This window comes from Pseudoliparis swirei, chromosome 18 (genome assembly GCF_029220125.1).
Source record: "Pseudoliparis swirei isolate HS2019 ecotype Mariana Trench chromosome 18, NWPU_hadal_v1, whole genome shotgun sequence".
Lineage (NCBI taxonomy): Eukaryota > Metazoa > Chordata > Actinopteri > Perciformes > Liparidae > Pseudoliparis > Pseudoliparis swirei.
The window spans coordinates 21,802,460-21,946,638 of NC_079405.1; the positions used below are offsets into that span (position 1 = coordinate 21,802,460).

General features: G+C 42.3%; 2 protein-coding genes across 3 annotated transcripts; one reads left to right on the forward strand and one right to left on the reverse strand.

Moving 5' to 3' along the window:
• Positions 1–18,436: 18,436 nt before the first annotated feature.
• fbln2 (fibulin 2) lies at positions 18,437–79,405 on the reverse strand. Its single transcript, XM_056437893.1, has 18 exons — positions 79,371–79,405; positions 78,203–78,242; positions 75,140–77,074; positions 47,188–47,311; positions 46,616–46,742; positions 45,510–45,714; positions 39,826–40,038; positions 38,681–38,794; positions 37,457–37,558; positions 32,224–32,358; positions 29,914–30,051; positions 28,263–28,403; positions 27,410–27,538; positions 24,895–25,020; positions 23,512–23,628; positions 22,606–22,734; positions 21,728–21,851; positions 18,437–20,198 (listed from the first exon to the last, which is right to left on the reverse strand). Exons 3-18 carry the CDS (start codon positions 76,965–76,967, stop codon positions 19,838–19,840), a joined length of 4,113 nt encoding a protein of 1,370 aa, XP_056293868.1. The 5' UTR covers positions 76,968–77,074; positions 78,203–78,242; positions 79,371–79,405; the 3' UTR covers positions 18,437–19,837.
• Positions 79,406–103,892: 24,487 nt separating this feature from the next.
• Positions 103,893–130,248, forward strand: hdac11 (histone deacetylase 11). Of its 2 annotated transcripts, none has more exons than XM_056437920.1 (11): positions 103,893–104,251; positions 104,872–104,935; positions 105,068–105,216; positions 106,999–107,099; positions 108,509–108,625; positions 112,816–112,858; positions 113,793–113,869; positions 114,744–114,806; positions 121,587–121,710; positions 123,203–123,381; positions 125,926–130,248. In XM_056437920.1, the coding sequence occupies exons 2-11, from the start codon at positions 104,901–104,903 to the stop codon at positions 126,172–126,174; spliced, it is 1,137 nt and encodes a 378-aa protein (XP_056293895.1). In that variant the 5' UTR covers positions 103,893–104,251; positions 104,872–104,900; the 3' UTR covers positions 126,175–130,248. The 2 variants fall into 2 exon arrangements, with proteins under 2 accessions (XP_056293895.1, XP_056293896.1); XM_056437921.1 differs by having other exon boundaries at positions 103,898–104,251; positions 121,614–121,710.
• Positions 130,249–144,179: the final 13,931 nt, after the last annotated feature.

The following is a 144,179-nucleotide window of genomic DNA, read 5'->3' on the forward strand; positions in this document are numbered from 1 at the left end:
GGTTGCACAGCTCTGGCTACGCAACTGAGATTAAAAGCCTTAAAGCAATGGATCAGATGACTTTGTGTAATTGTCACTCACAGGGACAAACCCCGGATTGAACAGGCAGCATTTCAGCTTTTGATAGCTCATTGTTTTGGTTGTACTTGAAATGAGTTGTTTCCCTACCGAAGGCATGAGTCAGCTCTTATTGCGAGAACAAAAGCCCCAAACATCTTTATTTGGCAATAATATGTCCACGGTGTGTTTTTCAGCTTGTTATGGAATCCTTCTGCCCCCTTGTGGCCAGTAAACAGAGATCCATAGAGTCAATGTATCAGTTATGTTCATTAAACATGCTTTTTATACACAATTTTGTCATACATTTCAGATTATGAATGAGTAATATATGTTTACAACCGTGAGTGAATTAAGGTATCCTCACATAAGAAAGCAGGGTGTATTGCTTCTCTGTGAGGCTATGTGTATTGCCTGTATATGTTACCCCTGAAATTTGGAGTGATCCTTATTCCCTAGAACCCAAAAAATATGAAATCTTGCAGGCTGTTCTCATTCAGCATTCGTAGATACGAAAAATTTATGTGGCGTACCTCACAGATTTACCACAAAATCAATTTGAAGTACAATGGCCGCAAAAACCCATACAGGGTGGATGGGTTGAATAAAAATGACTCCTCCCCCCACCCCTTAATGTTGATTTACTTGACAAGTAACGTCCTTACTTAACAAACCAAAAATCTAAGTAACTAAGAAGTTTTGTTCCCTAATCTAAAGTTGTTTCCTGTGAAGACAGAAGTTTATTCTGAAATGACTTTCCACATGCAACGAGCATAACTTGACACAAGTTGCTCAAGTAGAAACCTTTTTCGGACGATTTCATATAAACTTTTATATATGAGGGTGAATAAAAGAAACTCCTTAGCAGACGCGTCTCCTCTGTGGTTCTACTGGGTCTTCGAGCTTCATAATCACAGCTCCGGATGTGACCCGTGGAGTGATTCAGCTGACCCGAGGATCAAAGCGGCGCTGCCTACCTGTGTGAGCATCCCTTGTGAAAGTACAAAGGCCCGTGCTGTCAGGCTGACCCTCAGTGTGGCTGACCTGCAGCACCCGAGCCGACTGAGACGTGAACCCACCCGGCCTCGACAAGACACACTGCTGGACGACTTCAAACGCCGGCACTCGGCTCTGAACTTCATTACCTCACATGAAAGAAAGAGGTCCGTCTTCTCTTCTGAGCCAGACTTTTTCCGTTTGATGCAATGCATTGACCTGTATGGGCACGGTGCGGGTTTGATTCTTGGCGGTCCGGCTTCGGTCTGTCACATTACATCACGACAGCGTGTGTACAGTGTGAAACAATTCCAATGAGATCTGTATAAAAAGGCATTTCTCTTTCCAAGGGGATCTCTTTGGCTTTAGACAAAGAAAATATCCTCATCAATTCAATTCAGTTTATTTTATAGAGCACAATATCACAAATTACAAATTTGACTCAAAGGGCTTTACAATCAGTACACATACGACATCCATGTCCCAGGACCGCACATCGGATCAGAAAGACTCCCAAGAAATAGAAAAAAAACGTTCACAGGGAAAAAAGGGAAGACACTTTCAGGAGAGCAACAGAGGAGGATCCCTCTCCAGGATGGACAGAAGCAACACATGTCATGTGTACAGAAGGAAGCATTACTGAACCACTGTCGACAGAAATCGGGGAGCTCACTTCCTGATGCTTCTTCTACAGCTGCTCGTACGAGGCGGTTACTCTTCATCGAGCCTGGGAAGCAAAACATTTCAGAGTTGGAGGAAGGTGATTTTTCTCACTTAACCAAGGGGAGCAGCACAGGGCTGTGGAGGCTGCACGGGGGGTTGCATATCCCCTGTCCAGCCACTAAAATATACCAGTGGAATGCACCTTTCCCAGTCCTCTATAGCAGGAGTATTTTGACATGCAAAATACAATATAAGTTCAGATTGGTCCACTTGTATTAATTTTATTTCTGATGCGAGAGGTCTAAAGTTTTAGTCCAAATTTGGTTAGTTTGGTCCAAAAATGTTAGAGTTTGAAGAAATTAGTATAATGTTACCAGAAGCCTGTCATAAAAAGTCTTCAGAAAGAAGTCATGAACCAGTACAAAGAGAGAGAGCATCTCGAATCCCCTCCCTCTGTTATTTCCTGCAGGCTCCCTGTGGAGCCGGGTGGAGGAGCAGAGTCTGTGGAGCTACGTCGCATTTTTTGTTTTGTACTATTCGTTGTTTATTTCGATGGTATTTTTATGACATTTTTTATGTGGTTAAAAGTCTTCCTTTTCTACTTTTTTGTGTTTTATTTGAATTTGTGAATGTTCAAAAAAAAATGGAATTAAGTGTAAAATCAATTAAAGGAATATTTTGAGTTTTCTTTTCTTTCCCCAAATATTCCTTTGTCAATTATGTTTTCATTCAAATAGGAAAAATATTCTTGATGTAAAAATGTACCAGGCATCACCTTACAATGACGTCAGAGAAAACTATTTTATCTAAAGATCAGTTGTTTCTGTTATTTTGTCCACTCGTCTGGAAGTGCAATATAGTATTTCATGAAGATTCAGAGGGAGAATTTGATCTAGATTTCAGACACTGGATCAGCCCCAAAACCTTTTGAAAACAGCCCTGGAGACCCTGTTTTAACCTGGTAGATGCATTTTTTGTCTTTAATTCTTTAAATGATTTCCCCCTGCTGGACTCGAGAGGCAGTGGATCTACAGTAGACGCTGTAACGTGAGCCTGATGCTTTGTGTGTGGGCTGACCTGCTGATACGGTCATGTTCAATAAATGATTTCATTTTCTAACCAGACTCTTCAATGATGCTGTTTTCTTTCATTCTCTGTTGTCAAAATGCTGACGCGTTCATTAAAGTGTCATTTCAGTGTTCAAGTGTTTAACGGCCTCTAGTTGTGTTGAGCCATGACATTTGACTTCCATGTACGAAAATGGAGAGAACATCTTAAAGTTTTACTGCTAATTGTTCCTGTGGAGAGGACCAGGCAACAAGCTTGAGCCTGCTGCCGGCTCCTCTTCACTCCTCATGAGCTAGACTGTGTTCTAGCGAGAGCAGAATCAAAGTCAACCCAGGAACCGAGAGCGACCCGCCGCTCGTGACCTTGCACGAAGTCAGAACCACTTTGGACACCGCAGCAGACGGCTGTATTGGCACCGGCAGGTCAGGCTTGACAATAAGAGATGGATCCTTCACCAGCGGAGGAACGCCTAACCCCATCTGGAATCAAGTTGGTAGCCTGGTGGACTCAAAAACAAATATGTTTAAAAAATGTAATTGGGGTTTACTTCTGTGACTCTGTGATGTCACTAGTCAAACTCTGATGCTGCGTTCACACCAAAAGCGTAGATTAGATCCCATGCTAAGTCAGAATTTCCAGACCATGTGTACAAGGTGTTGCATTAAATTCATCCGTTTTAGTTTCGACAAGAAATATCGGTCTCTTAGCTGTCAATCCAAAACAATGAGCTGAGAGATGCTACAATACTCTGTAGAGCTGCGAGTTGGATGGTCATTTATATAAAAATGAACTCCCTGTAACCCACTAACTGTTACGAACTCAGACACTTAGGAAGTAGGACCCAATTGCACGACCCGGGAGACAGAGATAAAGTATTTGTAAGTACTTTATTTTTCGGTTCTGCAGTGAACAAAATGAAAGCGCTCACGTAGTGAGGGATCAAAAACTTTTCAAGAGCACAACATAAACCGACCTGATCATGGCAAAAGACCAGACGAACTGACAAGGAACACTGGGAGACAGGGGAATTTAAGCACATGGTAACAAGACCCAGGTGGGACCAATCAGGGGCGGGGCTGACACTGATGAGCATAGGAGACAGGTGTGATGACAGGTGAAAACAATCAGGAAGCCTGGAATGAGAGAAAGCGAACATAAATGACATGAACCTCTCTAGCATATCTGTCGGTGCACAACAGTACCCCCCCCCCTCTAGGGCCAACTCCTGATGGCCCAGGCTGATTGTAAAAGTCGTGGATAAGAGTCTTGTCTACGATAAATGAAGCAGCTATCCAGCTTCTAGCCTCAGGACCGTAACACTTCCAGTCTACCAGGAATTGCTTGCCCCCCCTATTACGGACCTCCAGTAGCTTACGGACCTTGTAAACGTCACCCCCTTCAAAGAACTGGGGCGGTGGAGGGGGCTTGGAGGCAGGAACAAGTGTGCTCTCACACACCGGCTTGATTTTACTAACGTGAAACGTTGGGTGCACTCTCAAGGTCCTGGGGAGTTGCAAGCGTGCACGCCGGGTTGATGACTCTGGACACTGGAAACGGACCCACAAATCTCGGAGCCAGTTTCTTTGAGGCGACATGGAGTGGTAAGTCTTTGGTAGAGAGCCAAACCTTTTGGCCTGGACTGTAGGAGGAGCGACCCTGCGATGAACGTCCGCAACAGCCTTCATCCGAGCTGAACTGGAGAAGAGACTGGCGAGCACCAGCCCAAACTCTGCGACAACGTCTGATCATGGCATGTGCCGATGGAACCATCACCTCTTCCTCGTTGTTAGGGAAAAGTGGAGGCTGGAAACCATTGACACAATGGAATGGAGAGAGACCTGTGGCCGCCGTGGGAAGGGTATTGTGGGCAACCTCGACCCATGTGAGGTGGTCACTCCAGGTGGTCTGGTTCCGGGAGGCGAGACAACGTGGCGTAGTCTCTAGTTCTTGGTTCAGACGCTCCGACTGTCCATTTGACTGAGGGTGATATCCTGATGACAGGCTGACGGTGGCACCTATGAGTCGACAAAACTCTTTCCAGAAGGCGGAAATGAATTGTGGACCCCTGTCGGAAACAATGTCATTAGGAATCCATGGATCCTGAATACGTGATTCATCATGACCTCTGCGGTGACTTTGGCAGAGGAAGCTTGGTCAATGGGATGAAGTGAGCCATCTTTGAAAATCGATCAACCACTGTTAGAACCGTAGTCTTGCCTCTGGATGAGGAAATCCTGTCACAAAATCCATCGAAATGTGTGACCAAGGACGATGGGGAATCGGCAGCGGCTGGAGCAAGCCCATCTTAACTTGAGATGAGGTCTTATTACAGCACACCGGACAAGCCGCTACATACTCGGCCACATTTTTCTTCATGGATGGCCACCAGAAACGTTGTTGAATCCTGAACATTGTTCTTGCTACTCCCGGATGGCACGAAAGCACAGATGAGTGAGCCCAGTGGATGACCTTGGAGTGAAGAGCCTCAGGAACAAACAGCAGATTGTTGGGACACTCGCTAGGCGCTGGATTCATGACATTTGCCTCTTTAACGTCTGACTCCACTTGCCAGGAAAAGGCTCCGATCACCCGGTTAAGTGGAAGGATGGTCTTGGGCTCTACCGCAAGTGGTTCGGGATCGTGAAGATGAGACAAAGCATCGGGTTTTTGATTCTGAGACCCGGGACGAAAAGAGAGTGTGAAGTTGAATCTACTAAAGAAAAGTGTCCACCTGGCCTGACGGGAGTTGAGACGCTTAGCCTTTCTTATATATTCTAGATTCTTGTGATCTGTCCAGACTAAATACGGTTGCTCTGCACCCTCTAGCCAGTGTCTCCATTCCTCGAGGGCAGCTTTTACAGCTAACAATTCCTTGTTTCCCACGTCATAATTCCGCTCTGCCGTTGTCAACTTCCGCGACAGGTAAGCACATGGATGCATCTTGTTGTCTTCTGCAGAACGTTGAGACAGTACTCCTCCAATTCCCTCATTGGAAGCATCCACCTCTACCATAAACTGGCGCTGGGGATCTGGAATGGTGAGTATGGGAGCTGATGTGAATCTATCTCTGAGAAGTTTGAAAGCAAGATCCGCCTGGGGGTCCACTTGAAGGAACCTTAGGAGAAGTCAGAACATGCAGAGGAGCAGCAACAGAACTGAAATTCCTAATAAACTTCCTATAGAAGTTAGCAAATCCTAGGAACTGCTGAACCTTTTTCCTGGAGTCTGGTGTGGGCCACTGGGATACTGCACTGACTTTCGCAGGATCCATTTGGATATGATTAGGTGAGACTATGTATCCTAAGAAAGACACCTCTTCTGTGTGGAACTCGCACTTCTCTGCCTTGACATATAGCTGATTATCCAGTAGTTTCTGCAAAACTTGGCGGACATGGTTAACATGAGATTTAGCGTCTGGGGAGAAAATCAGTATGTCATCCAGATACACAAACACTGAAATATTCAAGAATTCCCGCAAAACCTCATTCACAAAAGCTTGAAAACAGCCGGTGCATTGCACAGTCCAAAAGGCATTACCAAGTACTCATAGTGACCATTCTGAGTGTTGAATCCAGTCTTCCACTCATCCCCTTGTTTTATTCTAACCAAGTGATATGCATTTCTTAAATCCAACTTGGTGAATATCTTGGCCATTTGAAGCAGTTCAAAAGCAGATGACATGAGTGGCAGAGGATAGCGGTTCTTCACCGTAATGTCATTTAGTGGACTGTAGTCTATGCAAGGTCTCAGAGACCCGTCTTTCTTTCCCACAAAAAAGAATCCCGCTCCGGCTGGAGACGATGAAGGACGGATAATCCCTGATTTGAGTGAAGAGGAGATGTATTCATCCATTGCTGTTCTCTCAGGTCTCGAAATCGAGTAAAGTCTCCCTTGGGAATGGGGGCTCCGGTAAGAGATCAATGGGACAGTCAAAATCTCGGTGAGGAGGTAGCGACAAGGCTTTAGACTTGTTAAACGCTTCTTTTAAATCATGGTAACAGGAAGGTACCTTGTGTAGATCAGGATAGTCAGGGTGATCTATAATGATCCTACTAGAGTCTGTTGGTGCATTAACAGGTTGCGAAAGTTTACACCTGCCCTTACAATCCTCTCCCCATTCCTTAACTTTCCTGAAGGCCAGTCTATGTGAGGATTGTGGATCTTCAGCCAAGGAAACCCCAAAATAATCGGGTGCTGAGTCGACTCAAAAATATGAAATTGCATGCTCTCGGTATGGTCCTTATTTATAGTAATCCGTATGGGCTCAGTGCAATGGGTAACTGTGAACAACAAGCGGCCGTCTAAGGCACTGGCACTAACAGGATGAGATAGCGGGACAGTTTTATTTTTAGCTGTTTGACTAGGCCCCAGTCTATAAGGCTTTCGTCAGCCCCTGAGTCTATTAACACACCCTGGTCAATGGTCTGATTGTTAATACAAATGTCTACCTGAGTAACAGGTCGAGGAGGGAAGTCTGCGGAAAACTTGCTCACCAGCGCCTCCTTTTGACTGGTGAGCACGATCTTTTCCCGGCATGAAGCGAGTTGATGACCCGGCTGGCCGCAGTAGAAACAGCAACCCTCCGTGACGGCGCTGCCTCTCCTCCAGAGAAAGCCTGGTTCTTCCAAGCTGCATGGGTTCACCGGAGTCATTCGGAAGTGTAGTCCTCTGATGGTCCGGTAACATGAGCTGGAAATCCTCCGCTGGCGGCGCGACCCTCCGAGGCGAATTCTGGAAGCTGGGAATAACATCTCGGTTGCGTCGACGCTCCTCTCTCTTTCGAAGACGGTTATCGATCCGGATGGCCACAGCGATGAGGATTCCAGATCCCGGGTGTCTCCAGTGGAGCCAGCTGGTCCTTTATCGGTTCGAAAGTCCTGTCATGAAGGCGTCACGAAGAGCGGAACATTCCATCCGCTGTCCGCTGCTGCTGTACGAAACTCGATGGCATAATCAACCACCTGACGGTTGAGCTGACGTATTTGAAACAGTCTTCTGCTGGCCTCCGTAGCAGGCGATGAGTGGTCAAAATGCGCCTCATAGTCTCTATGAAATCGGCCAATGAGTAACATAGTTCGGTGTCTCTAGACCATTCTGCAGTAGCCCAGGCTGCAGCTCTTCCCGTTAAATGAGACACAATAAACGCCACTTTACCATGCTCAGATATAAAAGCTGCTGGGTTGTGTTGAAAATGCAGATCACACTGTACCAGAAAGGCTCTGCAATTCGAAGAGTCTCCGGAAAATCTCTCCGGAAGAGCCAGCCGTAACGGGGAGGAAACAGCCTGACCTGGGTCGTCAGCTGGAGTATTGACAGGCAAATTCTCAGCTGTGGATGACGTCACCGGAGGAGCAGTCTGTTGACGAGTGAAAAAATTATTCATTTGGGCAACCAGTTGTTGCATCTGTGTAGATAATTCTTCCTGAACCCCGGCCTGGCGTCCTCTCAGCTCTTGTATTTCCCGGCTGACTTTGTCCAGTCTTTCCTCGTGATGAAAAATCATCACGCCCTGTACCGACAGAGCGGCGTGAAGCGTTCTTGGGTCGGCTGGGTCCATAATGTGGTCAGTTCGTTCTGTTACGAACTCAGACACTTAGGAAGTAGGACCCAATTGCACGACCCGGGAGACAGAGATAAAGTATTTGTAAGTACTTTATTTTTCGGTTCTGCAGTGAACAAAATGAAAGCGCTCACGTAGTGAGGGATCAAAAACTTTTCAAGAGCACAACATAACCCGACCTGATCATGGCAAAAGACCAGACGAACTGACAAGGAACACTGGGAGACAGGGGAATTTAAGCACATGGTAACAAGACCCAGGTGGGACCAATCAGGGGCGGGGCTGACACTGATGAGCATAGGAGACAGGTGTGATGACAGGTGAAAACAATCAGGAAGCCTGGAATGAGAGAAAGCGAACATAAATGACATGAACCTCTCTAGCATATCTGTCGGTGCACAACACTAACCTATGGAGGACTTAAAATGACTTAAGTATAAATAAATAAATGCATGAATAAATACAAGAATAAATAAATGCTTAAATAAATGTATAAATAAATAAATAAATTCAGGAATAAATGAATAAATGCTTAAATAAATGTATAAATAAATAAATACAAGAATACATGTATAAATAAATAAATACAGAAATTAAAAATATAAGTTATAACTCAACAGGGCATCATTAAATACATGTGTTTCTCATTTGAATAAACGGACACGTAAATGTCACACATAAATAAATGAAGAAATACGTGTGGACACATAAATAGAGACATAAATAAATGAAGAAATACAGAAATGTAGAAATACATTTATTTAATGATGTCCTGTTGAGTTATAACTTATATTTATTAATTTCTGTATTTATTTATACATTTATTCTTGTATTTTTTAAAACATTTATTTTAGCATTTATTTATTTATTCTTGTATTTATTCATGCATTTATTTATTTAAACTTAAGTAATTTTAAGTCCTCCATACTACACGTAGTCATTTACATAATTATTGAATTTCTCATGTATAAAGTTATAGATTGGAAGCATCTTTTCAAGGGAAATTAAACCACAAGCTTTCCAGTTGAGCCTCTGTTAATAAGCCTTAAGAATCAAATGAAGCCCTGAACGAAACATATACATCATTATTAGGATTAAGATGTGTATTCTACCTATTTATGAGTTGTATTTGTCTCTCTTTTACAACACTGTATGAATATATAGTTTTATGATAGACAGTCCCTTTCAACACTCTTGCTCATGGACAGAAAAAAATAAGAAGAACCAAACAGTGAGAAGCTTCATGTGTCAGTTATGTTCCCCGAAGGCCAGAAACAAGTATGTTAAGGAATGATGAAGTGATCTTTCAAGTCTTTTGCCCTGTTTTTACTGTCAGTGCCGTAGGGAGAGTCGGGGGCTTGGTATGTCAGAGAAAGTCTCCCTCTTCCTCTAGTCATATATCCATATATCTACTGGCACTCTTTGAGATCCACATGATAGCAAACGAGTTCACAGAGTTTCACATGTTCGTCTTGTTTCAGCATGGAAAGTTCATGGAGCACAAAGCCTTGAAAAAAATATGAATTTGGAAGCATTCTGTTACATTTAGTTGGCAACAAGACTCTCATTTGTATAGACTGCAAGACTTTTCAAGTGTTGCTGTTCTTATCACTCTTTTCTCAATTCCTGCCGTGATTCCAATCTGTGTGAACAGAATCCGTCCCTCCTTGGTGTCTGGAGTCCAGTTGTCATGCTAATGCGACAAATGATGATGCTAATGTTAGCGTGAAAGAAAACTGCCTAAACAATGAGAGAATTGACAAAAAATTGTTTAAAAAAAGAAGTTTACCCAACAAGGACTACTGGCATCTGTGTGGGTTAAGACAGATGTAAAGTGAGAGGGGAGCTGCATATTCAGCTGCTAATTCTCTGTCACCCAAGAGGCCACAACGCTTATCCCATGTGAGGCCTCACAAAAAAACATATACATGTTCTTATCTTTCCTTTCTTACTTTTTTGAGATTTTCAGTGAACGCTCCAAACTCCAGATAACTGTATAAATGACCAGGGTAAACATGCTAAACGCTACATGGGTTAACATGTTCATGACAATTGTAAATTAGCATAATTACACTAGAGGGATTGTAATCATCTGTAAACTCATATCTCATATATTTAAACCATTGTATTGTCTTTGTACAAGCCCTAAAGAAACACGTCAAGTACCGGTAGTTAATTTACTGTATAGAAACAAAGGGTGAATAATCTGTAAACTATTGGATTTGGTTGCAAAATATTTACTCAAATGTACATTTTTACGACCTCCTGTTTCTAGAACATCGACAAAAATAATTGGTGTATGATCTGTAGACATGTAAATAGTGTTTTTATCAGGGAAATATTTGTGACAGTTACTTGATCGTGCATGCCAAGTTAAAATAAATCAGGGTTTCAACCTAAATCTAACCAAGTAGATTAACCTCAGTGATAGGGGGGGTATTCTTCATTTGTTGAAGAATACAGGGTAACTTCAGTTTTCCATTGCGACACATGAATCACCTGAGAACGTTTGCACTGTTGCACTGAAGCTTCTGGTCGCTGAGTGCATATTCCTCTAAATTAAACCACATCGGGCTTTTCCCCAAAAAAATCCACGCCCTGTCCTATATTCAACCTGATGAATCTGACTCATCCGTTTTTTTAACAAGTGAATATTCCACATGCAGCAGTTTGGTGTTTGCTTTTCCAACAGAAATGAAACTCTTATCTTCCGTGTTATTCTTTTTGTACTACTGCATTTTTCCGATCTGTGTACCTTTCCACTTATACTGTACAATAAAGACAAGCAGTCAGAGCAATGATGAGAAATGTTCCATAATGGCGTCCATCCAAGAAAAATATTCTATCGCCTGAAATAGCATTTCATCATGATTGCAGTTATGACAAAGACAAATGAATCAAAACGAGACACTCTGCATGTCACGCCAAGAAAAAACACATTAAACCCGGGAAGATTCAGGTAAGTATGACTAATGGTGAGTGTACCGACATTAGCAACGTCCTCAGGGGGGTGAAGAAGACGAGGATCTCACGCAAACGGATCGCTCGTTTAGTTTCTGTTCGGTACTCGCAGGCCTCACAGGCTGGTACAGCAAAGTAAAACAGGACTTTTGGAAGAAACCCATCACTCCTATCCATAGAAAAGCTGACTAGTGATTTCACGCAGATCCTTCACGATAACCACCCACCAATAGCTCCGACGGACCCATCATTGCGTTGGGAATGCGATCGAACGCACAGCAGTGACATGGAACCAGTGGCCTGTTGGTGAGGAAGCCGCCCCGCGAGAGAGGGATGGGAATGTGTCTGTGCTCACATGTGCAGGAATGGAAAACGTAGGCATGCATTTGATGTGTCGACGCTCAGACAGGTTACGCAAGCGTGTTGTGCAAGTGAACATTCTTTCAACAACGTAGTGCGTGGCTGTTGGATGGGAACAGTCTGCTGCCCTCTGTTGTCAACCTGCGGCTCACTGAGGTTACCACAAGTGTATCAGGGCACCGATATTATCTGATCCCAGCTGAATATTTCAGAATGTCTTCATGCATGCATAGTCTTTCCACTTGCAGACAGTTTTCCATTAAATTGGAGGGGAAGAAACACACCTTCTCATCGGTATTGGATGGAACAGTGCATCATTAAACTTAAAAAAGATTTTTTTGTTGTAAATATTGAGTGCATCAATGCAATGGTCATATAATAATGATAACATCAGGGTTCAGACTGGTTCCCGATAAGCATGGCGGTCACTATTGATCCCACATTGTCAACAGTAATGGATGCATTATTTTTGTTCTTACGTAAACGTTGCATCACCGCTTACCAGAGAGCCTTTCGCTAAGAGGTTTAGTAGCTCACACTAGCGACGCGCAGAGCAATGTTAACGTTAACTGGGGTGACTCTACCCGGCATCAGTTCTTTCTTCGAAGCTCGATCTTCATGTGTACCTCATAGCCCTGAGATCAGGGTTTCTAGTTCTATTGCTTTGGAATGTAGCCGTGCTGCTAGCGGTATTCATGCTGCTAACCAAGTCGATTGTTCTTCTTGTTTAGGAGGAAATCAACGGGCACGGATATTCAATATCAGTGTGTGGCAGCTGTCTCCAATCTGGCCTCGCCAGCAGCCGATGCTGCTCATATAAAAGGGCAGCAGAGCTGGAGGTTGGGAGAGAAGAGTGAGCAGAGGCGCAGTGTTGCGGTCTGCTCGGTGTGCGTGTTGCCGAAATAAAGAATGTTTCTAAACGGAACCTTGGTCTCTTTGGTCATGGCTGATCCTTGGAGCTTTTGGGGGAAACCCACAGGTAGCGGCGTGAGACCTGCTACACAGTGTTGCGCAGTTTATTTGGAAATGAGGGTCCTGTTTTGTTGGGAATGAGGGTAACGGAGAGCGATGCAGTTGAAAACGTGAAGAGTCTGTTGCCACGTTGCCTCCGTTATTTGCTCCATTCACACCTGTCCTGCTATGTACTTTAGAAGTATTTGCTCCTATTAATAAAAATGTGTGAAGATTAATTGGTAAAACATTTGCAAACAGTTTTAAAGAGGGGTAAAACATCCAGAATGAAGCGTCAAATATTGTAAATAGGAAATATAAATACAAATATATAGATTATTTTCCATTTGTGTTTAAATACCAATGAGGCAACCCTTTTCCTATGTAAAACCTTTGAACTTGCCAGTAGACCAGTCATTACAGACATATGCAGTGCATCCAAACACCACAGAACGTTGTAGGCATATTTCAATCCGAGAGGAGATGGCAAAGTTTCCAAATATCTCAGGCTAATTGATGAAATGGATACAAAGTCATGCCCACTATCTCTCTCAATAAGGAGAGTCTGAATATATCACTCAGTGCACTGGACGACATATCGTATGACGTCAATGAACGAGCTTCTGTAATCCCCTCGATTACATATGAGCCAACAAGCGTGTCCTGAGCTGTAGTCTTGTGAGAGGATTCCCTCTTACACAGTTAGCACGTTGTCAGCAGCTCTCACCGAGCCATGGAGGCACCAGACTGTGAACGAGCGTGATAACAACATGCTTCATTTAACACACAACCTGTTGTAGCCAACATACTATTGAGGGCCATCCCATCATGTAGCACCAACTGCAGCAGGTATTGGTTAGCTAGAGCCTGAAGAAGTCAAGCGTCTAGTTTATGTGCATCTGGTTCTCGCATCCTGGAGCTTTTTGGAATAAAACCCGCCGAATATCTCCACAACACAGCGCTCGAGCCACAAGCCTCTTCACCGACTGGTACTACTAGTAGGTGCCGGGCTCCACTTTCTTCATATCTCTATTTAAGATTAAAGCCGGTCAGCCTGAGTGCTCAACGTCCGGGTCACTGATCACTTTCATTTCATTGTCTTGGCTCTGATGTGCTCAGATTGGAGTTTTACTGATTTATGCTTTTTTTTTTTTTAAGGCTGTCTTGATAAGTTTGCAATAAATAAACCAAATTAAATGCTGACCCTTGCACTAATCTCTGTAAGCAGGATCTGTAAGCAACGGGACAATTTCAGCAATTCAAGAGTGTAAAAAACTTCAATTGTAAGTAAGAATTCCACATTCCATTGTGGTAAATGTGGAATAGACTTCTTTCGCAGGTCTATTTCCACTTGCAGGAGAAGCATAGGTAAAACAGATGTTGTTATCAAAGACTCCATTAATTTAATTGTCCCAGTAACAGTGACTGCGATCCAGCACGAATAGTTCCAGTACCAAGGAAGTGTATGTGGTCCATTAGTAATTTATCCATTTGAAATGTTGGCACACATGGAACCCCACATTTGACCAATGGTCTAAAATGCTAGGACAAAAACAATAGTTTACATAATGTTGAAAGTATTGTCTGTGGAAGGTATGTGTCGATCTTATAAAATGATAAGCGATCGGCGCCTGGTGTTCATTACCCGTCGGTACCTGGTACCTTTTTACTTGCTCCTGATGACAGTTACACCAAAAGCTTCAAACTGGAGGTGTGCCTCTTTCATTTTGGAGAAACTCTTATACATTTGTTATATATCACTGTTTAAAGATATCCTAAGGTGGCAAGTGTTTGTACAACTCTAGTAATATAAGATGAGGTAAAAACCTGTTCACATTTAGGCGTGAGCACAACGATGTGACGAGAGCTCTGGCTGTTATGTTTTAGTAACATGGTGGAACCTCATCTCATGTATTTAGGTGTCTTGATAACCCTTTGAAGTTGAGACAGATAAGCAGAGATCACGCCCTAACATGTGTGGGATGCCATCTCAATAGCCGGATGTGTTTGGACTTCAGCAGAGAGGAAAGAGGCCACCCAGTGCAGACCAGTGTCACGTCTATACTGGCTTAGTGGTTTCCTGAACAAACTATGCAATCACATAAAACACAGTGGACCATTTTATTACATCTTGGGAGACCACAATAAGCTAAAAGGAGAGTGGATGTTGGACCTGCGTCTCCGACAAAATGTTCTCATCATACAAAACTGCATTCTCAATGACTTATTAAGGGACATTTACTTTTTTATGTGGTTAACTTTGTAAATTTGAACAAAAACTAAATCCTGATACTTGATTAGATTTTGTGAAACATTGTTTTGGATGTAAATAAACATTGACATGAAGAGCAGTCTCCATCTTGAAAAATGTTTCTTGACTTTCTATTACAAGCATTTTTCCTGAGGTATTTGTTTTGACAGTATTTAAAAATGTTTTCAGTTTGATGCTCCTGTAATTTGTTCTTAGCTGATGCTCCACCATGTTGGGTCTCCTGAAGCTGATGGTTCTTACAGAAGGTGGCAAGGCGCTACACAGGTCACTTCCATCCCTTTTGTATCCATCCGATCTTTATATAAATTACTGATGTACTGCACAATATACATCCTCCTCCTTGACTGCACTTTATTTATTTTTAATTATTCTGTTTGAACTATTTTTAATAGTTTGTTTCACGTCATGTTTTGCATGTTTGTATGTATTGCATATTGTTCTTTCTGTGGACCCCAGGAAGATTAGCGGCCGCTAAGGTGTCAGCTAACGGGGATTAATAAATAAACTCAATCAACAAAAAAACTGCACAAGCCTGGGTTGGTGTGCGGAGCTCAACTCTCTTAAGAATTTCTCTTTAACCTCACACGGGTAAATGTGAACCTGTACATACATCAAATGAGGAAAATTACAACTTTACACTTATTAACTCATTTTATTTTCCTAGTAGAGTTTTTAGGTTTTAATTTGTAATTTAATAGCAAAGATCAAACTCCAGTGTCAGGGTCCCATCAGTTGGTTTTCCTGGGTTCACTGGTGGTGTGCTATCGTTTCCCCTGTGTGTGAACAGCGAGCCAACATCCCCATCTATTGGTGAAAGTGTTATTTCCTTAGCACCTTTCAACAAAAAGCCAATTACATGTGCTTTACATTAGACTAAACACTATTGAGAACATGTAATATATAAAATATGAATATCTATGAGTACCCATTTATATTACTCTAGCATCATTTTGTTTAAACATTGTTTTTCCTTCACGGTAAGAATGAGCGGCCCTTATCTGAGCAGTTTTTATCACCTATTCTATTGCTACATTTAGTGTGCGTTACACCCTCCCAACATTCCCACCCGGAAAGTGTGTGTGTGCGTCTCTGCTTTCCAACAGATAGCCTTTCAAATGGAAAGTAGGGTGGATCTCTTACAGGTCATCAAATGAATAAACAATCCAGTCTGACCGATACAAAGGGTCACAGATAAGAATAATCATAGGTATATTTAGGTTGGAAGTATCGGGTGGTGCTCCGTAAATTATTAGACAAAGCAACATAAAGTGTTGTTTCATCACCGTGAGCTTCCTGAGCAGCTTCAATACTTCTCAGATTCCTCATTTAGTGTTTTCATGATGATGGTGGGGAGTGCTGATCGTGATCCTGATATTTTTTCTGAACTCAAGCAACTTTGTTGCTCAAACCAACTGTTTCAAAACAGGGCATTTGTGCAATGATTTTAATTCACTCCGTATGACTTATTACTAAGAAGCTTATGAGCACATTTGACCAACATCTTCTACACAATATTTAAGTTAGTGTTGAGGTGGGATTTTTTTGGGAAGAAACTTTACTGATCTGTAACATTAATTAATTAATTGTGTTGATTAGTCGATAAAATAGCAACGAGTGTTAGTCGACTTAGACTTTCTTTGGTTCGAGGATGGATAATAGGCTATGTAGCAAAAATAAAAAAAATTCAATACAAATTGAAGTGGGCAAAGAACAGCACAGTGGCCCTTTCAGAGCTTTCCCCATTATGTATTTGGCGCTCCCTAACTGCTGATCCATCACACATCAGAATTTACAGCCTGGACTCAGAGGTTGATGTAGTGTGCTGCTAAATTAGCACAGCTCAAGCCAAAACAAGGATGTGATGAAAACCTGCTCCAATAAATCACAGGGTGGCGGTAAAGAGAAGACCGAGGAGACATTTTAATCTTCAGCCGGGCCACATCCCACGGAAGTTAATAAGGCGTCTCTAGAGAACATTGATAAGACTCCTTGAGTGGAGGGAGAATGTGTGTGTGTGTGTGTGTGTGTGTGTGTGTCGTTTCTGTCCACTGGAGCGCAGAGCAGGGAGAAGCTGCAGAGACGGCCCCGGGAAGCACCGAGCTCATGAGAGCCTTCTGACTCAGAGTCATGGTGGGTTACCAGTCCGGCCTCCACAGCTGCCACGGGTTGGTCCAGCTAACGAGGCTCTTCTGTGGACCAACATGCATTACGAGGACACGGATGTGCAGCGCTTCTCATTAGAGGAGCACAGACCACGGGAGAAGTCACACCGGTACGAGTCTTAAAGATGATAATGGCTGATCATGTAACCTTCATACAGTTTATCTGTGAGATGGGATTATGTAACGCAAAAGGCAACATTGGAGCAAATCCTGCAAAGTTGCCTTCAAATATTCAAAGCAATGCTAAACATCCGAGCCACTACCCTGGGGAGAGCTGAAGCACACCAAGGCCGTCACTGTGGTTTGGACTCGCTGCTTTTCTTTTGTTGAGTAGCTTTTAAAAAGGCAGTTTAGTCTGGTTGAGAGCTCCAATACAATTATACAATCAACACTTTATTTAACATATTCAATCATTGCTCCGCAAGCGCTGCGCAGTAAACCACAGGGAAGCTGAAACAGCCAGGACACTGCTCGTTGTCATGGTTATGAAGGCAGGTGGACCCACGTGCAGAAGCAACAGAAAGGAGCACAACTGAGAAGAAACAATGAGGAAAACACATGACATATATTTATATATACGTAATATATAATCACAAGTATTAGACCCAGCTTGAGTAGAGAGGGACTGGCATGAGGGGGGACACCGTGATTGGTGGGTCTGGAAACACCAGGGAAAAGGAGACTAACACAAGACATGTGTGCAGGGGGGACATCAGGCAACACAAGAGTGTCTGGAATAATAGCATAGAAAAGAAAAGCACCCAAAACTGATGCGTTTACATTGTGAATAAAGTTGTAAATCTTTGCAGACATTACCTGCAAAGTGACAGCAGAAGGGCCGTTAACATGAAACACTTATTTCTAAAATGTGGTATCTTCTGGCCGAATACTGATCATCTCTCCATCTCACCGAGGTGTATGGTAGCTGCTCAGGAGGCTCAAGTTGGTTGAACAGGACTTATTGTGTAGTTTTGTCCCTTCATTTTTCAGCCAATAGTGTCAGTCCAAAAAACATCTGTGATGTAAATTACTTCTAACTTCTAAAACCTTAGTATTGGTGTTCACCCTCCCTACTTTCCATTTGAAAGGCTATCTGTTGGGTGTTAGCAAAGCACACACATACACACACACACACACACACATTTTCCGGGTGGGGATGTAAAGGTGTGGCACTTCCTTGTGGAATCGGTGACAGAAACCGGGAAGGTTTTATCTTTGTATTGCCTCGTTGTTGAGTAATAATAAACTTTCCTCTTTCCACTGATCTTTCACCAACAGATGGGGATGTTGGCTCACGATGGAAATAAACATCAATGAAGTCGGTTTAAAAAAGTGATGCTGACACTTTGGAATTTGATCTGTGCTGTTATTGAGCAAATGACAACAGTGTGATCATCATTTATTGATTGGTTTAGATATACAGATGTTGAATAGTTCCTGCAGGCTGCACAGATATGTGTCTAGTGTTTACATGACTGCATGATATTAACCCTGAGATAATTCTAACACGGGAATGTAGAGCGATACATCCAGTAATAAAGGGAACAATATGACACCTGGCAATAAATCAGTCAACAGTTACGCTACATTATTATTCTCAGTGCTACATGACTGTTTTATGGTTTATGGTGTTTTCTCATGTGGATTGCACTGAATTGCACTTCCATCTCTAAAAAATAATAATATACACCAAATGCTGAACTAACACTATTTGATGGATGTGCTACTGTTTGTATAACCACATTAACACATTTGGGTGTTGGCTACAGAGGCCCAAAAGGGACAAAAGTAAATACAAAATATAACTGAATACATCAATAAATGATATGACTTGTTGATTATTTTCCATGTTGTGAAAAACGAAACCAAACCGCTGGTCAAATAAATAAAATCAAAACTTAATTTATTTAATTTGAAACAAATCTAAACATAATTTAGTTGTATCTTTTACTTTACCCTGTATGTAACACACATGTACGCACGCACACACTTTCTGAATCAATCCATTTGATTTTCATATAAGCATGAGGAAAAAATTAAATGTTGTGAGGACAATATAAAAAAATATAAATGATAAGAATGTCTGCCAAGAATAAAAAAAATAGAAAAAGTATGGAGTTGAAAAATAGCAAGTGAAGTTGAAGTATTGTATAATATTTAAGTTTTAATTAATTACATCAACTGATATATTGGTAAAATTAGGAACCACAATAGGATTTTTGCTTTTTCTTGTCAATTGAATAGAGAGGGAGAACTGAATATACAAACATAATGTATTATTTGTTTTACGCTTCATTTTTAACTATCATTTATTCAGGTTTGTTTATGACTGGTCTCAAAAGTCAGCTTCTGGGCCTCCACAGATGACTAGTGCCTTTATTCTCGTGCTGCAAAGGTCTATTACTTTCTCCTGACTTGCATGAATAACTCTTATGATAATTAACATTTACATAAGGAGAGCACAAAGTAGAGCAGCTTACTTAACACCAACCCAGACTTGTGCAGTGACCCAACCGCTTCAGTAGAACCAAACAATGGTAGTGCATTAATGCAAAATTACACGAGCAAGAGTCCATCAGAAAAACACTTTGGTAAATACACGAATCTCGGAATGAATGTCATTAAAAATCTGCACAAACAATGAAGATAACCTTCGAAAGACAAGACAAGCAAACAGTAAGGTCTTTGGCAACAATTGCCAAGACATTTGAATATGCTTGACAAAACGTGTGGGCGCGTGTAGAAAACGAGCACCGTAGGAGGTGTCAGTCCATCTCCCCGCCCGTGTTACATGGTTCTGGCCGTGATGAAGACATAGATCCTGGTGAGGAACGAGGTGATTGTCCCCTGCCTCAGCAGCTTCATCTCCACATCTATCAGGAAGTCTTTGGGCTCGCGGACTTGTTTCTGCAGGTATACGGCGCCCGTGAAGCTGTTCATCTTTCGGGCGCCGAAGTAGCCCTCCTCGTTGCCTTTGGCGACGCTGATGACGATGTGGTCGCTGGAGTAAGCGGGGGACGGTCCGATCCGGAAGATCTGGGCGGGGATGATGATGTTGGTCTGGAAGCTGAGCTGGTAGTACGTGATGCGGACGGGGGACTTCTTGCAGTCGGAGGATCTACTGGGGCAGATGTTCCGCTCGCAGCGGCTGAGGATAGTTCAAGAAAAAGAGAGAGAGAGAGAAAGGAAGGAAGAGGGTAGATAATGATGACCGTGTTTGGGGGCTCTGTTTGGGTGGAACAGGAAATGTGTTGTGTGTTTTACTGGTTAAACAAATATATTAGGTACTAGTGATACTAGTGAGCCACACCTATGAGCACATTTCAATTATAAAAGATGTAAACCAACTACGACCTCAAATCAAATGTCTCTAATATTTAATCAGCGCTGTCTGCTCTCCTCAGCCCAGAGGAGAGACCGAACCACCGACACTCAAGTTCATCTGTGGAGCAGCTGATGAAATTATCATCAGCTGTAAGATTACGTCAACTAGCAGTGAAAAAACTGCAGAACAGAGCAACCGTCTTCTAATACTGTGAACACAACTTCATTGAAGTATTCATGGTTTATTCCACAGGGACAGATGGAGAATACTGTTCACAGACAAACTGTAAACAGCTCTCCGATGTGAGTATCAGAGCTCACTGGAGCAGAGGAGTTACCATGGTGACTGTCACACACCTACTCCAGTCACTTTACCTTCATCTTCATTACCTGCACATATGGATTGTGTAAATTGGCATCTAGTGGAAATAAAGCCAGCGACAGCTCTGGCACGATCACACCATATCCTCATTATCAGTCTGAATCATTGTGCCGAATAAATGGTGTTAAACTTTCACATTCTCTTTTTCTTTGAATGATACCTCCGATTGTCAACATCACATTCTTGTATACATAAAAATAAATACTACGGTGACAATTGTGTTATGTTGCACGACAGATACTCTGACACTATGAAGACTGTGGGGACTGTGAGGACTAAGGACTGTGAGAACTAAGGACTGGACTATGAGGACTAAGGAGTGAGGACTGTGAGGACTAAGGACTGTGTGTGTACATGGAAGAAATAGCAGTGAATGAGCGTTGCTCCTCTCAGTAATTTCCGTGACTCACCAGAAAGACCAACTGATCAGCAGCTCATCACTCATGAGTTGCTTTGCATTGATCCAATTCAGTTTATTTTGTACAGCCCAAAATCAATCAATTCTATTTCTTGGGAGTTTTTCCTGATCCGATGTGAGGTCCGGGGACAGGGATGTCGTATGTGTACAGATTGTAAAGCTCTCTGAAGCAAATTTGTAATTTATGATATCGGGCGATACAAAATAAACTGAATTGGATCGGGATAAAAAAAGAAGAAGAAAAAACCCTTTCACGGAAAAAAACGTGAAGAAACCTTCAGGAGAGCTACAGAGGAGGATCAGTCTCCCGGATGGACAGAAGCAATAATAGATGTCATGTGGACATATATTGGATCAATGAATATGACAGAAACCATGAAAAATGACTGATGATGAGCGTTCATGGTTCAATGTGGGTGGGATGTGAGGATGAACCAAATGCGCACGTTTACAGGTCGATTTGTGATTCATAAAAGGAAATAGCTCACTGGAGGGCGTATGAAAGTGACATTTAAAGATTCTATAGACGCTGAAAGAAAAGGATGTGACTCACGTGTCCGCCACCTTCTTGTAGTTGTGAGGGCAGTTAAAGGAGAGGCATCTGAAACCTCCCTGGAGGTTATAGCAGGTCTGTCCGAATGAACAGTTATGGGTGCCAGTAGTGCATTCGTCGATATCTGAAAAAGATAATAAGTAAAAAGGGATAACCTCCGTGACTGAGTTTAGCAGTTTGATTTTGAAGAGTATCCTTTTTTTGGTTAAAACTCAATCATATCATTTTGAAGGTAACGTGGCGTAGTTTGACGAAACAATCCCAACTCAGGGTCCTGCGAGATGTTTTTCAGGGATTTCATTTGAAGTGCTGAATTGGCATGACTGCAGACCATACAAATTACACAATTATCATAATAAATTACAATAAATAAGGAAAACATGGTCTTCATCATAACAGATAGCTGTAATGATATATTTACACCTTTCAGGACTTCCTCTCATGCTCACTTGGCTGAGAGTTAGAAGAGAAGATTGATTGCACTCTCAGAAGAAGAATGGTATCAACCTTCTCACCTCAATGTGTTTCCAACATGCTGATCTGGTCCATTACAGCTTAGACTTGTAATTTATTGAAGAACAACCTCTACGCAAACATAAAAAAGTCATAATATTAGGGTGAAGAATGATATTTCCAGAAATATATTTTATTTCTAAAAATAAAAAACATGTTGTTGCTTTTGTGAGTTTTTTTTCTGATTTATGAGTGATATAAATTCACCTGTCGTGTCTTTTTTTCATATTTTATTACATTTGTTAAACTAATTAAAATTCCGTTCAATAAGAATTCCTTTCATCGGATGAATCCCTCGCGTGCGTCCCTCCCTCGCTCGATGTGGTCTTGTAGGCGGACCAGGATGCAGTTCACCGAGGCCTCACCTCTGCAGGTGCGTCCATTGGTGGACAAGACGTATCCATGAGGAGGACAGGCGCACTGGTAGCTGCCGGCGACGTTAACACACTTGAAGGTACAAAGGTTCCCGATGCTCTGGGAGCACTCGTCGATGTCTGTTAAAAATAAAGAAGACACAGACACGCGTCTCATTAGTCCGATCAGAGCTATGTGTGGAAAGCTGGCAGGTAACCTCTGGTTCTGTCAGTAAACATGAGTTTATGGTCTCAGTCTCTAGTTTCAAGTCTTCTTCAATATAGCACGATGCTTATTCAGTAAATTATGGTCCTAGACCATCAAGAGGAGTATGCTTTAGGGCGTGCTTACTGTGATTAACAGGTCGATACCAGAGCCGTATACGATGTCACTAAGTCACTCCTCCGCATTCCAAATACAGTAACTTCCGTTCATTGGTTGCAAAAAACAACAACATGGCGACGTCAGATATAAGATGTAATCCACTTGAGGCTGACTATATAACTGTGTCAATTTTGCAGCATATATAGACATGTATACAGCTTTTTCACTCAATGTAGCTTATCTCCCCGTTCAGGGAACCTGAATGGGGTTTACATTTTATATATAACTCACCTGTTGAAATAACATCAAGGCTAAGAGTGAGGCATAAAAAGGACGTGGCCGTTTTGAGTGACAGGTTGCTGCTAACGGTACTACGGCTCCACCTTTTCATCTTAACATGGTCACTGATGGTTCAGAGATGGCGACAGCCGAAATGCCACACTGCTACAAAACCGTAGGCTAGTCCAACAACAAAAGGATGACGTCCATGTTCAGTCTTTGGTAAATAAATACCTCTTCAACAGTAATCATAGAATTTGAAGGCTGAGTTGTTGTATGCACAAGATTTATCTGCCACCTCGACCAGTCTCTACCTTCACAGGCGTGTCCGTCCTCTTTCAGGTAGTAGCCTTGGCGACAGTAGCATTGGTATGAGCCGTAGATATTGGCGCATTCCTGGCTACAGGGGCTTTGGTCACACTCGTTTTTATCTAAGCACAGAGAAGAAAAGACAAGGTTAGAATTCGTCCTGTTTTTAAAATTCTCAAAGGATATGGCTGATCTCGTTCTGGGTTTTTCTTAACGTCGACTCATCCTAGGAAAAGATTTGAAAATGATTCATTTTAAATGAAAAAGCCCTCCTTATACTCTCCGATCGCTCCGACCCCGTTGATTACAGAAGACGTAAATCTGTAAATGATAAAAACAAATGTGGAGTTTCATTTGTTTTAAAGTCCCACGTAATTTTCCAAAACTCCGAGTCGCAGTAGTTTTTAGCAAAGGTTACTCAGACAGGAGTACATTGTGCATTTGTTCGGACTTTTTTCAGATGAGGATTAATACGCATAGTACAGGTAGCAGGATGGGTTATACGCGATACAAGTACATGACGTTGTAGAGGGATTACGCCAAAATGAATGACAGTGTGGCTCATTGATGTGTTTTAAAAAGCTTTCGGGCAACAGTGGAGGTCTGTGGCACAGAGGAAGAAGATTTATCCGGCTTTGATACACACACAATACTCGTTAGTCGAAAAACATTCATCGTTTCGACTAACGATTGGTTTAAGGTCTTTTTGTGGGATTTATCGACTACAATTAAAATAATAGCCTCATCCTAAAATGTAATAAATAAATAACATTTCAACAAGCAATTAAATGAGCACTGCATCAGAAGGAAGTTAAGAATGCCTGTGGTGAGTCCTGGGAAGGTGCATTTTAAAGTTTTATACATTTGTTTTTTAATTTTACTGCTTACCAAAGAAAGACTTCTAGTATCTTGAAAAAATGTGTCTGAAAAGTCCAAATCGAATCATGTCGCTCGCACAAGCTTTAAAAATAAATAAATAAGAAAACCCTGATGAAAAGCTTCACCTTTGGATCGTCAATGGAAACCATCCCAACTTGATTAAAATGGCGGTGACCAGATTAACGCAAATGTGAACCACGCAGGTTCAAATTTGGATGCAGTCCCTGAACTTGCAAACCATGATGTGAGGCACCTCTGTGTCACGGAGATGAGAATGAATTGAAGCCCGACAGAAAACAGGTTTCACTGATAACTGAGACTTTCAAAGGACTCATAAACGGTTCTCAATCAATAATCTACGAAGTCTGCAGCGAAGGCTGCATTGGGCGTTCTCCCCAGAAGCTTCTACCGCCACGCCTCCACTTCTTCAAGGGAAATATGACACGGTGGCATTTAAATTCTCCATATGTTAAAGAGAAAGAGAGAGAGAGAGACACAATCTTGCTTACCTTCACAGTTCTTGCCATCAGATGCAAGGGAGAAGCCGGCTGTGCATGAGCAGCGGTAGGAGCCTCGGGTGTTTTCACAGGTCTGGGCGCAGATCCTGCCGGGGTAGCGCCAGCACTCATTTACATCTGTCATGTAGGAGTACACCAGCTGTTAGGCAGCAGACAGACACCTCCGGGCCACTGAGAACTCCACGGGTCTCCTTCAGACAGATGCCCCGGCAATGTGTGTGGTGACGCTTTTCACATGAAACTCCATCTCTTCAGTTCAGAGAAGCTCCATCAGGCTAGTCTTGTTATCTCTTACAGGCAGTGGGAAATTACAGAAGCATAATGTATTCACTTGAGAAATACAAATAAATTGCTCCGTTTTTCAAGTCAAAAAGAACTTAATTCTCAATAGATCATGACAGCAATCAATGAATTAAATGCTGTGAGAGGCACCCGTTGCTCGTCACAGGACTCTTCCACAGGCTGCTAGCGTGGGTACTATCAGGAGCCATGTTTGTTGTTTACGTTCACTCTGATACTCTTTGGGGAGTGACTGTAGAGTGAAGTCTGAATGGAGGGGCTGCCATGTGTTGTCGACCTGCAGGCTGGATCTAGCGACTTCTGAAGCTGGTGGTGATGCTGGCTACTTTCATTGGCAAAACTGGGAGTTTTTTGGATGGATAATTTATTTATTCTAGCGTAACATTGCTGGTGTTCTCCGGATTACCAACCATGACATAGCCTAAGTGTCTTCGTAATTCTGAGAAAAAGGTTTCAGGGTTTTCTGTTTTTCCTGTGAACAAGAGATACCTCAGAATCCCAAGAGAAACTTTCATTTACTTAAAAGCTCAATTTCATGAAAGCCTGTATCCCGCCTGTTTAGTTTGATCCAGTTTTATTGAGGCTGCGATAACATTTCAGTCTTCCCCAGTCTAGTGATATGCCAGTGTTCATCCTCTTCAACATCTCCAGACAGTTTGTTTTAAAGCTTATCTTGTTGTAAAAAAAAAGAAGAGAATTGAGGAATTGAGAGCAAAATAGGTCTTTTTGTTGCTTTCGACCCATTTATGGTGGGTTACTGGGGAGAGGGATCTCAGCCCCAGTGAAACTTTTAAATTAAAATTACGAGCTTAAATCATTTAAAGAGCCACATATTTGGCTCAATACTGAAGCAAACCTGGGCGGAAATAATAGAATCCAAATGTAAACATCAAATCCTTCGATTTAAATATGATCAAAAGCTGTAAACGGTAATGACAGGAGTCGACTCTGGTCTTGAAACGACATCAGGTCATTTAAAGGAGCAATATACAACGACACCCGCCCTCCGGTTCCCCCTCAGGTCACCAACCTGCTGTAGTCCGTGCTGTTGGTGGTATCAGATATGACCGTGTTAAGAGGCGTTAACCCTTGTGTTGCCTTCGGGTCAATTTGACCCGATTCAATGTTTCACCCTCCTGTCGCCTTCGGGTCAATATGACCCGATTCAATGTTTAACCCTCCTGTTACCTTTATATTTACTAACATATTTTACCCTTGAGGTCAATATGACCCCAGCTATTAAAATCTCCAGAAAATTATTAGAATTCATATTGTTTTCCAAGTTTAAGTGTGAGGTACTTCATGTTTGTTTGTTGACTCCCGAAAGAACACCGACATTAAACATTGAATCGGGTCAAATTGACCCGAAGGCGACAGGAGGGTTAAATATTGAATCGGGTCAAAATGACCCGAAGGCAACACAAGGGTTAAAAGGCAACGCTCCCAATTTTGTATAATACACATTAAAGTAGGTCACCTGATAAGTGAGCATCGTCACTGATCTTTCCAAACCCTGTCAACACCGAGCTCTCCATCAAGTCCTCAGTGTGTTCCCACCTTTCTCGGTCACCTGAACCGTGTCCAAAATCCGAACCCACCATTTACTCATTCTGAACTACCTACTCATCTAACCACCGGTTGTTAACGGCTCTTAACAGTAAATGGGGATCACATACACCATTTTCGCCATGCTCCTGTTCCTCTTCCTGTTCTTTTTTAAATTTATATTCCTGTTCTTTCCCCCCCCCCCCCCGTCTGCCTGTTCTTTTGTTCCTCTCCCTGCATGTCTGTTTTAGTTTCTGTTCTTGTACCTGCATGCATAGCGGTCCTTGTACCTGTTTATGTACTTGTACCCGTTTATGTACTTGTACTTGTTCCTGTTCTTTTTTATATACATTTTCCTGTTCTTGTTTCTGTTCCCATTTTTTTCCTCCTGCACCTGCACGTCTGTTCTTGTTCCTGTACTCATTATTGTACCTGCCCGCCTGCACCGCTTCTTATGTTTATGCATGTTCACGTTCTTGTTCCTGTGCCTGCCTGACAGATCTGACGCCTCATATTTTCACAGAACCGTTGCTTTGTGTGTCGCTCTGCACAATGAGATCTAAATAATCCGGTGACGTTTTCTGGCTTCAAAAACAGTTTGGACGGCCACAACTCCAATCTGCTCGTCGTCATCTCACAGACCCGAGAAAGCGAAACCTACCTGTGCAGGTTTTGAGGAAGGCGTCATACTTGTAGCCCGTCTGACAGTCGCAGCGGTAGCTGCCAGGGAGGTTGTGACAGATCTGGTCCAGTCGGCAGCGGTGTGTCCCCATCTGACACTCATCAACGTCTGAACAGGCAGAGAGGGAGATAAAGTGTGTCAGCCAGGACTCTGACTGGGGTGGAACTTAAACAGTTTTGATCTTCGTTTAATTGTGTCTGTCATTTATCAAACTGAACAGCTATCAGCCCTCGGGAAATATTTTGGGTGTAGGGAAAACAATCAATTTCAGTATTTCGGGGGAAATTGTGATGGATATTTTTAACATTGTATCAACTAAACAATTAGTTGATCAACCTAAACATGACTTAGAGTCTACAGCCATGTAGCGGCTCAGTGACGCTGCACATTGAGCCAACAGAGTTCTCTTTATTCTCTTCTCTCTCCCCCGGTTAGTTTATTATTTGTTTCATTTTATTCAAAACTCACCTCAAAACTCACCTTTTCAGGCAGGCCTATGCCTGACTTGTTCCCCGTCATGGTTGCTCTGCTGCAGACGGTTCTGCTTTTTAACTGTTCTGCTTTTTAACTGTTCTGCTTTTTTAATTGTGTCCATCCTTTGAACTGTTTTTAATGTGTTTTACGGCGACCTTGAGTGCCTTGAAAGGCGCCTTATAAAATAAATGTATTATTATTATTAGTTTTGTACCATTGATGTCCTCCGTATTACTGACCTTACCTGGCTGGCGGTCTTCCCTATTATGGCATTCTGACAACGCAATTGAGCGCTTGTTTCTTCCAGCGTCAACGCTTTCCTGAATCGATGCTGTTGTGTTTCAGAGGAAAAACTCACCGACACACGCGCCTCTGTCGGGGCTGACGTAGCCATGGCTGCACATTATGACCTTCTGCTGGCACGAGTAGGAGCCCACGGTGTTGATACAGTTGAAGCCTGAGCTGCACGGCTCACTCAGGCTGCTGCACTCATTTACGTCTGCAGAAACACACACACACGATTTAAGACAGATATTCCTGATTGACAGACCTTGTGATGTCTAATTCCTTCCAGTAATTTGAACACAACGATTATGTGGCAGTGTATTTACTTGGTGATGTGAATCATGTTTTCTTATTATCTCGTGATGCAATACTAGGGGAGCAGTGTTGATGGTGCAGGTTATGGATTGTACATTCAATGCATGTAGTCTGTAACGCCCTGTTCTGTTTCTCCTGTGTTCTGTGTCTCCTCTGTGACTTCTCTGTCTTAATTGTTTAATTCCCTGCACCTGCCCTCAGCCACTCTTGTCTCGTTACTGTCTGATGTCGTACACCTGTTTCCCCCCTATATATTGTGTCAGTCTTTCACTTGTCTCCTGTTGGATTGTCGTCTATGGTTCCGTGTCCTTTTCCCGTCGTCCTGTCTGTGTTCCTGGTTCTGCCTGTTCACCCTGCCTGCCCCTTTTGGACCTTGTTTTTTGTAAACTGTTTTGCCTCATTAAAGAGTGCTTTTTTTGTTTGTTATTCATATTGCGTCCAGCCTGTCTCTCTGCGCCTGAGCCTCATCCCATCACAAGAACCTGAGAAAACCAGAGGGAACTTGAAATATCCCAATCAACTGTTTATAATTGAGAGAGCTGAAGGAAGCCCCCGAGCATCAATGATGGATCTGTAATGCATTTGCTGTACGTCATTAGGCTTGATGATTACTTTGCTCTGCGGGTGTACAAGACACAGGGGTAAAAATAACGCGACCTCGTGATATTCCCCCGTTCCAAATTGATCAAGTTTCCCTACACACTGTAAAAGTTCTTTAAAAGAGAGCAGGATTTTTAAAATTTGGACTATAGACTGTATGTATAATAAGAAGTTGAAGTATTCAGCGTGACATCACCCGTTGGTTTGTGGACTACGGTTTAAAAGCCCCGAGTTTGTTTTGTTTTTTCTGTTTTTTGGTACCATATGTGACAAAGAGGGTGGAGCTAAGTACAACTGCAGGCTGAATACGACATTTTTAGGCGTCAAAAATGTTACATTTAAAAGTGAAAAGGTTAAAGTACCAAGACAAAAACGTGAGAACATTTCCAGACTGGACGGCGCCGTGGTAGCGACCTGTCAATCACAAGGTAGCCCCGCCCTAAAGCATATCCTGCTTTAGGGTCTATCTGACTCTAAATGGACCATCATTAAATAAATGAAGATCAAGATGTATTAAAGTATTACATCTAATCTGGTTTTAATGATGACAACTTATTTGTTCAATATTTCAAATAATATCTTGTATAAATATTGAACAATGAGTTCACTTTGGGAACCCTCAGTTCCCGACCGTCTCAGTGTCACATGTCCAAACAGTGCACACAGGATTTTTATGGCCATGTTAAGTGATCAATTATGGTTATCCAACGCTCAAAAATAAACTGTAGAACATGGATTCCATATTCTGCCTTTCAATAATAAGACATAATTGCTGCCATATGGCAACACCGCAGTGAGGTGTTTCTTACCGACACAGTTGCCATAGGAGTCGCGTGTGAAGCCGCTGATGCACTTGTGTGTGGGATTGCACAGGAAGGATCCCGCGGTGTTCTCGCAGGCGAAGCCCGTACCGCACCTATGGGTCCGCAGAGCGCATTCATCAGCGTCTGAAAGAAAGAGCAGACGACATCCACGCTTCATTTAAATGTTGAGGGTTGAAATGTGCTGGCAGCCCTCGCTCTCTCAGCGTGTCATCAGGACAGCAGGTGGCACTGTGGGTTTAAGCACAGACCAAACATGTGCAGCATCCCAGAAACCTGACGGAAAAATACTGTATCAAAACTCTGCAATTAGCAGAAGTTGAGCAAAACTTCTGAAACGACAGTTATTGATTCTCATGAGCGATGAACGGAGTTTAAATGGGAGATTTGTTCCTGTGCGCCGCGAGCCGGTTTCCCAGTAGCTCCCAACACGTCGGGGTCCTCTGAGGCACGTGGCGGGGTTCACTTGTTTTTTCCCCCCTCACCAGAGAATGATATCTTTCCAACGGCGTTGCTTTCATGGAGCTAATTAGTTGTCTCCCCCCTGTTGGATTGCCGACTAAATATTACCCTTATTATGTTGTGACATTGATTCACTCTCCCTTGTGCCAAGAACTGATGACACGAGCCAAGGAGCTTCAAAGCGCTTCCTCTCTAGTTGATTATTTGGTCACACGGCGGCACAAACATCACCGCTGGGGCCAAAGAACTGTTGCATAAATCTCAATGAAGCCCTGCTGACTCAACCGATTCATGACCACGCACATGCAATTGTCACAGTATGGACTGAATGAAAATGAGAAATAATCCACTCAACGGGGATGGGGCTGGGTGGGGGGGTGCGCATGCACCTGTTCATGTTGCACTACATACTCCGCAGTCTATTCAGCGATGTGTGCACGGGGCTCTTTGAGGACAAATTATCACTTGTTTTCAGAGATACAATGAGAAAAAGTCAGGATTGTTGGACCTGTGTGCCGCTGGTTGTTTAAATGTCTGAGGCAACACCGAGTAACAAGCGCCAACTCAAACACAAGCACCGAGCCAAACTAAGTGCCAAGTTATGAAGTGGAAACGCACTGAAAGGTAATGTAGAACCTCACAACATGAGAGCCGTCACTACATATAAAATCAGCATTATGGGTTTCATTAGTAGTTCCGTTTTTTCGACTAGTATTTCATTTTGTCCTTATTTTGCCACCGGGAGACGACTTCTTTCGGAGAGAGGGCGGCAGCTCCGGGAGACGGAGCGACTCGGCGCCTGCAGTCGCAGCGGACTGCGGCCACCTGGCTCATCTGGCGTGAGGTCCCTCGGGATCAGACCTCCGGTATTGGGGTTTAAGCGCTCGCTGTATTCCAGTGGCTACAAATCTGCTCTCCACCTTCTGCCACTTTGGATATAATCCAATAAACACATTTATCACAACATCCTGTCATGCTGGACTGAGGACCTTTTCACATTCTGTTGATAATGTTCATTTTCTAAATTGCTGACTGAATAGAGATAGTGAAGAGAGCTAGTGTTTATAGGAATACTTTAACACTTAGCACTGCTTACTCACAGATAGTGTCAGCATCCCATCGCCCATATGTTCTACTCTCAAATTGCATATATTCATATGAGTGAGGAACTTTTGCACTTTGCATGCTCATGCATGACTCACATTGCTAATGTTTCATTTGATTTGTTAAACGTGTGAAACATTCACTTAATAACATTATCTTATAATGTCAACCTGTCTCCTGAGCTCACTAATAACATGGCATCATCCATGCAACGGTTGCCAGGCAACAGGCAGAGACTCCAGCATGTACATGTGCTCAGCCAGGACATTGTCCAGCACAACAGGGCTCATAAAACCACATCGGTTGCGAGGGTTTGGTTTGGATTAAACCAATGAGATGTAACAAATACAATAGTGAGCTTTAGACATTCTTCATAGCCAGCTGCTGGTTCCAGCTTCATGTGCAAAATAAATGTGAGTAATATGAATCTTATTATAACTTCCCCAATATGTTGGACAAAAAAAACAAAACAACAACATAGTAATGGGATGAAAAATACCCTTTTGTCACAAAAAGCAACCACGGCTTTTGCAGAATTGTCCCAAATTTACAATATGACAAGATTGTGGTTCTGCTTTACTGTCCTTGTCTTATTTCTGCCGTCTTTTGAAATAAAAGGGAAACAACCCTGTGCTGCATATCATCAAGACATCATCAACGTTTCCCCCGACCACTCTGAAAGTGACTGCTTAATTGTCTGAATGAAATGCACCAGGACCAATGAAAACTTACCCTCGCAAACGCCGTTCTTCAGCCGGTAGCCCGCAGGGCAGGTGACCCGCGGCTCGCACACGAACGAGCCCACCGTGTTCACGCAGCGCTCGCCGTGCCGGCAACCGTGGGTGCCGGTCGCACACTCGTCCACGTCTGCGGAAAGAAAAACAGTGTGTGATACGACGAGGTGGGGAGAGGGTGTATGATCGTGAGGCCGACGCTTAGAGGACCCTGATGGACGGGGCCCGCACATAATCACCCTCCGCCAGCCTGACTGTGACCATGATGGAGCTCAATGAGTCAGCAGCAGACGGGCGTCGGCGAAAAACTCCAACAAAGGAAGTCATTCTTACGTCTAGGAGTATGAGGCATAGCGATTACATGTTTGCCTGCACGGTAATCCCTCGCTGGGAAGCTGCCATGCGAGTGTCAGACTGAAACACTTTAGGATTTAACTGAAAACACAAATGTATATCGTTTTTTTTCTCTCGTACATTCTAAATGTTTCAGCCACCCTGAAGCTTCACTGCGTGACCGGCCACTGCCTAATTCCACCTGCATTTGTCAAGCCCTTGTTGCATCGTATGTCTCAATGATAATAATAACAGTGACGATTACCACTTTGCACGGATGTGTTTCAAATGAAATGATTTGATTGGCACATGGGCAAAGACACAAGGGCCTTCAAGCTGGTGTATCCACAGGCGGGAGGTGAACACAATGTAAATATACAGAGCAGAGCACAGGGCGTGGTTTCAAAAAGCTGACTTGCATGCGTTAGAGGAAAAAAGACAATTTCCAAGTAAAAGTGCACTAACATCCCGAATTAATTCTCACTGTTGTTTTTTATATTGTACATAAATATTGCTCTTCTGTTGTCTTCAACGTATTTTTTTATATTTATCCTGCTATTTTTAAAACGTACATGTAACCGGAGTCAAATTCGATATAGCCCCAATAAAGCTGATTCTGATTCTGAATATGTTTTCAGTCCGATTGAACAACACAGCGCTCACAGAATCGGTGCTGCCGTACTATTTGGCGTTCTGTTGTATCAACTTGTTGTAAATCAAAGCGCCATGTTGCTTGTTATGCTTGTACTTGTGAAATAAAAAAACACACCATCGCGAAAATCTTTTTGGATCTGTCAAACAGCAGCCAGCAAACAGTTGATTTACGACACCGAGTCGAGACGGCGGCCTGTCGCACTGCCGCGGCTCACCAACCGCCGCCTTCTCTTATCGCGCATCGCAGTGCGCGTCCGATTGGCTGGCTGCACTGATAGCATTGGGGCTGGGATTTATTGTGTGTGGGTCTATGCTCGTTCGCGGGGGGACCGTGGCAGTCATCCAGATTTGAAAATCAAACCCCTGAAATATGTTGCATTCCGCAGGGAACCTGGCAAAATGGCGGACGCGAACACAAAAGGCGGGAACAAGAGGGGGAACACATTCTCCCGTGTTGCCTTTGATCTGTTGGCAGCCATTCGCTGAACGCCTTTGTCGCCTTTCAAAGCTTTTGCCACGGGGGATGCAAATGAACCCCCGCTCCTTGCAACACCTTTCCCACGAGGGAGCAGGAGGAGAAACACTGATCTGAGGTTTCCAGCAGCAGCTCGTTTCCCTAAAGGTTACTCAGCCTTAGATCGACGATGCACGCATCATCCCTCACGCCGCAGAACACATGGTTTACTGGATTACATGAAGCCTCTGTGGAGCTGCAGCCAACATATTCATGTTCACCCACTGAAATAAACAATTTCCCCTTTTGACATTGTGGAGTCCCCGTGGAGTCCACGGGGCGTTCTAGGCGGCGCTGTGGCGTCACACTTGTTTTTTTTCGGGGCCTGCCTGCGCAAAATGTTCCCAACCGGGGAAACATCTGTGGTCCCCCGTTGTCGGGAGGGGTATTTCGGTTGCGAATCACAATGAGCGCCTGGTCCTCCGGGCCTCGCTCGCCTCGGGGTTGGGATGGGACCGTTTCGAATGTTTGCGCATTGCCAGTGGTGCTGAAAGGAGACGTCTCCTTCCACTCTGGTTGCCAGCTTTGTTTCCAGTGCGTCATTCGAAAAGAGGGCGGGGAGGAATGAAAGGAAAAAAAGTGCCTCAAGGTCCCTTACCTTCCCCCGACGGGTCCCCGTGGACAGCCATGTTACACAGTTGCGAGGAATGAAGTGATCCAATACAAAGGTAGAAAGAAAGGACTACTTTCTTTGGAGAAACGCAAATGCTAAGTTGAACGGAGCGTGGGGATGGTAGTTCAAGAAGAATTCCATCAAGGGTGAGACCAGAGGAGGCTGGTTCAGAGGGAGACATCTGAGAGGCAAGTCTATTAAGAGGCACAGAGGCATATTCCTTTTTTTTTTAAGAGTTCAATCTGAGGTGGATGAAGTCAGCTTTGGCTTGTTTGCAGATCTAGTTTGAGAGAGGAGGGTGACGGTTACACACACATGCAGACTGGTGGGAGTGGGAGGAGCACGAGCTGTGTGCCTTGGTTCACCCCAATCACACAAACAGCAAAGACGTATTTGTGGGTATGGGTGTGTCTATATATTGGGTGTCGGTACGCGATACCTTTACGGTTTTGACCGAGATAATCCAGTGCCAAGTGGGGTTGAAACTTCTCCAGTCGCAATATACCTGCGATTCGTTTTCAGTTTCAATTCAGTTTATTTAATATAGCCCAATATCACAAATAACGAATTTGCCTCAGAGGGCTTTGGTACTCAGAACTATTTCAATGCTTTATCGTATACAGTAGCTGGATGGGGTATTTATGACAATAGGCAAGTCAGATTTAAATCGCAATTTAAGTAGAGTGATATTTTCCGACAAAACAGAACGATCCCATTCTCTTCCACACACCGGTATCAGATAGGAGCTATAGGTACACAAGCATTTCTATCATATCAGGACTGAAGGAGTCAAATTGGTGCATTGCTATAATGAATGTGACGTACGATCGGCTCGCCACCGCAGCAGCTCTAATCCATACAGCTTGTGGAGCGGTGAGCTCTGTGTGGTTGACGGCAGTTCAGCATGCCAAGATGCCACCAACACGTTAACAAGCATTTACAACGCGCCTTTGGCCTCTGATAAACATAAATACAGAGGTGGTGGCATTTAAAAAAAAAAGGTAGCAAGTGAAGTACTCTATTGGTATCGGCATCACTCTAAGGGTACTGCTATTGTCATTTTCGGAACAATACCCAGCCTACATTTGTGCAATACATTTTCAGGCTTCATCAACAATATGAACTATTTTGTCCATTTGATATGCATTGGTCAAATTCCAATACTGCTAACCCTAGACTAACCTTCTATTTATATTGTGAAGTTATAAGAATAGCTGTTAATATTAAACACACCTATTCCATCAATTTGACAGGCATTTGTGTGCACTTGGCACAGGAACTTATTTATTTTTAAATCTGCACTTTTTGATGCGAAGCTTTCAATTAATTTGACCAATGACTTGTGATTCCTTCTATTCTTATTCAAACTGTTGCGTAGAGGGACTTTTTTTCTCTTTCTGCCCTTTCAATAGTCAGTCTGGTCCAAACGTTGTCTAGCGTTTTGTTCTCCTTTTTTTCCCAAACCCTTTCATACTAAATTACATATATGTGAGAAGAGTACTTTCAACAACCTAGAAGCATGGAAAATACAGGGGGGGGGGGGGGGTCCACACCTTTAAATTGGTACTGTATGTCATACTGCTCTATCGCAAACATCCTCGGTGTTAATTCCTCACAGTGTTTCCAAACTTAAACAAGTACCACATTGTACTCGCAGTTTACTTCCAGTTTACTGTCTCGCAGCTCGCGGTAGTAGTACTTGCTTTGTTCCACTCTAGCCTAAACCAAAAGGTTGCCCACCCACATCTTCACCATGTGGGAACAATTTTGTCCCTCACTCCGGTGGCTGCATGGAGTGAAATCGGAGGGGGCAGCGGTCATGTGGAGCTCATACATCTAGAGGTACGGTCCCATCTGCTGACTGACTGACTGACTAAATAAACTCAGCAACGGCTGCAATTCCACTGTATACATTCACCGGCACAAGTGCGGGGAAATCAAGTTTCTAAAGCAGGCATTCGGTATTTAAGCACCATACGATCTAGGAAAAATAGTATTCACGCAAACTATTTTCATCTAAATATTACTCAGCTTCTACATGTACATTTTTGGTCTAAAATGGAAGCAACTTATTGAGCTGGTATAGATATCCAGAGGTAGAACATATATCCTTTATTATTATTTTTGCAAAAAGGGAAATTGCTCTCAAGTTTTCAACTCACTAACGGCTGCAGTGCATGTAAGACCATACATGGAAACATATATGCTCTTTTGGAGGGAGGTTTAATGTCCATAGCAGGCGACGACCTCCGGTGCTGCCGAGTGAAGCCAATGTATTAGTGTCTTACAACGTGCATTCTCTTCACTGAACAGCAGGGGGCGAGTTTCCAGTTGTATTGAAGTCTATGAGAAAATGACTACTTCTCTCTCTTGATTTTACTCCCTCAGTTAACATTGTAAACATATTCATGTGTTTCCCAAATAGGCATTCTATCACAGTGTTGAGAAAGTTACTTTCATTGTAACGTAACTCAATTAACTACAATATTACCGTCTGTGTAGAGTAATGGGTTACTGATTACTCACCCAAATAAACACACACATATATATATATATATATAATTATTGGTGGTAATGGTGTTTCCCAGTGGGGAATCAAAGCACAGAGGATCAATGTTGGAAGAGTAGTGTAGGTCATTTGGAGAATAGAATGTGAAGATATTAAAACAAATAACTCTGGTACTTTGACTTGTGCACGCTGGAGTATCTGTCATTTAAACTACAACAAATTGCAGCTGTGAATTCTAGTAGGTAAACAGATGCTATGTGTAGCTGCTACAGAGTAATTGGCCCAGGTTACATAATGCTACAAGGAAAAGGACTTCCACCACCAGGATGTCGACGCATTGTTTAGAATCCCAGCACCTTCATTCTCCTCCTTCATCTGGGACTGCATCCTATCAAAAGGTGTCTGGATCAAATTGCACCCGTTGTGCTGCTGTCACGGCCGTACGCGTGGTTCATTCACACAACAGTGAGCGGTGCTGTTCACGGTGTTGGGTTTGTTCGCTCCTCCCCTCAAGCAGGATTCGCACAAGGCAACAGAAAAACAGCTTAAAGGGACACGCACACACGCAAGCGTTGTTGAATCGCTGAGACGGAGTGGCGACCCTTTACCTTCACACGTGCGTCTGTCCGTCTTCAGCGAGAACCCTGGGAAGCAGGAGCAGTGGGCCCGGCCGGCCTCCGCCGTGCACTGCTGTCTGCAGGGCCCGTTTTCTGCAAGACACGAAGGGAGAAAATGTGAGCTGCGTGATTGCGCCGCAGTCATCTCTCCGGGCGACAGGCAGGACTGTATGTCAACTCTCGTCGAGCCGTTTCAGCTTTGTAACTCGTTGCTCTCACGAGGTTCACACAGACGCCGCATTCACACCCTCGCCTCTCCCTGAAGGAATCTCGGAAGATCCGGCGTTCAACACCGACGGAATCAATTCTCACTCTTCAAGGCAAGGAACCGACGATTCCTCGCGACACATTCCCTGCTGAGCAGTCGGAAGGCTCGTTACAATGACGAGCATCTTCTCAAACTAACAACCAGTCACTTTGAAGGAGAAGTGGGGCTTTTTCGTTGGCAGACCCTCGAGGATTTTTCACCGCTGACCTCCTCCCGACTCAATCAAGATTGGGCTCGTGAAGACGCAGTGGCATGGCCGCGTCAGATCAACTGTGACTGAGTACTTTACCCGTGGTGCGTAAGTGGTGCACGAAGCGAGGCAAGTGAACCCCCGTTCTTTTTCACTTCTGTTCATGAGGGAGTTATAGGCCTCGGGGAAAGAAAACGGGGTATGGGGGGGGGGGGCGGCAACACTTGAGATACACGTTAGCCCGCCTCGTTTAATAAAAAGCTGATTCGTTGAGCAGATGCGTCCTGCTCACTCAGCTCTGGACATGAGGTTAGAGGCTGGAGACACCAGCGACTGCATGAGCATTTCATCGCCTCATATGAAACACTCTCCAAAGCCAGACTGAATAAATAGGGAGAATAAGTCTCTTAAGTCCCTCTCGTTGATCCAGAATGCTGCAGCTTGTGGACTCACGAACGCTCAGAAAAGAGATCTCATAACTCCTGTATTAGCTGCTCTGCACTGGCTCCCCGTGAAATCAAGAATCACATGTTCAAAATTCTTCTCCTCACCTACAACGCCTTGATTGGTGATGCTCCATCATATCTTAAGGAGCTCGCAGTACCATATTGCCCCACTAGAGAGCTGCGCTCACTAAACGCTCGCACAGTAAATAGTGTTTACCTGAAAACACAACATGCTGCATACAATGGTGACAGAGAATCCAGGACGCCCATCTTCTCGCTGAAATGACTCGATTGTGTGATGTCGCCTTTACCTGCACACGGGTCGAGGTGGGCGGGGGCGGGCGTGGTCGCAGCGGATGTGACGGCTTGCGTTGGGACCACAGCCGGAGCGTACTCTTGGACCCCGTTGTCCTCGTCAGGACTCACTGCACATGGAAACGGAGACCGGGCAAAACACCCACGGGTTAAACCGCACAAGGGAAATTATTCCGTGCCTTCAAATAAATTTGAAATGCAGAATGAATGAAGACTTGCACGTTCGTGATACACAAAACCAATTTTTAAAAGACTGGTAATATTCCACATGATATCTATTTCCTGATGACAGGACATAAAATGGCCCGGGCTGTACGTCTTTACCATTAAACTCTTTTATAGAGCCCACGAAGAGGTCTGCAAATGAATTATCTTGCTCTCAAGGTCTTGGGGTATTTTGATGAGCCTGTTTAAGCGGCTTTTGCTCAAGTGCCATAAGTATGATGAGGAGATCTGTTGCTGGTTGAACCACGGCGTAATCACAGTAATAACGACCGTAGATACACATACCAGTAAAGTCCAGATTCCTGTCTTTAAGCTTTTAATGGAAGTCAAAATCCGTCACTTTTTATTGTTCATGCCCTCATCGTCATCTGTGGATTCCAGTCGGATTTTACTACGATACACACATGTGCCTAAGCAACACGAGGTTAAACAGGAGGTCATATTAAAAAGTGAGTATAATACAGTACAAACAACTATAACAGACCAACAGTGTTTGTTTTTTTGCTTGGGGGGGGGGGGGAGCATTTGTAGGCTACTTTTTGAGTGAACTTTGGCCAGTCAAAGGAAATCATCATGGTTTTGGCTTATATTTCTTGGGAGTTTTGAGACACATGGGCGTTGAACAGGCAAGACGCGTTGAATGAAAGATTCTATTTAGTTTCATTAAGGGAAGTCTAGCATGCAGTGTTTTTGGATGAGGGTATCTCTACTGCTTCATTTTTGACACGATTAATAGAATTGTCTCTTGGGAGTCTCCCACACTCAATCCCTGAGGTAAACCGTAACTTATTCACAAGTGAAACATTTCAAATATGCATCCATCTGGACTCGATAGATCTCAAAAAAGAAAATCAGTGGAGATGAGTTCTGCTCGCTTTCCACGTGTGTGTCGGGCTTCCCAGGTGAGTTAGGGCACCTGGTGCGCAGGAGTGTCCGTCCTGCTGCAGGACGTAGCCCCGGTTGCAGCCGCAGCGGTAGGAGCCCCAGCTGTTGGTGCATGTGTGCTGGCACAGCTGGCCCGGGTGGAGCCGACACTCGTCCTCGTCCTCCTGCTCCTCCTGCACTGCATTAGCGGCTTCATCCGTGGCGCCGATGGAGAAGGCCTCCTTGGGGAACTTTCCGTCGGAGACTGGAAGGAGTGAGAGGAGTGAGCGGTTTATCCCCACGCACTTGACCTCATGAAACTGAACACCTACTACTCCTTTAGAATGTTTCAATTCCTACATTCCTAACATTACAAGAAACAAGCTCAAAAGTCAGTGGTCCAAGTGTTCGCCTTCTTAAGTACTTTCTCCTTTGCCGAGGAAGTCCCTTTCATACAGGGTCCCTTAAAAGGTTTCCTTAGTGAAGGAAACACTTCAAGGCACTTACTGTGAGGCCCCTGGTACTTGTGGCCCTGGAACTTCCTTCCATGTAAGCGCCAGTGGACTCAACCTGGATCAAAAAGTGCCACTACTGCGCAGCAGCCTGAGACGGCAGCTCTGGTTATATTGGGTCTTCATTTTTGTATATTGGGAGGAAGTGGAGGCTGTCTCTACAAACTACAAAACCACCGACAGTCGTTGATCTGACGTTACTTCTAAAGACAAGCGGCATGTTCATTAGTTAACTGTCTTATTATGTGGAATTATAGGTGAAGTTAGAGAAAGAGCTGTTCAGGGCTAGACACTCCTGTGTGTTTAGACCAGGCGGCAGCCTCTGGTTCTAAAAAGGTGAAGTCAACGCAGAAGCGCTTTAAACCGGCATTCTCTCCAACGACCTCGGGGACTTTTCTGATTGCAAAAAATAATTATGATTGTATAGAAGCCTATGAGAAAATGTCTCTACTTCTCACTTGGTTTATTCCCTCAGTAAACATTGTACATATGGATAAGAATGAATGTTGGTGGTGGTCGGAGGGGCCGAAGGCGCTGATTGGCAGCCACGCTTCTGTCAGTCTGCCCCAGGGCAGCTGTGGCGACTGATGTAGCTTACCACCACCGGTATGACTGTGCATGTATGACTACTGGACTCTGGACTCTGTAAAGCGACTTTGGGTGTCTAGAGAAGCGCTATATAGGATGAATGATTATTACCTTCGCATTGAAAATGCGGAAGGTTATGTTTTGATCGCCGTGTATTTATTTATTTGTATGCGTGTTAATCGCATAACACAAAAAGTATTAAACCGAATCGCATGAAATTTGGTGGGATGATTGGTTATTATCCGGGGAACATTTGATTAGATTTTGGGATTGATCGGGTCAAAGGTCAAGGTCATGAAAAGGTCAAAATCTTCTTGAATCGCTTGACATTTGGTGGGATGATTGGTTATTATCCGGGGACCATTTGATTAGATTTTGGGATCAATCGGGTCAAAGGTCAAGGTCATGAAAAGGTCAAACTCTTCTTTTTACCATAGCACGGTCAATTTGTATCCAATTGGCATGCAACCAATGCCAAAATGTTCATAATTCAATGCCCAATCTTGTGATATGCGAAGGTATGCGCTCTACCGAGTGCCCATTCTAGTTATATGAGTTTCTGGTTTCAATCTCTAGTTTCAAGTCGAGGCAAAACGTCAGTCCACAAACTGAGAGGTGACATCGCAACAACTCCGTCCACTCCGCATACACAGCCTATGGTTGGGATTGGAACATGTAACTTTAGCCTCATGAAACTGACCTAAAGAGACACCACACCACATCCTCCTCCTTTACATTTACATTCAGACTGATGCTTTCAGCTTCGATGCCTAAACCACCAGTTATAGTGGAAAGGTGAGCTGCGTGCCTTAGCTATAAGAACAAACAGTGCTGTGCACACATGTAGATTCATCATAGCCACCCACATCAAGAGCTAAGGGAAACAGTTTACTGCAGCAGCGATGGACCCAGATTTGGGTTTTTCAGTCAACATTTCTCACAGTCATTACCTTGGGTTTAAATCCGGAGGAGCAAGGCGATTAAACATTTCCTGTTTGAATTAAAAGGCAGTGAGTCATAAGTCTGAAAACATATCCCCCCCCCCCCATGGAAATAATTACAGTGCATCTCATCCATATTTTCATCCCTAAAACACTCGCAAAGTAAAGGCATTCAGAGTGTGTGTGTGTGTGTGTGTGTGAGAGAGAGAGAGCTATACACACACTGACAGAGCGTGAAGAGTTTCTGCTGCTCCTAAACCTCTCACAGCTTTCAGCGGGTTATTTGATTCCCACTTCATCATGACATCATTCACATTTCCCTTTTAAAGCTGAAGGAAATTAGCTGCAGTCGCTAGTTAAGAGCGGGGGCCCATGAAAGGCCGGGATGAGGGGTAATTCCATTGATGTTGTGAATGAAATCACAGGCTCGAGCAATGAGGAGAGGAGACTGGCCGTACCTCACCATCGCACAACTATTCTCGTTAAAAGGACGGCCACGAAGGCTGACTAATAATGAGCCGCACGCTGCGTTGTCTGGTCCCAATATGTAAACGAAGCAGCTGAACAGAGCTCTCAGCCCTCAGAATTTCCTCAGATAATCTGCAGTATAGTACGAGTACGGAAAGACCAAGAGAGAAACAGACGTGTCGTCATCCTGTAATCTTTCTAAACTCTCATTTAACATCTTGGATGCCATTGATGAAAAACATGCAAATTCCTTCCAACAGTTCCCGCAGCTGACGTATTCGGAGGCCAACAGATAGATACAGATACTAATGGCTGTTGGGATATGTTTGTTGTGTTTATTCTGCTTGAAAACTCATTGATGAGAAAGTCACTGCGTTACGTGATTGAAGCGTCGGCAAATGAGGAAGACTTTGCTGGCCCGAGCAGAGACGGCAGCCGGTTCCTGATTCGTCGCAGCTTGGACACATCTATTCCCATTTCTCTGAATGGTAACGGGACTCCTGGCTAATCAAGCGAGAGCATCCAGGCCTTTTATTAGGGGAGATCAAACTCGGCCAATAGCCGACGTCTGAAGTTAACTTCAATGAGGATGAAATAGCGATGGCTCAACCCAACAGCCGTTTTATATTCCAGAAGGTAGTTAAAGTAAATACACTTTGCCGGCAGATCTGTTGAGGAAGCAGAATTAGAGAAAAAGGTTCCGCTTGTCCAAGTATTAAAGAAAGTAATTAGGTTTGCTGCTCCTGCGGCTTCGAAGTTGCTGCAGACCGGTCTCTTTAGGTGTTTATGAGAATAGATTGAAAGAGTTGGAGGAAGGTTCGTCTGGTTGTAGATGTTTTTTTGCACCTGTGTGAACTGGGACATGATGATTTGAGTCTTAGTTTTGGTTTAAGGCATGCTGTAATATAAAACTTTTTAAATTTTTTTTTATTGTCTGTCACTGTTTTATGTTGTATGTCTGAAACTTTATCTTTATGTGCTACTGCTGTCTTTGCCAGGACACTCTTGTAAAGGAGAATTTTAATCCTAATGAGGCTTTTCCTGGTTAAATAAATTAAAATAATGATAACAAATTAAAAGCAACTAGTTCTCACTCCCAACTCGTCATACTCCACCACTTGGTCAGTGTCAACGACTGATACCAATGTACCGAGGCGGCGTTTAGCATCTGGATGAGCTACAGCGGCGGTTTCAGCTAACTCCAATGTGAACCTACCTGCGTCATTATTTGACATTAAGAGCAACTGATGTAAAGAGAAAAGTCCAAAGGTTGGAACGGTCAAATAACACAGGACTATCACCCAGAAGACCGTTGTTTATGTCCCATGTGAAACCAAGTCAACTGATTTATTTTACCATAGTTTTTGTGATGAGTATGTTTGATGCCTACACATAACCAAGAATTTGTGTTGCATTAGTAAACCTAAAAACAAAATAAACCTATGATGAACGAGCAGAAACTGACGTGCTTTCCATGACACGTCCAAAACCGACAATTAGTTTGAAGTTATAGTTAGAAGAGCAGGGCCATTTGACAAGTTGGGAGTGAGAATGGGTTGTAAAAAACAAAAAGTGGTATGACCAGGGTCTGAAATTAGAAAATTGGAAATTAATTAGCCTCTTTACCCTAACAGCAGTACAATAGTACATCTATTCCCAATCCAGACTACACAGTAAACAGGATTTGGGTGTTCTGTTGCAATCTAAAACTAAAAGTTTCAAAGTCTAAATTAAGTATAGTCAAAATATTGTCCCACTGTTAAATGCAGGAAGGAAATGGGAAAGCTATTCACAGCTGCAAAACATTAGACAGATGGCCAATTGTAATAAAAACATTTTTTTTAAAGCTTCAGAAAGGACAAAAAAGGAAAACAGTATCATATATTTTGTTTTTTATGGTTTTAATTTACTTTCTTGTTGCAGAAGCATGCCAAAGTCGCCGTTGGACTGACATCCATCGATGTATGGCATCATTGCCAACTGTAAATAATATATTTTGTCTGGAGATGGACCGTGTCGAATCAATCGTTGGCAATGGCAGCGCAAGACGTAGAGGAACGATTTATGTTGGACTTGTCCCAAACATGTTGAATAAAACAATGACAGCATCACAAGATCAAGTCCTTTTATTCTGCTCTCTACCAGAGAATGTATCAGAAGTGGACGTAGTCACAGTCAGCCATTGGTTTGTGGACACTTTTGAAGCCTTTAGTTTGGTACTTTGGCCATTGTCATCTTGGTTTGCTATAAGCAACCAGAAGTGCCACGAGAGGGAGGAGCTAAGTACAACCGAACATTTATAGGTTTGTTACATTAAGTTTCATTAAATGAAAACCCACTTTAAAAGACAAAACAAAACAAGTCTGTGGTAGCGACCTCACAACCACAAGGTAGCCCACCCTAAAGTGTACCCTCAGTTATGGTGTATTTGACTCTAAATGCTGTATTTTTGTTCATTTTCTCATTGATTTTTTATACAATTGGACTTGAAAATCAGGGCGACATCTGATTGGCTACAGATAGGTCCTATGCACGGGAGGGGAGTCTCAAAAACCCATGCACAAATGTGTCGCGATGCACAAACGAATGCAGTGCGATCGACAAACAAACAAATAAAAATGTGTTTATGTGTGCACTGGAATGTATTTGTGAATCGTTCTGCGTGCATTTATGAATCTTAATTCAATTGTAAATCCTTCTGGGTGCATTTATAAATCGAATACATTTGTGAATTGTTCTGTGTGTATATTTGTGAATCTTTGTGTTTGCATTTGTGAGTCTCTCTGTGTGCATTTGCAATTATGGAGACTGATCTGACCCTGTAGTATATTCCTTTAAAAGAGTGATATACTGTAAGTTCCGTAGCCTGTAACCCTACAATTGGTGGGTGGGGTTGGGAATGAGGTTTTAAATTTCAATCTGTAATTGCCCTGAGACATGTGTGAATCCTCTAACCTGGTGGGATAAAAACTGTGAAAATCAATAAAACAATTTTTTTTTTAAAAGAGTGAATTTGATGAATGAATTTAAAATATTCCAGATGTAATAAGAGACCTGATATCTAATTATTGTAACTATTCTTACGCGTGTTTATTAGTTTTTTCTTCCCTTGCCTCTTCGACTAGCGCTGACTACAAGGGGCTGTTTTTAACATACAACACCAATGAGCACAAGGAATTGTGCTTCCCATATCTGTAAAACACTGCTGTGCGGCGGGAGACGGGTACCTTTTCTAGGCCGAGACGTCGGCCTGGGCTTCTGCTTCCTCGTCAGTGGAATCTGCCTCGTACCCTCCTGCTCCTCCTTTTCCTCCTCCTCCTCGCAGCAAGTGAGGAAAACGTGCCCGCACGGGTAGCCCAGGTACTGGTGGGCATCGCAACCCCGTCCTTCACTGCGCACGTGCAAGCCGAGGGCACAGCAGCTGCAGCACACCTGCCCATCCGGACACAGAAGCACCATTAGCGTGCCACCGGGATGCCGTTCACATCTCTAATCACCGCCTCTCTTCATGGCGCCTCCGCCATGAGAGCTGCTTTCGTCAACCAGCCGGAGGGGGCAGACGGAACGAGCCAATCAGGCCAGCAGGCTGGTTCATCTCTGTGGACGCAAGGGCTTCGACCGCTGTGTCGTGCAAAGAAAACCAGACTTTCACCTTTTTTATTACACTTTCCTCAAAAACAATGACCTGGCACAGCGTTTTGGCTCGGCTGCCTCGACATAAGAAACGGCTGGCTCGAGGGCCAAACCGCTGGGTTTCCTCTTGGAGGAACGGGGAATGCGGTCGGAGCTGACTCGGAGCAAAGGCACGACTCCCATTTTTCATATGGAAGTGTTCACGGGGCTCGCTGAATGCAGAAACGGGAGGTTTTGGCAGTTATTTATGAATATATTCAACCTGTTAGCCAACAAAGACAAATTAACTTTTACAAAAGCGTCTCTGCTGAAACATTTTGTAATTTAAATCTCAATCAGGCAAAAATAATAGTGCATTCCAGGGGATGTTGAAATAAATTGAAACTCGGTATTCACCAATTTATTGTGGCGGTTCCAAGGAATTCCGTAATTGATCGCTGCCTACTATATAACTGTAACTGTTATGTTTTCCTGAGCTGTTTGAAATATTAAATCATACCATACATGACGTGACTAAAAAATATAAAATATTTTAATTAGAATCAATTCAGTGTTTGTTTTATGGAGAACCTCGGCGTCTAGAAAATGTTTTCGCCGTCGACCCATAACTCGTCTTTCAGTCACGCCTCAACAATCTTCCTCTCGTTTCCTCTCTTGTCACTCTCCATTGAGAGGGTATGGTGGTGTGATGCTAACGTACCTGGTAGGAGTCATCTGTGCACTGGTCCTCCTCCACTTCACAGGCAGCGCCTCCTCTGGCTGAAGTCATGCCCGATTCACACTGGCTCTCTTTTACAGAGCTGAGGCAGCACTGCTTCCATGCAACACTTGACACACACACACACACACTCATTAACTACACTTATTGAGAGTCGTGTTGAGACCAAATTATGCAGACAACAGGGGGATTTTTTTCCGTCCAGACTGGCTCACTTGAACTCGAGAGGTGGAGACTAACAACCGGTGTTTTCTGAGAGCACCTTAGTCAACTGGTCAACGTGAATTGGCGGCATTGCTGCCAGTCAAGTTGCAGTTAATATCCATGTCATTAATGATTACATCATTGCATCCCGTTGTCACAATTAACATTTGAATTCTTGAGTTAACAAAATAAATACCTGAAAAAAGTCAAAGTAAAAAAAACGGCAACTGTTGCTAAGTATGAAATGTGTATAAAGGTGTGGAATCCCTTTTTATTTTTATTTTCTTTACTTGTGGTTTTGTAGTTTAATCCAAAAAATAAAAAACGTGAAGCTAACACAGCTAACTTACCTGCATATGGAGTGCCTGTCGTTGTTCAGCAGTCGCATGTGGTTGCAGTGGAGGTTGTCTGCGGCCCATTTCTGGCCAGCGGCGCAGCAGCTCTGCAGCAGTTCTTCAGCAGAGGCACCTGGACCTGCAGCCCGGAGACATGCGGATATGCATAGTAGGCTACGTCAGTAGCGCACACAGAAGACTGATGGAATAAAAAGCAGTGGAGCAGTAAATCCCCCCGGTGTCTACACAGCTAGACTGAAAGGAACTGGCAGAAGCCCAGAGGAAGGGAAGTGAATATGGCGAGCAATCGCACAGAAACATATGGTAGACTGCACGGGCCTCAAAGGCGCCATTACTATTTCTACAGCTGACTAAAGAGGAGCAGTCACGTTAGTAGAACACAGTAGCCCCTATTTTATGATTGGAAACCTCGCTCAGGTCAGAAGGAAGTTACAGTTTTCTTCAATAAATACTTTTCAGAAGTAGAACGTCAGTCCACACGTCGGGTCGCGAACAACGAGTTGGAAGATTGGCAAAGAGTCAGCATTTTTTTTTACCTAGAGGCTACTAATTCTATTCATTACAATTCAATTCATTTTATTTTGTCTAGCGATCTGTACACAAACGACATCCTTGTCCCACAACCTCACAAGCGACCAGGAGGCAAAGTCCAGTTTGTTTTTTCGGCTGGTGTCTGGTTGGTAATCCAAGATGGGGACGATGAAATAATCGCCTAACACAGGCTTTCGAAACGAAAGTCCACAAATCAATGGGTGATGTCACGATGTCGCCGTCCGTGAAACAGTCCGTGGTTGAACCGGTATAATACTGGTCGCATTTTGAATGCAGTATTTCCATAATTACAATTACAGAGGGATTACTACAGTTGTCAGTCGATCCTGAGTCCGGTGTGAATGTTGCTTTGTGCCACTGGGAACATTTTAAAAATGTACTTTGAGCTGCAGGTGACATTTGATAAAAAGTGAAGTCCTAAAAAAGACATGTTATGAAAGCAAAAATAGCTTACGTATGAAAGAACAAAGTGTGTCTTTTCTCCTATTTGTCCTGCCTCAATAAGGCTTACATTGCAAAACATTATGAATTGCTCTGTAAATTCAATCAGCTGTCCTTGTTAACTGGCCATTTATGTCATTCAATGAAAGAAAACCCAAAATAAAATGCCAGAAACGGCACCGTCTCCACTTTGCCACCCACTTAATCCGGAGAAATGGCATCGCTTCAATGTCATCAACTGAGGGGAAGGAGCATAAAACCCATGTTCGATCCATTAAATCCCCATAATTGAATGAATGCATTTCATATTTCTGAACCATGGGCTTCTGTTGATGCTTAACCCCCCCACCCAAAACCCCTCAAAAAAAATCTGCATACCATAACTGCCTGCGTCAACAGGCCGATGACGTGGCATCCTCCACAGTGCCCCCCCCACCCTCCGCCCAGAAATTAACTTGACCGCACGCTCATTCACACACACCTACACACACCTTCACACAACACTTCTCTCCGTGCCCTTTCTTACAAAATAAACACATTAAGAAAGAGCTTTGGTTTTTCCTTTCAATCAACCTCCGTCGGCTTCACTGTACAGAACAATTTGCAAAGTATTCATATGCATATTGCCGTGAAATTAAGTTTTGTAACTTTAAAAACACGGGTCTGATTTATGTCTATAAAAAAATCAAATAATAATTTAGACACACACTTAACAGAGTTCATCACGCTTTGTTGTGAAAATTCCTGTTAAGCATGAAGCTTATTTCAAGCAATTAGAAACGGCTACATCAGAGCATTGGCCCGCAGGGGGCCGAATAAAGCACTGTGATCAGATTAAGCCAGCTCCTGCATGTAATATCCATTGTGTTCACCTACAAGTGTAATACGTCTCAACTATGCTAATCCCGTTCACATAAAACATGAAAAACGAAAAAGTACCACGGAGCTGGGAATGCCTTAAATAGCTGCGCTTTGAGCTTTACTTTGAAAGTTCTTTCATTTCGCTGCATTGGGTTTCATCTCGATCCCGGCTCCTTTTGGCGCTCGGCAAACAATCGTTTAAAGGAAAGGCTGTCTGTGAATAATTCAAAAGCACCGTCTTCGGGAAACAGTGTCAAGTCGACATGCGAGAAAAAAAAACCAAAGTCAGTTTTTTATTTTAACCACCAAGAAAAACATTGGTGTTTCACTCCTTAAAAAATGTGTTCTTCTAGAATTCTGGAAGACTTTCATCCCAGACACAGTAATGTGTGAGGCTGATGACTCCCCCTGCAAGCTGCGGGATCTGTCTTTCAGCTTTGCCGACTATCGCATCGAGGTATGCGTCCTTTCATTTTGGACGGATGAATGACGCCGACGTCAGGAAACGATTGTTCACACAGCTGCCGGTGTGCTCTTCTTGGTTCTTCTGCCTGTTGCCAAGCAGTAAAAACATCATCCCTGTTCGTTTTCTCCAGAGAGAAAAAAAAAAGGAAACTGCGTTTTTGAAGTTATAACCTGCGTAGGTTCATTATTTCGCACTAGGTGGGAAAACTGGAAACAGTGTGATACCCCACCGTTATGCAAAGCAAAAATTCCCGAGGTGCAGCCATAAGGGGGTCGGTTGACACCCTTGAGCAGCCGACTAATTATCTGAGAAACAATGGAAACGGGCACCTGTATTTATAGTATACACTTTTTGTGTAGCAATTGTTAAAAAAGAATGGACATGGTGGCAGCGATTCTTTTCCCCCTCACACTGCTCGCTTCGTCTGGACAAACACAGACCCGTCTCACGCCACGCCGACACACATGTCAGACACATCTGCACCGCCTGAGAGCGCACAACAACGACTGCAGCACGCGACAGCGAGACGTTAGCAGCCACTAATGTCTCACAAAATGAACGCAGATGAACTGACAACACGGGAAATGATTGATTCTTAACGCTCAGACAGAAGTACGAGACAATTAGTGTTGAGCATTGCTGATATGATGGAGGCTCTTCTCTGGATGAAATATCAGAAACTGCATTTACATTGTGTCCCCTTTGCAAAATGTAATTCCAGGATGTATTCAATTATCCCATAACTTGTATTGTATTATGAATTCTTCACTTAAATACAGTATACTACCGTTCAAAAGTTTGGGGTCACTTAGAAATGTCTTTATTTTTCAAAGAAAAGCACTGTTTTTTCAATAAAGATAACATTAATCAAAAATACACACTATACATTGTTAATGTGGTAAATGACTATTCTAGGTGGAAACGTCTGGTTTCTAATGAAATATCTCCAGAGGTGTATAGAGGCCCATTTCCATCAACTATCACTCCAGTGTTCTAAAGGTACATTGTGTTTGCTAATCGCCTTAGAAGACTAATATCTGATGAGAAAACCCTTGTGCAATTATGTTAGCACAGCTGAAAACGGTTATGCTGGTGATATAAGCTATACAACTGGCCTTCCTTTGAGCTTGAAGTTTGAAGAACACAATTAATACTTCAAATATTAATAATTATTTCTAACCTTGTCAATGTCTTGACTATATTTTCTATTCAATTTTCAATTCATTTGATAAATAAAAGTGAGTTTTCATGGAAGATACAAAATTGTCTGGATGACCCCAAAATTTTGAACGGTAGTGTATGTATATACTGACGTACATATCTATATATTTCTGTTTTCCAAATATTAAATGTGGTTAAAAAGGCTTTAAAGCGGTAAAAATCAATCTTTCTTATTTTAACAATGTAATGTAAAAACAGCTGTTCGTACTGACCGACTCCCGTATGATTGGCCCAGGTAAGAGTGATGCAAGCCACAAACGGCTGTTAGTATGCGCCTCAAAGAGCTGTTTTTACAGGATACAAATAAATGTTTCTATAGGCTATAAATAGCTGTTTTTTAAACGCTACAAACAGTTTGTATGCAGCACAAAGTATTAGTGCTACATTGTTATGTGAATGCACTGATTAATAAATGTATTGTTTGATTGTGACATAGTGTGTTGCTGCTACTTAGACTTTATTAGACTATATTATTGGTTAAATCAATGAACTTTATGAATTAAAAAAAGTTAACTTTCAGTCAGTCAACAATTATGCCTTTTCCCCTGACAACAGCCGCCTGCTGCTGGAAAACAAGTGTGTAAAACCAGAATAATGTAAAAATATGGATCGGTGCAGCTTTAAAGCTTTAATCTGCAAACCCTACAGAACATCATATGTTTGATGTTAGGGCACAGTTCTAATGCCTAAAGGTAAAATTCAGAAATACAAAGTTATGGGGCAGACAAACAACTTGGACCGACATAGACATGTAACATCAGCTCAGTACTGTTGGAGTAGATGTTGTTACAACCCTGACGAACACTCCAGCCGCACCAAGACAAAACAACGTCTCCGTTACACAACCCTTCTTTCCTGTTGAGCTTTTCTCAGACGTAGAACATGATGTATCTGGGTGCTCTCTGGTTCCATGTGTGTATTTGTGCAGCCAGTATGAATGGACTAACGGGGCATTAAAGGCATTCGGGGAGTGTCGTAACAATACGGTTAATTGAGTGGAATATTAGAGTTCATGTCTCCGACTTCTAGGCCAGGATGAAGAGCACAATACTTTATCTGTTTCCACCCCACATGGGTTCTGGAGCCCCTCCTCACTGGCTTAGCTCAACACAGAGTGTTAAACGATAACCAACGCAACCAAAAGGACATTTCAGTTTATTACGGCGAAGTTGAAACTGGTTTCCTATTTCAATCTTTGCTCTGTTAAAGCTCTGTGATTAAAAGAATCATCTGAACGTAAAGGACCAGCATTTTTTCCGCTCATTGAAGACATCGTTCCATAATGTACATCATCTTAACCCTCCTGTCGCCTTCGGGTCAATTTGACCCGATTCAATGTTTAATGTCGGTGTTCTTTCGGGAGTCAACAAACAAACATAAAGTACCTCACACTTAAACTTGGAAAACAATATTAATTCTAATAATTTTCTGGAGATTTTAATAGCTGGGGTCATATTGACCTCAAGGGTAAAATATGTTAGTAAATATAAAGGTAACAGGAGGGTTAAACATTGAATCGGGTCATATTGACCCGAAGGCGACAGGAGGGTGAAACATTGAATCGGGTCAAATTGACCCGAAGGCAACACAAGGGTTAAATCAGCCACGTGAAAAATAAAATGGCAACTCAGTCACATGAATGGCCAAAATGTTTCTCATGCATTGTAAATTATAGAAATCTTCTAATTAGTTTCATGGTAAGGAGACGAAAGCTGTCTTGGACAGTTAAAACATGTTTAAATAGTAATAATGGTTTATACTGTATATATATAATGATATTGTTGTATGTGTTATACTTCTATATAACTGTAGAGAAGAAGTTGATATAATCACGGAATTCCACAAGGCTCTGTGCTTGGACCAATTTTATTTACCTTATATATGCTTCCTTTGGGCAATATTATCAGGAAACACTGCATAAACTTTCACTGTTATGCAGATGATACTCAATAATATTTCACATTATAGAGCGGCACTTCATATTTTAAAAACATCTTTCAAGGCTCGAACACATTTCTCTGTCTGTTTGTAACTTTCGTCGAAGTCCATTCATGTCGTGCGACGGGGATGGCGTGCAATGTAGCCAATACTTTGCTTTAGCCTGGGATGCTAATGGTTGGCCACATAAGAGCATGAATGCAATTTGAATGTTTTTCTTCATCCCAAAGACCACAAGACTAAATAAACACAGCTGTAGCCTATGTTCACACACAACATGCATTTCCCTCTGTGACGTTTAATTTGCGGTTGCCTGTGCGTGGAGAACATTTCCAGCCAGAGATCACACCCATTGTCACCGTTTCAAGTTGGCAGACTGGCAACTTTTTAATTCAGGCCAGACAGACAGGTGTATTTTCAAAGGAAGATCTTCAAATATCCAGTCAGTGAGTGCATTGTTGTCTCAGGTGGAAATTCCATTCTCTACAATGTCGCTAATGAACAACAGCCTTGTTTTTAGTCACACTTTTTAAGGTCAGTCCATCCGAATTCATACAAGGCACAGCGGTATGCGAGTGACATCGTCTCTGCCTTTTCTCTTCATTGAGGCCCCCGCGGTCTCGTCTGTAAAGCAGATGGTCACATAATGGACTGTGGGCTTGAAAGCAACGTCTTCACCCTGAGCCCAGGCCCGTCCCCTGGAATATGTTACTCCGCTAAAATAAAGAAAGGCCTGCACAGTACAGTACTGGCTTCTCTTTTGTCTCACGCTCTGCGTTCATCAGGGGCAAAGCCAGAACTAATGGGTGCTCCACTCAACCCTTTGCGAGGTTGACGGCCAACATCGCTGCGACGACGCGTTCCTGTAGGTACATGCTGCACAACATCAGGAGAATACGTCCTCTTCTTACTCAGAAGGCGGCGCAGGCTCAGGTCATTTCACGCCGCCCGACTGCAACCTGCTCCTCTGGTCTACCTGCTGCCAAGGCCATCCTCTGCAGCTCATCCAGAAGAATGCAGCAGCGCCTTGGTCTTCAGCCTCCAAAATTCACACACCACTCACACTCCTCCCCTCCTCCTCTGGTTACCGCTGCTGGCTGTCGAAAACACCATCCAAAACCTGGCGTGCCCGGCGCGGGGCCGGCCCGGATCCGGGGCCGCCCCGTCACACCCCACACCGTTCCGGCACCCGCGCCGCCGAAACGTCGACTCAACTTGCTTGCCTCGTGCACCTCGAAAAATCACTCACACTGAATCCAGATCGTTTGCTGTCCTGTGGAGTGAGCTCCCCCACAGAGTCACAAGACAAGGTCTCTCACAGGAGACTGCCGGAGACTGAAAACACACCTTCTCCGCTTAATTCTGGATTACAGATTTCAGTGGCAGTGGCTAGCAGACAGCACTTACTTTAGTCTTTTTTAGTGGTACTTTTGTGATTATGTTACTTCCTGTATTCTTTGTTTGTTTGTTGTTTGTTGTTAAATTATTTTGGTGTTGAGTTCGTAGTTACTTTGGATAAAAAATGCTAAATGAAATGACATGTAATGTAATGTAATGTTCCCTGAAACAAAAGAGCTACCTGTTGCTCTCAACAAGTCTTGCTATTTTCCTAGAAAAGCTAATCTCCTGCGATTGCCCATCCGGCTTCCCACTACCAATCAGCCCCTTTTTATGCCTCGCAATCTATCCGCCGTAGACAGCCGTCAACAGCAGCCGGTCCACAGCGGAGCACTGGGCCCGGCTCCAGCTGCCTCGTGGGAAATGTTGCCCGCTGTTTCTTTCCAAATATCAGACAGCAGGGTGGCAAAAAAAGTAAAATCTCGAAGTCGAATTTAAAAAATGTGTCCACCAAACTTTATTAAAACATTTTTAAAAGGTTACTAAGTTCTGCACCTGATTTAGCTTCAACTAACGTGTTCCTAAACATAATGGATTGGCTCGAAAAAACGTACTCACACCAAAAGAGAGTAAATTAGTTATTTCCTTGATATTCTGGGATATGCTCTGTCTGCCACAGTTTGTTACGCTCAATGCTGCCAGCACCAGGCTGGATCATCCTCGTATCCAGCAGAGCAGAAGTCTGGATTCTATTTGAGCTGTGGACCAGACATGGCCTTGACAGCAGAGTTTTGAAAGAGCTGCCCTCCAGGCTGCGAAAAAGGAAAGACTCTTTCAAATCAACCCCTCACATCTGCCAGTGAGAGCAGCCCCACTATCGTTTGGTTCCAAAATAAAAATTATAGCAAGACTCTACTCCTAATATCCTGTTCTCAAACTGGTAATAGTGTCTAACTTTAGTAGCTTTAAAGGAGGTGAGAAAAAAAGAAGACACGATGAAAAGAGACAGACTTGTTTGGGGAAACTGGCTGCTTCCAAGGTTCCATCAATGCAATCATTTGAAATACATTTTTAGTTATTAACATAAATTACAAAAGGAAACAACAACTATTCACAAATAAGCCTATTTTTTGGTAATCAAGGCATTCTGTGTCAATATAGCTTGACAGTGTAGAAGCACTCATCAATGTGGTAGTTACTCTGCAGTTCCCGCTTAATGTGAATCTGGTCACTTAACATGTGGCATGCTTTAACCCAACGGAGATCCAGATGGCAGCTTCGCTCTTCAAAACTGCATTCCCAATAGTTTATTCCAGACCTATGTGAATACAAAGGAGGTAGTCCAGAGGTATAACAACAAATCAACACATGGCTTAAAACGGGCAGAACAGCCACTCTAATCTGTAAACTGAGCTTTCTACACAATTAAGGCATATACTTCAAATTCATGCTGTTCAGGTACACACGTGAGTTGAAATGCATAATTGTGTTATCTATGCTAGTTATGTTGTCCCAATCTATTGTAAAGTTCACAAGGAAACCATAAACGAAGAAAATAGAAATGCTGTTAAATCGTATTGTTGTGTGTAAGCCTGAGATTTCCACAGCCTCAATTTAGTGGAATATAGTGGAGTGAATAGAAGGCCTTTACAAAATCCACAGACCACCTTATTGTACCCATTGTAACTAGGTTATACTAAATAAATACTTTTCTCACTATTAACTTGTCACTGGATTATTCAGAATAACATGAACATATCCAAATCCTACGTGCATGACTACAGATCACTAGATGTCCCGTTGTATGAATTGTTGGTTCATTTGGGAGAATTGACCCTTTAGAGATGCAATACAAGAGATTGTTTAGAAAAACCACAGGATGTCTTACACAAACGTGATCGCACATAAATACATGAAATTAGCGAAACCTCGGAGCATCTTTTCAAATGAAAACAATTTAATGTTAGGATTAGGAGGGGGAAAGATCCCGGTTCGGGTTAAAAGAACTCTGTTACATAACGTCTTTTAAAGCAAAAAGCACATAATATTTGTGTCTTGCATCAAACATGATGGGTTATTGACACTGCAATAAATAAATAAAAACAGCAAACAAAAGCTTTTGTTTCAGTAGAATGCTTTTTAAATGACAAATGAATCTGACTTGCAATGAAAACCTGATTTGATTTCAGTGCCAATAGTTCAGCTCTCAAACATTATGTTTGACTATTAATAATAGTTGATTTACTTCCCTTTGGCATTCCGTGTATTACGTAATGCATCGTTAACAGGTCATGGTAACTTCAGGCTGCTCGTATTGGTTCCCTCTTCCGTTCTTTGGCAGCACAATTGCTCCAAATGCTCCCCATCGCAAAACTAGCCTTGATTATTTTCTGTTCCCCTGATTAGCAGATTCAAGTGTTTGTTGCCTCTGCCTTTCCTACAAACAAAATTAAAACAAATGCAGTTTTTGCATGATCACAGCTGTTTGATGTTCCACATCACGGCCGCCTGCAATCGCGACCCAGCCGTTTCCTCGGCGTTCAGATATACGGAGTATGCCCCCGTGACAGATGACGGACCCCCGCTCGACATCGTCATCCGCCTTATGCCTCCCGCCGCCGACCCCCGCGAGCAGATTTGCTCTGTCACTGGCCGAGAACCGAGCGGGGGGGTAACGCGCGAGAGTTTTTCGGAGATCCACTTAAGATATGTAAAAAAGAAAGCCATCAAGCTTGAGTTATATGCAAGAAATATAACAGGAGATGGGAATCAATATCATCCATTATTCACAATAGCTATGCCAGTTGCTCTAAATGCTGACACACTCTGGGAATAACAATAGCCATGAAAAAACTATCTGATTTTTCAACCAGGGCTGAGCTTTATTCCATGAAGAGCCGAGGAATAATTGCCAGAGGAAGTAAAGACAATATGTGTGTGTCTTAGATTTTGCTCAGACAGTTCGATACAGAATGGGATAAAGTCAGGATCAGTGTTGTTGTTTTTCTGGCCCACTATGACAACATTGGCACAACCTTTTTGTCTTGTGCACCCGAGCACCTGCATCCTGCGATGTGACACTTTTGGCGGCCCACATATATATCGGTTATTATCTGTGCAGTCGATATGCTTAGCTGCAGGAGATGCAGCATTGTTTTGGTGGCTGGGGTCATAGGGTGGGTCGGGATGAACCAGAGACGGCGCTTGGAAGGAGGTGTTGTGGCTCAAGGGGTTCGTACCGACTCCCCAAGGCAATAACACAACCCTCTCATCCATCACATGTAACGTCACCGACTTCAAATAAGAAACAAGCAAAAAATACCTCAGGGCACTTGGAGAAGTTAATTTGGGGGATTGTATCTGGCGTGGTTGTAGGACACCTGAGGGTCGTCCATCTTCGAGCCGATAATGAGACGGAGCTCCCACCGACATCGTAAATAACTGGGATTGTGTCCCTTTGGTCCGTTTAACTCGGTCAAGTCAATACTGTCGGCAACACTAATAGAGAGCCTGATGATTTGTGCCCGCTGCCGAGTCTGGCTGACATCATTTAAAGGTGTTTCTTTTCACTCAATAGCCTGATCTGTCTATGGTCAATCTACCAAGAGTAGACCCCCGCGGCGCGGCCTATATGGAGTCCTTTTGAACGACAACAGCATGGTTACAAGTGGCAGAAAAATAACTCACAAAACATCTAAAACTTCCAGTAGTTAAGATAAAATAATCCTGTATTAGTCCCGCAGTGGGGGAATTACAGCAGTAAAGGGGTAAAGTGCATACAAGACATAGTCGGATCAGATATAACAGCAAATAAAACAATTAACAGCCTAAAGTAGCTGAATAATAAATACAATATACACTAATATGTACACACAGGCGGAATAAATATGGCTATTTCCACAGTTTATTGGTAATTAATATTGCGCAGGTTGGATTGAATGAGGTGATTGGTGTTTTAAGTATATTTTTAAGTGTTTTGTGGTCCACTGGGAGCTCAGCTGGTTGTGCAGCCTGACAGCAGCAGGAAGGAAGGACTTGCGGTAGCTCCCCTCCACACCCTGGGGGTGAAGCGGGCGGTGGCTGAAGGAGCTGTGCAGAGCTGCCAGGGTGTCCTGCATGGGGTGGGAGGTGTTGTTCATCAGGGATGATAGCTTCGCCATCATCCTCCTGTCTCCCACCTCCACCGTATCCAGTGGACACCCCAGTGCACTGTTGGCCTTCTTGATACGTTTGTTTAGTCTCTTCCTGTCAGGTGTCGAGATGCTGCTGCTCCAACAGACCACTCCGTAGAAGATGGCTGATGCCACCGCAGAGTCAAAGAAGGTTTTTTAGGAATGCTCCCTCCACTCCTAAAGACCTGTCTCCTCAGCAGATAGTCTCCTCTGTCCTTTTTCATAGAGAGCATGTGTGTGGTCAGCCCAGTCCAGTTTATTGTTCAAGTGAACACCCAGGTTCTTATTGTGATTGTAAAATCGTATGTCTATTCCCCGGATGTTCACTGGTTCCAGGGGAGAGTGTTTACCCCGGCGGAAGTCCACCACCAGTTCTTTGGTTTTAGTTGATCTGGAGGCGGTTCCTCTGGCACCATCCTATAAAGTCCTGGTTAAATCCCCTGTATTCCCTGTCATCCTCGGCGGAAATGAGGCCTTTTCCAGGTGAGAAGATGAAGGCGTCATCCACCCCGATGCCAGACTGGTAAGAGAACTGAAGTGGGTCCAGAGATGAGCTCACCAGGAGGCGGAGATGGACAAGGACCAACCTCTCCACGATCTTCATCAGGTGGGATGTTAAAGCCACCGGCCTGAAGCTGTTGAAGTCTTTGGGTCTTTTGTACAAGTACCACGCAGGATGTCTTCCAAAGCTGTGATACTTTCCCCAGCCTCAGGCTCAAGTTGAAGACGTGCTCCACTATCCCGCACAGCTGGTCTGCGCAGGATTTGAGGAGCCTTGAGCTGATGCCGTCTGGACCCGTGGCCTTTTTCACCTTCATCCTCCTCAGTTCTTGGTTGTTTCAGAAGCAGGAACTCTTTTTTTAAAGCACACTGATATTTACAATGATGTAAATTTCTTATCATCCAAAACTACAACCTTAATCACAGTACGTCATGTGGTTCATTCCTTTTGGCTAGAGGGGAGGGGGATGATACACATTTAACGGTTCTGTTTTTAGCAGCCGATTTAACTTGTTTTTTGCCTGAACTAGGGTTCTTCCGCATTAAATGATTTTGTAATCATACTTCTTTTTTTTAATAGATGGATGAAATGCATACATGCAAGCATGGATGAATGAAATGGATGGAAAGTTGAGGCCTTTATTTGTACCACTCTTTGTCTAGTGACGCTGTAACCTACCATGATGCTCCCAAACAATGGATCTGAATGACATCGGAGGCTCTTCCAGCTCTGGTTTCTCATTTGCCATACTGACAACACTACACCCAGGGTTAACCTGACTAACACGGTGTAGCAAACACTGTCTCACTGACATGTCTGGTTCACATACCAAACAGTTTGGTTGGAAAAGACGTACTGTTAGACCTGTAATGAATGGTAAAACTCCCTAGTGCTTATCTAAAAGACTGCTAAAAGTTATGAGGTCAGATGTGATTTCAGGCTTTCAGCTTTCTATGATTATTTGTTTGAAATCCATTTGAACCTCAAAAAGCAGGCAATCCTGCAACTGAAAACCAATAAAGTCAACTCAAGATAAATAGGTCCAATTAGGTTGAAAAAATAAGAAAAATGCCTCGCTTGAAACTAAAGTCCAGAAGGCTGAAATGATCAGAAAGTGCAAAAAAGATGCTGCATTGGAATCATGTCACATAAAGAGAGACAATTCCAGGACCATTTGTAAGAAGCTGATGGTGTGTTTTCGGCCGAGTTTATTATTCATTGCAGTAAGTGACTCTTCTTGGTTGGCTCCCACACAGAGGAGTTTCAATATACTTCATTTAATTCAATTCAATTCAATTCAGTTTATTTGTATAGCCCAATTTCACAAATTACAAATTTGTCTCGGAGTGCTTTACAATCTGTACACATAGACATCCCTGCCCCAAAACCTCACATCGGACCAGGAAAAACTCCCAAATAACCCTTCAGGGGGAAAAAAAAGGGAAGAAACCTGGAGGAGAGCAACAGAGGAGGATCCCTCTCCTAGGATGGACATATGCAATAGATGTAATGTGTACAGAAGGACAGATTTAGAGTTAAAATACATTCAATGAATATGACAGAGTGTATGAATAGTTCATAGTAGGCATATTCCACGATGAAGACCTCCACGATCCATCAGGCAGATGGCGGTGGGGAGGAGGAGTGGGCGGAGTCTCAACAGGACAGTGGCGTAGTCATGAGCAGGAATTCCACGACCCAGACGATCCATCAGGCAGATAGGATCTATGCCGCCTCATAGGGTCCGATGACCCCATGAGACGAAAGTCAAAAGGACTTCGGGAGAAAGCAGAGTTAGTAACGTGTGATTGAGAGATGAAAATTCATCCTTAAGGAGAGAAAAAGAGGAGATAGGTACTCAGTGCATCCTAAAACGTCCCCGGCAGCTATAAGCCTATAGCAGCATATCAACGGCTGGACCAGGGCAAACCTGATTCAGCCCTAACTATAAGCTCTGTCAAAGAGGAAGGTCTTAAGTCTACTCTTAAACGAGGTGACTGTGTCTGCCTCCCGGACTGAAATTGGAAGCTGGTTCCATAAAAGAGGAGCATGATAACAAAAGGCTCTGGCTCCCATACTACTTTTTAAGACTCTAGGAACTACAAGTAGTCCGCATTTAGTGAGCGTAGCTCTCTAGTGGGGCAATATGGTACGACAAGCTCCTTAAGATATGATGGAGCATCACCAATCAAGGCTTTGTAGGTTAAGAGAAGAATTTTAAAAGTGATTCTTGATTTTACTGGGAGCCAGTGCAGAGCAGCTAGTGCAGGAGTGATGTGATCTCTTTTCTTAGTTTTAGTGAGAACACGAGCTGCAGCATTCTGGATCAACTGGAGGACCTAAGAGATTTATTAGAGCAGCCTGCTAATAAGGAGTTGCAGTAATCCAGTCTCAAGTAACGAACGTGAACCAATTTTTTCTGCATCTTTTGAGACAAGATGTGCCTGATTTTTGAAATATTACGAGATGAAAGAATGCAGTACTTGAGATTTGCTTTACGTGGGAGTTAAAGGACAAGTCCCATCAAAGATAACGCCAAGATTCTTTACAGTGGTGTTGGATGCCAGGGCAATGCCGTCTACAGAATCCACATCACCAGATAATTGATCTCTGAGGTGCTCAGGGCCGATTAAAATTACTTGGTTTTGTCTGAGTTTAACATCAAGAAGTTGCAGGTCATCCATGTTTTATGTCTTTAAGACATGCTTGAATTTTACAGAGTTGGTTGCTCTCCTCTGGTTTTATCGATAAATATAGTTGACTGTCATCTGCATAACAATGAAAGTTTATAGAGTGTTTCCTGATAATATTGCCCAAAGGAAGCATGTATAAGGTAAATAAAATTGGTCCAAGCACAGAACCTTGTGGAACTCCGTGATTAACGTTGGTGGTTATCGGCGTCATCGTTTACAAATACAAACTGAGATCGATCTGATAAATAGGATTTAAACCAAATTAGTGCCGTGCCTGAAATGCCAATCGACTGCTCCAGTCTCTGTAACAGGATGTCATGGTCAATGGTGTCGAATGCAGCACTAAGGTCTAACAAGACCAGGACAGAGAGGAGTCCTTTATCTGCTGCCATTAAGAGGTCATTTGTAATTTTCACCAGTGCCGTCTCGGTGCTGTGGTGTTTTCTAAATCCTGATTGAAATTTCTCAAATAAACTATTATGATGTAGAAAGTCGCACAACTGATTTGCGACCACTTTCTCAAGGATCTTGGAGAGGAAGGGGAGGTTAGAGATCGGTCTGTAGTTAGCCAATACCTCTGGATCCAGAGTGGGCTTCTTCAGGAGAGGTTTAATAACAGCCACCTTGAAGGAGTGTGGTACGTGGCCTGTTAGCAGAGACACATTGATAATATCTAATAGAGAGCCGCCAATTAAAGGCAAAACGTCTTTAAGCAGCCTCGTCGGGATGGGGTCCAAGAGACAGGTAGACGTGTTCGAAGTAGAAACCGTATGTATTCCCTTATTTTTCGTTCTGTTATTGGGTAAATTGTTTCCATCCAGATGAAAATAAACTTCTGGGTAAAAATGTAGTTCTTTGATTGTAAGCTGTCTTTAAATAATGAATACTGACCTTGAGTCTGTTGTCTATGGAGACAGCTTTTCCAGGTGAGAAGATGAAGGCGTCATCCACCCCGATGCCAGACTGGTAAGAGAACTGAAGTGGGTCCAGAGATGAGCTCACCAGGAGGCGGAGATGGACAAGGACCAACCTCTCCACGATCTTCATCAGGTGGGATGTTAAAGCCACCGGCCTGAAGCTGTTGAAGTCTTTGGGTCTTTTGTACAAGTACCACGCAGGATGTCTTCCAAAGCTGTGATACTTTCCCCAGCCTCAAGCTCAAGTTGAAGACGTGCTCCACTATCCCGCACAGCTGGTCTGCGCAGGATTTGAGGAGCCTTGAGCTGATGCCGTCTGGACCCGTGGCCTTTTTCACCTTCATCCTCCTCAGTTCTTGGTTGTTTCAGAAGCAGGAACTCTTTTTTTAAAGCACACTGATATTTACAATGATGTACATTTCTTATCATCCAAAACTACAACCTTAATCACAGTACGTCATATGGTTCATTCCTTTTGGCTAGAGGGGAGGGGGATGATACACATTTAACGGTTCTGTTTTTAGCAGCCGATTGAACTTGTTTTTTGCCTGAACTAGGGTTCTTCCGCATTAAATGATTTTGTAATCGTACTTCTTTTTTTTAATAGATGGATGAAATGCATGCATGCAAGCATGGATGAATGAAATGGATGGAAAGTTGAGGCCTTTATTTGTACCACTCTTTGTCTAGTGATGCTGTAACCTACCATGATGCTCCCAAACAATGGATCTGAATGACATCGGAGGCTCTTCCAGCTCTGGTTTCTCATTTGCCATACTGACAACACTACACCCAGGGTTAACCTGACTAACACGGTGTAGCAAACACTGTCTCACTGACATGTCTGGTTCACATACCAAACAGTTTGGTTGGAAAAGACGTACTGTTAGACCTGTAATGAATGGTAAAACTCCCTAGTGCTTATCTAAAAGACTGCTAAAAGTTATGAGGTCAGATGTGATTTCAGGCTTTCAGCTTTCTATGATTATTTGTTTGAAATCCATTTGAACCTCAAAAAGCAGGCAATCCTGCAACTGAAAACCAATAAAGTCAACTCAAGATAAATAGGTCCAATTAGGTTGAAAAAATAAGAAAAATGCCTCGCTTGAAACTAAAGTCCAGAAGGCTGAAATGATCAGAAAGTGCAAAAAAGATGCTGCATTGGAATCATTTCACATAAAGAGAGACAATTCCAGGACCATTTGTAAATAACTGATGGTGTGTTTTCGGCCGAGTTTATTATTCATTGCAGTAAGTGACTCTTCTTGGTTGGCTCCCACACAGAGGAGTTTCAATATACTTAATTTAACTATGTATTCCCTTATTTTTCGTTCTGTTATTGGGTAAATTTTTTCCATCCAGATGAAAATAAACTTCTGGGTAAAAATGTAGTTCTTTGATTGTAAGCTGTCTTTAAATAATGAATACTGACCTTGAGTCTGTTGTACTGGAATCTTTGGGACCTGCAGCGAACCTGACTATGAACCTCACCGCAACCTCAGATGACAAGATGCCTTCTTCCAAAATATTCCTCATATTACAATTTTTGTCTGGCAAGTTCATTTTTAAACATTTTCGGGGACATAAAGTACCGAGCACCTTAAAACCAAAGAACATTAAGCCATGTGCCACTACTGAGAAACGTTGTACACACACACACACAGTCAATAAATGTTAGTCTTTGTATTTTCAGCCATAGCAGGTAACGCCACTAGGGCTGCAACAATGAATCGATAAAAATCGATTATTATAAGAGTTTCATTATCGATTCGTTGTGTCGCACGATTATTACGCCTCTCGATAAGTCGCGGAGATGTTTGAGTATAAAAAAAGAAAAGAAAGTTGAGCGCAGAGCGGAGGTGGAAGAAAGGCCATAATGCTGTGTTGCTGAAAGCCAATCAGCGCTGAGACGCTCCGGCCGTCATCACAGACGTCATGCCGTCGGTGAATCTAACTGGCTGCTGCTGCTCTAGTAGCGCTGGAAGCGGAAGTTATTCAGACGTAGTCGGTGAAAGTCAGCGAGTTGTGTGAGCATACAGATGATGTTGTGAACCCAGACACCCTCGTGTTTGGGTTCATAACATCAGGGTAAGATGTTCCGACGTTTCTGGGATTTCCACAACAAGTATAACATAGAAATAGTTGTTAATTCTTCTGTGGTGGATGGCGGAAATGATAACTGTTTCCACGGTGCAAAGAAACGGAGATAAGCCACGCTCCCTCACCGATGCGAATGATGCATATAAAGCACAAATAGTCGGGCGAGTAAACTCACGCGAGTAAAGCGTTGTCAGTTCTGTTTTTGAATAAGGAGTTGGAAATTATTGTTTTTATTCATTAATCCGATTCATCGATTAATCAAAAAATAATCGACAGTTTAATCGATTATTCAAATAGTCGTTAGTTGCAGCCCTAAACGCCACTCAATGATTCCAAATAACTTGTAAACATAAACGTCATCATCACCTTCTGTGCGATAGAAGCTCAGTCCAAGAAGACCCCACTCACAGCGAGTGTTCAGAAGATGTATTTACATGTGCAATTACATGTATTTACACGTGTAATTCTATGTAATTACACATGTGTAATAACATGTGTAATTACACGTGTGAGTACACATGTGTAATTACATGTAAATGTAAATAGAAAACATTGGTTGAATCACGATTGTTTCACATGAATAATGAAATAAATTATAGAAAACTGACCTACGGGTGTAGAAAAAAATGCTTTAATTGAGTCTTAAATTATGAAAATACTGTCCCTAAACCAAAATCACCATTCTCCCTTTCAACCTTCAACGACATTTTGAGGAAGCTATTATAAATAATCAAATGTGAAGGCCCTTAATCAGCACCGGTGTTGAAGGAAGCGTTTGGGTGATAAAAGCAGCTTTGGATTTAATCGCAGGCAGCAGAACCAAGGACAAACCACCAAAAGCTTTAGTTCAACTGTTTATTTTTATAATGTAAAAATAATCCATTGCAGGATTTTAAAGGGTGACCTTCATGTGATAATTAGAATCTCTATATCATTAAAAAACTGGATGGGAGGAGCACAGATCCAGGTGGCAGGGACGTGCTGGGACAGGAGAGTTATAGACGGCATGAGTTCCTCTTGATGACATGGAGCTGAGCCAAAAAGAACTTACGCTGATTAACTGTTAACTTTAGTTTCGCCGTGTCAAATGTGTTAAGAGATAAAGCACAGCTGAAGGAACTCTGATAAACAACCCACACACAATACATACAATGTACCGCGTGACGTCCTGGTTTTAAATCCGTACGAGTCGTTGTGTCATCGCCTCGAGTTAAACTTTGTCAGACGTTTCTTTGAAGCTGTTCGGTGAAACCTCCGAGCCTAGCTGCCGCTAACTTGCTTCTCTGAGAACTTAAGATATGAATGGCTCATTCTAAGCGATTGGAAACGCAACGATTCCTATTTCCAAGGCAGTTATACAGTGAAGAAAACATACTTATCAACAATATATTTGATTCATGCCAACAGATCTGCCTCAACGTTACACAGTGTTGCTTTAACGTGTCAGACAAGGGCCGTAACGTGACACAACTGGGACGCCAGTAAGATAAATGTCCAGTCAGACAGGAAATCCACGCAGTCACTTCAGCCAGCAGCATATGGAAGTCGTAGCTCGTTTGTACGGTAATTCTTTAGAAGCGTTAAATCATCCACGCCACGAATCCAGACATAAAGACATGCGTCTTTTAAGCTTTGTGGACATACACTCCTGTTTGGACACATTCCAGATTCCTGAAGTGTTTGCTATTGTATATCCCAGAGGAAGCAGTGTGATTATAGGTGGACAGATGGAAACTTTTGTCTGGCGTGCGCGGCGCCTCGACAAAGAGACTCTGCTAGATTAGCTTCGTTCAAAGAGCTCAGAGAGATTCGGTCGGAAGGATGCAAGAGCTCTTTTTTCTTTCCGTCTCTTTTTGGGCGGAGCGGCGCGGACAGCCACGAGCCGTCCAGATCGTGCGAGGCATATCCCGTGACCGTCCTATGTGCCGGGGCCCGGGAGTGTGACTGGCATTTTGATTGCAGCTATTTTCTCAAGAGGGATTGTCTGGGGCCTTTGAATCTGGATCACACACCGGATCCAGCGAGGAGGGAGGAGTAGACACATGTTTTCTGCTATGGAGAATTACAGTCGGTTATTCCTTCAGTTGTGTATTCTACTCTTCTAGGGGCAATAAAGAATGTTTTACAGCACTGGAGCAGATGGCCGTGATAAATCGGAAGGCTGTTGATTGGGTTTTTATTGATACCACCAGTGACCTTACAATTACTTCGGTCCTTTTTGCACACTTTCCACGCTGCACTGTGTATTGAAACAAATAGTCCCCAGCTATAAATGTCTCAAAACCCACCCAGCAGCTATCCATTTAGCAAAAAAACCTTTCTGAAAGGATGCAGGGGTTAATATATTCGTCTTTTTATTTGACTATTCATGTTATTATACTTGCATGCATTGCACAACGAAATGCATTATCCATAAACAGCATTGCATTACATACAGATAGTTTGGAGGGTGGTGACTTTCCATATCCAATGACATTCGTTTAAGGACTAGAACAGGGGTCGGGAACCTATGGCTCTTCCGGTGACGGCATATGGCTCCCAGACAATTTTGAGTTAAAAAAAAAATTAAAAGCAAGACATATTTAATTTATTCTACGTTAAAAATACTATATGGCTCTCAATGAAATATATTTAGAAATATTTGGCTTTTATGGCTCTCCCAGTCAAAAAGGTTCCTGACCCCTGGACTAGAAGATCAACTGGTGTTCTATAATTGACTTACTCCCTATAGCAGTAGTGTTAAAGCATAATTGATGCACTGCCTTATTGTATGGTTATGTTAGATAAAGCCTTATTCGTGTACTGGAGGATTTATGGTCAGGCGTTTGGGCGAATAAGGAAGGTAGGACTTCGGCTGCTTGTTTTTTCTTCTTCTGGAGATTTAAGTCATTATATTTTTCTATTGTTGCAAGAGCAACAAGTTAGTGGGCGGCCGAATGTTTGACTGTCACTTGTACACAACCAACTTTTGTTGGAAAGCAGAGATCAATAGGAAAAAAACTAGCATGACAGTAAATTACTGAAAAAAATACAGTTAAAACTCTCTGACTAAGCTGATGGTGGGAAAAGTTTGGAGAGATTATTTAAATAAAAATCTTTTGTTTTGCACTGTGTACTGATTCAGGAGTTAGAGTTAAGCATTTGAACGAATACGTAGGATTTTGGCGACTTGGTTGAATACGTCGCTACTCCTTTTTTTTTTGGACAGACCTCAAAAGAAGGTGATATTAACCAACTTTTAGAGCGAGCAACATTTATCTAGCCAAAGCTGATCAGATCTGGTGGTGACTACTGTAATTTCAGCCAGAAATATTAAAGGTCTATAAGAGCTTGCTTGTATATACCTCCCTTCTAAAATCAAGTACCAATGTTTTAAAGAAAAAATCATGTTATGTGTGATACATCTGCCTCCATTATTACTGTATATGCAGTGCTGGATTGGCAAGCGCATTAGGTGTACTCTCATTATTTAATGTGCCCGATCTTTTTCAAGTAAATGCAATCAACACAGCAATTGTTTTCTTCTGTAAAATTGTCTATCAAACAGTTCCAAAAGCAGGGGGATGTAAGAGATGGAAATCTATTCCTCATACTCAGGCAGCAGTTGTCATCATGTCTGATTTATTATGTCAGTCACCTTTGAAAATCCACTTCACATGAGTGCCGGGATGGAAAGTGAGAGGCAGCTTCCTGGCAAATAAATCATCCTCATTTGATTGATCAGCCACTTTGACAAACTCTTCAAAAATATCTGACTGGCTGAACGTTGTGATATAACTTTGAGGCAGGGGACAGGTAATTCACTTCAAAGTGAAGGAATACCCTCCAACGAATGAATTTTGTGTATTTGGTAATCTAGAGGAAATTGGTGAGAAGCTTTAGATTCATAATTAAAGTGTAAGACCCTGTTCTGTTTCTCCTGTGTTCCGTGTCTCCTATGTCTCCTCTGTGTCTTCTCTGTCTTAATTGTTTAATTCCCTGCACCTGCCCTCAGCCACTCTTGTCTCGTTATTGTCTGATGTCGTACACCTGAGTGCTTTTTTGTTATTTATATTGCGTCCAGCCTGTCACTCTGCGCCTGAGCCTCACCCCGTCACAAGAACCTGACATAAAGGTTGAGTACTTGGAATTGAGGTTCCTTGTTTTCTACTCTCTTGTCTGCATACTGAAGACTAAATGTGCTGCCACATAGCTCAGAATTTAACCCTGCACCCTGTTAATAAATTTGATTTACCGATGTTATAAAGACACTACTAAACAGAAAAGTGGTAAGAGAGCTGGAACAGAGCGTTATCCGAGCTACAGTTAAACACAGGACTTTCACACACTGTCTGTGCGTGAAACAACGCTGATTTAAGCTATTCTCACCAGGAAACTGAGACTGTAGACGGCAAACTGTTTATCATGTTATAGGACAAGAGCAGGATGGTAAAATAAGGTGAGGCCGGCAGAAAATACCAACAACGGTTATGGTAGACGTCTGTTTGCAGTCGGCTAATTTACCGTAGTTTGGTATGTAATTTATACAAGTGCAGTTATTTTAAGTAACAAATGTAGTTATTTTAACTCAATTACATTTTTCTCAACCTGCTTAAGTTGTGTTGTGTAAGTAAACCTACAAACAAAGTTAGCATTCAATGGAAGTTTATCTTAAAAACACACATGAAAACTGACACGGCGTTCAAAACTGACACTAGAGCGTCATGGTTTGAAGTGTCGGGCCTCTAGTCTAGAGGCCCAAGCGTTTTTGACAAACTCTGAAAGCTCATGACTTCCTGTTTTTATAACAAGCTGTGAGCTTCATTGTGCATGTACCCCTACACATTGCCTCCTTAATTTGATACCTGAAACAAAGGTACAGTAGGGCTCCAAATAACCGAATACTTAATCAGAAAACTAATCGTTATAATGTAAGATGAGGAAATTATCCCATCTGAGAAGCTGGAACTGTCAAATGGTTGGCGCGTTTGTCAAACATATTACTTTAACAATAAACTGCAAATCAAATGAATTGACTATTCATCCCAGCTCTAGTTTAAATCAATTTGACATCACTCAGGCAGAGAAACTCAGAGGTGGAATGGAGGTGTCTGGTTTAACTGGGACTTGTAGAGTTCTAATTTGTATCCATGTCAGCACTAATGATTTCCCAGTTTTCAATATGTTAAAATAATAAAATTTGAATTGATGTCTGTGGCAGCTGTACCCAATCTGGCCTCGGCTGCTGGCTGGTTGCCAATCAGTCAGCGGCCGATGCTGCTTGTATAAAAGGGCAGCAGAGCTGGAGGGAGAGAAAGAGTGAGCAGAGGCGCAGTGTTGCGGTCTGCTTGGTGTGTGTGTTGCCGAAATAAATATGTTCTCCAACAAAACCTCTTGGTGCCTGGCTGATCCTTGGTGCTGGTGGGGGAAACCCACGGGTAGCGGCGTGAGACCTGCTACAATGTCAAAGAATTGTATTGTATAATACACTAAGCATGCCAAAACATAACCAGATGTATTTCTAGCAGATAATAATTGAGACCAACCGTTGCTAATATTCAAACAGATTACCATAATATATATTTGGTAATGTGTCATCAGAACAGATAAACTTCATTATCACCAGCCCGGAGTGAGGCCCTAACCGGCCCTCCCCTCTATCTCCAATCTGATAGTGAAGAGCCACCTGGCGGCACTCTACGCTATCTGGAGGAGAAGAAGCACCCTGCCCCCGCAGAAGATAACTCCTCCTCAGCTTGTCCTGCTGCATATGTTGCAGATTTCTTAGGGAAGAAACTTTGGGATCAGGGGCAACATTACAGAAAAATATCCCAACTACTTGTCCTATCTAAATTTAAGTTTTAAAGACATGTAAAGTAATGTCTTTCTATTACAGAGGCGATTCCTAAATCTCAGACCTCCAATTGTATCTGAACACATTTGTGGCCGTAACCAACATTTTTAATTTTCTTTGGTGGAAGTGTTCTCTGGGTTTGCCACGAATCTGAAGACATTTTTGGTTGAAAAGAGAGTTATTCTGATCATACTATAATTAGTCTTTGGGCAGATTGGAAAGCTTTTTCCATATAGTTTCATTATTTTTTAATAAAAAGCAGTTTGACAGATCACAAAAATCTCAAATACTACAAGGAGCACAATCAAGTTTGTATTTTCTATTAAATCATAACAAGGTGAATAAGAGATATGTATGAACGTGTAACATTTCATACTCAATATATTTCATCATTTAAAAAACAAAATCCTAACTTGACTAAGTTTGATTTTACCTATCATCTAAAATAGTTGTAGTATTGGGCACTCAAAGTATGTCTGTACCAGATTTCAAGACTTAGACCAATCAGATAAAATGTTGTGGCGTGTTCCTTATCATACTTATACATACAGTTATTAAGCTCCTCTTTCATGGAACCAGCTTCCACCTTCAGTCCAGGAGGCAGACAGTCACTTCATTTAAGAGAAGACTCAAGACTTTCCTCTTCGATAGCGCTTATAGTTAGGGCTGAATCAGGTTCACTGCTATAGGCTTATAGGCTGCTGGGGGCGTTTTAGGATACATTGAGCACCTGCATCCTCTTCTCTCTCTCCTTGTGGATGAATTTACATCTCTCCATTGCACATTACTTACTCTGCTTCCTCCCTTCCGACTTCACGTCTCATAGGGTCCATTGGACCCGCCTGTGTCTGAAGCTGGTCCTGGCCCCTGGCCCCTGCTTCCTGCATCCAGCCCCTGGCCTGGACATGACCTCCTTCTCTGTGCCTCCTGCCTCAAAGTCCGACCTCATCGGTCTGGCCTCTTTCGCGATGCCTCATGCCTGATGGGCCGGCCTCCTGCCTCCGTGGCCCTGCTGATGCGCCCCTCACCCCCTCTCCTCTCTTTCTCCTTCCTTTTTTGTGAATTGTGGAAATCTGTATCGTGGTCCATGCCTACTTCCCATTATTCATAAAGGTCTGTCATATTCATTGAATGTGTTGTAACACTGTTCATTCTGGGCATAAATGATAAATATCAATTTCATTATTAATCATCACTTTAACTGTCAGGCTGTATCCATTTTTTGAGTTGTGGGAAACTTATATATTGTGGCCTTTAAAGCCATTTCAGATAGAGACCAACCGGTGGAATTTTGAGGTGCATCAAGACTTTTTCCCATCCTATAGTTTGAGCAGACTTTTTAATGAGTGTATTACAGGGTTCATGTTGTTCCCCATCTTCCTTGTCATTGTCATTCAGACCAAACAACAGTCCTGCTGCCAGTTTGGCAGTTATTGTTCCAATGGAACAGGGTCTATGCCATCCAAACATTGGATTCCTAACTGGGAAAGCGTACCAATTTAGGATGGTTCTGTGATAGTCCAATCCAATCTGAGGATTTATTTCTGTATGCAATTTGGAAACATGTTAATGTAAAACATAAAATATGACATCCTGAATTGGAAAAAAGAGGATTTTAGACTTCGGCGGTTTCTGTAATGAGGCCCCAGGTCGTGAGCCTCCAGCCAGTCCAATGGCCTCTTTTTTTACTATAAATCAATGTGCAAATGGCCTTAGAATTAATCCAACGTGACACAATGTGATTATATAATTACATTATCTCATCAAAAGATTAATCAATTAATACCAGTCCGCTAATGGATGAAGGACTAGATCATTATATTATCTACGTGTTCTATTTAAAGAGTGGTTTGATTAATAAATGTGTTGAGTGTCTCACATGACATTTAAATGGAGAGCTTTACACAATGCAAAGCAACAGCTGTATAATCGAGTGTAGTACAACAGTCCTGACGTTCTCGGCTTTGGCAAGAACATAGATAATGTCCTAAGTTCCCCATTGGGAACAAAGATTGTTTAGCTGTTTCATGGCAAAGTAAACCTGCTTATGCATTCTAAATATAGTGTACAAATGATATATATGTTACGGCCAGCCTTTCTTTTAGGTGTCTAAAGTAAGTGTAGTTGTTGTTCCAAACTCGGGGTGTGATAGATAATACAGTGTGGATAATTGCCTTATTCATCCTTACGTCAAAAGACCGGAACTATCCCTTTAAGTAACTATTTGGATCGCACAGAGGATGCAACTCCGTAGTCAATTTTATACATCCCTCCGGCAACCAGTCAAGTTGCAATTTACATCCTAGTTTGTAAAAAATGTCATCACCTCTTCATTTTATCCTATTCGCCATTTGAGTGAGATTGTAACAATTTGCGTATGAATCCTTTGATTTATGGCCCAGAACGTGTTTTGTGAGGTAACAGTGACCTCTGAAATTCCCACCAGTCGTTCCTGAGATATCGGGTTCGCGAGACTGGACCGGCCGGAGAGAAAACCTGATAAATAGATCTCAATCTGCACAGGGCCATAAAATATGAAACGGAGAAAAGCAAATAATCCTCCTATCTAAAACTGGAACAGATGTGTACATTTCAAGAATTCCTTTAAAAGTTATATTGTTTTCTATTGCTTTTCAAATCAATTAATCAACAAATTATTTCCACTAGAAAAACACCTTTAATAGTATACCCCCCTCTCCACACACACATACACACACACACACACAAAACAACACAACGACCAGAGTTTGAATGGAAATATATAAAAATATATACAGTCCATGTACATATGCAGTGGTTTGTTGAATGATTGTTGTACTGCATCACTTCCCACCGTACAGGTATTGCAGTTATTGTGCCCGGCGTTTTAGTCTACAGTGTAGAGTCTACCTCTGTACATACACCCTCCAGGGCACCAACATCTGGATCTGCTATGCCCTGTGTTGCACACTAAGCCTTTTAAAAGCCATTTCATACGCATCAAAAACAGATCGAATAACCCTATCCCACGACCAAACGTTTAAATAGCAGTCATGACGTTTTCAACTGAATAAATGTCCTTTATGTTCCACGACAGCATCAGTTTAACACATCTGTGAGTCTGAATGCGCAGGAACAGATGTGTTTCCCCTTTCCACCGTCTTTCAAGTAAATAGAATAACTGTGTGTTTGGCATGAGCAGGGACGGCTCTTATACCGTATGGCTGACAAAAAGGCGGCATCTATGGAAACTGGAGTTTATTTTTCCCAACAGAGTCCAAGAAGCGGACGTCAGGGTACCGCCCAGAGCATTTAATGGACACCTCTGACGTCAGGATTCGAGCAGACAGTCAAATCTAAGTCTCTCAAATGATAAAGTTGAAATCTACGACTCGCGTCTGAAATAAAACCATCTAAAAGGCCGGAGGCCAGAGAGGATTTATAACTGGATCCAGATCCTCGAGGTCCCGTGTCTTTCTCCTCGGGGGAGGATTGAGGCACTGTGCAGTAAAACAGCAGCGTGTGTGCTGAGTGAGGGATGGTGGTGACTGGAATGAGACAGCTGTGAGAGGATGTTTGACACAGCAGGAGACTCCCTGACCCAGGCAGACCCTGGCCTCGCTATTTATGTTCCGGGTCAGATACCGTGGGACCACTTTATGCGTACATGACGTATAGCCTGGCATTGTATTTAGAACCCAGACAGAGAAAGGGAGCATTGTTCTGTGAGCAAAATTCTGTAAAGCTAAACATTAGGAGGACCACGTTATAAATGATTTATAAAGGATTCAAAAAGGGATACATCATTTATCAGAGTCTAAGCAATATAACTAAGATTAATTAAGTGCTAAAGCATCCACACAAGTATGTGCTGTTTTAGAGACCTTTTTTAACCATTTTAGAATCTCAAATTTAGAGCATTAACCGTTACTTATATTGCAATGGTAACTTGTAGCAGCAAACTAAATTACAAGCAAAAAGAAAACCAAATAGAGATGCACCAATAGATTGTCTGTCAGTTTATCGGCCATGACCGTGCTGCTATAATCCACAAAGTTTCTTGTATGCGGGTTGGTTTAAAGGTGGTGGATTATGCATACTTTTGTAGGTTGGGCAGTGGAGATTGGGGTCCTGACCCTCTGTGTGTAAATTTAGATGTACAGTAATTAACAATAGGTGTGTTGTTAAAAAGATACGTTGCACTTGTTTTCTTCTGGGAGAGTAAAGGTTTTGAACTTCAATTATCCATGAAAGTAAAGTCACAAAAATGTGTGTGTATGCTGTCAATTATAGTTTTCATAAAAAAAAAAAATGGCATTTCATCTTCTCAGCATCACCTAACTGGACCTACTACCTGCCCAGGTAAGTATACGGAAAGCTAAACAGAGCAAGCATCCAAATTCACACAAAATAATTAACCCAGTAATGCAAGATCTCTAAGTTACTGCTGACATCTCTATCTATGGGCACCCACCCACACCAATGAGCACACCACATATATAATTTACTGCAGAACTACCTTACTTAACTTCCTACACCTTAACACTCCAGCTCTTCTTTGCCAAGAGGACAAAATGAGGCATCCCAGGCAGAACATAAACTATAAAAACATATCCCTACCACCAATCATAATCATATTAACCCATTTTTATTGTGACCAAAATAAGTAGTGAGTGAGATATTTTACATTGTAGTTTGGCATCTTAATATTGCAATTTCAATCAACATAACTGTCCCAACACATTGAAATTGCTTGAAATTTGTATGAATAATATTGTTATTCCTACTTTTTTGGGCAGAAGCAGGTACTGTATATTTAAAAAATGTCTTTGATATGCCAATGGTAAATTGACAATGAACTAACAAATATGTGATCAGTTCATATAAGATAACAAATAACAATCACAGTCTTACAAAAAGAAAACTCACTTACCGTCATCAGGTTTGACGAGCAAAACAGGTCGGTCATTCCTCTCCTCCTCTGTCTCCGTCACCTCCACCTGGTCTTCACTGCGGTGGTCGAACGGCCTCTGAACTGGTTTTCTGCTGGGCTCGCTCTCACTCAGCTTGACCCTCGCTGGCGGCTGGGAAGTGGTAATGTGGTCGACCATGGGGCTTGTCAGGTACTCCGGCCTCCTGGGGGAACGAGTGCTGGGCTGGGGTGTGGTCTTTTGGTCGCTGCTCGTTGGATCGCCGTTCTCTAATTCCGCATGGCCTCTCTCCTGTTGTGCTGACTTAGTCTCGTAGAAAACATCCCTTCCTTCGGGCTCAGTAACGCCATGAAATGTTATATCTTCCTCCTCCTCTTCCATCACTTCTGCCTCCATCCCTTCCTCACTGTGCGCTGCCACCGTCCCCTGTAGATCTCTTTGACCGTTTGAACTTGCCTCGGGATGGATTCTGCTCTCTGGGCTTTCCGGCATGTACAGAGGGAAACTCACTGTATCCGATCGTCTCTGATGATTGGTTTGACTGTCCGTACCTCTCACTGGATGATTAACGTTGATCAGACTCTTTGAACCGCTGGGTTCTTCACTATCTGATACATTTCGGTGGTGTATCTTCGTCTCAAAGCTTCTCTGATGATGAACTGCGCTCTGTAGACTCGTATGTGGAGACTCTTGTTGTTTTTCACTCCCTGATCCTCGATTCAGAGTAAATATGGTACTATCTGAACTCTTCAGTGCGTGCAATGGATTCTCCAAAGCTGTCTGGGTTGTCGGATCCCTGAACGAGGTACTTTGCACACTTGTAGGACCCTGCGAGGGCTGCCAAGAAGTAGTGGCGTCCATGTGCACCGGTGGTCTGATGGTACTCTGCTCTGCTCTCAGGGGTCCTTCTCTCACGTCCTGTCCATCTGCAGGATGGACTTGAACTCCGTGTCGTTCTCTTAGCTCCAGCTTGCTTTGTCTTTCGAAGTTCTGGAGGGCGGAGGTTCGGTCGGGTCTGTCAGAGCCTCGGGACAAAGAGATGACCTCGATGGAGGGGGACGAATGGGCGGGGAAAACTAGAGATTGAGGGTAGGCCTCTGAGAAGTCTGTCGGACTGTAATCGTACTCTTCTGACTCGTCCTTATCCAAAGGGAATGGTTTGAAGAGAGGAAGGTTCCCATTGGGAGGGAGGAGTTGCGGTGGGGTGAATTGATCCAATTGGTCAAACCTGGAAGGGTAACTGTTGCGCCTGCTGGCTCTGTCCTCCCCTGGTGGTGCAGCTAACATTGGTTTATGGACCTGTTGCGGGTCACAGTCTGGCACAGGGTAGCACATTAGCTTCCCTCCCTTGTCGGGGCAGTGGCAGACCCGGCAGGGGTCAATGTGGAAGGAGTGCCCGGCCTCGTACTTTTGCTCGTCATTGACGCACCCGACACGCTCGCACTGCACGCAACCGTCCACCGGCTCCGAAATCTCGATGCAGTTTGGCGGCATATCGGGGCAGCTGATGAAGTGGCAGATGATCCGGCCCCCTCCTACGGGGCAGGAGCACTCGGTGCTGCCGTAGTCGACGAAATACGACTCCCCCTCGGCCACTTTGCCGTTCTTAAATCCTGCGTTGACGCAATCGTAGTACTGGTAACCCTCGCACGTGCATCCCTTTTGTAGGCACGAGGCGCAACAGCCGCCACTCTCCAGCACTTCTTCGATGCAGTTGTCCAGCTGAGGACATTCTGCCCCGGTGCAGTCGCGCTGGCACAGGCAGACACTGGCATAGAGAAAGAGGAATGCACACCTCAGCAGCGTTACTTCAACTTTGAGGCCAGACATGGCACCAGGTGTACGAACGAAAATCCAAAGAGATCAGGTATCGCCCAAGGCCTTTAGATTATCTTCAAGGATTCTGCCGCATTCCGCACCAGTGAACCATCTCTACTCTGCAGGAAACAGTAGAAGGAGACAGATAGACGGATACTTATTACACAAAATAAAAGCAGACCGTCATCTGGCTCGGTAGTTGAGATAACAAGTCCCATTATTACTGCATACTAGTTGTCTTAACATAAATAATACATACTCCTCATTAACACTAGCTGCAATACAATGTTTTAAATCATTACGCAGGACGTCAATTTGGAACCTGCCCAAGTACTTTCATTTCTACCGCGTCCGTGATTATCTCCATAGGGACGATTGCCCCAACAATCAAGGTTGCAATCGACCCTACAGTTTAACTCCTGCACACTTCATGATGCTGAAGCAGTTTAGTTTGCAAGTAAAGACCGAAGGGCATAGCCTCCTTTGACTAATGATTTGTGTTCCAAATGATGTGTTAAATAAGAGTTGCAGCTGCAAACTCAAAGTGAGGGGTTTCACACAGCTTCGACCACTCTGGAGTCAGTTCTTAAGTGCATTTCTGTAAAATACAGAAATCAAAGCTTATTATAAGAAATCCTGATCTCGTGAAATAGAATCAACTAATGAAACAAAAACACTGAAATCTGACACAAAAACAACCGATCATTCTCTTTAACAAGTTTTTTTAAGGCAGATCAAATACATCATCAAAGACACTCTGCATACTTTCCCATGGTAATTGATGCTGGCCAGCCCGTGGGCCATCTCCCCAAGTAAACACACACCACCACTACAAACTCAAACTGTTCTACTGCTGCGCTCATATTCATGAAGTATCTATGTCTTGCTGAATTTAACACTGATTTGTTACAAATGGTGCCCGTCAGAGTTAATCTGCTCTGGGACAGTTTGCACGTTTTACTCAGAAGTATTTAAAACTGCTTTTAATAGTTTGGACAAGGTTTATGTAACACAGAGGGATTCAAACACATGAACGACTCAACACCAGAGAACCTCGTGACACAGTGGAAGTGTAGCTAGATTGTTCTATTTATGTAGCTTATACTTGTATTTTAAAACATGGCTTTGTTTGTTTCATGTACTAGGTTCTTAAAAGCCGCAAACTGGACTGTAAAACAATTGAATTCAGACATCAAAGGAAACCTTCGCCACCAAGATGACCACTTTTGTTACTCTCCCCAAGTTACCTTGTATTCCTGAAGAAAACTTTGTTTTTCTCGCGTGCCTCTGCAGAGAACAAAGACAAAGAAAATTTTAGTAAATGTGTAACAACAGAAAATCTATCGAAATACTCAGGTAACGAAAAGATGCATGGTTGAAGTAGTGGATATAACACTGGATGAATGAGTTAACTTATGTTTTTATATAGTTTTGCTGTTGTTTAACAAGGCCCCCAATTTACTTAAATTCATCAAGAGGTTGTTTTATTCTTCGTCCCCCAGCTGGGGCCTTCTGTCGCCAAACTCAGGCTGAGAAATGAGGATCACTGCAGTCCCGTCAGTGGAAGTGACATGGCGCCTTACTGTACCGGACATAATAAGAGTTGGAAAGGCTGCAAGAGTAAAAGCAAAGCGAGTAGCCTACGCAGCCCTGGGGTTTCCCTGAGTGGTGCAGAATGGGGGATTCCTCTTTTTTTCTGTCTGCCTGTACACAATCATGCAGACACACATACGCAATCACACACACACACACACACACACACACACACACACACACACACACACACACACACACACACACACACACACACACACACACACACACACACACACACACACAGACAGACACACTCAGGCTTATCCCTGAACAATCCCTGATGGCATGCAGCTCTGCCAACATCAACAGAAAAAAAGTCAGCTTCACTTCTGAAAAAGAACACAAACGACTTTGTATCTCATTGTGGAATACACACAGGGAGATTCATGGATACATTGATATACATTAGTCACAATTAAGTGAGTGATAACTTTAAATGTAAGTCAGACCATCAGTAACAACATAAAGTCTATAAAGTGGTGCAACGTGCAAATAATAACTAATATTTCGACCATAAACACTAAATAGAGGCTTCATAGACGTGTGCACAAACCTGGCAACCTGTCGTCTTTTTCCATAACTGTAAAAACAAAAAACAAATATAAAGAACTCACCCGACTGAAACACTTTTTAAAGGGTTGCAGTCAACAATAAGTACAATTCCTCAATCACACTTAAGAAAGTGGCGTGTTGAGCGACTCATAAACTGTGTGCAGTGGGTCAACGTGTGTGATGTTACGGGGCGAACCGAGCCTCGGCACGAAGTTCGGCGACGCCTTCAAAAATGGTTCCAGCCGGTAAAACCGCGGTTTGCGTTACCTTGTCGCGTGCGGACTGATGGGCTGAGAGAGCCGCCGGCTGCCGGTCCTCCTGAGCACCGCGAGTGGGAATCGTTTGACCATTGCAGCGCTGCTGGGACAGGCGCAGGCGGAGGGGGAGGTACGAAAAGTACACACACACACACACGCACGCACGCACACGCGCACACACACTTCTGGAGAGTCCCGAGGAGATCCCATCACGACTCGGTAATGAAGAGCAGGCTCTCTGCTATAGCTGGGCCGGCCCGCCCACACACACACACACACACACACACAGCACGTGTTGTTATACTATACAGAGGGGGGACATTTATTTGACTTGGCAATGGAGAGTTAAGTTAATAGATGGGACATGTAGGCTTATGAAATGTCAAATGCATAAATGTGCAAAAGCTGTTAGGGCGACATAAAATAAGAAAGATAGCTAAAACAATACAAAACAGTCCAGCAAAGGCTGCGGAACCTAGTCCATAAGAGAAGTCTAAGGATAGAAATTAGTGAGAAATTAGTCGTTTATGAAGAAGACATTGCAGTCAGTGTCATTCGGAGTAAATGGAGGGAATAAGTAAAGTTATTAACCAGACTTGACACAGTCACTCCCAAAATGATATATATATCGGAGCTGCTCCCACAGAGTGATTCGCTTAGAGGCTAAAAATTAGCCTATATATGTCTTCAAAATATGCCTATACCTGGACCGTAGACCTAAACCTTTTATATATGACATTCAGATCATAACTAGAGCAGCAAACAACTATTTCCAATGTAAAGAAACAGAAGAGGAACGGTTTAACAAGCCCGCTGAGGCTAATTTATAATTTGTTATTTTGGGACATACAAATTAAACTGAATTTAATAAAACGTTGCCCATTCGGGAGAAGAAACCCATTCATTTTGTTATTTGATTTGATATTCCTACACACTATAACACAGATTTTACACATGACATAGTTAATGGTCAAGTATATGTTCAGATAATTGCCTTCGATAATCTTTTGGCATGTCATCAAATATTTAGCACGTCTGGATTCAATGCAACAATTTAACAAGCCCACAGTTTGGTTTGTACATAATTGTTTTGCTTTTTTTCAAGGTTGGGTTTCCCTTCTTTGTTGTGCTGCTCTGGTCTCGTGCAGCAGTTACACCTGACACCGCTGCGACCCACGGCGTTTTCGCGTAGAGGCCGTCCTCCGGTCCCGATGAAGAGTTTCTTGTTGGCGTATTTTTGTTCCCCCCTGCTCTCAATCTTTATGTTAAGATAGTTAGTTAGTTGCCAGCTCTAACTCCGCACAAGCAACAACAAACTTCTAACTTCAGCGCAGAAAAATAAATAAGCTTCCTTCCCTAAAATGTGGAACCATTCCTTTCAAGACAGAGGCTATCATAATGTCGGACTTCCATGTGTAAAAACCTTCATAAATTCCACACACATGGCAGTCTGGCCAACGACTTTGAACTCACATCAGTTGTCAGTCAAAAAATAAGATGGTTGAAGTTATAACTCCACTCTATTTGTCCGGTCTTATTTAGCTTACAGCATGAAGTCACGCCGCACGGCCAGAGTTACTGTGCTGCTACACTCTCTTATATTTCCTTCCGAGCCTTGTTGTTGGTCCCCAGAGTAAACTTCAGGCTCTGTTCACGGCTGCGTTTTCAAGGAACTCGCATGTACCTCTTAAAAGGAAGGCCGTAACCTCGGCCCGCACACTCGCACCATTACTCATGCTGCTGTCGGTCTCCTGCCAGATCATGTATGATGCAGGGCCATAGGCTATCGCAACGACGCACAAAAGAACCAATCTCCTTCAAAAAACCGACCTGTTTTTGATTACCTGTTGAGCCCAGCTGCAGCACGTAATTCAACTGAGCACGTCCCTGAATTCGCACCCTGTAAAGAAATAATTCATCCTATTCTACCATTTATATTAGAGGGGGGCATGACCCCGCAACAGCAAACGCCAGGAGGGTAAGTATCTTTACGACTCGAGGCTGTTCTTGCGCCGCGCTTTCCCGAAACTCCCTCGACGTAAATCCGGCTCCTCCGAAGGACGTCCGAGTTCAAAGGGCGTAGGGATTGAGAGCGATTGTTCTGGGATGAGTCGATCGGCAGTCTGGATCCCTCCGAACAGCTTGTATGAGGGCCTTAATGAGGAGCTGTCAGGGCCCGGGGTGAAGTGGTGGTCGCTGCTGTGATAAACAGATCGGCTCTGATTGCAGATAAGACCACTGCCGAGGGGAGTGGGCCGGCTTTCAACTAGAGATGAGGTAAAACAATAGAGAGGACTCACATTCGGAGTGTAAAGGGCGAGGGCAGTTGAAGGACAAGTCCAAACTTTGATTTTAGCCTGACATTTTTTATTCGACTATATGGATGCCAACTGCCTTATTCTTTCCCCACACAAGAACAAGAATAGACCGGGCTGTGACAGATGGGCTCCCTGGAGTTAAATGTGTTTTTTTGGGTCTGAAGTCGCACAGATGACACTGTGTAGGATAACAAGATCACAGAGGGGTTGCCATGGAGTGAACAAACTTCTTTTTTTTGGCGTACACATAACAGGATCAGGCTTCGCTCTGCTGTAAAACACAGAGTGGGACTCGGCGACGCATGGGTGAGGATTGTCGAATCCCAGTGTGATCTCCGGGGAGAGCTGCCAGACGCTTCATGTGTGGGGTCACCGGGGGGCATCGGGCTCAAGACTCACTGATTTCCCTTTTGTATAGTCTATTGAAGAGAGGTTTGGCAGAACCCTCAAACAAATGAGGTCCACTTCGATATTGGCTGCGAGTTCTGTCTCAATTTGTGGTATCAAAACACATACATTATGGGAAAAGTCAAGTCCAAAAGAAAATTGAACGACATTAAGAGAACTATTGTTTCCAGTTTGGCTGGGTGTTTAGATGGCTATCGCTGTTTTCTACAAAACAGCTGGAGTTTGAGGAAAGTGAGATCATGTTATGTACATTATGTGCTTTATGTAGTTGAAGATTATTACCTCGTGTCATTCGAGCTGCTGCAATGAATGTTATCTCCCAAGTATAACGTTGTGGAAGTACACAAGCTGTTACACAGATCTATCTGACCGGTTCTGTAATTTGTGTCTTTCGGCCTCCTACGATTCTTTTTTTCTTTTTTTGCAACAAAAGAACACAAAACACAGGTGTACTTGTTTTGTTAGCAACAGAACTACTTGTCTAGGTTTCGGAAAAAGATCAGGGTTCGGGTTTTAATAGCTACGGAAGTGCGGGACTTAAGTATGGAAGTTAATTAGTCAATTAGTCAACGTTAGGGTTAATTTAACTACGGATACGGCATCACCAAAGTATAAACACTACTAAACAAATATGTCATTGTTTAGTTTAAAATAGCTAAGAAAGTGACATTATTTGAGAAACGAAGATAAGTCTGTATATTGGTGTTAGAATAATTACGAAAGCGACGTTACTTAACTGTGGAAGTCTTCTTGGCTTCACATGGAAAACAATCAGCGGTCTCCTGTGTTTTTAGAAATACCCATGATGCATTCTGACCTCCTCCTCCCCACGCAGACCTTACTGCTTGAATACAAATTGAGTACATATAAATGATAGTGCATTACTGTTTGTGAACAGATGAGAACAGCCTGACACACAATGTACAGTACCACTTCCATCTGCTGACCAGTTCACCCACAGGTCACCGATAGCCTGTTTGGCTGCAACTAACAAAAATCATGCAAATAATCTCCACATCCAGACTTTTCCACAACTATGCCTTTTAAAAATAGCAAACTTTTTATGAAGTGCTGTGTTAAGTAACAGAATTGAACACAACTCCGGTGGTCTGTCCTTGAATGGCACTATTTAATTGTGGAGGTGGAGTTGGGGGGATAAACTACAGGGAAACACAAGGGACATATTTAAATCCTGGAATTTTCTTGATTCAGTCAGTGTGTGCTGCTGGCTCAAACGTTTCGTAGAATAAATACATGAAATTACTTCCAGGTTAACTATATTCAGATGGCAATTTGTATTGAAAGTATAAATAGAATAGCATGTTGTCATAAACTTTTGGCACCGGCCCAACGCAGCACGCCGAGGTCTGTTGTTAATGATTTTCAGGAGACACGAAAACCTGACAACAGCACAGAGACATTCCTCCTGCTTCATGGTGAGGAGTGACCTCCACTTACTTAGGCCTCAGTCTGACGGGTTATCGGAAGGATACGAGGCCGTGCTTTGCATATATATATATATATATATATATAGAGAGAGAGAGAGAGACTCTGGAATCTCCATTAGCGAAGCGCTGTAGGGGACAGAGCGGCCCTGCCCCGCACCACTGATTCTCACTCAGCGAACTCATTTGTAAGAATAATATGTGCTGAAATCAATACTTTACGTGGACCGAACACACGCTATGTTTCAGCTCTATTTGAGAATTATATTATACCAGCATTACGGTAAAACAAATTAAGCTATAATGTCTTCATCACCCTGTCAGTCTGTGGTTTTGTGTGGAATGAACCTTTCCACTGATGCTAAAGCTGTTGCAAGGAACCTTCATTTTGTGTTGACTGCGCTCCCTGTGCACCAGAGTGGCTTTTGTCATTTTATCGCTGCAGGCATCCGACAGTCTTCATATGCTCAATCCTGGTTCTGGTTCCCCCGGGCCTCCCTTTCCCTCCAGCAGTGCCTGAACAATGGTCCCACTGGAGTCTGAGCTGAAGAAGGTTCTGGTGAACAAGAATGACAAGATGGCTCATGTGACAAGCTTTTAAGAATAACAAAATAGAAAAAGGGCAATCTTCTCGCTCATGATCTTGTTTGTTTTTTTGTAGGTAGGCATCAGTATTCATTTAAAAATGACAGAGAAACTTTAACCAAAAACACAGAATCACAAACAAAATCCCGACCTAGTTGGGCTTGAATGAAACAAATTGGACAAACGAGGGTCATAAAGCCTCTTCTGCGTTCACCGGTGAGTGTCAGATCCTCACAGTTAATTGCAGAACTGGTCTTGTTTGCCGGCACAGTGTGTTTAAACGGAACGGAGTGAGCAAAAAAGCGGGGCATTGACAGACGGGTGCCCTCACTGCTGCCTGTGCCATTTAACAGGATGCTGGAGACTTGTATCCCCCAGGCTCTGATTGAGACTAACAGCTTGTTATTGACTACTAAGTGAGAGGAGAACTCAGCGTTTGAGGCGCAAATTAAAACTGAATTTGATAGAAACGTAACGGTGCTTTTTGGTGCTGCTTGGCTTTTGGACTTGTACATAGGCAGTTACATTAAGTCTTGTGGTGGACTTTCTTCTCCAGACGTGGCCAATAAAAAACAGATCAGTGCTATTTTGAAGGTGCATTAGTTGTTCATTTCTTTCCATCTGTGACCCCATTCCCATCACACACTTGATCCACTGAGATTTAAGGTTGCAGATGGCGACCAACTAACACCCATCCTCTCACTCCTTATGGAAACATAAATATTCCTTCTCTGGAGTGCTTTGAGCATCTGGTTTGTCCTTTCTGGGCTACTGTAGAAAACAAGGCAGACTTTATAGGGGACCGGCTTCAGGTGTTTATATACTAACTAAAGCATGGTGATAATATCTTCCCGAAATGCTACACTGGCCCTTTAAATATGTAAGCAGAAGGTTCAAGTTGTTGGAATAGTTAGAAAAGCGGGCATGGCTTTAATTAGCAATGCATGCATGCATTATTTGGCATTTGCACTAGATGTTTAGATATGTGTTTGAGTTTTTACATGATCCTAAACTGAAGATACATCTCTTTGACCTGCAGTTGCAGATATCATTTCTGCATGATGCAATCATTGACATTACGTCGCAGCTCTTTCCCTAGATTGCAAAATAGACACTAATAGAGGGTCTTTTATTTGTAATAATTGAAGCTGACATATTTCTCTTAACATATATGTGTGCATTATGTCAGAATACAAGTCATTTTGCACTCTGGAAGGGCATTGGTGTGTGTGTGTGTAGCCGTTGTATACTCACTTTTGCATTGTGTGATAATTCAGGCACCCTTGATCGCTGTTTGGCTCCAACCAGCCATTTATTCACAGAGACAGCGTCCAGCAGACACTCGGCTGGTTACATAACGGACACACATTTGGGTTCTCACAGCGCGGGTCTTACATGTAAACAAAATGACACAAAAGGAAATAATATATAAATGATATATATTAGTAATAACGGAAATAATTGCATATAATGGCAAGTGGAATCATTAACTCTGTTACATATGGTGCTGTGTTAGCTGTAGAACTTCCACCTAGATTTTACATTTTTTTAAATGTTTTAAAAAATGTTTCTTCATAATGGTGATTATTTAGTGTCTATTCGCACCCATTCAGATAATCAGCTTCTGATTTCATGAAATATGCATGGCATACCAGTCGGCGCTCGGCAGGGTGCTTTTGGTTTCATTGGGATGTTGCTCGATACGGAGGAGGCATCCAGATTATGCATTGTTACAAATTGGCTCCCTGTGTCTCCAGCCCTCCACGCTGCAGCAAAACTCTCCGTCGTGGCATTACAGATCAAAAGTTTCAGACTGTGAAACTCTTAAATCAAGACCCACGCACCAACTCGAATGCTACCAACGCCCTTTGAACCCTGCGGCTGCAGCTGTGCCGATTCACAACCCTTTGGTGACAGGAAGACGCATTCCCGCCGCCAGCTGATGAATGGACCTTAAGTAAAGTGAAAATCCACGGCCGGTTCTCATCTCCCTTTATGCTGATGGAACCATCACCAATGCCAGCCTTTAAACCAGGGGTCGGGAACCTATGGCTCTTCCGGTGACGGCATATGGCTCCCAGACAATTTTGAGTTGAAAAAAAAAAAATCTCTGCCCGCCCCCCCTGTAATTTTCTCTATCGCGCCAGATTACAGCAGAAGTAATTTAAGGTCCTTTTCTTAAAGACATCTTTGTTCTTTTATTAAACTAAACGTCTGTTATTGATCGTCTCTGCAGCAGCATGTCATTTCTTTCTCTACGTGTCGCGTTAACACTTCTCGGCTCTCCGTCTCGCCCGCCGCAGAGCTCCGATGCCGGCGTGTGCGCGGACATCGGGGCGGAGCAAAGAAGAAGTCACCCCCCCAGGACAAATAAAACCAACATCTAGATTGGTATTAGAGGTACTCAGCTGTGAAAAACAACACTACTGCAGAGTGTCAGAATATTGTATTACCTTGAATTAACAGAAAGATCAGTCAAAATAATTATTGCTGTCGAGCAAGTCATGTAAATGTCAGATATTGCCCCGATAGTTTGGGAAAATTCCTCCCTACGGTTTTCAAAAAACCTTATCCAATTATTTAAAGGGCAATTATGGGGGGGCGAAACAAATTTATCAGTCCATGTGCAAATATGAAGTTGTGAAATAAGCCAAACCAGACAGTTTTATACGCTGTCTGGATCAGAAAACATGTGATGCAAATAAGCCACCGTCTCATGCTGGTTCATAGACGATGGGGGTCTTAAAGAGACAGGTGCTAAATTGAAGCGTTTCAGACAAAAAGAGGAATACAGGCATATTCAGAAAAACATGAGAAAAGATAATGCTTTTTTTCATTAAAAGATGGAAACATATGTAAAAAAGTAAAAATACAATACCCAAAAATATATATACATATAATATATATGTATATAAAAATATAAGATGTAAACATATGCTAGCAAAAATACAATACACAAATATAAACATATACACAAAAATACAAGTATGAACCTGAAAATCTCCTTTAAGTTTATACTTTATAGGTGATAACATTGAGTAGTAATATTTATCTGATTTTAAAACCCTCTTGTAGCTGTGCCATTTGGGCTCATTTTTTGAAAGAAACTGTTTTCTTTTACCTGTATTTTTCTCTCAAATCATTTCTTTATAACAGTTATTCAAATGAGTAGCCCTTGAACTCTACAAATGTCAACCCAATCAGCAGTCATGATGTATGTCGACAATGCACTATTGTCTTATGCAGCCTCGAAATGCCAGCTGAAAAACAGCAGTGATTTTGTTTGAAACAAAGGATCTCCTCCCATATGGCCAGCAGATTCACATGAGCCGTCCCCGAGCGTATACTTCTGTCTGCCAGACAGCATCCAGCACGAACTACAGGGAGAGACTGCTGTTACCGTCAAGAATCAGCATGTGGTGATCATTTTGCGCCACTCTTTTCCAGGCAGCACAACATCAAGCCCCGAAAGAAATGTATTCTTGTCGTTCCAATCCGTTTTGGAATAGATGGTGTAAAGACTGGAGTCTTAACAGGAAACCCAACGGGCCAAGATTTGTTCCCGCCCTGGCGTAAACTTCATGTTCTGAAAAGAGAAACCAATGAGGAAGTGAATGAAACCTGCATTCTCTCAACCTCAAAGTGGGCGAATCCTCAAAATACGCTCAATGAGAAAATAACTCTACGTCTCTCTTGATTAATTACCTCAGTAAAAATTATAAACATGAGTTAATGTTCTCAATCTCTAGTTTCAAGTCTTCTTCAATGACTTTCATTCATATGGTCCATTTAGAGTCAAATAGACCAATGGTTCTCAACCTTTTTTGAGTTATGTACCCCTGTGAAATGTTTTTAGCCGAGTACACCCTTGACCAGTGCGAAGCATTTTGGGTTGGAAAATAAGATGTAATACGCAGCATTTTGCATATAATATATAATATCTACAATGCAGTTTATGAACTTAAACTATTATTTAATTGAATATTTATGAAATATCTATTTTCAAAGTTTTATTTAATGCTCATTTTAAATATATTTAAAACAAATCTCACCTACCCCCTAGAGGGCCTTCACGTACCTCCATTTGAGAACCCCTGAAATAGACCATAAAGCAGGGTATGCTTTAGGATGTAGCTACCAGAAGCATATGCGGCGTCTCTACGTCACTTCTGTTCACTCGTACCACAAAAAACTAAATGGCTCCGGCCAAAATGCCAAACACAAAGCTTTTAACCCAAAAGGTGACGTCAAGATGACGACATCCACCGCTTACAGTCTACGCTTCTGCTTTAATGATCTCTTAGTCATCCTATCACAAGTACATGTTTAACGTAAATGTGATTTCAAAACTGTTGCCATACCCATTTTAAGACTAACAATCGAAGGATTTCTTACAGATCAATTCCATCCATCCATCTTCTAAGCTTACAGCATATGTCCCGGTCACAGTGGAAGCAGGCAGCTCAGATGTTCTTCTCCCTTACCAGTTTGAATATGTAATCCCATCAGGGTGAATCTCATCCTCTTGAGGATTAGGATGCAGGTAACTTGTGCTTCCACAAGACCTTTTCTTACCGAGGCAATCCTAATTGAGCCCCATGGCGCCTGGATGCCATCTGGGTGAGGGGCCTTTCCTCCTCTGCACCGGCTCGGCTGCCAGCAAATATCTTTCCCTGTACAGGGCTGATTCAACAATGGATAAGGTTCCGTGCACTGATTAACAGCGCCAAGACATATGTAGAAGAAATCCAGTATGAGACGGTACTGTATATGCTGGATTCGATTTGGTCCAGTACAAAAAATGAGAAACTGTAGAAAAAACATTTTGGATGATTGAAATACATTCTCTCAAATTCCAGAGTCTGTAATAGGAGAAATGTTCGAATGGGCCCTAAAGCTGTTCCAGGACCCGTTGTGGACGTGAGGGAACCGTGTTGCATGTTCTCAGGGTGCATCATATGTTATTCAGGGCCCCTGGGACGTGAAGTTGTGGGCAGTTTGCAGAATTTCCCTGGAAACAAAAGCTAACTCCATCTGTCGCAGCAGCTAATCAGCATCCCACAACGTCCTGTAGTCTCCATAGACCGGGTGCTTTCTTTTCCACCATTCACTGTATTGTTGAAAGCAGAGATATGCAGGAAGTCTGGAGACTGAAGTCAGGCTTTTCTCTTCTCGCGGTGCTATCATCCCGACAGAAATGCCTTTTTTTCTCACAGATGACATCTGCTTCTTATACGACAATACTCGGGCCATCTGCAACCCTTTATACAACTCAATCTCTATAGATCTTTAACCTCTCTTCTTTCCAAAAGAACAAACTGTGATGCGTCGAGGAAGGAGTGATGCACAAAGGGAAGTTCAAACACTCAAGAGAGGGACAAAAGTGCTTGAAGCATTCGTTTTCTTGATCTCTTCCTCTTATGTATTGCGGCATCAGCACTGACTCTGATAACCCTTGTTAAAGTCCCTGGCCGTCCCTTTATTCAAGCCAATATAAGGGATTTGTCAAATATGGCACGCAAAGCAGGGTGCATGTGCTGCATGATGGGAGAGACAGTGTGGCATCCGAGTCAGCAGAACATCGCTTCTGTTGTTTAATCCTGTTCTCGATATCACCTTGAAGGTAGATGAAGGAAGAGTTATGTATTTCCATGACGACAGGAATGACAGGGAACTCATTTTCTTCACTTAAAAATGACACACTCAGTATTCGTTCATCATTAATAACTGAAGTAAGCAACACTGACACATTCCAGGAGAAACTAACAAGACCATGTGAAAATCGAGTATATGGCTGAGACTCGTGTCAATTCCGTTTGTAATGTAAATTCCTGGATATTAGATTTTCTTTTGCAATTTCCTCCAATATTCCATTATATTTTTGTATGTAGTGTAGTATAATACAATATCATATGAAATAGTTCAGCAACATTCAATTCAACAAATTGAGGACTACTTTGATTTATTAATTTCAACAATATAATCATGTTTCGGATTAATGATCTTAAATGTCATCGTCCAATTTCTTCACTTGTCAAAGCCTGTGGACATGCAATGGCTTCCTGTATATATTTTTGACATAAACATACACTTACAGCAACGTTGCATTTTACTAGTCACTATTCATCAAGGTAATTGGTCAGACTGGCATTCATCTCCACAAAGGAAAAAAAGAGTCAGTTGTTTCCTCTAATCGCCATGGTAATTTAATATTCTTGTACTTCGGGGGAAAAGAAGGAAATAAGTGTACTCCGCTTTCTTGGGACATGTGTACATTTACTGAGACAATAGACAATGGAGCCATGATTGTAAATGAGGTAAAAAAAAGAGACGGGTACAACATGCCGACTGGACCCCTTGGGACGTCGCGGTGCATGGTCAGCCTAAACCTCCTGGGTTGGTTTCTTTTAATTCTCTCTACAACCCAAGCTGTTTTTGTTTCCAAACACATGATGTTGCTCTGATTGTAGCAGAACAGACAATTAAATAGGTAATTATAGAGATAAGTTAAAATTAGTGAACTTTGTTTCATTTTGAGGACTTGGGTCTGGGTTTAACCCTTGTGTTGCCTTAGGGTCATTTTGACCCGAATCAATATTACACCCTCCCCCCGCCTTTGGGTCATTTTGACCCGATTCAATGTTTCACCCTCCTGTTACCTTTATATTTACTAACATATTTTACCCTTTGGGTTCAATTTGACGCCAGCAATTAAAACCTCCAGAAAATTATTAGAATTAATATTGTTTTCCAAGTTTAAGTGTGAGGCACTTTATGTTTGTTTGTTGACTACCGAAAGAACACCAACATTAAACATTGAATGGGGTCAAATTAATCCTAAGGCGGGAGGAGGGTGTAATATTGATTAGGGTCAAAATGACCCTAAGGCAACACAAGGGTTAAAGAAAAGTGTGTTGACGGTTGTCCCGTTTAGTTCTCTCTTGGCATTCCTACAATGTGTAAAGTGTGTCAAATTATCTCAGAACTAAAAAAAAATGTGCTGCAAGGGGCGAGTCGTAAAACTGAGAAATGGGTCGGCATTTTGGCTTTTTTTACTTTTTAAGGGGTACAAGGGCAGCGCTCCATTTCTGGGAATGGCCTACAAAAATACCTAAACCCTGTAGTGCTTGATTACACATCCTCTGTGAGCTCTTCACAATGACTCAGGATGGACTTTTAGACATTGTGACTTGGAATACTAGCCAACTTGATCCTTGTCATCATACTCTATGTTACGCATGTTAACATTTTGAGTCGGTTTAAGGCATGCGGTTTCATACAAATTCTTGACAAATTTAAATAATCCCCTAATCGGCAGTATATTTTTAACTGTGAACGTAAAAATACAATCAATTAAAAAAAATCTTGATGTTGTGTTGCTTGAATTTACCACAGGGTTTTTCTCACTCAGGTAAGCAGAGTGTCGATGGGCCCCCAGGCGGCGCCATGTAGATGTCATTATCTAAAAAAAACTGATACTGTACGAATAACATCTAATTATTTTTCTTTCATCCCAATATGTGACTCAATCAAACTAAAGTCCTAAAAGTGTTCGAGCAGACATCTATTCCGAATGCAGACATTGATGCAAGTTAAACACACAGTATCTGCCTTGAAGAAGAACCTCAGAAAAATGGGGTTAGATTAATCATCAATCAAGGACTGTTGCAGATATAACATTACGTGTTTCATTTATATCCATGAATCAACTCTGGAAGATTACAATCTGAATGAATATGAATTAAACTCAATTTCGCTCCTCACTCTGAAGTGCTGCATTGATAAAAAAATATATATATTTCAATGCGCAAATGTGATGGTGGCCATTTATCGGCAAAATCTTTATATACAAAGTACCTTTAGCAAAAGGACATTGTGACAACACAGCACTGTCATCCAAGCTGGGGATTTATGCCGTCCAACAGTAACAGAGTATTTGGAGCCCATTGGAAATGTTGAAGACTTTTTACCTTGTTCTTTTAGGACCTATTGTTTTCTTCATTCGTTGGTCCTTATTGAGTGTGGCAGGTTGGATCCAAATGGTGGTTTCTCCACTCGCTCGTGGTGGTTTCCCTGACATATTTTTCTGAGGCAGATTTGAAAACGTCTGGCTCTCCCCCCCCTAGGGCCACCTCAAAGGCTGATCAAATGAGCACTGGAACATGACTTCTTTGGCATCCGCACAGCAAGAACAACTGGTTCCCCGGAGAAGACTTGTCTCCTGAACATCCACAACAACATTCTCACTTTGCTACATTCTGTCTTCTGTTCTGCAGTTTTGTGAAGTACTAGACATTGAGACATGCATATCAAACTAAATCTCGGACTATGGTCATTCTAACCACAATTCAGGAATCAGCGACAGGAAAAGTTACAGAAAACTAATTCTCGAATTTTTTAAAGAAAAAACAAACTTGAAATTGACATGTGGTTCCCCACCATTTGTGAAAATCTCCTAACAAGATAGTTAAGGTTAGGCATTGACCTTGAATAGTGAAGATTAATCATTGAGATTAATAATTTACCTCAAATGGTTAGGGTTAGGCATTGATATTTAATAGTTAGAGTTAACCATTTACCTCTCATGGTTCAAAATGCTCCCGAACTAATAGGATGCACAGCGCTGCATTGCAGCAACAGAAAACCGTACAGAGGAAAATGCCATGGGCTTTTTAAATCCCCTCAGTCAGACGAGTTGCCTTTTGCAGTCGTCAATTTTTGATGAACAACTTGACAAATGTATGATCTGTGCAGTGAGATTATGTTTTGATAACAGCATATCAACCAACACAACTTGTCGGCGACCATATGCTTTCACATGTATTTTCTGACCACATACTGCCTGAACTTAAACTGCAACCACTACTGGAGAAAAAAAGAAAGGGAGTGGCAGTGGATGCGCTCAGAGCCAACAGATGTTGCAGACTGGAGCAGAGAAGAAATTAGCAGTAAAGTCGTTAAGCGATGCTGAAAGCGCGGTGCAGGTTTCAGTTGGCCCATGCATAAACAGCTTCTTAAGACACATTTAAAGTTCCTGTCTCTTGTTCCTCAACAGCTGGGTAAAGTGAAATGGGGTTAGCCCTGATCTGACCCTCAACTTTGGCTGTGGAGGCAAAACCAAGTCTCCCCTGTGCTTTCAGACTTCAGTATTGAAGCTGAAGCAGGAATGGTTAACATGTGTTCTGATTATTTGTGCTAAACTGCCTCTCTGTGTGTGAGGGATTGAGGGTGCGTCAATCTAGTTGTCCTAAATTGGCAACAGCGTGGTCTCGCACTTTTGATTTATACATGTAAACGCCCTGACGTTAGCATCCTACCATCATGCCTCAGCGGAAAGAAAACAACTATTGATAAAACACATACTCGCACACATTGTGTGAACGTGGTTTTACTGAGCTGTGTGTGTGTCCTAATCTTACAAATAAACCTGTTAACTGAAGAACGCAACTTTGTGTTCAGAAGTCCGACTTCACGTTGATGCACATGCCCCGAACCCGGTGGCTGAGCATGAAGAAAATACACGTTTAGCCGGGGTTAGCTTAGCTTACAGCCACAATAAGCAGAGTGTCAATTTCTTGCACAAGTTCGGTCCCTGAGTGCCATCTTTCAAACCTGAGGGACTCAAGAATGTATTGTAACAAATTTTCAAAGAAGATAGAACATAAAGTAACAGTTTTTTAAAATGCCTTTTTTTAGGGGGGGGGGGGGGACTGACGCAAGCTAGCTGTCTCCCCCTGCTTCTAGTGATTGTGCCGTGAATAAGCTAATGGTACAAACTAATCAAGGAGCCATCTCATTTAACCCACATACATGGAGTTGACATTGAGCTTCTCTTTTACTCGCTCCAAGAACAAGCAACTCTACAAAGTCCCCGAAATGTTGGCGCATTCCTAAGAGTAAAATATATTTCCCAAACAGCCGTTAGTGCTCCAGCCAAAGAAAACTGGACTCAACAGTGTCTCTTGTGGCTTTTAACGCTTTTGAATAACATCCTCACATGACATGAATTCTGGGTAATGATGGTGAGAGGACTTCTCACCACTGTTTGGAGTAATAAACTTTGACAAACTCTGAAACAAAACAGATTCACTGATAACATTGGCGCAACAAAGACACATCATTATTACTTTCTCAAAACAGCAGAAGACTGCAATGTGTCTTGGCACACCGCAGCTTGATTGATTATCGTTCGGTTTGCAACCAGGCACCGGGCCACGTCTCTGCGGCTGTTGGTGGTTTGAAGGATGAAAGCTCAGTCTTGGGCCCCGTGGGGCCCGACAGTTCCAGAGGCCTCCGCTGTGGCAGTCTCCTCCATGAAGTAACTATACTGAACATCTTCCTGAAGTCCAAACTTTATTTTAAAATAAATAAAGGGTGGGAATACGAAACAGTAATCGTGCTCAAGGGTATTTTGGAAAAGGGTTGAATTCCAGACACTTAATGGAATCCTTTTGCAATATGGTGTCTCCTTAATTTGAAGCCTTGGAAAGCAGGCCACTCACTGTGCACCAGCGCCAATAATCACAGTAGGGAATCAAGGAATGTTTGGATATAAATCCTGACTTTTGCAGTATGATCATCTGAGCCCGAAGGAAAACTTGTGATACAGCTGTGAACTGGACTTGAGAAAAAACATAATTCCATGAGTATCTTTCTCTTTTCACGATCCGACAGGAGTCTGTTTGGATCATACTGTTACCAAACCAAGGACTTTGCGACCAGAATTGGTTTGAATGTATGTGTTGGCATGTTTCTGGAGATGGCAACTATTATAAGGATGGCATTGCCATTCATGCCCCCCTGAGGAATTTTAATGTATCTTAAATGATCCCTAATTCTGATGGGCAGGTTTTTTGCGTCATTGAGCAACAATTCTATAATAGGATTCCACTGCAGCATGTTATAATTTTGCATTTCCTCTTGGCTCCGTTTTCATGTTTTAGAAAAATGAAGACTGTGGCTGACAAGAGTTTTTTTTCGAATGCAGGTTCTCCAAATGCCTAATTCAGGGTGAAAACAAAACATACAAAGCATTACTACTGCACACAGTAAAAAGAAGTTAGACTACATTGATGACTAGTACTAGTACAGGTTACTGTATGAAGGACAATGTATAAAATGAATAACGAATACTCGTACAAGTTACCGTATGAATGACAATGTTTAAAATATATGACGTGTACTTGGACACATTACTGGTTTGTGTCTCAATAATAACGAAGTAACGTTACAAAACAAGCGCGATGAGGTAATCCTGTAAATAAGTGTTCCGCTGTCATAAGTGGTAACTTTCTAGTTCATTACTTCTGCTGTTGACATACATGTTGCTTGTCGTTATTTTCTTTGGCTGACAAGACATCATGGTACAGGGAAAATGTGACTTGCAATGTAAATGCTGTTCAGCTCACGGATTTGTGAAGGGGGGGGTTATCACATCAGTCACCTATTTGAATAATAAATGCCAATGTTGTATGGTCTGGTACAGTGGCAGTCTGCTTTCTTGTATGTCTTCATGGTTTCTCTACTTCAAGGACAACGGTCAAGAGAACCGTCTCTGGCCTTGTAGCACATTCATCTCCAAGACGGGCTGATTGTGACAGTATGACATCATCCAGAGAAAGTGTGTTTAATGATCACTGTCAATAACTGGGGGTTTCAACAGTTAGCCGGAGCGAGGACGCCTGATTGATATATAGCGTTTGTGTTGTGGGAACGTAATCCAATATTTATATCTTCATACGTGCCTGTAGATCAGAATGCTCTACATATCTTAAAGTTAAGGAGTCTCATTTTCATGAGACTCCTCCAAAATATTAGAACTAATGAGAAGCTTGTATAGTGGTGTGATGTGTCTTGGACTGGTCTACTTTCTGTTCCAAGAGGCAGAACTAAACATGGAGACGCAGCATTCAGCTTTTGCTGCTCCACATATCTGGAACGAAGTCCCTGAAAACGGAGACCCTCAGAGACCCTCAGAGACACTCAGCTCCTTTAAATCCAGATTGAAGACTTTTCCATTTGTTGCCTTTCATTTAACCAGATTCAAGGATATCAATACATTTCTGCATCTCATTTTATTTCTTTAACTGCATTGCAACTTGTATTCTATTTCTTGCTGTTTGACTGTTTTAAATGTTTTAATGAATGCTCTTAATTGTATTTAAATCTTGTTTTCTTTTGCATTATGTTTTGATGCTTTAAATGGTTTTATGTGAAGCACTTTGAAATGCCTTGTTGAAATGTGCTATACAGATACACTTGCCTTGCAAGAAGAGTCAGGGACCCTGACAGTACTTTGACAACAGTAACTTAAGTGGAAATACGGTGAAAACAGCCTTTCTATTAAAAAGAAGGAACTATGAATATTACAGTGGTGAGTGTGTCGTGACTCTCTTGTACTCGTTCAATCAGTCCTGTGAAGATGGATAATATGCTGAATTAATTATTTCCGCCATTCTAGTACAGGACCCCTACTACAGTGGGGTGTCTATGCGAACCAAACATTAGACCAATCATGCATCCATCCATTCAATCCACACAGATCACAACGACTTCTTACACCAGTAGGTCTCCTGGAGGCGAGTTTGGTTGCATGAAGCATAATAAACTACCCGCTGAAAGACCAACAGACTCCCTGTGCTTTAATAGAACGAAATGATCCACCTAATGTATCTTGAAGGATGTCGCTAAGTCCCTCTGATTGTATTCAACCCACTGAGAGAAACAAATAAAGCGATACCCAGCAGTGTGTAGTCAGCCTTCTTGCAAAAATGAATCTAACAAGGTGAGTAAAACAACTTAATATTCCAGCTGCATTGCAGGGGATAAATTGCATAATCTATCATGCATTGGGTTGTAAACAATTTCACTGTGAGGCATTTGCTGAAATGGAGGAAAACAATAAAGAAATAAATCCCCTTTGGTCACCCCAGGAGGTCTGTATGCAAGCATAGGAATATCTCACTGTCACCGGGCACCACGTTCAGAGTCATCAGAATCACACAATGCATATTAGCATGGAGGGCAGGGCGTTGTTATGGAAAACTAAAATTTCAAGATTTTGCTGTCAGATGTGCTTTTTCAGAGCTGTGAAAACATAAACCTAGCCTGTCACACTGCCACTGACAGCGATGTCAAACTTGAAAACAAATATTTTGCACTCGATACACAAATACATCCGTTCAGGGTTTAAATCAAGTTTGTTTACTAAGATGCAGTTGTGATGGCTCGATTAACATTAACATTGGCGAATATGTGTAATGTGAAAGAAGTCACTTGTAGGGACAAATCCACATATAGTTATTTCCCAAATCTGCAGCTCAGCTCTACGGAGCACTTCTCTTTCCTCGCTCAGCCTCTTTTTGGTTCTACGGCCATCAGCATTGTTTGTGTTTCACCGGCTGATAAACCAGATATTCTTTTCAGTTTGTAGAGAGCTAGAGAACAGAGAATACTGGAATCATATTCCAGGCAGCAACCCCTGTTCTGAAACGTGAAGTCGATGCGGAAGTGTCTTAAAACTGTATTCTTTGCAAGGGGGCGACTCCTCTGGTTGTATAGAAGTCTATGAGAGAATGACTCTAGTTCTCTCTTGATGTATTCCATCAGGAAACATTGTAAACATGAGTTTATGAACTCGATCTATAGTTTTCAAGTCTTCTTCAAAAACAGCATGTACCGGTAGTTCCTTTTTTAAATGATGGTCTATTTAGAGTCAAACAGACTATACATCAGTGTTAATAAGCATTTGGTTGTACAAGGCTCCGCCCTCTTGTGTCACTTCTTGTTCACGAACCACTGAGTGACGTCACGGTGGCTCTGTTCACTTCTTATATACATGGTATATTGTATATTCATATAGGTGGTCAGACATTACTCCAAATGAAAGCTAACGTTGCTTTCTTTCTGTTCTTTTCAAACACATTATCAAAAAATCATGAACAAAAAACATAACATAATACTGCTTAACCATTTACACCACAATCAAAGAAATTGAGGGGTGACTTTTGATAAATTATTTGGCTTTATTCATCTCATATCACTGACAATATTCATCTACAGTAAAAAAGGTTGTCTTCACTTGACTTCACAAGCTCCAGAACCTTCAGGGTGAATATAATTTAATGTATCTAAAGAAGAAGCAGAGTACTGCTCAAACACCCCTTTGGCAAAACTGCTGTTGGTTTCTGTCTCCTAAGACACTGGTTCGAACTGTCATAACAGCACAAACACAGCGCTGCTTACAGTTGAGTTATTCCCCACATTCTGCACTTGCAGGAGGGCCGTGTTGAGAGAGAGAGGCTGCTTTAATTCCTGCTTTTGAGGGACTGAGTGAGCATGAGTCATTTAAAAAAAAAATATTAACAAGACAGGACTTTAAGGATACAATACAAAGGGAGAAGAGAAATAAAAGGGTAAAGAACAACAAAAAACTGAAAAATAGATATAAAATAATTAGAAAAAACACAGCAAATAACACATTTGCACATCACCAGTCTGGCATAAGTATATCTTTTATGAGTCACTTTTAATCTCCAACATCTCTTTCACATCCAGCTTGACCAAAGACCGAAAGCTCTACAGTCTACCGTCGTTTAGTCAACATCGGCTGATAACCCTTAAAAAAAAGAGGCACATCCCATGTAGAATTTGTTCTAAAAGCCCTTTGATTTCTAGCTTGAGGACTCAGTTATGCCTGAGTAACCGGAGTCAATACCATCAGCTCTGTGTTTTCTTTATAGATCACATTTCCTTGCCACTGGCCAAGTCAGCGCAAGTGGTTTTGGAAGACAATAACAAGACCTGACTGTTGTATTGTGAATTTCCTCAAGACAAATGGGCATAAACAGCAACGCTTTGAAACTATCTGCCAGTGAATACATTACCCATACAGCCGAGGATAGAAAACAAATCCAGACCTTGCTTTATGCTAAGTGTCCCAGTAATTGATGAGTTTATTTACACACGAGATGCAAATTCGAATGCAACTGTCTGATCACATTTTCATCCAGATAGGACCGCCTCCCCATTCGACAGGATTGGACCATTTACTCTCAGCCCGCAGTGGAAATGGTCTATTTACTGATGCTCTTGGGGTCTTTGAGCTGGAGGATTCCATTAGATCCTGTATCCTTTTTTTCCATTGATTTTTTTCCCAGGAGAGGAGGTTTATATATATATATGGGAATATTCATAATCTCAAACCACGGCAGGACTCAGTAACAGTTCCTTTTGTATTCACAAGTTGTAGTTATTTAGGATGATCAAATGTCCTGCCAGTCGGTGTTCGCATTGACTCTTTTTTAACAGCATTCCTCACTAAATTATTGTATTTCATGTTGTCGCAAGAGGGCATCTGATATACATCAAATCAATCAAATATAAAATACATGTCACTCTTTATTTTGATGGTCAATTATAGTTTTTAACATATGTAATGTTGCACACAAATATTACATTCTCGTCACATCATGCCACTTTGTGTATTGAATTGAAATCAGGCTCATCTGACAGATATGATCAGATATAGCGGTGTAACAGCTGGTGCAGCTGTGCCGCATGTCATATTTATCAGATGTAGATGTAAAGTGATGGCTTCGAGGCAATGATGTCTCATTTCGTTAAATGCCTGTTGTCTCCTCCTCACCTTCTCCACCTGCATCCCAGGGAGGGACTAAGACAAGAGGAGAGGAGGCAAGTAAAGTAAAGGAATCAAATATGCGCAAGCTGGGAGATGGGAAAGGCCCCTTGTGTCTCCTGTCTGTCTCTCTCTCTGTACATGGTTTGTGGGTGCTTTTCAATGCTATAACGTGTCTCCTCACTTCCTTTCCTTGCCTCCTCTCCACGCTTCATAGTCCCGCCCAGGAGAGATACTATCAGACGTCATAAATCAAAGGCCACTGGATATGATGAGTGTCACAGCGACATCAGATGTCCATTGGGTTAGAGATAATCAAATACAGCTGTATTATATCAGACAAGCATTGCAGTGTTCCTGAAGATTTCTATATTTTATATGAATTCAATTAAATTGCAGTAATCTCCTTTGCTCGTTCTCCCGGCTCTGCTAATCATGCGCACCTGTCTGCAATCAGCTCATCACCTCTTTCACTCAGCTCACCTGCTGCTCATCAGCTGACAGTAGATCTGCCCTCGGCTAGTCCTCTCCAGATTGCCGTCTCAACCTCACCGGCAGATACATCTCAAGTCCAACCTATAACCAGCCTAAAAGGTTATAAATGAGCACACCTGTGAGCAGGAAAAGAGGGGGGAAAACAAACAATGAAGAAAAGCAGCATGGAGATCAGAGAGAGGAGCGAGAGTGGCTAAAGGAGGAAGGAAAACACGTCTTAGTTAGGATTCAGCTCCCGTAGGCGATTAGTAAAGCCTTTAATAGTTAAAGTACAAAAACAACGGAACTGGCTGAACTACGACCTAATCCTGGATACCCTGAGGAAGGAGGACGGATCCCGGGAGCAGGCTGTCGGGAACTACGTGGAAATAAAGACCGGACCCTGCTTGGATACCGGAGAGAATCTCCTTCCCGGCAGTGGACCCTTGAGATAAATTCCTATAAACCCTGATCTCCAGGCCCGACCTCTCTGTTCTGTCCCCCCCAGAGACATTTTATGTTATCTCCAGACTCTATTTGAGTCCCACATTTGGTTAGAGGATAGTGTATGGAGTAAATTCCAGTGCTTGTGTTGACTGGTCCTAAAGAACCATAAAACTGAACGAAACTGTATTCCGGGTTGTGTTTTGTGTTTTGTTTTGTGTGATGCATACCTTTTTATAGTGGAGGAGCTAGTTAGCCAGACAAACCCCTTTATTGCTAAAGTAGCTTAACAAAAATAACAGATTAAAGGGATCCTACACGACAAACCCCATCATATAGCAGGGTATGCTTTAGGGCGGGACTACCTTGTGATTGACAGGTTGCTACCATGTTATACAACTGCCTCTGGCTGACAAGTAAACTGAATATGATGTGTAAAATCAGTGGAATGGCTTGTTATTCCAGCCTTAAAACCCTTTCATGGTCACGTTGTTTTGTGTGTGTAACTTGTAATGCTATTTTCATACCTGCTTCGTTCAGCGCTGCCGATCGTGGACAGTTTGTACCTCGCGACGGTTGCCTGGAGACGACCGCGCGTCCCAATTAAAGCAGCCAGACGACGGGCATGAGACAGTCTCTCCCTCCGTCCAGCTCAACTATGAAACAGTTCATTTATTCAGAATGAGACGGCGTCCAGCAGCATGGCACACCGCCAGGGAATCATGTTTTATGAAGCTCACAGCAAGGTGTCCACCACATGGTCGAGATGGAATTATGTTGTCATGACGGCTTCTGTCTGTCTGTGGGTGGACACATTCTGGGAATATCATAACAATCCCATGGTGAATCCACACATTCGCCCCTGACTACATTTTTGGAGCTTAATAACCTCCAAAGTTCATATTAATGTCACCATTGTGTTATGTGGGAAGACCAGTATGACGTTCCTTAAATATGCAATATATAATACACGAAGGATCATTACTGATGAGCTTATTAGTATAATTGTTTTTGAGTCATTTATTATGACAGAGCGTTGGCAGACATTTTTGTGCCCTTTATGTCAACAGTTCTCCAGACTTTGCCAAGGGAATTACCCACAATCCATAGCAACGTTATACACATGATTAACCCTGAGGATAACAAAGAGGACCGCAAATGGGTGTTCAGACTGACATTAATTATTAAGGATTTGAGATGATCCATAAAAGAGTATTAAGAGAGTTAAAGACATAGGAAAAGAAGAAAGATCAGTCAGTATAGATTTTAGAAAACATAAGCATTGAATATAATCACAATAGTACGAGATACATTTTTTTTTAAAAAGATGTTCAAAATATAATGTTAAGTAATTAAAGTGTGTACTATAAATGTATCGTAATAATTCATAATGTATTATAATTATTGTTAAATAATGTTTAATGTTTTGTAAATTAGCTGATTGATTAAATTTAAATTGTCATAAGGTCGTAGAGCCATAGGCCAAAGGTCAATCTTGCTTCCAACGTGGAGGAGCGAGCGCCTAGATTGTCGGGGATAAATGTAAAAAATAAAAGTAGCTATAGATGTCATTGTGGTACATCAAATGCCTTCCATTTCAACATTTTCAGCACAAAAACAAAAACCTGTCTGTTACTGTGACCGACATTCCTGTCGCCGATTGTGAGGACGAATGGTCTTTCAAAGGATCCATTATTGTAAAGTTCTGTTCTGTGTGTACTCTGTGTCTTCTCTGTGTCTCCTCTGTTTGCTTGATCGTTTCATCCCCTTCACTTGCCCTCAGCCTCTCCTGTCTCCTTGATTGTGTCATTCCCTGCACCTGCCCTCGGCCACTCTCGTCTCGTTAATGTCTCATGTCGTACACCTGTTTCCATGTCGTACACCTGTTTTCCCCCCTATATATTGTGCCACTCTTTCCCTCGTTTGTTGGATTGTTGTCTTTTTTTTCTGTCGTCCTGTCTTTCGTACCTGATCCTGCCTGCCCTGAACCCCGATTCTCTGCCTGCCCCTTTTTGGACTTTGTTGTTGTTGTTACCTGTTTTTTGCCTCATTAAAGAGCGCTTTTTTGTTATTCAAGTTTCAATCCTGCTGGTTTCTCTGCACATGAGCTCCTGCACCTCGCTACCTGTGGCGTCAGCCTTGACAATTGTGACATGTGAGTTTTTAATCTCCATTGTAACTGTACGTTGTCATGTTTTGGGTGCGCTTTTTGTAGTACTTCCTCGTTGTAGTTTCGCCATGACAGACCAACGTCAGTGATTTATGTAGATTATTGAAAGTGTACAAGGAATAAAATCGGCAGTTGTCTTTTTCTAACTCCTCATGATGTTCCAGTAAACACTTTGGAGAACCGGACAAGATTTCAAAGTTAAATCTTTTTGGAGTTCAAGGCTTCAGTTTAAAAATCCTTTTTTTTTCCGGAAGGTTGACACGGTAAAATAAACCAGAAGTACAATATCCAAGTGGCGGCCATCATAAGAGATGTTCAAGTTATCTAAATGTTGAGTAAAGGGGCTTCGGTGCTTCCTTTCTTAGCTCCTTCAACATAGGACACATTCGCCAAAGGAAGGACAATAATGTCAACCCACAATCCCTTGTGGCTGCAAATTAAGGTATTGCCATTCAGTCGTCCATTAAAACAAACGATGTGCTTCTCTTGAACAGCTTTAACTATGATTTGACATATACAGTTGCAAACAAATGGGATTCATGTTGATGAATATTCATGAGTAAAAATATTGTTTCATTAATTATATGTTTTTATTTACGTCACACATGTAACATCAGTAAAAAACTAAATAAATAACACTAAATATGGCAAACTGTCAAACTTTATTTCTCAATAACAAAAAGCATCAGTAAAACAACAAGCTATAGGTCTATAATCAAACTATTCACACGCCAAATATAACCCAACAACTAAGTCTACATTAATGCTCACGGGAAATATTGTTATCGAAGGGTTTCATAGATATTGAGTGAAGCAGCCTCTCAAAGAAGGAGCTCTTTATACAGCCTGCATGGAACAGAATAACAGACTTCATGGGGTCATGTTTTAGGTGCGCTTTGTGTAGTACTTCCTCATTGTAGTTTCACCATGACAGACCTACGTCAGTGTGTACGTAGTATTTACGTAGATTATTGAAAGTGTACAAGGAATAAAATCGCCAGTTGTCTTTTTCTAACTCCCCATGAATTCTCCTTCACACCTTTCCTTCACATTCATGAGGTTTTCCATCGAGGTCAATGAAAAGTGGTTCGGAATGGACTTTTCGACCGCAGTCCATGTTTCTTCCGCTTTAAATGTGCGTGTGCGCTCGCGGCGTAAGTGGACGAAGCTCCTGCGCATTCTACGTAGGGTCTCTTCCGCAGCAGCGGAGCAGCGCGGAACGCTCGCGGATACTGTGAGAAGAAACACCAAGGGAAAAAACCCCACAACGTTTTCTTTCTGCTAGTCTGCTAACAACAAACCACCCGCGCGTGTAGCCTGTCGGGGAGGACATTCACTGACCGTCTCGACTCACTATATTAATCTCGTGCAGCTGCTCGGTGCCCAGCCATATTCCGCGCTCCGTGACAGGTGAGACACATCGGTTGTGGCAAGTTCCTGTCCTCTAAAACGGATCCAGACCGTCTCAAAACATGAGCCGTGGTGACGCTTCTGTCTTTGACGCTGAAATGTCCCGGGCCAAATCACAACACACGCGTTTAGAGACTGTTTGTTTGTGCGCGTGACTGCGTGCGTGCGTGAGGGTGTCAGCTCACACACTTCCTTGTGCAGTTGCGTCTGTGAAAACGTACACATGCCACCTGCGCATGCGCGAGAGATTGGACTCTTGATTTTTGATAGTTTATGATATGATATTACTTTATTCGTCCCACAGTGGGGACATTTCAAAAATCACAGCAGCGGTGCACAAGAGCATCAATAAAAACAAATATAGAACACAAAATACTAATACTAAATATACAGGGGGGGGGGGGGATAAAGTAAAGTGCTGAGTAAAGTGAAGTGCAGAGTTTACTGTCCCCTATTCTTGCTTGTGCAGTGACGTTGCTGAAATGCAAAAAGTAGCTACATTAAATCATTGAAGACATCTTTTTTCTAAACAGAATAAGCAGTGTCCTGAGAGTTGCGGTGAATATTTCGAGTAGTTACATGTGCATGAATCTAATCATTGTTTTAACGTTCCCCTCCAGATTGATGACAATAGCAATGCCTGAAAAACATGGCCCACAAAGAAGATAATGACGTGAAATGCAGGTGAGAAGCACTCGCCAACAGGGACAGTTCCAAGAATGCTTATTAAGCCACAGGGGAAAACACTCCATGTAAAGTGTGTTTTTGTTCCTTCTTTTTTTCGTGTATTTACTTTCTTTTACATTATATTTGCAGCTCCCACCGCACTGAACTGCACGCCAGCATCCCTCGAACACGCCTGCCCATTGTGTACCACCCAGACTACAACATTACCTTCATGGGCCTTGAAAAGCTCCATCCGTTTGATGCGGGGAAGTGGGGGAAAGTCATTCACTTCTTGAAAGGTATCGAGAGACGGAGCCCCTCGAGGCTGATGCATCTGGGAATTATTCTGAGTGACTCGTAAGAGGTAGAGAACAAAGCAGAGAGAGAGTGGATCGGTGATATGTAGCTGCTTGGGAAGGGGAAAGGCAAAGCAATAGAGCACAGATAATTAGAGAACACTCCTTTTGTGAGTTCATGTCCGTCTACACTACAGTGTGGATGAGGCCCATCACAGGATTTAAGTTACCAAAAGGAGAAGACGATTTTTGCAGATGAGACCATGCACACTTAGAAAATCCACAAAACCTAATGTTAATAAATAATAATCAAAATATAGCAAAAATCTGATGCTAAAAACGTTTTTAAAAAACATACCTATTATTGTTGTTAGTTATTGCACCATTATCTCCATCAATATATTGCCATGTATACTGACTTACATTTAACACCATTATAAAAACTCTTCCTCCATGTACATTGATCCAAATGGTTTGTTCTGTATTTTAATTGACAGAAAATGCCAGAAAATAAAAGGAAATTGCTCTCTAGTAATGTGTGCAGTGAGGTTGTGTGATGTACTGTATCTTGATGTTGGTAAACACGTTACCAGACGTAAATACTTGAATCACAAAATTTCAATCGGTTGATTTTGTTATTACAGCAATATGTAAATAGTGGATATGTAACTATATGGATCTGTCATCCAGCCCTAAGCGGAGGACCAATGTATGATCAGTGCTTGCTCTGCTTTCATATATGGTTGTTTCTCAATGATTATAAAATTATTATTGGCATATTTATGTTTTCGTTTTAAAAAAAAGAAGGTCTTTGATCAATATTCCTTTAATGTGTCTATTTAAGGACATTTCACAGTTGACGATATACGTTTCAGTGCCCCCTGGTGTAATGGTAATACAATGGTTATTGTGAAACAGATAAGAAAGAAAAGATGTGTGACAAAATATACAGACGACACAAGCCGTGTGTAACTGATGTTATGGTTTGAATATGGCTCTGATTGCTAGTTTTGTACATGCAAGTGTGTCCTATATTCATAGATAAAAACTGTGACAAAGGGGGGGGGGGGCGGAGAAGGAGGAAGAGGAGAGAAATAAATAAATCCTACAAATAATTAGGTACAAGTATTATAATGTTGCTGAGTATGCTAACTAACTACAATAGTCATACTACATAATAATACAAGTACAAAATCCGTGGGTACATTCACACTGCAAGTATTAATTCTGATTTATTGCACAGATCCAATTTTTGTTGTCTTCTGGAAACATTATTTTATAAATGTGGCAAATACCAGATCCCAGTGTGAACTGGTTCCGTTCATTAATTTTTTTTATTTAATTTGTGAGCGGAGGACAACAAGAGAGCCACGAGACACGAATGGCTTCGCAGCGTAGAATTGTGACGAAGGTCAAGCAGAGTGACCGACTAGTCTCATTAATTCCAATGTGGCTATTCAGAGGGAAAATGAAAATGGCCCGACTCAAGAGTCGTTAAGGATCAGATTCCATGTGATTAGTGGTGGTCACACTTGTTATGACAAGAGTATATGTGCAAATAATTACGAATAATTCCGATTTGTCCTACTTTTTGCCTGCCAGTGTGAACGTAGCCTCCGTTTGTGCGTGCACGTGTTTCCCCTGGGACCCCCGGCTTCCTCCCACAGTCTTCCAACCTCTCTCGAATCGCAACATTAGCGTTGTGAAAATTGTTTTTCAGCAAAAGTTGTAACCACTTCGGCTCCACCTGCTTGACTCCTAATCAAACGATGCCTTTTGTCTCAGAGGAGCAGTTCGTCACCGACGGGAACATCGTGGAAGCCCGTGAGGCGACTGAAGAGGATCTGCTGGTGGTTCATACCAAACGATACCTCAACAGATTAAAGGTAGCTTTGTTTCCCCCTCAACACCGCCAACCTTAGGTTCACCTCTCATGATGACAGCATGGCGTGCTCACTCCAGAGCAGCTCTTTTTGTACATCCCGTCTGTATTGCATGCATCGCTCTGTCGTTGGTACCAAAGAGCTGAGGGATCCATCTGTTGCTGTTTTTATGGCATTGATGTGATTTAAAGAGTTTGTCGTCTTTGTTTTTCTCTTCTGAACGTCTCTATTGAACTTCTGTTCTCTTTATACTTTATAATACACAAGAGAGCAGAGGGTGCTCATCAGAAATGCACTGGAAAAAACACAAAAGGAGTTGGTTCTCATTAAAAATCAATCATGCTAAGCGTATTCAGACGAGCACCTATCTGGGTCATTTGAGTCAACACTAACATTTGCACTTTTAAAAAGGAACAGTGTCTAACCTTTAGGGGCATCCATTGGTATATTTGGAATATAATATGAATTAGTGTGTATTCTTAAGCGTGTAATAAAATAAAAATCGTGTTTTCGTTGGCGAAGAAGGATCAGTTTATATCTGCATAGGGAGCGGATCCTCTTCACGAGGTCCGCCATGTTTCTACAGTCGCCCAAACTGGACAAACCACTGGCTCTAGGGATGTGCCTATTTTTCCGATCGTCCACTGTAGTACTCGCTTGGCACACTGAAGTTTCATTTGGTTGCAACCTCGCTGTCAGATCCTACACACTGCACCTTTTTAATTGATCAGCTCCATCTCAGAAAGGAGTGTCTGCTGCAGGAGGCGTGAAGATATCTCGGTAAATCTCGGAGGGCTCAAGAGAGGGACCTGTTCTGGACTGTGCGGTTAATTAGCATTCTTCAGTGCTTTCCTGTTTTCACGTGAGAGTCGAGGCGGCTCACGACTAAGCCCACCGGCAGCATTGTTGAGTCTCTTTAGTCAGCTCGGTACACCCTCACTTGGGCTCTCTGGGGTTTTCAGTCAACCGAAGTCCATGTGTGGTTTTGTTTGCCTGACAATGGAGTCATAGCACATATTTTTTTAACCCTTGTGTTGCCTTAGGGTCATTTTGACCCGAATCAATATTACACCCTCCCCCCGCCTTTGGGTCATTTTGACCCGATTCAATGTTTCACCCTCCTGTTACCTTTATATTTACTAACATATTTTACCGTTTGGGTTCAATTTGACGCCAGCAATTAAAATCTCCAGAAAATTATTTGAATTAATATTGTTTTCCAAGTTTAAGTGTGAGGCACTTTATGTTTGTTTGTTGACTACCGAAAGAACACCGACATTAAACATTGAATGGGGTCAAATTAATCCTAAGGCGGGGGGAGGGTGTAATATTGATTCGGGTCAAAATGACCCTAAGGCAACACAAGGGTTAAAGGTCTATGTATATACTGTCTAATTTTTTTTCTTTTTCAGTGGTCTTTGGCGGTTGCAACGATCACGGAAATCCCAGCTCTGATGTGTCTACCTAATTTTCTGGTGCAGCGGAAAGTGTTGAGGCCTTTGCGGACACAGACTGGAGGAACAATAATGGTAGGTTTCTGAGAGCCTCATTTCCTCCTAATGTCTCTTCATGTCTGTAGCTGGTATTATGATTATTACAATACATTACATGTCATTTAGCTGACGCTTTTATCCAAAGCGACTTACAATCCTGTTACATTCACACACCATACGTAGAAGCAGCTACAGGGAGCAATTCAGGGTTAAGTGTCTTGCTGAAGGACACATCGACTAGGGCGGGGATTGAACCCCCAACCCACTGATTGAAAGACGGACCTGCTACCCACTGACCCATAGTGAACATATTTTAACCCATCGCTCATTTGTCATAGGAAGACATAGAGTTGATGTTCTGCAGTGTACCACTATTAAAATACAGAGGTGATCCAATATAGTCTGTTACCTTCGTCACATACTACACGCTTCTGCAGGGCCTTCAAATATCACATGTGAAGCACCAAAACACCATCATACAATTAGATGATTTCCTATCCAATACAAGATTTGAAAGCCTTACCACAGCTTTTAATTTCTTAAATATTTAGAAAAGAACGATAACTCAATATGTCATCATACTCTTTAACTTCCTTTTTGTAATCGATCACTACCGTTTTGTGTGCTGGAATACAACCTAGACTTGGCTAACCCTCGTCTATACACGAATGGCCTTCATGGCAAACCACACTTCATTCCCAATCAAAAGTGTCCATGAAAAAAACTGTAAATTGTTCCTTTTGATAGAGCTCCACAACAACATATTGTGACTAGAAATTAACAAGTAGGACCAGGACCTTTGAAGATTGCTGCTGGGACATGACATGACCCTAAAGCAGATGGATGTGAGGATCACCCCAACATTGTTTCTTTTTGGGACAAATGTAGCAGGGATGAGTTTGATTTTCAAAAATGGTAAGGAAGAGATTTAATGGGGTATTTCCCACTGACGGCAAAGCAACCATACTCGGCGTGCAGTGGTGAGACGACATGCACTTGGAGATGTCATCCAGTCATGTACATTTTCTTAATTCATTTCAGTTTATTTGGTATAGCCTAATATTACAAATTTACCCCAGAGGGCTTTACAATCTATACACATACAACATTCCTATGATACTACAAACTCCTTAATATATGATGGAGCATCACCAATCAAGGTTTTATAGGTTAGAAGAACATTTTTAAATGTGATTCTTGATTTTCCGGGAAGCCAGTACAGTGCAGCTAATACAGGAGTGATGTGATCTCTTTTCTTAGTTTTAGTGAGTACATGAGCTGCAGCATTCTGGATCAACTGAAGGGACCTAAGAGACTTATTAGAGCAGCTTGGTAATAAGGAGTTGCAGTAATCTAGTCGAGAAGTAATGAACGAGTGAACCAATTTTTCTGCATCGTTTTGAGACGAGATGTGCCTGATTTTTTAAAATATTACATCAATGAAAAAATGCGGTCCTTGAGATTTGCTTCACGTGGGAGTTAAAGGACAAGTCCTGATCAAAGATAACGCCAAGATTCTTTACAGTGATGTTGGATGCCAGGGCAATGCCGTCTACAGAAACCGCATCACCAGATAATCAAAGTAATTTTACTCGGCCCTGAACACCTCAGAGATCAGTTGTCAGTTTATCGGGAAGTTGCAGGTTATCCATGTTTTTATGTCTTTAAGACATGCTTTAATTTTAGTGAGCTGGTTGGACTCCTCTGGTTTGATCGCCGGATATAATTGAGTATCATCTGCATTACGATGAAAGTTTATGGAGTGTTTCCTGATAATATTGCCCAAAAGAAGCACGTATAAGGTAAATAAAATTGGTCCAAGCATAGAACCTTGTGGAACTCCGTGACTAACTTTGGTGGTCATCGAGGCTTCATCGTTTACAAATACAAACTGAGATCGATCTGATAAATAGGATTTAAACCAACTTAGTGCAGTGCCTAGAAAACAGAAAGTGATTGTATTGTCTTGATTAAATCAGAGCCTCTCTTCCAATGTGATATCTCAAATGATCCGAATGGGTTGGTTTCTGAGCTTTCTCCCACTGTAAATCTTGGCTCTTTGTTCGGTTTACTCTGTTTTCAGTGGAGTACGACGGAAAACTAAGAGCCTTCTCTGCAAATCTCGTTATGCAAAAAGTATGAATAAGGAACAAGGAAAATAGACGGGAGGCTAATGTGATATTCACGGCTACTGACTAGAATGTGCACTGGCTCATCAGTGTTATGCAAATAAGACACGTTGTATGGTATTCTGTGTGTTTAGTTGATGTATTTCAAATGATATCAATGGTCTTTTCACCCCACTAGAGGGGAGCCGTGTGGATGCAATTAGATGGCTAATGTAAAATATGCCTGGTGCTGTCTCTGCTTACACTGAGAGCAAAGGCCGTAATGCTGAAATGTGTTAACACACATCCACCTCCCCTTCCCCAGGCATCCTATACACACTGAATACATTACCCCCCCATTTTTTTTTCATCCGAGAAAAGAAACCTTTAACCCCCCTGTGCAAGGAGCTGCTGACACTCTGCATGTAACATCATTTAGATTTGTTAAAAAAACAAAAAACAAACACCATATCTGATTACATTTTGGCCGCAATTCCCAAGATTGTCTTTTTTTTATTCGTGAGGTGTAAGCCCAGATGGCCAAAAATGACCTCTTCCTCAAGCTTAGCCATGCACATTAGTAGTGGGCTGGTCAACCTGTGAAACAAACACCGCGTCTCTTTTCTCCTGTGAGAAGTTACCGTACACTGTTCTTCTACCGGTAATGGTGTGCTCCAGCACGTCCGCTTACATTCATGTGCAATGAGCTAACTTTCACTTTAATTGTCCCAAAATCCTTGGAGTTAGACAACTTTAGTTCTCGGATGAAAATTCCGACAACTCTCAGACTGTGGTAGAGATCTGTCAATCATAAGGTGGCCCCACCCTGAAGCCTACTCTGCTTTAAGGTCTATTTGGCTCTAAATGAGCCATCATTTATGGAAGGAACATCATCCGATATTGAAGAAGACTTGGAACTGAGTTAATACATCAAATGAGTCATTTTCTCACAGACTTGGCCGGTAAAGAAGCATCTCGTCCGTAGGAAGGCTAACTAACAAGATTAGGCGACTATTACCAGAGCTCACATAAGAACATAGCACTGGCAGAGCGATGAATATTATTTGAGTTTAGTATCGATTTATTGATTAAATTATTGGTAAATCAGCCGAGGGAGGTCCCTTGAAACTGTTCCTTCCCATATTTACCTTACATTACCTTACAGACTTACATTCATACGCCGTAGACACAGCTACGGGGAGCAATTCAAGGTTAAGTGTCTTGCTCAAGGACTCATCGACTAGGATGGGGATTGAACCACCAACCCCCTGATGAAAAGACGGATCTGGTCAGTGTTGCGTCCCCGTATGCAAAAACCTTTGAAAGATAAAACATTTCAACTTACCTCAGAATGTAAACATTTCGGTACTTAATTTCTGCGAGTTTGAAAATGAGGACATTTTCAATGTGTTACGTACCGTCAGTGTCCTCTTCTCTCGACGCGATGTCATCAGTTGTAAATTTGTGTTGTAAAATGTCGTGACTCTCACGGCCGTGTGGGGAATTACACGCAGAGTAAAATGTATTTAACATGCTCTACTGCACATATGCACGTGGTAGTTCAAGCCCTGCGATAGGAGTCAGTCTTCGGCTTATGAGCAGAACATTGAGATGTGAATTTAGCCACAATCACCATAGCAACAAGTGATTTAGCAGCCTTTGGGCAGAAACAGAACAGGGTGATTGTGATTGGCTAATGTGGCTGCTAAACTCTGTTAAAAAGCATGCTGGCTCCTCTCAGGGAGCCATTTTTTAATGCTTTAATGTTGCTTGTGATATTAACAATGCCTTCTAATGAGAAAAGTGACTGGGATACAGGCACTCGTAAGTCTCCTGTTGTCGGTGTGTAGATTTAGAAGCTCTGGTTCTCTACATGGTTGGAGGGCAGACCAGCGAATGGGGGGAAAACAGATGCTGTGGGAAATACAAACAGAAGTGGACATTTCTTATCGGGCTCGGTGCCCTGCATTTCAGCACACTTTTGTACTTAATGATTATCGCTGAATTTTACGTTTCATTTGGAATGGTAATTATCTGTCAAATTCATATTCTGTTTCACTCAAAAGGTCCTCTTATGTTGATTTTGAGAATTTTACGGAAATATTACGTCTTCCACAGGCCGCTAAACTGGCTGTCGACCGAGGATGGGCTGTAAATGTAGGTAAGTGAGTTCCTATACAGACACACTGAATACATAAATGGATAACCAATCCCTCTGGACTCGATCAGTATTATTTTACTCTCAGGGTACATTACGCAAGGATGCAACCTTTTCATCCCCATCCCGCAACGTCTCCAAATTTCACTCTGGAGTTTGACAGTTCAAACGCATTTCCACTGTCATCGGTGGCCGGGCTGATTGAGTAGAAGGTCTCTGGCTAAAAAAAACAAAAAAAACAGCGAGCGTCATCCTTTTATTATTTGTGCCAAGCAGGGGGGGAAAAAAAGAAGCTGCATCAGACTTTCACTTTGCACCTCCTGCTTACTCAGCTTCTTCGCACCTTCTGTTGATGAATTGGGGGGTGGGGGGGGGGGGGATTGTCGTGCATCAATAAACTATAAAGATATAGAAGGGCTATTCAAATGGCTGTGACATCGGCATATTGTGTGCGCCTCAAAAGGACGCGGACGTGGAGGTTGAGGCTGTTTATGGAGGCCAGCAAATGAGTGGTAATCATACTTCACCCGTCGCCTTCCTGGCCTTTATTAGTATTCTCCTCTTTTCTCTGGTTTAATGAGCACGAGCATAGCAGGGCAGAGGGGATTATAACTCCTAACCTGAATGAATGGTTATCATCCCAATTTGAAAAAGTCTCTTCACAGTCTTTTTCTTTTTTCTTTTTTTCTTTGTCCTTTTTTCTGGACATCGCCTCTCCTTTAAGCTTTTTAGTCGCATTTGATCGACGCCATTCTGGTGTGAATGGACCCATTGTCGTACCACAGGAGAACAGAGGCAATTTTCATGAACTCAATAACAGCCCCCCGGGACCAATTATGGTCGTTTTGGAATAATAGACTCCCTTTTAGATGCGCAGTGACTTGCTCGGCTCGTGTCAGGACCCTGACATTGAGCCGGTGGATTTCCTGTTTCCCAGGAGGAGGTTTCCATCACTGCTCCAGCGACAAAGGAGGGGGCTTTTGCGCCTACGCCGACATCACTCTGGCCATCAAGGTAAGACTTCGATTAGAGGTCTTATCTGAGTCTAAGTTACTGTTGAAAGAAAAAATAACAGTATTGCTCTTATGAAAACGATACATAGTTCTGCAGCTCCAGCCTCACTTGCTCTGGTATGACCCGTAGCTTATGGCGGGTAATGGAAGCTAATGGTAGCAAACGTAAGGGTACTTCACGATATCTGATCAGGCAGATCACGTTTTGGCAGCATGTTTTTATAGTGAGTGTTGCCCATTTTATTCCGCTATACGTACTTCGTGTTTTTCAGCACCCCGAATGCCTCGATTTCCACTAAGAGTATGAAAATGCAAAAAACATGCCTTGGCAAAGCCGCTGGTGGAGCGGGGTCTTTAAATGTGAATAACGTGGGAACCTTTTTATTTCATGCTGAGATGGAGCTTTTGCTGTTGAATGAGAAAGAAGGGAACTCTTATTTTGTTCTGAAGAAATAAAATATCAATGTCCGCTCAAACCACATCTACCGAAAGTCAGTGGTGAAGTCGTAAAGCCTGCTTCCTTGAGTTGACTGGCTAATTCGGTCAGGGGAAATATTGATGAGCCAGGCTGAAAAGTCTCGTGAAAACAATCGTTTTGCCCACATTTTGGTGGCATTAGCCCCAAAGGTAGTTTGGTGCAAACAACTATATACACTGTTCTTTATACCATGTTCCAGGATGAGTGTCACATTCACTCTTAAAAGACCGCTAACCAATGGGTTGATGTGAGCTCAACCAGGTTATTGTGGACATTTCTGCTCAAATGTAATTTAATATGTAAAGTGTGGGTTTTTACTCTGGATTCCTTTGAAAGAATCTGAGCTGCGAGTATCATTTTCAAAGACATGGCAGACATTTTCTCATTTGTCTTTCAGTTTCTGTTCGAGAGAGTGGAAGGCATCTCAAGGGCTACCATCATCGATCTGGATGCTCATCAGGTGAGCCGATAACATTGCCTCTATCTCTCCGTGTCTATGTGCATCGCTGCTCAGGAGCTGACAACATTGATGACAAGATAACCCTCCCCCCCCCTTTTTTTTTATCACCACACCAATCAATGAGGCTCCCTTGCCGCTAAGTGCTTGCCAGCTTTGGATAACATTGGACTATGACGGGTATCTGCAGTAATGTCAGCTACTTTATGTCTGGGCTTGTTTACACTGTGATGTGTTTTTCAAAAAGAGATTGCAGTACTACTTTTATTATTTTTAATTCATTTTCCAGTATAGCCTGTATATCCTTCACATTTGACATCACATTTTATCATTCAGTGTGCAGGGATTTATAGTTGGACACAGTTGTGGAATATCTCCCATTGACTTTAATTAATAAAAGATAAATTCCCTGTTTTACCAATGCTCAATCAATTTAATTTTTAATTTTTCATCCAAAGCCATAAGAAACTTCTGAATTAAAACCTTTCACAAAAATGGAAATCTTTTTCAGCTGAGCTGTGTTGCAATACAAACCGATAAAACTCAAAATACAAAACAAAGCGTTTCACCCTGTTCTCTACCGGTTGAGGAGCTTAAAATGTCCTCATTGTCCTGTCTTTGACTCGTCTAATCATTTGGGCCATTTTTCGTGCCGTATTGAAGGGGCAAACTGTGACTCAACAGCGCAGAGGATTTACTGAGAGCCACACTGAGGTTTGTTGTCTTCATTTGAGAATCAATTATCAGGTTTTGCAACTGTAATGCCATTCAAGACAATAATTAGTTTTCTTTCAAGGCCTGGATTAAAGATGGAATGTAAATTGAGCATTTTGAAAAAGTTTGCCCAATAACAAATGTACATTATAGATTGTGAATTGTCACAAAGTATGTTTTCGCTGGTTGTTCTGACTCAAGTTGGATGTAAAGAATGGGATGAGGGTTGTATGAGCAGAAAGCCTCTGACACTGCAGCAGAACTAAACCGGGATGATGCTCATAACGAGGACACATGTCCATGTTAACACACCCATTGATAAAGTGTTCCTTGAGTCAGTATTCTACATATGCAGCTGTCTTCATTTTGAGCTACGGCTCATTGGTAATGATGTGACTTTACGTATTGACACAAGCAGCGGATCAATACAGATGCAAGAGTAAATAATTCATGAAGAACCAAGAACAAATATGCATAGAGATGAGCCTGAAGCGCCCCTCTCAGCAAATAAATGGGGCGCGAGACATATATTGGGCATATACAGTAAAATCCAAATTACAGCCTCGAAACATAACACTTAAAATTCTCTTGGCTTCATATGAATTAAGATTATGTCCTAAACAGCTGTGTTGCGTATTCAACCAGTCAGCAACAAAACACTAATGATAAATTTTTTGGTTCAATTTATGACAAGCTATGCTGGAGCCTGGTACATTCTAGGGTGGTAGATATCATAAACTATTTCTGATGTTCTGTCCAGTTAATGTATGGATGAATAATCAGTGGAGAATCATAACGATAGCAGGCAGCTCAACAGAGAGGCTCAATGAATTGTTTGAAGTGTTAGAAAACCGTGCCGCAATGCATTGGTGGTGTGTATATACTGTAGTTCCAGGCACGGGGAGCCAAGGAAATATGATATTGAATGGTTCATACAGAGGTCCATGAGTTTGAAGGCTTATCGGACAAAACACTTCCATCCTTCCATCTCATTTATTGAGTCATTTTTAAGGGATGTGGGTCTGTACATACGTGAATGGAAAGCAAGGCATTGCCTGAGGTTGTGGTGAAAGTTAAGTTCACCCCTTTCACCTCAGCGGAGGTTGAACCCCGGTGGTGGTACCATCGGGGACATTTTAAAACGCGGTGCTAATGTATGTGACGGAGGGATAGCGTTCTCCACCTCTCGTCCATTAAAACACCAAATGAGGGACTTTTTTTTTAGAAGAGCTCTTGAGGACCTGGAGCTGTTGCAGTGAAACAACACCTTACCTGCCCTTACAGCGCACATTCACACTGTCAGGGAAAGAATATATTGGATGATGATGGGTTGGATGCCATGACAACCATTGTCAATGAATTATTTAGTCTCATCCCCTTTTAAGCTGTATGTTCAAATTGTGACCGTGACGGACAGTTTGAGAATCCCGTGGAGAGTTCCCCTCTATGTTGTGGCCGGGTGGCGGTCGCCTCTGTGCAATGCATCCTGGTACATGTCGGTGCTGTTGGCAGAGCTCCAAGAGTTGGAGGACTTTGCTTTCTTAGTCAACACAGCATACACTGAGAAATGAATGCTTCAATTGACTACATTTACCACCAGCACTGATTGGACGTCCACATAAAATATGCAAAATGTCCCTTTTTTTAAAAAGCCATTCAGTGAATGCTACTCAGTGTCTTGAATGATAGGGCTGTTGAAAAAAATTCACAAATTACTCTGTGATCCCACGTCAGCTGGTTGAAGAACAGATGAGTGGCAAAGAAAAGCACACCATGAATAATGGGGTTTATGTGATTAAAGGAGATTTACAGGATGTGCCTTCACCAATTAAAGTGAAAAAGATGATACAGAACACGCGTGCATTGAGCTGTCAAACGGCTCCGAGCAGGCATGTTCATTCCTGGCACCACAATTGCAGTGCGCCACTGCATTGGCATCGCCTCATCCTCTGCCCAACTTCTCACCCCACTGTGGCACACGAGGAGTCACCATGATACCAGAACAGGCCAGGCGAGGAAATAACCTCAGTGTGCCTCAAGAACACCAGTTTGCCAACACGGGAATTGGAGTCCTTAAGCTCTCCCTTGAATCTGTCGCCGATATACGGAAAAACTATATTCTAAAATGACACGGGAGAGGATACCCCAACATTGTTGGCAAACCAGTTGGACGCTTTGGGAAGTGGTTTGACGACAACTTCAAGTGTACAGGGAGAATGAAAAGGGGAATGGAACTGGCAGGCTTTGGAATATATGACTGAAGGTGGAGAAAAACGGACTCTCTGGTAAATGCAAAACCTGGATGTACCAGGAGGATGTTTTCCCAAGACTAGTGGAAGAGTCTCCGATGACAACAGTGGAGGTAATGGAGAAGAACATCAGTGGGAGTAGATGGGTGATGGATCCTAAAAAGCTTTAATGGCTTTGGCATACATCTCAGGGACCAAGTTCCAACTCACGATCGAGTAATTTAAGGTAATCAAAGCCAGACGAGAGCTACTTCTCCTGTTATTGGAAGGGCGTCACGGTCAGCACTGCTGGGATAGAGGTGCATGCAGGATTTAAATGTTAAGCTAAGATGGCAGTGAGAGGCTAAGTCCAGGTTGCAACACAAGGACATTGGGGTTGTAACAACTGGACGATTGGATGTTGGATGCATCCAGTCGCCAAGCTGGGGAAAGGTGAACCGAGGGAGTGGAGGGAGTTGATGCAGTCAGAAATCCAACACATGGTCGAAAAAGAAAGATTGGGGAAGGCAGTTGAAATTAGACAGCAAAGTTTATGGACGCAGTGGGAAGGAAAGCAGATCACTTCACTAGTGGTGACTAGCAGAACAAGATTCCTTCTTGACAGCGTCTATGATGTTTTTCCAAGACCCTTTCTGTTATTCTAAGATGAAAAAGAAAAAAATAATACATGTGTTGGTATGCTGCAGTTCTCCTGCCCTTTATTATGTTTTGCCGAGTACTGATAGATGGTTCTATTATGTAATAGCCTACATATGTTAACATTTGGTAAATAACTGAGAGAAAGGCCTGTTTGAAGCCAGCATTGAAGGCTTTTGGCTGACACTAACAAATGGCTTTAAACCAACAATCTTTCAGTATGTGCATGGGGGAGAGGATAAGACTAATAAGACTGCAGACAGCAGGAGCTCAAGCAGCATATGAGCTGATTTATCGTCTCAGGCTTTTAGAGGTGGGGCAGAGCGTGTTGATTTAGTCATTGTCTCAAGTAAGCCGTTACGAGCCATCAGTGCAGTATGAATTTGTTAGTTTATCCATGCAGTATGCTAAAACCAACAAAATACCAGTGGTCTAAAGTTTAAACGATTCAGAATCCGATCCAAAATCATGGAGAAATTGGCAACGGCCATCCCCGATGTTTGCTTCAGGTAAATACTGCTATTCATAACTCTCGACCACATAATCTTCGCTTAGTATTTGCTTTAAATCTATAAATATACACTTACTTTGTTTAGAATGACCTACAGAGCCCCCTTCGACGTCTCCAAAACTTGACGAGCGCATGTTGTCTCTACCTCCATCTGCCTGATGGATCATGGAGGTCTGGATCGTGGAGCATGCCTACTACCAACTATTCATACACTCTGTCATATTCATTGATTGTGTTTTTACTGTGTTTTAATTTGTGTATAATGATTATTTCTGTACTCATGGCATCTATTACAACTGTCCATCTTGGAGAGGGAACCTCCTCTGTTGCTCTCCTGAAGGTTTCTTCCCTTTTTCAACTGGCTGGCCGGCGTTTATGAGATTGGAGTGAGACAAGGAGAAAATGTGATGTGGTGATCTTCGCAATAAAACATCTTTGATGGGACGTGTCGAGTCTTGGCCAATCAGTGTTAAGATGTCGACAGCGTTTTGGCGTTCAGGTTAGCTTGAATGTCAGCCCGCCACATCTACTGCTGTCACGCTGCACGGTGTATCGACACTAACAAAGTACCCGCACGTTAAAAACGATATGACTTTGCATAGTTTTAGCACCGATACTTCATTAAGAGAGCGTGCGATCAGAGCACACGCGCTGCTCCGCTCCATTAAATGCGAGATTTGAATTTTATTCCTACTGTAGATAAATATACCAGTATCGCATTTATGGTATTGTATTGAATTCTGGTATCGGGTATCATGATATTTATGGCAGGTATCGTATAGAAGTTATAATTTTAGGATTGTGATAACCAGGTAGAGGAAGGAACAGACTTATGGAACAGAATCATGGAACAGGCTCATAGAACAGGCTCATGGAACAGAATCATGGAACAGGCTCATAGAACAGACTCATGGAACAGAATCATGGAACAGGCTTATGGAACAGAATCATGGAACAGACTCATGGAACAGACTCATGGAACAGGCTCATGGAACAGGCTCATGGAACAGACTCATGGAACAGACTCATGGAACAGACTCATGGAACAGGCTCATGGAACAGACTCATGGAACAGACTCATGGAACAGACTCATGGAACAGACTCATGGAACAGGCTCATGGAACAGACTCATGGAACAGAATCATGGAACAGGCTCATGGAACAGGCTCAAAGCTCAGCAGAGCACATAAGTCGAAAAAAGTAAGTTGGTTCATGAATGACTTTAACCATATTATATATAATGTCAATGTAAAGTCCATCCATCCATCATCAATACCGCTTCATCCTCATTAGGGTCGCGGGGCGCTGGAGCCGATCCCAGCTGACATCGGGCGAAGGCAGGGAACACCCTGGACAGGCCGCCAGTCCATCCAGGGCTTTTTTCTTAATGTTCGTTATTATTATTTAGTTTTGCGGTCAGAACAATCAAAAGACCGTAGTTATAAACCCTTTGAGGTGTCAGAAAACAACGTGGATGTGGTGTGGCGACAAAGTCACCTTTTTCACCCCTCATGAGTTTGCAGGTATAATTCACCATTGGCTTTACTTCTCAGGATTGCACCATGTGAGCAGAAAAGAGGCCTTGGCCACACATCAAGAAGCCAAGTTCCCTCAACGAAGATTGACACACGGGTTCTACACTTCTTAAAAATGTGCAGCCACATATGAAATGATCCAACACAACAAACTGGTTGTGATCTAATTCCCTCAGGTTTAGATTTGTTGTTGTGCTTTCAGGTACATCCGATGGGAAATAGAAAAAAACGGATGTATCGATGTGACAGTATTTAGGTCCGGTAGAGCAGTGGTTCTCAAATGGTCTGGCTGCATTAAAAGTCCCAAAATAGAAGCACAATATTTTGTTCTAATCTTCTTTTTTTGCACGACCAACCCGAGAATCACTACTCTACAGTGTGGGAATGTTTGTTTTGATTACTTTTAAATGAATTGCCCAAACCTTCACAATGGCAGTAACGTGGTATGTCACCTGCAAGCCCAGGTTGTTCTGCAAGCACTTGAATACATTTGTGGAGCTGGAGGCCGTGTGCACACATTTAACAATCTGTAAAAAAATACAGAGGAATGCAGATATCTTTTGACGTTTCTATCCACAGGATGCTTTTCATAGGCAGAACGTGGTTGGGTCTGTGAAGTTGAATTTCAAAATATGTACCGAAAATATGAATATGTATTTTAGTCTCATTGTGTTTATTTGCACCCAACACACATTTGCGAAATATATTTTTTGTTTGTAGATCATGTAATACACATTTATGACCATTTTTAAGACTCCGGCCCCATACGTCAATCTTATCATCTTAACTCTCAGCAAGAAAGCGTATAAGCAGATTTCCCAAAATAATATTTCCATATCTATCTTCAAAATGTAAGTTATTTTTTTCAAATAACAATCAACTATGTATTATACTGCCACCTGGGCTTTTTCTTCAGCTCAAACCAAATGTGTCCTACTTGTCCTTTCCATCCAATAATACTACAAGACGTTGCACGATGGCTAATCTCCTCCTGACAGCAGACACTGTGGCTGACTAAAAGAGGAAAGGAGATGACAATGATGGAGTCGCCATGACTTCTTTTACAAGTATTTTTAACGTGTAATACCTCCAGTCGACAAGACTATTCATCCCTGATCTGTGTTTCAATTTTTTTAGGATTGTTGTGTTTTCACTCTGTCGCAGGGAAATGGACACGAGCGCGATTTCTTGGACGACGGGCGAGTGTACATCATGGATGTGTACAATCACAACATATATCCTCGGGACGGGTATGCCAAAAGTGAGTGATTGCACCACCAGGTTCTTCTCATACTTTTTAACCTTTGTATTCCTTAAATGAGCTAACTCTTGCACACCAGGACGTCGACAGGTGCGCATGAGAATAGCACAGGTAGACAAGAAATAAAGGAAAAAAGCTCTCGCTCACGGTCTTCTTGCACTGAGATATTCAGTGCCCACGTTTCAGTACATTGACCTTCATCAGGATACTTTCAAAGTACAAGACAGTGTGTGGTAGTTTCTTCTGTTCTATATTATCTAACCTTGGTTTTCCCAGACATTTTATCTGGTTTAAAGGAAAGTTCACCCCTTTCAAAAATTCACTTGGCACAAGCGAGCTCGCTGATGTTACAGGAAATGTGTACGTCTCGCTCTGTCACGAGCATAGACCGTTTATAGGAAGTGGGCGTAGTCATCGTGATGTCATTCATTGGTTTAACTGCAATTTGAGGCCTCAAGTTTGGCGATTTGGCCGTCGCCATCTTGCCTTTTACACCCAATGAATGGAAGTTCCCATATTTTGACGGCGGAGGAGTGACCGTACAGTTGCCATATATGACTCTCTGTGATTGACAGGTCACTGCCAATCACCAAAGACCCAACCTAAATTGGACCATAATTTACGAAACGAACATCATGCTGTATTGTACTGAAAATATCAATGAAGTGAGAAGTAGGGTCATTTTCTCTTAGACTTCTATGCAACCAGACTTTAGAAAGAATGCAGGTTTAAGACTCTTGTAGATGCACGATCCCCTCTGTAGTTCGGTAGAAAGAAAATATTTCCTAAACATCTCACAACAAGGTCTGTGGATTATTTTAAAGAACAAATCACAGCTGATCTGACAGCAACCACATGTTACGATTACGCCCCGATTTTAACAACACTCTGGGGGACAAAATGTCACAGTTTAGAACATTTTCCCCTGTCCTTCAGCTCTCTTCCTCTCTGCAACTAATTGCATTTTATAAGTGTCTCTCCTCCTAAAGTGACAAAATGTACATCCTGGTTTGTTTAAGATTAAAACAATTTCGAAAACTCCATTATCCTTCATATTTTTCCTCCCAGACACATTTATTTCCTTGTGCTTTCAAAGAACAAAGCTTGTACTTTTTTGACACTTAAAACTTCTTTCAAGTCTTTTTGAAAAAACTGCCCAGAAATCTGTTTTACATGCCATTGCGTTGCTCTCTCCTGCTTTGGCAGCTTAATGCTGTGTGAATTGTTAAACATTTGGTCTCCTAATTAACCCGTTTCATCATTTGCCATTCATTATTGAAAACGCACATATTAATTAAGTCAAGTGCTGCTGCAGATTGACACAGCTGGACGTTCTATAGAGAGAGAAACGCAATTAGCTACCTGAACATTACATAAGAATTCACGTCGCAGAAATGTGCATTGTAAGCTTTTACTCTGCCTGTTGCATTATCGCAGATATTAGGAGCCTTTCTTGCATATTAAAGTGTTTGTGACGTCTCCGTATCTCCAGGAGCCATTAACAGGAAGGTGGAGCTGGACTGGGGCACCGAGGACTCCGAGTACCTCCAGAAAGTCGAGCTCCACACAGAAGCGGCGCTGAACGAGGTCCGCCCCGACATCCTCGTCTACAACGCCGGGACGGACATCTTGGATGGGGACCCCCTCGGAGGACTCTCCATATCACCACAGGTGCTGCACCATTACACTTCACCCAGAATGTGAAAGTCAAACAATGTATTTAACTAATAGTCGGAAGATTTAAAAAATCTGCAGCAGGGCCGTGGCAAGAGGCATCAGACATAGGCAGGTCCAATGGACCCGATGAGACGTGAAGTCACAAGGACTCCGGGAAGGAAGCAGAGTTAGTAATGTGCAATGGAGAGATGAAAATGAGTCGGACATTGAATGTCAATTTGAGGAAAAATGGCTGTATATTAGCCTCGAACGGTAAATTACCCGTAATGTTACTGAGTACAAAATAGGTTAGTTCAATCTTCCTTCAACAGACTTCAGTCTGACCGTTGTCTCAATTAATCTGCACACCTAGCTAACGTAGATAACGTTAGCCCAGCTGCTGGAAAGAGTTGCTCAGCTGGTCGGAAATCCTGCGGATGAACAATACCGTCACTCTGTCTTCACACGGCACTCAGAGTAGAGTGTGTCGTTCCCACAGTTCCATTGGACCTGGCTGGTTCTGATGCCATGGCCCTGCTGATGCTCCGCCCACTCCTCCTCTCTACCTCCATCTGCCTGATGGATTGTGGAGGTCTGGATCGTGGTCCATGACTACCAACTATTCATGCTCTGTCATACTCATTGAATGTGTTGTAACTCTGTAATGCTTCCTTCTGGTCACATGACATATGTTGCTTCTGTCCATCCTGGAGAGGGATCATCCTCTGTTGCTCTCCTGAAGGTTTCTTCCATTTTTTTTCCCGTGAAAGGGTTTTTTCTATTTCTTTGGAGTTTTTCCTGATCCGATGTGAGGTCCTGGGACAGGGATGTCGTATGTGTACAGATTGTAAAGCCCTTTAAGGCTTACTTTGTAATTTGTGATATTGGGCTTTACAAAATAACCTGAATTGAATTGAAAGGAGGAATAAATCCTGTGTAAAAGTAAAGGTTGATGTGGCAGCTGTCTCCAATTTGGCCTCGGCTGCTGGTGATTGGCAATCAGTCAGCAGCCGAGGCCGCCTTCATAAAAGGGCTCAGTGGAGAGTGGAGAGGGAAGTGAGCAGAGGCGCAGTCTTGCGGTCTGCTGAATGTGTGTGTTGCCGAAATAAAACATGTTGTCAACCGGAACCTCTTTGTGCCTGGCTGATCCTTGGAGCTTTTGGGGGAAACCCACGGGTAGCGGCGTGAGAACTGCTACAGTTGACTAAACAGTTCCGATTCTTTATGTGCAGTGGCGGGAGAGACGTCTCAATGTGGAAGCACTTTGTGCAGCTCATTTGTCAGCAAATCTGAAAGCAAACTAGAAACTCAAATCTGGATTTATTACTGCAGATAAACCCTGCCAGTGATCCCGCAAATTCCAGAGAATAATTGGAGCAAATAAGCCAGAAGGCAGATCTGTAGAATGCGTTAGTGGTACGCTGATGGGGGTTGCAGAGCTAATTTGTGATTTTGGGCTGGCATATGGACTGAAATGAAAACGTTGTTTTTTTTTTAAACCTCTTGGTGCAGGTTTAGTAATTATTTAAAGTTGTGATTGAACATGTGTTTCTGTCATTCCAAATAATGTTATAAATCCATCACTGTGCTACAAATTGTTTCATAATCAATGAGATTTTGGACACAAGCTGTTTCCACTTGTAATCTCTCGACAGACAAGGATGTTTGTTTCTTCGCGAGAGGTTTGCTGCGCCCCAGTAGAGCGGTATGATGTATGGACAGTGGGGAGGGAGCAGTTACTGGGGCTATTCAACAGGGTTGGGCTGGGGTAATCGTTTTAAAACCAGTTTGATATTAAGCCAATCACAGGAACAGTATACTGAATTGTACCACTTGTGGATCAGCTGGTCACTAAAATGAGTGGCTGGTCCACCTTAAAGGTCAGTCCACCTTATGTTGCTAACATCCAGGCTAAACCCGTTCCTTTAATCAGCAGGTGGCAACCAAGACACGCAATCACTAACGTAACAGGCGACAATATTCTGATTTCCTTTATTGTGAAGGCCTGACCCACCCTACTCTGCTTCTGATTGGCTAACCCTGATTCTTAGCCTAACCAATCCCATATATATCTAGATATACTTAATTAATGAATTAGTCATGCCATAGCAGTATTTGTAAATTAGGTTTGCCGGCTGCTGGTCTTGCAATACAATGGTTGGAGGACCCGCTGTTCTTTTCACCCCGAAGAAACCCACATAGACCTTCTGGTAAACAAACACAACGTGCGCCGTCTCCCCGCCAACCTCGACTGAAATGAGATCACCTTCACGTTGCTGGCCTCAAGCCACCAGTGGCTCCATTTGTCCTCTGATAAACAAATATATCACTTCTAACGATATTTCTAATGCAAACCAAGCTGGCTTTAGAGCCGTGACATCGGCACATGTTGCTGATCAAGGCCACTTTTATAAGTTGCCAACACACGTCATAATGATGACAAATGGTTCTGCCAGTTTGCATTAAAAATCAAACGACCAGAAAAAAACAAATGTACCCAACTGTACTACCCGAGGCCCCGTATCGACTGACCGCTCTCCTCTTGTCCCTCTTTGCCAGGGCATCGTGAAGAGAGACGAGATCTTGTTCAGGGCGGCGCGGCGACACGGCGTCCCCATCCTCATGGTGACGTCCGGGGGGTACCAGAAGAGAACCGCCCGCATCATCGCCGACTCCATCCTCAACTTGCACCGGCAGGGCCTGATTGGAGCAGAGGCCCTGGAGGGGGAGGGGTCATCATCATCGCTGGTGACCAGCTTGATGCGCAGCTCTGGAGCCGGTGGCTCGGCGGCCGCTGCTGCGCGGTGACATTTAAAGGCACTCGAGTAACTTTAGTTTTGTGTGGGCGGGGGGGTGATTACCCAGCATTTGACTGCACATTTAAACTAACAAAAGCCTTGGTAACTGTCTCCATGTTATATGTATATCTTTGGAATCACTCAAAGGGAATAACACTTCTAAAGACAAGACTAAAGAGCCTACTGACGCTCAAGTTCACGCGTTCCCGTACAGAACAAAAAGATGTTCATCAGTTGGAGAAGAATGGTCTTTATGTTTAATGGGTGTTTGGGCAGAAAGTATTCTGTCATCTCAGGAAATGTCATAATGTAATTTGTGAAGGATGTTCTTACAGATACATGTTAATTATCCTCATATTCTCAGTTCATGAATCTAAGTGGTGAAACGCAAGATGATTGCACATGAAAACTAATCTGATGGTGATATTTAACATGCTTCCAGAAGATGTCTTCCTCATTCCTCCCGCTTTCATAACTTCAAGTGTAAATTGGTGTTTTTCCTCTCGATGATATTATAATCATAATGGAGTTAACAGCGTGTCGTAAATCGATTCCGCTAATGAGTTGTTGTGCTTGACTCCACTCAATGTCTGCAGCTCGTGGTTAAAGGGAGGCCGATGAGATTTTTTTCCGAAATGTGCTCAAGTTTTCTTTGTCTCAAGGGTGAACAAATGTGAAACCATGACTTAAAACCCTCCGGTGTGCAGAGCAAAGTCTGAACATGTGAACGTGTTCAGTGAATAATGAGCCGGCCTGGACACTGGAGTTTTCAGTCTCATTTGCCAAAGTCGGACGAATGTTTACACACAGCAAATCGTGTTGAAGAAGACTAAGTAGAGCTTTAAAAAACTGTTGGAGCAATAGGATTATTGCAACACTACATTTTAGTTTACAATCCTACCGAAAAGTTTTTACCCATTTTTAATTGAATTAAGATATTAGCGCAATTCATGTTACCTTTGTTTCAGAACTGAAACAAAGTTAATGTAATGCGTATTCTGGTCCTTGTTTTGCTCATAAAGATAGGAGGCAAGATTTAGAATGGAGCACAGATTATTTCCTACATAGCTACCGATGGGTGCATCCATGAAACAGGAGATATATATATCGCTGCAGATTGCAACAAACTGAAACAAGAATAAAAATGTAAAACATGAAAAGCCCGACGTAGGGCCAGTTCCATGGCGGCCAGGCCCCAGGAAGAGGACCCGGTCCGTATGTTGCTTTAAAACGGCTCATTCGAAGCTTACAAATACAATACAACAATACGAATACAACTATTTTGTTTGTTTCAAGTTTAAGAAAACATACTTGCACACATGATATTCCATTTCTGCCAATAGATGCCCCTAGATGACACACACACACACCTTGTTTCTACATCCCTCTTTCATCTTTGTTGAAAACGTGAAATGCCCCTGCGCCGTCTGTGTTGACTGAAAATGAGACGATGCAGAACGTCACTCTCGAGTGAATGAAGTGACAACATGTTTAGAGTGATTGTCAGGCTAAAATAACTCTTTCAACGAAGTGAATTTATGTAAGTTTTTGACAACTTGAAGAAAACTTCTCATAAAGGCACACACTCCGTCTGTGCCATTCTGTGGGATGTCCCGTCAAAGACACTACATCATAATCGTATCCAACATAGCCGAGACACTACATCATAATCGTATCTAACATAGCCGAGTCATCCATAAATCAATGCTAGTGAGTAAATTAGTAGTTGAGGGACGGAACGCAAACAAATTCTCACCAGCAATTCGACAAACGCCGATTCTTTTGAGTTGATATGCACACCATCTAACCTAAATAAATCTAATAAATGAAAGTATTCATACATTTTGTGTTTCACCCATTCAATATAAATATCTTCGTTTTGTAATTGATTTATTTAAATGTATCAAACAATATTTAAATGTGTCACCTCTAAGAAGGGCTTGAATCGTTTTTTTGAGTGGTAGAGGCAGTGACCTGTCAATCACAGTGAGCCCGCCCTTAAGCATACTCTGCTTTATGGTCTATTTGACTCTTAATGGACCCTCATTTACTAAATATACATCATACTGTATTGAAGAAGACTTAAAACTATAGATTGAGACCATAAACTCATGTTTACAATTTTAATCAAGGTAAAAAAATCGACAGAAGATTCATTTACTTCTATACAATCAGACTTATTTTTGTAACCAGAGACGTCGCCCCCTGCTGGTCAGTAGAGAGAATGCAAGTTGTAAGACACTTCCGCATTGGCTTCACCAGAGATTGCTGTTTGCTCAAAGGTCTTTTGAAAATAAACTTAAATCTTCACAGGAAACTCAGCTAAGTGTAAGCAACAAAACCACTTTGTTAGATTTAGGAAAAGATCGTAAGAAGTTCCGTACTGAGGTTAGGTGACAAAAACGTTCTGGTTCCAAACGGGGAACGAACAGCAGTCTCATGGCTGAACGTTTGCTATATGTTGGACGCATCCACATCATCTTCTGCAGTCTTTAAATGTCTTCATTCATAATGTTATGATAACACACCAAATTATTTCATGGGATATCTACAAATCATGACACATCATTTTTGGTAGCTTGTGCTACAAATGCTGGCTGTGACCAGCCTGGATAAATACAGTGCTATAAAGCAACTATGCACATTTTTACTCGCGTAGTTTCTGACAATTATATTCATCTTATCTCTCTGCATGTGAACAACACTGTGTTATAACCCGAGTGACTTCTCCTGAGTTAAAGATGCTATTGATGACAGTCAACCACTAGGTGTCACACTCCTCAGGCCCCGGTCCATTGCATTCACTTCATGTGGATATCAGTTCTTTGCACAAGCTGCACATTTCATAGTCGAGTGGAGTGAGACTCAGGAACAAGGGCGGGTTCAGGTTTAGTTTACACTACTGAACACAACACCGGTTGTAGTTATATAGTCCTGTGGGATTTGATGTCCTTTTCTCTCTCTCAAATGACAGTTAAAGTTAAACTTTTACATGTTGAACTTCACAATAAGACAGTTATTCTGTTGAACAGACAAAAGAGCAATGACAACGTTGACATTTAAAGTGTGACGCATTTGGTTTTCTTACATTTTCAACCAGGTAAATTGCAAACTAAGAACATAATCACATTATTGGTAGTTAATTATCACGTTATACATTTGTGTTTGCATTTGACCTGGCTCCTCTCATTATATTGTTATTTCCGGTTTCTGTCCCATGCAATAACATCAAACGTTAAAATACACCAAAAAATAAATAAATGTTATTCTTTTTAGGCAATACAAAAAAAGAAACTCAGTTACACATTCCAGGCTGTTCTCTTTCTGCATTCTACGGAACATAATACACTAATTCGTAGGTAATCAATGCAATCTGGAAAATGCTTGAAAAAGGAGTGGTAACTTTTGTACGCTATCATACAAACCGTTATATTATTATACGTTGTACAGCCTCATATATACATTCCCCAGTTAGTTTAGTTTTAGTTTATTTTAACAGGACGTTATATTGAAACTTAGTGTTTATTGAAAAAAAAAAAATTATATCCTTCAATCTCTGTGATTACGGAAAGATGTGCCAATGAAAGCACATGTCTGAAGACAATAACATCACAGCAATAAACTATATGAGGTATTCTACAGACACATTATGGGGAATAAAGATAAGCTCAACATATACCACATGCCAACATCAGGTCATTTCAATGAGAGGTGCTACAGAGAGAATTATATTATGTTTTTTCTGAGGTTCTCTCCAGATTTCCAGGCCATGCAGCGGAGAACTCATGCCTCTCCTCACTTCAGAGGTGTACCCTCTTTACACACGCATTATCATAACACGCTATTTATAGATGACTCCCTCTTCAACCGCCAATATAGGGAGGATTACAGAGCAACCCAATCCACAGGATCTACAGGCAACACTTTGCCCATCAGTGGGAATTCAGATTGCTCCATCACAAAAGAAACAGCATTCAGGGGGAGTGTTACGACCACATTATTACACATGCTGAGATCAGACAAGATCAAACTGTATTGCGCCCTCTGTAAATTGGTGTGTTTCTGAAATAAAAGGAAAAAGGCTCATATGTTCTTCCCTAGCTGATACACAATGTGAGATTTTGTTGATATGAATATTTTTGTAGAACGTGTGGGAAATATGTGGGAAAGTGAATTGATTAGGGACAAATATTATGAGTTCTATGATTGCTTATTTCATGCAGATTAGCGGCCTATATGTAAATGTGTTCTGTATTCCCTAATGAAAATGATACACCCATATCATTATACACATGGTTAGGCCCACATAAGTGAACTTTAACAACATGAAGTTCAGTATTATTTTTTTATTATTTTTTTTATGGTTTATTAAATAAACCATAAATTTAAAAAAAAGGGACAGTGCACATTGATAAAAACATTTCAGTAAATGTGCCAGAGTTAGCCAAGAGGCTATTTTTCATCTGTTGTCCCTTTGGAACGGGCTGATTGCTTGGTGTATATATATATATATATATATATATATATATATATATATATATATATATAATTGGTATAAGGAAGGTCAGAATAAAATGAAGTGGTAGTGAAGTGTTCAACAGTTTCGCACAACTATGCACATATTATACATATTACAGTTTATGTACCAACCGGAAGTTTGCAGTCTTTCCCCCCATGTATCTTTCAGTTCTACCTGACAGTTGTGAAGAGAGAGAGAGCAACGCTTCATTTTACCCTCACTCGTGAACAAGACGCCAGAGATACTTGAAATTCCAAACTTGGTCAATATTGACTTCTAACCTAGAGAGAGTCTAATCCACCATTTTTTCCACAGAAAAGACTCTCATCCCGACCGATCCACACTCGGCTGCAAACCGCCCGTATGTGTGCCGAAGGTCATTATCTGATCCACATCATCTGCAAAAAGCAACGATGGAGTGTCTAGTTTGGGGAAATCAGAATTCCATCATTTAGAAAGCTTAGAGCAAGACCATGTTTCTCACAATACCTCCTTTACATATCATAGACATGCAGATACACATTTCTTTTGGCCTGCCAGGTTGTTTTTCTACCTCAGTAGAAGTGATTGGCAGCGCAAGTTGCACTTTTGACATGAATTAGATGGCCGGCTGGGGCAATAAACGACTCGCCACCAATACTGAGCATCTGTTGCCATAGCGACTGTCACAGTACATACGACAGCCGTTCTCGTCGATATGTGCAAGAACAAACAACATCAAGATCCTCCTGCTGAAGCAAAGCAGCTGATGGTACAAACAGACCATCACACCTCTCAAGTAATACAACTATAACCTGATTTCATAAATCCTCATTCAAGGGACTGCATGTGGTGAGGTGGATACAACTCCATTTGAACAACCCGAGCACCCTCAGCTGTGTTGTAGATGGATGAGAAAGCAGCCACTGAGCAAATCTTTTGGGAGGTATTCAGAGATCGAAAACATCTGCACGGCGAATGCCGGAAGTTGCGATTCCATCATGCAGGGATTGGATGTATCCTTTATGCATGAGTCATGGGATGATTGTTAGATCATAACGAGTATTGAAAGCACGCGCAATGATAATACTGAAGGATTCAGACAACATATCAAGATTCAAGATGTTTTATTTGTCACATACACACACAGGGTGTGCAGTGAAATGAAAGTGGCAATGCTCAGCAGCAATGTGCAAGGGCAACAAGTACACCACTACAACACAAACACAACACAATATTTACAGTAAGTGTGTGTGTGTGTGTGTGTGTGTGTGTGTGTGCCTACCTGTGTGTGTGTACCACCTTGGTATAGGAGACAGGCAGGATTACAGCACGATGATTAAATTACCTTAGTTGAGGCATTAGATCACATCCCCAGTCGTATTGTGCACCAATTTTTGCTATGTGTATTTGCTATGGCGGCTTTAGCTCAGTGGGGTAAGAGGGCCGTCCTGCAACCGCAGGGTTGTGGGTTCGATCCCCGCTCTCCCCATTAGTTGCAAGTTGAAGTGTCCTTGAGCAAGGCACTGAACCCCCAGTTGCTTCCCGGGCGCTTCACCGCAGCCCACTGCTCCTTAATAACTAAGGATGGGTTAAATGCAGAGAACTAATTTCCCCTTGGGGATTAATAAAAGTGTATATTCTATTCTATATTTTTAAAATGTATTTGTTTTTTTATATGCAAATCAAATCATCTTTATTTCCTTTAAAATACAAAATGATGTGAGCTTACGTGAGCTAGCACAAATCCATTTCAAATCCTTCACACGGAATAGCGCAGTATGGAGTTTGAATATGTGTGTGCAAATCTGTGTATGGGTACGTATGTATGTATTGTTCATGATCATAAATTCTATCAATTGAAGCAGTAAAAAGAAGTTATGTGTGATTCTTTCAATTCTTATCATGAGCATACCTTAATATTGATCTACAATAATGATATGCTATGGCGTACTAATAACACTGTCCTTTAATTATGAGTGCTTTCAACCCCCATGTAGTTGCAACCTATCCATCCAGAGGACATGGGAGCAAGTACAAAAACATTACTCAGTCAATACAAAACAATATGTGCAATGTTAATGACACATATTGTCAGTGTCATATCCTTCATATTTTAGAAAAAGAAAAGAAAAAAGGCTCATATGTTCGAGAAGGGGAGAGTACCTAAGACTCCAGATGTTACTCCTGCTGAGGAGCTGGCACTCAAGCACAACTAGGGCATAATGATAAGCTCCGTAATGAATAGTGATAGGAATGGATTTTCATTAAATGGTGAAATATTGAATAACTCAATTACCTGCAATTCCATAAAAGCCCTCTTCATAAAAGCCCTCTTTGATTGCTTTTACTCGGACATGGCCGTGAAATGTAATGAACACATCCATATGTTTCTTAAGTGCTAAATACACTTTAGGAACAGCACGGCATGCAGCGGCTTGTTCTCTGCATCGCCGACACTGTACATACAGTCTGTGAGACAGTCAATGCCCGGCTGTGGCATGTGGTGTTCAATGTATAACTCACGAAGGTCTGTAAATAAATAATTCCTTGTCGGCAGAATCAACAGCGCTCCTATATCAAGTCATCATGATGTGATAAGAATCAAGAATCGACAGCGCTCCTATAGCAAGTCATCATGATGTGATAACGGATAATGTGGCGGTCTTGAAGAACTCTCTCCCTATAAAAAGCTAATCTAACTAACATCGCTCCTTCATCAATGGGATCTCTGAGGAAGAGCGCTGCAAGCTTATCCAGCTAATGTAAGTTAGCCTGCGCGGGAGCAGGTTCAAGTTTATGGATGTGTTGCTTTGGTGATTTTGCTAAAATTGCTTTGTGCAACCAAAAAGACAGACTTATCTTATCCTGAAAATTATCTGGCTAACAGTTAGCCAGGTGCGAGGAACGGGGCTCACCACCCGCTCTATACAAGGAGCAAATTCAATTTGTATTATTTTATTGTGATCAGCTTTTTATTTCCATAATGCAACACATATGTAGATCAACAAGCACATTTCTTTCTTTCGTTTCTTTCCACGACAACAAATCAGTTTGTGTTACAACGAGAAAAGTTTCATTTGATAAATTAAAGTGACAGTGATGACAAAAAGAGTCAAAGTACCTCACAATTGTCATCCAGTAGGTTACTTGAGTAAATGTCCTGACTTGTATACTTTAAATCACTGGGGTCAGTAGGGAATAACACATTCATATTTCAAACTGTGAAGAAGAGAAAGTGTTTACTATGCTTGCATTATTTTTGACAGACAATGGAGTCCCGTATCTAAATCCTTTAGCGCTTCAGGTTTGTGGACTGCTGGCTGGAAGACCCAGGAGAGATGGAGTAACATTTATTTCCACTCAAACAATGCCTCTCAGTTTTTACTCTGCTCGGGCTGATGTAAACAACATCTGATTTCAGAGTCAGGCAGTGATCTCATGAAACATTGCCTTTACGGTTGTTTATCCCAGCCATCCTTCCAGCCTTGTTGTGGTGTCTTTTCAGTACCAAACTGACTGCATGCAGCCATACAGGATAAGAGCCTATGTACTGACTGATCTCCTCTTGTTTTAGGCTGTAAATCGCAAATGGAATCTTTTTTTAAATACTACCACGGGGGGAAGCCAAAGTCTGAATTTCTACCCAAAGTGGCTCTAAAGGTTCCAGGAATGTTACATCACTTTTCAAAGAAGCACAAACGCATGTTTTTATATACACTACCGTTCAAAAGTTTGGGGTCATCCAGACAATTTTGTGTCTTCCATGAAAACTCACTTTTATTTATCAAAATGATTGAAAAAATTGATGAAAAATATAAGATATTAACAGATGGACCATCATCAACATCAAGACAACCGCCATCAGTAACTTCAACATCAGGAGACGACCGTCATCAGTAACATCAACATCAGAACCATCGTCATCATTAACATCAACATCAGGACCATCGTCATCAGTAACATCAAAATCAGGACCATCGTCATCAGTAACATCAACATCAGGACCGCCATCAGTAACATCAACATCAGGACCATCGTCATCAGTAACATCAACATCAGGACCATCGTCATCAGTAACATCAACATCAGGACCATCGTCATCAGTAACATCAACGTCAGACCATTGTCATCAGTTACATCAACATCAGGACCATCGTCATCAATAACATCAACATCAGGACCATTGTCATCAGTAACATCAAAATTAGACCATCGTCATCATTATTCTAATTATCAAGATTATTAATACTTTAACAGGAATACAAAATAAAACTATTGCTACATATCAGGTCTTGTAGAATCTGTTGTTGTAGAAAATGTCCTCACATTGTTAACTGTAGGTTTGAAGGACTTCATCCTCCAGAATTCAATAAGTGTTACCAATAAACTGTTCTCCAGGGATTCAGTGTCAATATACCAAACGCTGACAGAGGACTTCAGTCATCAGAGTCCAGCTTCCCTCAGACTGAATGCTCCCTTATTGCCGTTTGAATTTCACTCCGTTTGGCCTCGTCGCTCCCAGAGAACACTTCATTCTCAACACCAACCATTAACATTTTTCCTTTGGCACCGCAAATCATTATTTGAAGATCACGGTTCCACATGATTGTATCGTGAATCCAAAAATAAAAAGAAGATACAACTTTGAGTGAAGAGGAAGAGGCTTTTTTTCAGCACACGGCACTCACGCTAACCAATGTGTCAATTTGATTAGAGCACCTGTAAACAAAACCCTGACATTGAATTTTAATGTAATAACACAAATTAAATTAAAATAATAGACTGACAACATGCTGTTTAGGATGAAACACTGTCAAAATCATGCCATTTAAATTGTGTTCCCAGCATGCTAACGTGCCTCCCGTGGGAGCCTCGACCGCTGCCACTCACAACACAATGGCCCCAAGAGAATACACTATGGAGCCATTGGCAGGGAGCGGTGGGCCCACACAGCACGGACATCAGAGGGCTGTGACAGCTTGCACCCGACTCCTCTTATCCAGCCACGCATCTGACAGCTGCTCCCACGTCCCCAGAACACTCAAACACTTGACAGGAGTGTGTGGAAGTGGACTACAATAGAATGAGACGCCTTTTATTTCATGAGTCTGGTCAGGAAGTGTGTACTGCTGCTGCTATGTTTCACATATGACCCAATGACCATTTCAAATAGTAGACGGTTAAACACATAAAGCAAAAAGAAGGGGGGGGGGGGGCCCTGGTGGGCCTCAGAGCACCATCTAGTGGCCACGGAGGTCTAATCTGTTTTCAAATTGTCGATAACATAAAAAGCTTGATTAAAATTCATGTCTACATGTGTTCAAAAATCCCCATAAATAAATTACCTAAAATAAAAAATGTGAATGACCAGTTACATTCCATTATCGCCACAATACTCGTCACATCATCGGGTAGAGACAAAGGTGTCTCACATCTGGGAGCTAGCTAACGTTTCTTTTAGCAAGCTAACGTTTTCCCGGATACGCTGGCACAAAAGGGGTCAGTTTCTAACAAAGTGATGCAGTAAATGCTCCAAAGCGTGTCAGAGGGAAATATGACTCAATACGACTGAATTCATCAAATATTGATAATGACATCAGTTATAATTGAGGGAAATATTGATTTTGTTCACTTCAGGCAATAGAGGTGATGATACATATTTACAGCTCATTAAATCTATTTATTGTTATGCCACTTAATGTTTTCTTCTCATTTAGTTTTTGGAGAAGGTGATCCACAGTTCCGACGGCCCTTTATTCCAAAACCCCAATAATCCCCTGTAACAGTTTAGCTCCACGCCTTCCTTTTTGTAGTAGTTGTTTTCATCCTGTCACTAACTATCATGTCATTCCAGATCCTGCTTCCCATCTCGTCAATCCAACTCCCCTCACCTGCCTCTGATCACTCCCTCGTTAGTCCCTCATTCCCTTCACCTGGTCCTCACGCCCTTCTCACCTGCAGCCCATCCCCTCATTAGTCCCTCACTATTTAGCTCCCTCACTTCCACTTGTCCGCTGCCAGATTGTCTTGTGTTTTTCCGACCAAGCCCTCGAGCGTTCCATAGTTTGATTCAGTGGCGGCTGGTGAATTTTTTTGGGGGGGGCGCAGTTTAAATAGCACTCAACAATGAGAAGAAAAGATGTTTTGAGTAGAATATAGTAGAACACAAAGCTTTATTTCAAGAACACAGCGTGCTCAACACGGTCCAATAACAACTATCAACACACTGTAGCTTTGGGCATGAGAGGTTCAGAGCAGCTTTAAGGAACATTGGGTTGGGTTTCAGAGGTTTGCAAAATAAAAGAGTTTCACCCTCACATGAAAGAGGTTCAGAGCAGAATAGAGTGAGAAAGAGATCACATGTTACATTGGGTGACAGAGTAGACCCACTACTGTAAAGAAAAGTAGCCTCCTCTCTTTAAAGTTGGCAAACTTCTCCATAACTCTCTGGTTAAAGTCAATCATGTCTGTAACCAGCCTGTTTCATTATTCTTGAGGGAATGTGTCTGTTTTTCAGAACTTCTTCGTTGTGTTTCGATGCCAGTTCGGTCTTCTTCTGCTGCTATGCAAACGGGGTTAGCTTCATGCCGTTAGCTCCATGCTCTTAGCTAGATAACTGCGGCAAGATTTGTGCTTTACACTTGTCTGAAGCTCTGTAGATCCCTCACCCCGTTGTAGTCAAGAGAGTTTCAGTCCCAGGACTTTGGAATAACAGACAGGGGAAACAAAAAACGAATTACTCATGGAGCATTCAGCTAACCAGCTCCGGTTAGCATATAGGCTTGAGGAGAATCTCCGGGTGTACGTCGTCCCGCGGTCAGCGCTTTGCTGCAGAATTTTTAAATCCGGATGTTCGGGTCCCAACTCTTTCAGCCTCTTCTTGTCAATATCTGACCGTCGATTGAAAGGTGTTTGGTGTAGAGATACCACAGAGTTTTCAGTCGCCGACGCCATACTAACATAAAGCTTCTGCTAGCTATGTTGCTAGCGTACCTCCGTGGAGCTCTGGGCAGCAGGGTTGCCAGGTCTGTGTGACACAACCAGCCCAATATCAGAACTCAAAATATGCCCGTGCCAAACCATATACACTGCTTTTAAAGTCCAACAGCATTGCTATCATTGCCAAATGTATTGTAATATCTACAAAGTAACAACATATGTTTAGTATGCCACCAGCATTAAAAGCAGTTTTCCCTAAACAGTTATTTCACCTAGGTCCTAAAAGTAGTCCGATTCCGCAGGAAAACCGCAGACCTGGCAACACTGCTCTATGGGCTGAGGGAACATACGGGTCCAATCGCGTGCGCACATTTTTGCGACCCAAGATTCCCGTTTCATCCGCCAATGTGAAGCCGTCCTTGGCGAAACGACTGAAATGTTTTCTCGATGCCGTACACACACGTTAGATCGCCTCGAAAAAGGGGAGGGGATTCTCTCCGTGATAATGGCGATATATTATATTTTTTCACATTAACTTAAGTGGTTGTTGACAGGCTGACGGTCTCCCACACACATTTAGCGCGTCAACACGGTATATTTACTATTTAAATGATTTGGCATATAATGTTTTTTGCCAAAAATTTAAGAGGGGCGGCGCCCTAGCGCCCCCTATGGACGAACCGCCACTGGTTTGATTATCCGATTACCTGTCACGATCTTGTGACACTTTAAGTAAATAATCTGTCTTATTTGAATTATCTGTCTCTAGTTATTACATTTGGGTCTCCTTTTAATATTTTCGATGGTGACATCCCCAATGATGTACCATCTGTCCTGTATCAATTAAAAGCCCACTTACTTGGCCTTTGTGGCTAGTTATTACACAGGATGATGTCATCTCATGTTTTTATGACTTTAAGACATTTATTTTACTTGACTTGGTTGTTTACTAAACACAACCAATAAGACCAGCAGCCTCAGCTTTATGCTCGCATATTCCAGTTTACAATAACAAACAGAGCCAAGCAGCTCGACTACAGACCCGCAGCCTCCGTTTGAGCTTGTTTTTGTATTTGCTCTCAGCCGAGTCAGCGCCTTGTGCTCGCTGTGGATGAATCGCTCCACGTTTCCCTGTGTGTTTGTTGAAGCGGTGCTGTTGCTGCTTTCCAGTGGAGCCGTCGTAGTCATCTTCACCTCCTTCCCTTCACCATCTCCAGCCCGTGTGTGTAGCTGGAGGAGAGCAGAGGAGATGCTCCCTGCTGTGTGATAATAAATAAGTTCTGATAAGAACCGTCGGGTTTTATATAAGGCAGCACGGGTGCTCGTTTAATGGTTTATTTGAACCAGTTACTCTTTTACATTTCGATCTCACTCTTCCCTCTGAAAAAAAGGAGGAGGAGCAACCTCCTCTTAATCCTTTAGGATGACAATACCTACTGTCCAATGTAATTACTCTTTTATTACATTGAAATATTCAGACACGTTAAATGTATTAGGTTTCAGATTAAATATCATATTTAATTATTGGCGTATACTCAAGCTCTCTATATCCAATTGTTCATTATTAGTTAAATCTCTATCACAAAGCTGAATGTGATGAAGCTGGATCCTCTCAAATCCTTTAAAAACACAATTGAGATGAAAATTGGAAGTAGTCGTCCTGCTCCCCGAGTCGTGCTGCCAGGTCTGTGGGAAGTGGTTATGAAAACAGGAATATATTGTGTGTGTGTGTGTGATTTGGATCCGAGAAGACTCAAGTTGAAATGTATGTTTTTGAGAAGCGGGGTCTCCGTGTGACATGAACCTGAGGGGCGTTTCACAAAGAAAATCTATCACACCAAAGAAATAATCAACAAGGGTGACTGAAGCCTTCCTCCAAGGCAAAGTGTTCGTGCTATTCAAAGTAATTCAGAATAATAGCTCAGTTCTTCCCCCCTGGCCCCCTGCATTCATCACTCACTGAGCATTTTGTGCCGTGATTGATTGTGTTTATGTTTTGAGCCCTCTGTGTGACTGATGAAGTGAAATGTTTGTGTAACGTTCCGCGGACCGGGCGCTACGCTCTGTTCACTCTGTGCCGAGGAGGTGGGGCTGCTCTGTGCCAGACACACACAAAGACAACAATGCACCCCTTAATGGAGCTGGCATCGGGAAAAAAAACTCAATTTGGCATTTGAAAAGGAAACATGGGCCCACTGAAAATATATAACAGGCATTCAAAAATATTTTAGTTTGAAATCGTTTGCAGTTGTTTGTGTTTGTCATTGACGGCCTTGTGAAAATCATCTTGTGGAACATATTATAATGCAAAATATTCTGGTAATGGACCTGTATCGTGCTTTTCTGGTCTTTCCAGTCTTTCCGTTTCATTCAACTATTCATACGCTGGTGGGAGGGCTAACAATCACACTTTAGGTACAGCTACACAGCATTGTTGGGGTTAAGTCTTGCCCAAAGACACATCGACATGGGATAGCGGAGCCGGGGATCGAACCGCCGATTCTCAGATTGAAGGACGACTCTGCTCACCACTGATCCACAGTCGCCTGTTATTCTTAAGAATTAAATGTTTTAGATGCCCGTTTCATTTTTCCATGGAATGTTTATCTCTGTGCTAAACCAATTAAATGTTTGATATCCAAACTTATTTGCACAGAAATACATGAATAAACTGAACATCTGGCTAGGTCAACTCCTCCAGCCATCGAGAGGTCATCACGTAAGAATCAGTAGTAGAATTTCTTTACTCAATCTCGACCAAGAAAGCTACGCACCATAGCGCATGTGTTTTGAATATTCTGAGAAGCAGCACTGCGATCGCTCACGCCTCGGTCAAGGTCGCTGATGCTCCCGATGTCCAGGCTGAGGGTGGTGATGGTACAATTCAGCTTGGTTGTAACCAGGTCCAACGCCAGCGGTAAGAATGGGTAGTTATAGGGACAGCTAACAGGTTTACAATTCAATCAGGAGAGACGGGTATTTAGAGTTGAACAATCATTTATTACAATAGAATATTGCAATAGTGCAAAGTCTTTTTTGGCGATTGGACTCCATCCTGAAGTAGGATAAACCAGGGGTAGAGATGCTGATATCTGCGCAGGCAGAATCCCCCCATGGAGTCCAGACACTGGTGATGGTGTCGAAGAAGAGTTGCCACAACTCCAACTGGAGGAGCCAGGGGTGGCGGAGGGTCGAACTGACGCGAGCTGAAACGACAACTGACAGCAGCAGAGAACACAACTTTAAAGTGTTACCAACGACTCTGTGATAGGCTTATCCAACTGGGCTGGCTCTAAATGGTTGGTTCATTCATCGGGCCCGCCCCCAATCAGCTAATGGAGTAATCGCTGCAAGACTTGTGAATGAACCAGCTGTACCCAATGTCTTCCTGTCTGAATTTTCGCTAAGCTACATTTCAATCAGAGACGGGTATTTAGAGTTGAACAATCATTTATTACAATAGAATATTGCAATAGTGCAAAGTCTTTTTTGGCGATTGGACTCCATCCTGAAGTAGGATAAACCAGGGGTAGAGATGCTGATATCTGCGATAAACTACATTTAATCATTTTATATTTAAATTAGCTCCTTGCATTGCTTAGCGATGAATTGCTGTTTATGCTGAGTTCAGTCATAAGATACATTTTTCTCACAACTGCATACACCACAAACTACTATTTTGTACTGACAGCCAACGTGTATTAAGTAGTGTTGTTGGCGGACTCAAGTCCAAATCTTATCTTTTTTGTGCAAAGTAAGCTATTTCAATTCTGCATATTGTGTGAACCAGGCGGCAACGGGTGCCTTAAAACTTACATTCTCTCTACTTATTGTATATAAGTCGATGAGAAAATAGCTCTTCTCTCTTTTCATTTATTCCCTCAGTAAACATTGTGAACATGAGTTTATGGTCTCAAACTATAGTTTCAAGTCTTCTTCAATACAACATGATGTCCATTCAGTAAATTATGTTCCATTTAGTGTCCAATAGACCATGAAGCACATAACTGCTGCCAAATAACTGCTGAATATCCTCACACTAAAACATCATTTTCCTCTCCCTGTCACGGCGCTATTAGAGTGGACCCAAAAGCACGACTCAGACAGGAGTAACAAAGAATACCGTCTTTGGTTGAAAACAGGCTGGGTCAAAACCGGGAGATCAGTCGAAGAAGCAAACAAGTCCAAAAAGGGGCGGGGCAGACAGGCAGGGTCAGAACAGTCAGGTCAGGAATATACTCCAATAACGCTGGAGAACTTGGCACGAAAACACAAGACAATCTGGCAGAGGACAAGTGGAAGTGAGGGAGCTAAATAGTGAGGGACTAATGAGGGGATGGGCTGCAGGTGAGAAGGGCATGAAGACCAGGTGAAGGTAATGAGGGACTAATGAGGGAGTGATCAGAGGCAGGTGAGGGCAGTTGGATTGACGAGATGGTGTGACAGGATGAAAACGACTATTACAAAAAGGAAGGCGTGGAGCTAAACTGTTACACTCCCCACAGCAGGCATGTGAGTGGCAGTCAGATGTCAGCTGACAGAGAGCTGCTCTGCAGGCGACAACAGGTGCTGAAGCTCTAAACAACAACAACAATTTGTTAAAGACATTTGCAAGGAGCTGCTTAACACAAGCTTACCAGGGTCATTTTATCCTTCGGTTACGGTCTACGGCTTTTCCTTTCTGATCCCTTTGCTCCTATGGCACAAGTGTACATGTTTCTGTCGTTTTTTTCTGTGGAATTTACCTTTTTTATTTAAATTCTATATAGGCCATTGTGTAAATGAGGGAGAGAGGAAATGGATATAAGTCCCATGGCTAAAATTAAACCCCAAATGTTGCGGTTATATGTGACATGTGCTGTAACCACTGGGCTACCAACGGTCTTAAATGGTTACGTCGTGCCAAAATACAAGGCCGCAAACATTTTAAAAAGTGTCCCGAAGCAATTTGAATATGGCCAAATGTGAGCAGTCCAGCTTAGTTTAGGTTAGTGAGACATGTTCACGCAGCAACCTCCGGGATCATCCAACCAGGTGAAGTATGAGCCTGTGAATTAAACAGCCAGTAAGTAGTTTTACACTCCACGTGGTGAAATGGGACTGAGGTTGTTCTGTTTTCTTTGAGCATCAAGCTGTTACTTCACACCAAAACATCAATTTTCGCCCCCACAGAGAAAAAAATATGTAAAATTGATAATGTGAGGTGCCCTGGATACCTCCAAGCGCAGCTGCTGCTGAACACTGTAAAAAGGAATATAACCGTAAACATAAATAAAGTACTGGATGACTCCCAGACCCGAATGGAATCTGCAAATATTTTTATTTTTTACAAAATGATCAGGTTGTAGAATAATGTAATTATTATTCCCACATCTGCTACATTAATAACATAAGCAACATAAACCCCCAGATGTGGTGATTAATCAGTTAGACTACGATGTCGGGTTGGCTTGAATGCTAATCAACCTTACGTATCCGTCATGGCCCATTAATATTTACTTAGCTCTTCATCTACAAGTCTTTTTGAAATGGAGAATGTCGCTGCTGAAATGTTTGAACACACTTCTTGGATGTTAGGAGTGATGACCCCCGACGACCTGCAGTGGGTAATGTCACGGAAAAGCGATTCGTAAAAGTTTGTTCTAGTACAAGTTGATGTATTGGTTCAATGCAAGGTCTTTTTAAATGTCAAACAGGCATTGTATAAAAACATGTTCAATCTTGAGCTCAGTATTTCCCCACACAGCCCTTCACTCATTCCAGAACGAGCCAATGCGCAGCAGAAAACACTCCGTTTCACATTTAGCTTTAACATTTGTCCTAATCAAAACGTCCAGGCTCTATTTGAATGATTTATTGCCTGAGTTCCGACAGCGCTGGTCTCTGTGTGTTCATCATGGCTCTTTCCTTGACGAGACCAGCTCAAAGCATTTAAGACTTACTGTATACTAGAGGTAAGAAGCACGGAGCTTGGGAGCGCCTGATCGCCCTCAGGGAGGCAATGAGTCGCCCGCAGGGCACATTCTCAAAATAGCACAAGTCAATGGTAAGCTTCAACTCAAGGGATTATATTCATGAGGCAATGACATTTATTAGTTATTTGCAATGGGAATGCCACGTAGTTATGCTACAAATGCCGTCAGTATGAGCTGCGTGTCTATTTTGGGCCGAGATCTGCACGTTTTGGCAATTTGTTTTCTGGTCGCCATTTAATAAAAGATTTGTGAGCTGGTTTCGGGGAAAAAATCATTCGTCCATGGTCCTTTTATTTTACCCAGCCATCCTATTATAGCACAATTCAATTCAGTTATTACTACGGCTGTCATGTAATTCAATTCAATTCAGTTTATTTTGCAAGCCCAATATCATAAATTACACATTTTCCTCAAAGGGCTTTACTCTCTGTACACATACGACATCCCTGTCCTAGGAGCCCATGTCAGATCAGGATAAAACATAAAGTTGATCACTCTCCAGGATGAACAGATGCAACAGATGTCATGTGTACAGAAGGAATCATTACAGAGTTATACCACATTCAATGATACCACTTCGAACACCTCTACCTGTCTCTT

What these genes read in the sequence shown, in the direction of transcription:
- fbln2 (XM_056437893.1), bottom strand. Translation starts at nt 76,967, where the DNA reads ATGTCTGGCCTCAAAGTTGAAGTAACGCTGCTGAGGTGTGCATTCCTC. An exon ending in CTTCCTCAAAACCTGCACAG is followed by an intron (nt 25,021 to 27,409) that starts GTAGGTTTCGCT and finishes CCTACATGACAG; the next exon opens with ATGTAAATGAGTGCTGGCGC. An exon ending in CAATGGACGCACCTGCAGAG is followed by an intron (nt 21,852 to 22,605) that starts GTGAGGCCTCGG and finishes TATCTTTTTCAG; the next exon opens with ATATCGACGAATGCACTACT.
- hdac11 (XM_056437920.1), top strand. Translation starts at nt 104,901, where the DNA reads ATGGCCCACAAAGAAGATAATGACGTGAAATGCAG. An exon ending in GATAATGACGTGAAATGCAG is followed by an intron (nt 104,936 to 105,067) that starts GTGAGAAGCACT and finishes TTATATTTGCAG; the next exon opens with CTCCCACCGCACTGAACTGC. An exon ending in GATACCTCAACAGATTAAAG is followed by an intron (nt 107,100 to 108,508) that starts GTAGCTTTGTTT and finishes TTTCTTTTTCAG; the next exon opens with TGGTCTTTGGCGGTTGCAAC.